The 144,179-nt window shown below is 36.4% G+C and overlaps 1 protein-coding gene across 15 annotated transcripts; it reads right to left on the bottom strand.

The window, feature by feature from the left end:
- Nucleotides 1-24,042: 24,042 nt before the first annotated feature.
- On the bottom strand, nt 24,043-104,610 carry ZPLD1 (zona pellucida like domain containing 1). 15 transcript variants are annotated; one of them, XM_072811596.1, is made up of 18 exons: nt 104,468-104,610; nt 103,507-103,653; nt 99,479-99,542; nt 98,979-99,141; nt 97,066-97,287; nt 89,590-89,675; nt 89,242-89,389; nt 68,409-68,459; nt 68,214-68,327; nt 53,840-54,060; nt 50,460-50,641; nt 48,967-49,039; nt 44,881-44,978; nt 43,448-43,528; nt 34,782-34,953; nt 33,366-33,474; nt 27,017-27,046; nt 24,043-26,606 (listed from the first exon to the last, which is right to left on the bottom strand). In XM_072811596.1, exons 8-18 carry the CDS (start codon nt 68,431-68,433, stop codon nt 26,431-26,433), a joined length of 1,281 nt encoding a protein of 426 aa, XP_072667697.1. In that variant the 5' UTR covers nt 68,434-68,459; nt 89,242-89,389; nt 89,590-89,675; nt 97,066-97,287; nt 98,979-99,141; nt 99,479-99,542; nt 103,507-103,653; nt 104,468-104,610; the 3' UTR covers nt 24,043-26,430. The 15 variants fall into 15 exon arrangements, 14 of the variants coding, with proteins under 14 accessions (XP_072667697.1, XP_072667696.1, XP_072667699.1 ...); XM_072811595.1 differs by having other exon boundaries at nt 99,475-99,542; XR_012024138.1 differs by lacking the exons at nt 99,479-99,542; nt 103,507-103,653; nt 104,468-104,610 and having other exon boundaries at nt 24,043-25,982; nt 26,375-26,606; nt 98,979-99,219.
- Between the last annotated feature and the right edge of the window lie 39,569 nt (nt 104,611-144,179).

A 144,179-nucleotide genomic window follows, 5' to 3' on the forward strand; every position in this document is an offset into this window, starting at 1 on the left:
GCAGCCCCTCCCACCAGAAGAAGGGAAAGAAGCTCCCTGGTGTCCCTGCGGCCCACATTGTCCACATAACCCACACCCAAACCATTGGAGACTCTTTTCTGTTCACTGTACCACACACCTGTTCGGAAGAACAGTCCTTAATAAAGCATTGTATCATGTGGTTTTGAACTAAATCAGCAAAGCTTAAGTTAATTTCACGACTTTGCTCCAAGAGTTACTCATAACCAAACCTTCAATGATAAAAGTTACACTCTAGTTATCTCAAAAACCGGGAGAAAAATCCTGAACTACCAATGTTTTACCATCAAAGTAAGACTGACTGCCTACTATCAGCCGACAGTCCTAAAACACAAAAGAAAAATCCCTTAAGATAACTTTGTCTCTGACATACATTTAGTGGACTCTATCCCATTAGACTCTTTAAGAAGGTTGACTAGAGGAACATGTGCTCAGTTGGTTTTTATTTGGTTGCCCTTTTGATCCAAGGGCCAGAATACTCTTAGCAAATCTTCGCCAGCACCGTAGTTGTGACTTAGTCATCTTCTGTGCTATTACAATCATCGATTTCTATACTAGTATATGTGTGTCTTTTTAACCAGTGGCAGCTTGAGCAAAACAAGAAAGATGAATTGTTCACAAAAAAAAAAAAAAAGAAAGATAAATTGTTTTAGATATGAAGGAATTCTAGGTGGGTACACTCCATGCCATTAACTGACACCACACTGGTTGGAAGGCTGCTGCTGTTTTTATGTTTCTGAACACACATGCATCCATCTTACTTCATATGTGTCTCCAAAGGAAACTTGAGTCCTATAGGTATCTCCTTCTGCATGAAAGTAGTCATTCTAGAAAGGCAATAATTACCACCTAGTTCATTTGTTTTACAGATTGGAAATCGGACTGATAATATTTCCTAAAATAAGCACATCGTGTCATAAAGAAGATAAATCACCACCTTCAAAATGGACATATCTGATTTCGAAATAGCACTTACAAGGTCTCTGGGATAGGGTAAGACCAAAAAAGTGCCATTCTAGTAGCAGAGCTTGTGACTGATAGCCACATCACAAGTTGAAAATACATTACAAATACATTCTATGCATTTATGCTTGAGCTGCTCTGCTCCTAAACCAGAGTGTTTCTGTGTCAATATACTGCAGCATGAGTCAGTGCTAAGTTGATGCGACTGTATGTTAATGTTCACAGATTTACTGAGGCATCATATTAGGAGAGTGATTAGGTTTGGTATACATAACACCATGGTGTCAGCAATGTTGATGTTGGCTCAGAAGCCATTCAAATTAGCATTGCTCATGGCATTTTTTATATACTAAGATGTTGCTCATAATGGCAATATTGAAGAAAATACTTCTTCTCTAGGTGTCACACGACACCCCCAACTGTCAGAGAAACAGATTAAGCAGTTTAAAGGCAGGGTTTGGAAAACAAAGGGACAGAGCATTAGGAATTATGCAATCATTTATAAGTGACTGCTCCAAAATTCTTGTGTTTATATTTTTATTGCAATTTTAGGCTGTGTTTACATTATGAAGACATAACTCTCGTGTATGCTGTTGGGTTTTAGAGAGGTTTCTTTCAGACATTTACATTAGGAATTCAGTTTTGAAATAAAAGTCATTCCCACATTAGGCTGATGCTGTTTATTAAAATGAAATTAATGCCCAAGCCCCCAAATTACTCTGGTGGTAATTAGCCAAAATCAAGTACTAGAATTTGTAATTTTAAAAAACCGAGCTGACAAATAATCTTTAAAAGGAGACAGTCACGTAATATAGATCAAATTTTAATAAATTTACTTAGTCTTCTGCCATATCAAGAGCTGTGTGAGACATTTCATATTTTCCCAATAATAGCAGAACAATAGCACATTAAAGAATCTCTCTTTAGAATGAGATTTCTCTGCCGAAACAGGTATTCAGTTGAAATTATTTACATAAACTCTTCATTTCCAAATGCTCCTTGCATTTTATAATATACTCTAATTTTAGTCATCACAGTGGAAAATAGCATTCCCGTTTTTCAGCTGAGTAATTGAAAAAACAAAAGGATAAGTCACTCATCTAAGGTCACTCAAATGAGAAAGGGCATACATATCTAAACAAAATTTGCGGCCAAGGGCAGCCCCTTTGGCTCAGCGGCTTAGTGCCACCTTCAGTCCAGGGCGTGATCCTGGAGTCCCGGGATCAAGTCCCACCTCAGGCTCCCTGCATGGAGCCTGCTTCTCCTCTGCTCTGTTTCTCTCTCTGTCTCTCATGAATAAATAAAATCTTTAAAAAAAAATTCATGGCCAAAACACCTACAATTTTTCAAACTCACCGTATGACTCCTCTGAGTTTTCCTTTTGTTAGCTATGTGTGAACAAAATCTCATTACAAAACACTTAAGAGTTTACAAGAAACCTTAACATACTATTACATATAATCCCCACAACCCTGAGAAGGTGGGTATTTTTAATCCTATTTTGCATATTAGGAAAATGGAAGCTTAAAAAAGATAAATTGACTTCTCCAAGGTCACATGTATAATAATTGGGATAGAAAGGCATTCAGATTTCAAAAACAGCATTCTTTCTTCTTCACCCTAATTCCTGTTGACTTTTCCTGAGTCCTTGCAGTCTCTGCCAGGAAAAGCTTACTCTGTCCTTCAAGATCTGTCTCAATACACCTGCTCCGCCAAGTTCCTAATGCCCCAATGTTCCCATAAGGAATGTGCAAATATGTTGCATATTATTTATAATATGTGGCTTATTTATTTCTCTAGAACAAAGTAGTAAAGGGAAATGCCTGCATATAACACTTGTTCAATGTTCAATGAACTTTGACTGAACAAATGGGTGAATTAATGAATGGAAACATTAACTAAGGGAAATAATTACTTTATTTTTTTTTTTCACATAATGCCTGTGTGGCTCAGTCAGTTGACCGTTCCTCTTGATTTCAGATTATTTCATGACCTTGTTGTGGGATGGAACCCATTCTCAGTGGGGAGTTTGCCTCTCTCTTTCTCTCTCTCTCTCTCTCTCTCCCTCTCCTTCTGCCCCTCCCCACCCTGCCCATGCTCTTTCTAAAATGAATAAATAAGTCTTAAAGAATTTTTTTTCACATAACAACAGTCATGGGACTGTTGACAGGATGCTGAAAATATTATCTGGCCTCCCCTCCTGGAAAAGGAGTATCTGTGGATCTACTCCAGCTTGCGTATGGGAGGGCTAATGTTCAGCTGTGGCAAAAAGCAAAGTGGGAACTAAGTCCCACCTCCAGGTAAGGGTTGTCTAGGAAGCAAGTTCTGAAAATTCAAGTCTATGGGAGCAGTCAGGGGTGAATACTGGATCTACAAAACTGTATATACTGTAGTTTTAACAGAAATTTCTCAATGAAGCTTTTTTTTTTATTGACTCAAAAGATGTTCCTCCTGTTTTAACTTATCCACACAGGGTCCCAGAGCATCTAATACATCTAAATTACCCTCAGCATTTGCAAACCCGGGAAGAAGTACAGAAAAGGCATTATTTGCTTGTGGCCTTACAAGACTCTAGATCTTTGAGAGCCAGGCCTGTGTCTTGATCATCATTACTTTCCCGGTACAAAACAAAGTGCCTGACATTTGAGAAATAATTAAGGACTTTTAAATAAAGAAACAACCAAAATCCCAGATTACTATAGAGGAGAAGGGGTCCTCTATGATGAGTCAGCTTGTTCTCCTCCCAAAATGCTTTGCAGGATGAGATCAACTTAATAACTTTCCATGGTACAGCACCTGGTCCTTAATCTTGAAGACGGTGGGGTCTTACTTTGTCATCACCCATAGGATGATCTGTCTCTCAGATGCAGACTCACATTAACTTCACAAAACTGATAAATAAAACTAGAATGACCACAGATTTATCTTGGTATAAAATCTACTTGATTCTGTTTCTCAATTCTGGCTGACACATTATCTCCCTAAAGACAAAATATATGAAAAGCCCAATCATAATCCAGTTTCCTAAATGAGAATACAATTGAAAACTTGGAAAATCCTATAAAGTTACCACCTTGACAAAAGGGCAGGGAGAATTTAATTCATTGGCTACAGGTCTTTGCCCACTCACCAGACTATGCCCGCATTTACCCATTTCCCTCCCTAACTCTCTGTTTTCTTTGTCTTGGAAGAGGCTGTTAGCGCTCTCTTTGATAAAGTCACTCTTAAAAAAAAAAAAAATATATATATATATATACACACACACATATATATGACATTAACGTATATATGTTAATATATCTGTGATAATATTTTCACTGGGTTACTGTCAAGTCAAGTAGGCATGGAAGCTACTCTGGCAGTTCTGTGCATTTCTCAGTTCTGCTGACATTAAAATTTTACTCTTAGAGCAAGGAAGCCTATCGGATTTTTCTCATTTTAAAATGAGAAGCCCCACTGTATCATGAAGTCCTAACAGCAATGGGATAAAAGAACAATTAACAGAAAAAAAAAATGTTTCCCAGTAGAATTTACTGAGGAGAGAGGCTCTCACAATGTCAAGAGAATTGTCGTTGAGCCTTGCTGGAGTCCTTGGTACTCTCCAGACCCCACAGATGAAGCCAGTTGACTTCACCTGCAGTGTAGATCTGCAGGTCTGTGATTGTAGGCAAAGGAGATTTAAGTTCTTGTCCTGCATCGCTTGGTGTTCAGCTCTCTCTGAACTCCTACTAGAGTATGACAACTGAGCATCTCAGGTTGCCTAAGAGACCATGTTCCATCATGTGCCCTAGTATTAGATACTCTGTGAGACAAGGGGCACAGACAGCCTGACATGACCCTATGGGTTGGGACCTGGCAAAAAAAAAAAAAAAATACTTTGACTTAAATTTCCTCCCTTCTTCTCTTTAATCTCCCTTTCATCTCCTCCTGTCAGCCTCTTAAAGAGCAACGTGAAGAATCCAAGGGAATAAGGGGTATCTGATACAATGCATTTTACAAGGTAAAAATGCAAACAAGCAGTGGGACTTTGGTCAAGTTCCTTTTCTAGACTCAGTTTCCTATATTTAGAATGGGAATAATATTAGCTACAGAATTACAATAATAATTAAAGGAGCTAGTTCATGGAAGAGTGCATAGGAAAGCACCTGGTATGTAGTAAGAGCTTTAAATATACCATCTGTCACTGTTGCAGGTGTCGTTTTATATTGGCCACCACCCTAATCCTCCTTCAGCCCCAAACCACTTTGAACAGTCCTGCCTGCTAAGCTCCACCTTCCTGAGGTTGGATTCCTATTCATGAATCCTGGCTTATTAGGCAATCCCTTCTTATCCAAGATCCAAGTGTCCATTGGTGAATCACTGCCTTCCTGCCTTCCAGATTCCCCATAATTAGGGTCCACCTGACCATTATCAACATCTTCAGCTTTTCTGCTAAGAACTGCTTTACTAACCTACTCACTGATGAACCCTGCTGAATATTAGTCTTCTTACCATAGGTTAAGAATAGGAGTAGTCCCTAGGTTTGGGACTTTCTAACTCCATGTCTTTGTTTTCAACTGGCTTACAATTGGTATAATCATGTTCCAAGATATGACAAGGACAAGAGTTTTATTTTTAAAGGCTTGGTGTTATTTAGAACCGTATGCATTTCTGTAGCATTTAAGAGTGACATTTAGAGAATGAAAGGATGCACCATTGGGAATTATGGGTCTATATACAAATGAATACAAATGCAAACACAAAATGCCTTGGTCATTCCCTGTTTCCTTCCTGAGTCTATGGTTTATGGGTGAAGGCTTCATTGGTCACAGAAACCATTTTGGTAGGATCATTACCAATTGCATAAAAGTTTGACAGTCAAAACATATTAGGTGATTGTTGGCCATAACTTACTGAAAATATGAGCATAAGTGGAGCAAAGCTGAGACTGGGGGATTGTTCTGAGACTCTGAATACCAACAATATATTTGAATCCAGTAATTTACTATTGCCAACTTAGTATGGCTCTATGAAGCACTTTATTGCTGGCTAGAGTGATCATTTGATGGGTGAGAGGTTTTCGTTTTATTTTACAACAGGTTTATATGTTTTTCTTTTCTTGGCAACGAGATTCTACTATTGCTTTTCTACTCTCAAAGCCCTACTCTCCTCTGCCCAGCTTGGGGCATTAGGAATTGATATGGAAAATGATTTTATCTTCACTCTAGGAACGTGCCACAGAAATGAAGCAGAAAGACTGGCTTTGTTTTCTCAAGGACCAAGAATCTAATAAAAAGGTGAGCAGCCAGAGGGATGAGAAAGGATGAACCTGAGGGAGTAAGACATCTATCACTTATGCTGGGCACTGGAAAGTGCCTAAATGAACATAATTTATACCCCAGGATTTCTCAGTTTGATTTAATTTCTTTGTGCTCTAAATGGCTTAGTGTGACATTTTCCCTATGGAAGGTAAAAGTACAAGATTGTAATTGGGAGTACATAAATAACGATGTCCGTAATAAAGGATAATCAGAAGATGCGAAATCCTTACCCAGTGCTGCTGATTCCTGGCCTTGAGGCCTTGCACACATATTTGCCAAGCTTCAAATATGGCTTGTGATATAAACCAGAAACAAAGAATGATCATGAAGTGTATTGATGCTATCCATGATTAATAGTAGATCACACCTTTGAAAAATGAGAAATGGCATTATAAATTAAAGTTTCTTTAGTGTTATATAAACAACATGGGGAATTAAATGAATTTGAATATTTAAATCTGGAGGAAAATAGTTATTTCAGCCATTTGTCAGTAACTCAAATGAATTCTGTGGTCTTTCTTTGGTCTGTTGATTGAGAATTTTAAGTGATGGAGTAATCACTTGAAACTGGTAGGATTCCCTTAGATGCATGTAGAAGGGCTGCTCACAGTGGTCTAGATGAAACACAGAATCTAGGGAAATGATGTTTTCCTAGACCACTGGACTTGTCCCTTATAATGTAGTGTAGCACCTAGACAATAATTAGCCGTGAGATTTTAGACTATTCATTTAGACTTAAACTCCAACTGTAAAATAAGAAGTTTGGTTAAGATGATATTTTATTTCCTATTAACAATTATTAAATTAGGGGATTCTGAGGTCAGATAGCTAACATCCTCTGGAGTGGCAGGACCACCAAAGGAGCTGAAGTTTATTCTCAATCTCATGCAAACAAAGCTCTAATTTTGATAACTACATGACGTATGTTTGGTGGACAATTTGGTGGACAATTTCCTTAATATCTAAGTTCCTTGAAGAACTAAAAAAGAGCTCTTCTTAGAAAGTTATATTTATTATTATCAGTTTCAAATAGAACATAGTGTCAAGTATTCATTTTATGTACTTTTCTCAAGCCATTTGCTCCTCCTTCTCCTCTTAGACATTATATTTCTTTCATGTCACTCTTCATCAATTTCCTGCAATTGTCTGCTCACAATTCAGTGCTCACAAATGAAATGAGTGTCTTCTCTACAATCAAAGATACTTAATTCCAATGCATATGTCATCATGCTTTGGGTCATTTTACTCTAACACCTTTGTTAAAATCGAAGAACCCCTAAGCAAAGGCACTCAACCCTACAGTGACTTATACAATCTCTGATGTATGTCCTAGGGTTAAATATCTATTCATTGTAGGTGCCCTGCACAGAACCATGATCATCTGTCTAGGTGAGATCATTTTCCTGAGAAACTGGAATACAAATATAGAGATACAGTAGCACAGGAGAAGACACATAGAGAATTCGCAATAAACAGGATCCATGAGACAGGAGTAACCGTGAGTAAAGCCTGAGGTAAGCCTGACCTCAGTCAAAAGCAGATACAGAAGTAGAGAAAGAATTGGAGAAAGAAATGAATTGAAGATTAAATCATTACTAGAATTGTTTTGGACCACTAGGGCAGCTTGAGTTTTTCCTGAGTTCTAGTTCTCCGGGAGGCCTGATTATGTAGCTGCTGACAAGACTTTGTTCCTGACTTCTCTGTGTGAATTCTGACCAAAAGGTGCATACTTTTTTTTTTTTTTTTTTTTTTTTAAAACCTGCAAACTTTCTCTATGCAACCTGAGTCTAACATAGGTAAGCTTGTTGTATCTGGTCCAAAATGGGCTTGTTCCTAAATATGCAAGATCCTAGCGTATCTCAGCAAGGGTAGACAGAAGGGAATGACAGTCAGCATTGGTCTGTATTTACATCTTCAGTAAAGAATTTTAATAAGAGAATAAGAGGTAAAGGAATCTAAAAGTAAAAGCTAAAAGTTTTTATGATGTAAGTATTTCATAAGTTGCATTTATCCCTGCTAATCCCATTCATCATTAGCAGAGATATCCAAGATTGAGGTGTAATGAAATTATTTTGTAAATAGAGTTGGGTTAATGTTATTATTGCTTTCATGAATCCCTGGTATCAGCGGTATGGCTTATCATTCTTTACCAGAGAATGTCAAAAGAATTGTATAAATTAGACCACAGAATGCTTACTCTGTCTGCTAGTTGCTGAAGTATTTATCAGCGTGCTAATTAGTGTCCTGTTTATGAGGCTGAAAATGCTCAGGGCCAATTTCTCACGTAGCTCCTGTTGGTGGGCATGGTTTCCAGAAAAGCATGGTTACATCTGGTGTGTACCTTGTAGCTCGGCATTGATATTTTATTCATTTTATAGCTAGCAGCAGTTTAGAGGGAAATATCTTTCTGAAACAGTGGATTCAGTACAAATAGCAATGTAGCTATGATATGGTTGCTCTGTTCTATGAAGTGGAAAACTTTAAAAGGAAAACCTGTGTGATTTGAATATCCTTGTAAACCATGTTTAATGCACCTTTAAATGAAAGGAGAGGGGTTGATCACAGAAACAAAAGCACTCAATACAGCCTTCACCCTGATCTGACTCAAAGTAAAACTCATGGGACGCCATGAGAATTAAACCATTATTGTAGGGCCATTTCAGGAACCAAGGAGCCCAGAACAACATTTTGACATATGGGGAAAAAGAGGCAATGCTGTCTCCACTCTGATTTAGTTTGCTAGTCATGCAATGAGTCAACAACGAACTTGTTTTGCCCAACATAATTGTCAATTTGAGGATGAGTATATTTTCTTTTTCCTTTAGTCTCTCTATTATTTTTCTTAAGATTTTATTTGTTATTCATGGAAGACACAGAGAGAGAGAGGCAGAGACACAAGCAGAGGGAGAACAGGCTCCCCACAGGGAGCCCCATGTGGTGCTGGATACCAGGACTTTGGGATCACGCACTGAGCCCAAGGAAGCCACTCAACCAACTGAGCCACCCAGGAGTCCTAGTCTCTCTATTCTTATGCTTTAATTGGTATTCACAACAGTTGGGATTAAGATCATGCATTCCTCACAGTAGAAGATGACTAGTTTTTATTGACCATAGGGCTGGGTAAGATGCAACTGTAGCTGCTGACCAATTTCACTCATTTATTTAGAAAGATGGATGGCTCTGGCTGGATTTGAAAATCCGTAAAGGGGCAATGCTATTTATCTAGTTAATTACCCCATCCAAGGTACGGCAAAATCTTATAACAGTATCTTGCCCACAGCCATCAATACTGTGGTCCCCAAATAACCCATCCCATTACATTTTACACACAGTTCACAGTAGTGTCCTGTGATTTGCATGAAGAATGAAAGAAGATTGGAGAAGCCTGAAGGGATCCTCACAATGTTACCTGATTAATAGATGTGGTAAACACTGATAATCCTGAACCTTGGTGGTGATGAAGACCGAGAAAGTATTTTCTAACTTGGCCTTTCAATCTTAAACATCTCACCCAGAAAAGCAATTTAGGGCTAAAGAGAACCATAAAACACTGGGGTAGAGGTGGAATGCAGAAAATGAAGAGAATGGCCATTGATAAAATGCCTTTTTTTTTTTTTTTTTTCTGTGATGAATTTTCACCTTACTCTGAATACCAAGCGGACCAGGTCAGGCTAATACAAGTTGTCATCAAATGGCAAACAAGATTCAAGGAGTTATGGATGTGCCTTTTTGTTGTTGCTGTATGACAGGGGGTATTTTTCATAGGTCTTAGTAAAACACTTCAGAACAAAGACTAGAGTCCACAGTGACACTTTTGGTAGTTTCTCCCTCTGACTTTTATCTATGACCTTCACCTAACATTTTTATCCTCGTGAATTCTGGTTAAAATAAATATCAGAAGAAGGTACAGCCTAAGAGTAGTACATTAAAAAAGAAGAAGAAGAAGAAAAGAAGAAGAAGAAGAAGAAGAAGAAGAAGAAGAAGAAGAAGAAGAAGAAGAAGAAGGAAGAAGAAGAAGAAGAAAGAAGAAGAAGAAAGAAGAAGAAGAAGAAGAAGAAGGAAGAAGGAAGAAAGAAGAAAGAAGAAAGAAGAAAGAAAGAAGAAGAGAAAAGCAAAGTCAACCTCTCTCCTCTCTGAGTTTGGGGACTTTTTTTAAATCCAGCCACTGCTCTATCTTTAGTTTTATTTTCTTCTTTTAACTATAGCTCAGTACTAACAAAGACACCTGTAAATAAAAATATTTACTGTCTCTTTTTCTGATTTAGGACCTTCCTTGTGAAAGATGTTGCACTGGGCACTATAGAATCAGAGGGAAAATGGTGATCTAGTCCTTATCTCCCAGACTGAGCCTATGTTGTAAATGACAAACTAAGAAAAGAAGAGTGAATATGGATATAGTCTAGAAAATGGAGAAGAGGTAAGAAGAAATTGATTTTTTACCAGGGGGATCCAAAAAGGTTAAACAGATAAAATAAAATTTTAAGTAGGGAATTGAAGAAGAAATTTGAACAGTGGAAAGAGAAATAGGCAATTTGGTACAAAGAGAAAACATATGAAAAAATTTGCGAACATATTTATTCAATTAAAGAATTGCTACCTAAATGAGGCAAAGTTAGAACAAATTTAGAGGAGAGCATCTTTTCCGAAGTGCTGGAGAGCAGGGTATTGGTGGGATGTGAAAGGAAATATTAATTAATAAATGTGTAAAGAGAGACAATGACCCACTTTGATGGAGTGTGGGTCCATGGAAAGAGAGGGACCATGGAAAGAGAATAATCTAAAAAGATATGCTTTAAAAGGTATCTCTGTTAAGAACGGATTGGAAGGCCGAGTGGCAAAGATACCATTTAATTAATGACTAGCGTGTTGGCAAATTTCAATAAAATGTTTAGAATAACTAATAATTCTTTTGTGTGTTAAAATTTACAAAGTTCTCTCACAGACATTTTCTCATTTGAATACAGCCTGATATAAGGTAAAAGGACAAGACTGTATATAAAGCACGGATGTGAGATATTGTGGAGGCTTAATTGAAGACTCTGACCACTGATTGAATGGACAGTGAGAAAACTGGCCAAGAACCTGAGTCTAAGGCGAGACATCCCCATCAGCAGCAGCAGCAATAACATGTGGAGGACAAACTAGGTATTAGGCCCTGTGCTAAGACTTCATATTAGATGATCTCATTTAATCTTCACAATAAGTCTATGTGCTCACCCTTTGTCACAGATGAGAAGACCAAGGCCTAAGGGATATTAAAAAAATTTGTCCAAGATCAAGTAGCTAGCAAGTGGCAAAGCCAAGACTTGCCTGAATCTGAAGAGGTCGTAATACCGGTCAGTGACAAGCCTAAAAGCAAACTCTGTTTATTACCAGCATGTTTTATGTAGGACATGCAGATCTTATAAAAAGTTTAATTTCAAAAAAAAAAAAAAAAGTTTAATTTCACTTTTTTTTTTCCCCAGGTTATTCATTATTTGATTCAAGGATAAACAGTACTTTCTTTTCAAGTAGGAGCCAGGAGCCTGTCAGATTTTTATTACAATGGCAACAGATCCCATTTAAAGAAACTTGGCAATCTTTCGCCACACTAGATTTTGATTCAAATGGTGTGCCAATAATGGGAAGCTTTTTCTGCCAAGATGCTGTAGCATCATGATAGAGTCACCTTTACTCTCAGCCACCGGTTAGATCAAAAATCCTCAAGCCCTGAGTGAAGAAAATAATTTTCCTTTCACCACCTCATCACATATGACAATATTTGCATTCCCAACATCACCATGTGCAGTCACAAAGTCATTTCCAACATGCCTGACTTTGAGCACTCTTGTATGAACTATCCTGGGTTTCTTCTGGAGCCTAACTTAAATCTTCGCGGCCAGTGGGACCACTTAGAAGTTACTGCTTCAGTGCACTAAGTGGGCCCTTGGCGGCATGAAACAATTAATGGCTTGTCCAGAAATGCTTGGTTATAGCTTAAATCAAGAATAAGAATGAGGCTTTGTCTTGCTGCATCTTCTACAATGTATTTTTATAAGAGTGTAAACGTGTACACGTCAGATGGATTCCTATGATGTCTATCAGTGCTCTGCTTAAAATCTCAGGCTGCCTAGTGAGTGTTTCTCTTTCTCTATATATTTAATTAGCCAATTATGTTCTCTAGAGAGAGGTCGCATTTGAAAAGACCTATGCAAAGAAAGGCTAAAGGTGCAAAGTCATACTATGATGAGAATTTAGTGGCTCTGGTTAAAAAGATAAAGCCGCCCGGTCACAAAATATTAAAGAAATGATGAGCATCTGCTTCCATAAAGTAAATAACGTTTCTCATCTTGTCTTTCCCTTGTATAGGTGTGTCACTTATTTTATTCATAAATTTTTCCTGTAGTAAGAGAGGAAATAAACAACGGTCTGCGTGAAAACTCTTTCCAGAGAAAGCACTGGCAGGGGGAGATAGTCTATTTAAAGAGTATTGTGTCTTTGGTTAAGCAGGAAATGAATTTGCTACAAAAGGTTGGAACCCGCTCTGATAGAATTGGAGGTAATTAAAATCTAATGGTAGAACTAACCATTTAAATTGCAATTTAAATTGGTCAAATAGGATTGAAATCAGAATACTTGACAAGCTTAAAATGAAACTATAAGAGATTCACTGTGTGCATGCGAAATATTTGCTTACTCTGGATTGAAATGCACATTGCATGGATGAAATGAAATACTTTCTAAATTTATATGACTTTTCATTAGTATAAAAAGATGGTTGTGAGGATTTGCATCTTACAACATATAATGACAAAGAACTACTGGCATAAAATTAAAGGCTTTCAATAACAAACAAAAGATGATTAGGTATTTGCTGCTTATGAGATCTTATTATTTTAGTATGTATACTTTATCATATAAAGTCTGAAGATGGGAATTGCAAATTATCAAATTACATTTATGGCTGATTTAACCTAAGGCCACATGGTTAGGCTTAACAGATATTCTCACTCCAAGTGTGGAGAACTTACACTTACAATGCATATGTTTCCACATGTAATTATACTACTTTTTGTTAATTTGTTAATATACTGAAGTAGTTTGACATATGAAGTAGAAGAAATGTAGCTTTGCATTTCTTACAGGAAATTAATAAAGCATAATAATAAGGAATCTAATGGAAATTTAGAGAGATTCTGATATGCCAAAGTAAATGTAGGCATCCTAACTTTTTACTCAGCATTCTTTCTTTCCGACATATCACTAATTCCTCCCACTTTGCATACTACCTCAAACCCTGGGTACAAGTTACTTTTATTACTGACCACCACAAATTACTTGTAATACCACCACATTACATCCATCAGACTTCTTCTTGTTCCAAATAGCCAGGGAAAGGGTTTTTCAGGCCTCATTGGCCAATAAAATCTAGACCTCTAAATAAGGCTATGAAGTGAAATACGCTGATAGAAGAATAGTGAGAGCACTAACAGCAAAAACACTTAATTGGAATGGTTTTCAAACTAAGGCTATTGTTGTTTGTCATACACTTATGCATACACCTCCCCATGTAGATACACACACGTGTGCACTTTTAAAAAACATTAGATTCCTGAGAATGTTGTATCTCAAGGCAATGAGTGCTTCATTCATAGTAAGAGACTTGACCACCATATAACATAACTGCATAACCTCAAGGGAGATCATTAGCCCAAGAGGGAAAGGGAAAAACAGGGAGGAAAAATGTTTCAATCGAAATAAGAAAACCTGAGTCTCGCTCCATTAGCTTTATTAAAATTATAGACAAGCAGATGTTCATGAAAGGCAATGTATTTATGTATTTTCCCATAGAAACAATGTTGAAATTGAGAGCTGTGTTCTTGACAAGAGACTTGGCATAAAAGTAAGCCTAGCTCAGGCCAATGATGTCATAAAAACAAGCATAAAATTCTTCCATATATTTAATAGTAAAATTATGCTCAGAGTCCAATAAAATGAGCATAAATATCCTATACACATTGATTATACAAGAGGGCACTCTGTGCTATAAAGTATACATGCTGCCCATAAATAAAATTGTGCTATACTATAAATTAAAGCTACTTAAAATTAATATGCTAGCTATAATAAAAATTAAACATTTAATTAACAATATTTTTGCTTGCCTTCTTAGAAATGCTATGATTTGAATGGCTTGGGTCTCTGAAATTGCTGCCTAGGGAAGTTTGAAATGACTTTTTCCTCTTCGAAAGATTCTCTTTCTTGACCCACATGATCCAGGCTGTAAGAGATTCTGAGACTGCTCAGCAGACTACAGCATAAGAGAAGTAAGCTGAGAATAAGCATAAATAAGAGTCCACATGAGCAGGGTCCCCTGGGGTTAGCCAACCATCTAAAATTCAAAATCAAACCTAAAGAGACTTAGACATCATTTCAGCTGGTGTAAAATTCCAAGGCGGAGAAGTGATAGAGGAGAAGAAGCTTCCAATACTGGGGCTTTGGTTAAAGAGCTCTGTAGCTCATGATTCTAGAAGGATAGGACCCAGGGAGCAGCTGATAGGAATAGAGGCAGAGGAAAGTGCTGTGCAGGTTTTCAGAAAAGTAGAGGACTTTCAGGGATCACAGTCGGGGATTAGAACTGACATCCAGTCACAAGAGGTGACAAATATCAGGAAAGAGATCTTTCTGTTGGACAGATAACCAGAGAATTCCAAGAGATCCAGTGGCAATGGGTCTGAGAAGAAGCAAGACAAACTCGTGACCCTATCACCACCCATGGTGGTGAAAAGGCCCCTAATACTGCCATGTTTGTCCTCCTTGGCTCTCATCTGGGTCTACAGTAACCTGCATTTCTTGCCCCAACCTGGAGCAAGCAGGGACCTGCACTTCACCCAACACATGGGCACTCAACTGTCATTCGATGCCCCTGACCTGATGCTCATAAATGGAGTTCTTGTTTCCACAGTCTCAGTGGTAGATAAACATTCTAACAAATTACCTTTGTATTATACAGCATATTTAAAGTAATATCTATAGCTTTAGTCTAAGTTTTTGAAGAAGAGCCAAAACCTTGCGAATTTGGTCCTTTTGTTCATTTGTTTCTTACTGGTTAAGTAATTTGCTCTTCTCTCCCGTCTCATTCTAACAAGAGCACTAAGGCTGCCAAAGAAAATACAAATAGGAAGCTGGGGGATATGTTTGGAAAGGAGGAACAATATCTGTACTCCTCTGCCCTGATGCTATGCCATCTAGGGAGGTGTTTATGGTTTGATAATATGCATATGGGTTTGAAGCTTTTCATTTCAGTTTTTAGAATCGCATTCATTACCTCACTTCATTTGCAAGATCTCAACACAGACACAGGGGGGATTCTTATTATCCCCACTTTACAGATGAGAAAACTAACTTGGAGAAGCAGTAAGTGGTAAATGCAAATCCATGTTTTAAAAATTGAGGCAGGGATCTTATATGGCTTCTTTGCTCAAGTCCTTTCACATGGTAGATCCTTAGAAATATTTGCTGATGAATTAACTGACAGCTGATTTTTCCACCAAAGTACTGTGTTTTAGGGTACAAGCAGGATAAAGAAGAAAAGTGAAGGCACAACAGGGCTGAGGAGCGAGGATAATGGTAGCAGCTAACATGGATTGCACGCCTGCTATGTGTCAGTCACTCAGTAAGGGACTTATACTCATTTATTCTTTAGAACCGCTTGTGAGGGGCACCTGGGTGGCTCAGGAGGTTAAGCATTTGCCTTCAGCTCAGGTCATGATCTCAGGGTCCTGGGGTCAAATCCTGTGTCATCAGGCTCCCTGCTCAGCAAGGAGCCTGGTTCTCCCTCTGCCCTCCTCCCCACTCATGCTCTCTTTCTCTATCAAATAAATAAATAAAATCTTTAAAAATATATCCTTTAGAACTGCTCGTGAAGGTAAGTAGCATTTTCTTCCACATTGTACACGTGAGGAAACTATAGGATACGTTTCAGGAAAGACATCCGAACCCAGGTAGGCTGACTCACAGCCCATGCTCTTCACCTCTCACCGCTGTACAGGAACAAATGAAGAAGTCAGAAGTCACAATAACAGCAAAGATCAAGTGCAACAGTAGGGAGAAACCAGGCAAAGTGGACCATCTAGTATCTTCCAAGTGCTAGACCTTTATACAGATTGTCCTCGGCCCTCAAATTAACCCCATTAAATTAATTAAAGAATGAAGTCATTTGACTGAGGTGGCCAATGTGAGCAAACCCAAATCCAAGCCTCTGAATGCTTCAAGATAATGAAATAAAAAAAATAAAAAAAAAAAGATAATGAAATCAAAATGCTGAGGACAACCAATCATGAACAGCCAGCTTTCAGCTGAGGTTTTCAGCCACAATCAATGGATATTTTCTTTTCTTTGCTTCTGCTTTTTTTTTTTTTTTTTTCATAAGTCTCTTCCACTGGTTCCTTTCAGTGAACTGTTCCAAACACTTCTAGTCTGGCACTGCCCAGTTCAAATAATTCATGAAAATAAACTCTTAAAGTTTTTTTATACGCCTCCCTTTGTTATTTAACAGCCCAAAGGTTGGTGTGAGAGTCTTCTCTTCGTGGATAAGGAAACTGAGGTTCAAAGAAGTCAAATACCTTCCCCAAGTTCACGCAGCTAACAAATGACAGAGCTATGATTCAAATCAGGTCTGATTCCAAAGCCCATATTTTTTTTCTATTATATAAGATTTCCAGAGACCTAACGCATACAGTCTAGACGATAGAATTGTTCCACGTGCAGGAGCAATCTGTCTCTAAGGAACGTGGTACAGACAGCGAAGGAATTCCATATGTGCATGTCTTTGATCAAAGAACAGTCTTTCTCTAACTGGAGAGTTCATCCCCTTTATCTAAGCACACAAATTACTGGCACCAGAGACTAAACAAGGAGGCATGAGGGAGAAAGCACACACCTGCCCTGTGAGGTCAGCCGAATCAGCCCTGGTGATCAGTAAGTGGAAAGTCTTATCAATCACATTTCCAGTTGTAGACACTACGTAGTGTGACTCCTTCTTCCTATTAGGGAATATGCAGATGGTGCCATATATCTCTGGTGTTCTCCTTTCAACTTTCTGGAATTGCCTTCGATCTTATTCTAGAAACATGGTTCTCACACTTTAGCATGCAGCAGGATCAACCGAAGAGCTTGCTAAATAGAAAATGTGGGGCTCCATCCCCAGAGTTTCTAACTGAGTAGGTCTGCCTTGGGTCCTGAGAAGCTGTGATAAGGCTGACGGTGCTAGTTGGGGACCATATGTTAAGGACGATTAGTTTCCAATTTATTTCTTTTTAATACAGACCAATGTTGGCCATAATGTGATATCAGATATCAGGAAGGAGCAATCTATTCTAAAAATAAAGTGTTCAATTCCTTGACTCTAAGACCCTCCCAGAAGCTCCAAGTACTGATTTACGGAGCTTATGCATTTCATAGTAAGTTCTACATTTTCCTGAGCACAGAAAGCACATATAGAGATGACAACTAAGATAAAAGTTAAAACCAATTAGTGCTTATTATACCTTTACAATTTATGCAAAAGTCCTCAAAACTCAATTTTTGTCCTACATGGTTTAGATTCCTTGGGTTAGCCCTGGTAATCAATATAATCTGGAAAGTTTCACCTTATCAATATTTTTGAACTTATTTTTTCTGCCAATATTCAGTCTGAAATAAGGTTTTGCTCATGTTTTGCAGATGATTTTCAAAAAAATAATTTTCATAGCTTCACTGTGAGCATTAGACTTTTATAGTTGTCAGGGCTCAGCTAGGGAAAGCTATGACTGTTTCATTTTGACAGTTCCTTTGGAACAATTATTTAATGTGAGCATTATTTAAATGTGAGAGTGGAATGAATATATCTTGGTGTGGTTTTTAAAATTTAGTCTCAACATCTTATCTTCCATCTACATTTAAGACAGCACATTATTCTTTACTTCTTGCCTTCCATTTAGAGTTAGCACAGAGTTTAGATACTGGGGGAAGTAATTTAGACTGAAGAGCAAAAGATATACACATTCATGTGCTATCCTCGGCTCTGTTATTCCCTTAATCCCATCTGAAGAGAGAAAAATGTTGATTTTTAAGCTGAAGCAAAACGTGATATCTTTTGAACGGTACAGGTGACAATTTAGGAAAAACCACACAGTCTTTAAGGCATTATTTCAAACCTGCTGGGTATGTGTAAAGTTACTCTTGCTGGCTGCCATTTGAGGCAATATCCACTGCTGAGAAAAAAAATTTAACCCAAAGAGTTAATAAATTAGTGGAGGAAAGCTGCCCCAGTCTTTTCCCTCAGACCTGAAGGAGTCGGGCCTTATATTTATAATGAATTTCCGTCCACCCATTCCCAGGAATACTTAGCAGGTAATGGAAGAAATGTGAAGTGTCAGCAAAGTAATTAACAGTGTTCTGAAGGGGAGATGGGGTGAGGCAAAGATGCAGAGAAAATAGTTATTTGTTCACTTCAAAATCCGGGTAGTGTTCAACTGAAGGGGGTAATCTGGAGAATTTCTGTATCTTTTTCATAGGCCATCTCTCTCAAGATTCGGCAGGCAGTGGCATTATACTCATTCTGGAAATTGCCTCTATGTTCAAATAGCATTTATTACAGGCAGCTTTTCTCAGATCTAAAGGGCAGGGGGAAACAGATTATTTGTAAAATAAAAACATAATGCTAGCATGGATGTCTTTCCCTCCCGCCCCCCTCAGGGTGAGAGGGAAAATGCCTGGATGTTGTTTTCAAACATTCCAGCCATCAACTCCAGTGAGCGTAGACAAACATAATTTTCATTGTTGACATAATGAAGATGATGATGCTTTTCAACCATTTCCCAGAGCATAAACCCTTCTTCAGTGCGAGCCCGGCTAACCATAACGAATGCTGGTGATGTGGGAAAAACAAATGCACAAATGAAAAACAATGAGTCGGATAGCTCATTCATTGCTGTCAATAGAAGCCAGAGTCCCCCCAAATCCGCTTAGTATCTGCCATTGTATAATCTGAAGTGCAGTGTAGATCATTTGCATATTGAGTAAAATGTTAAAATTAACAATTGAATAAAATGTTAGGCATAAGCAAAGCATTTAAATTCTCACTGTCTCTCAGAAAGTTTTGGGCTTGCTCCCTTCATGTGTATGTTTATTAAAATAGGTACAAATATTTTTCTCGGTAGCTGAAATAAAACACAGTTTTTTAAATTGATGCGATTATCTCAGGAATATATACAAAACATTTTTTTCAACTTCTAAATCATTAGAAAACGAAAAAAAAAAATGCCAGAGAGTCATATGAGATTAAAATTAAGACCAATAATTTTTCCTTACTGACCATAGTTGACATTCCTGCCAATTTCCTTCTTTTTTTTTTCTGTGTGAGCTTATATTATAGATACGGTCCAGTATTCCTTTTCCTTTTCATATTCCAGCATATTCTTATTTGGTAAAGGGTATTTTAATAACCGATTTTCAGTGTCTACATATTCTTATATCACAGAACAGTCATGCAGTACATCTAAGAATTCTGTATTTGAAAACATCTAGGTGGCATCTAATGCTTTTTTGTTCAAAATAATAGTGATAAACATCTTGTACATAAATCAACGTATCTAACATTCTAAGGTTGTGAGTAAATGAGGACATTATTTGAGTGGCACAGGCTTAAGTCAGACCTCCTGATAATTCTGGGCACGTGGACTCCCACAGTACATTTCCCAGACACCCTTGCTGGTAGTATGACCATGTGACCATGTTCTGGCCACTAGAATATGAAAGTGTCCTGTGGCAGCTCCCAGGAAACTTCCTTATACGACTGATGGTATAGCCCTTTGCCTCTACTTTTGGACCTTTCTCTCTTTGGGATCATGGTATAAGGACCGCAGATCAAGGATGGTGATGTGTAAGAGAAATTCTCATTACATATCCTTTGACAAATTGGAAAAAAAGCATTAAGGTTTTGATAAATCTTTTGATGAGAGCTAGTGAATCACCTTTGTTCCTGTTGTAGTTCAAGAGTGAGGGTGATGCCCACCCCCCCAAAAAAAAAATCGTGATTTATCTCTGTAGGATTGAAGGGAGATTCGAGTCCAGTGGGCATGGTGCATTTTCTCTGTCACTTCATTTTAGCAGCAGCAAAATATGTGTTAGCAAAACGATATCTTTTAAAAAGCAAATAATTTCCAATCCCAGGTGGTAAATAATTCCTAAAATGTACTATATTTCCTCTCTAGTAATTTTTCATTTTAGTCAATTGTTCACTACTGGGGAAAAAAAAAAGGTGACAAACTACATACAAGAGGAGAAATAGCTTAAGGGCCTTTAGAACTGAGGCAAAATTGTGTGAACTTGTCAAACTACAACTCTCCCAGGATCTTCCAGTGTTCGTTGATTAGCCAAACCAGCAGGGCTATTCAGTACCGGATTCCATCTTGGGCAATGCTAATGGAGCTCTACTCTTGATGAAAACTAACCTCAAAATTTGGGCTACATTGGGCCATTAAACCTCTATATAATGACGGCACTTCACTTTTCAACATAGAAAATGAAAGAGAAAATTGAGGTAATTATGTTGGCAATTTAAGTAAAACAGAAAATATCCAGATACTTGAGGCAAAGAGAACTGGAGACCTGCACTATGTAGATAACAATCTGAGCTCTTGATTTCACTTTTTGAAGAATAGAAAGCATTTTGCAAATGAAGTTTACTGAGCAGAGATTTCCAAATCTTATGTCAAGGACCTGGAGTAGAAGGCCCCAAACCGGTTCTCTCTCTGCTCTCTCAGCAGAAAAGTGACCTTAACCACGTCTGTTTTTCATTTCTCCTGTGTCACTCACATTTGCAGAAACTGATGCTGTGTACCAACAAGCAATCAGACAAGGTATTCTCACAAACATGGAAAGGTGACATCAGGGAAATACAAATCAAAACCACCATAAGATCCCACCTCACACCAATGAGAATGGGGAAAATTAGCAAGACGAAAAACAACAAATGTTGGAGAGGATGTGGAGAAAGAGGAACCCTCTTGCACTGTTGGTGGGAATGGGAACTGGTGCAGCCACTCTGGAAAACTGTGGAGGTTCCTCAAAGAGTTAAAAATAGACCTGTCCTACGACCCAGCAATTGCACTGCTGGGGATTTACCCCAAAGTTACAGATGCAGTGAAAAGCCGGGACACCTGCACCCGATGTTTATAGCAGCAATGGCCACGATAGCCAAACCGTGGAAGGAGCCTCGGTGTCCATCGACAGATGAGTGGATAAAGAAGCTGTGGTCTATGTATACAATGGAATATTCCTCAGCCATTAGAAAGGACGAATGCCCATCATTTGCTTCGACGTGGATGGATCTGGAGGGTACTAGGCTAAGTGAAGTAAGTCAATCGGAGAAGGACAAGCATCATATGGTCTCATTGATTTGGAGAATATAAACATTAGTGAAAGGGAATAAAGGGGAAAGGAGAGAAAATGAGTGGGAAATATCAGTGAGGGTGACAGACCATGAGAGACACCTAACTCTGGGAAACAAACAAGGGGTAGTGGAAGGGGAGGTGGGCGGGGGTGGGGGTGACTGGGTGACGGGCACTGAAGGGGGCACCTGATGGAATGAGCACTGGGTGTTATGCTATATGTTGGCAAACTGAACTCCAATAAAAAATATACAAAAAGAATAAATTAAAAAAAAGAGAGAGGTGACATTTTTATCCAGTTTCTACTTCCTTGGAGCCTCTGGAGCAGATGGGCCACCATCAGGAGAAATATGGGTAACAGCTACCAGAGATTCTCCTTTTGTCTCCCATTAATGAACTCATTCCCATTAAGAAGGTGTCTCTCCTTCCAGCATCTGGCACTCCCCCTGCTGCATTTGCCCCCAATATCTCTGCTTTGCTGTGTTATGTTCTCTACTGCTTCTGGCCGGTTGTCATGGCTGATGTCATCCCTCACTCTGCTCCAGAGCCAGCCCTGCGGGATGTGGGTGCATCAGTACTTTGATGCCAAGCTTTCCTCTGCCCTCTTTCTCCTGATGCTCAAAAGGATAATTTGGCACAGCTTTGGAGCTCATCACTGCCCATCTACTCAAGGCCCTATCCTTTCTCTATGTGACCCATATTGCTAGCTAACATAAAAGAGAACCCTCTGCTCCTAATTCCCTACCTTTGGACATTGTTTCAAAATCATTGCAATCATAGACTGCCAAATTGTGTGACATTTTTCTTTTTCCATTCCCTTACCATTATTGGATTGATTAGGACTTTTGGTTTTCAGAAGTGTGATATATTAATGGTGTGTTTGCAAGTTTACCATCTGTGATGTTCATTTTGTATCAACTTGACTAGGTCACGGGTCATTAGACATTTGGTCAAATATTACTCTGGGCGTGTCTGTGAGGTGTTTCTGGATGACAATAACATTTGAGTAAATGAGTCAACAGATTTGCCCTCCCTCGTGTGGGTGGACTCCATTTAGTCATTTGAAAATCTGGATAGAACAAAAAGGCTGAACGTCCTGTGACTGGGAGAGAAATATTTCCACCGGACTGCCTTTCAACCTGGGACACGGGTTTATTCCTGTCTTTGGAACTGAGTGGAAATAATAGTTCTTTGGGGGTTCTTAAGCCTGCTTGCTAGCTTGCAGACTGGAAACACACCATCGGCTGTCTTGGTTCTCAGGCCTTTGGACCCAGGCTAGAACTCCACCACCAGCTCTCTGGGCCTTGCTAACTGTAGATCTTGAGACTTGCCAGACTCCATAATCATGTAAACTAATTCCTTAAAATAAACCTCTTTATATATAGTACATATGTCCCATTAGTTCTTTTTCCTCTGGAGAACCCTGGTTAATACAACAGGTAGCCCCCTGGCATTTGTTTTCTTTACTACCCAACTACATTTTTCTCTAAATTACAAATTTGGATTGTTTTATATTAAATGTCTCCTCACTTGTAAATAATTGAGGAACTTCATTCTCAAAGGCAATTGATCTGTGATCGACTTGCTTTTTCCCTTATAAATATAGAATGAAAGCCAACGTGTGCTAGCCTAATAACCTCCACAGTCATAATAGAAGGCTCTCCATCCTATTAAAATTCTCTCCTGCCAAGTGCTCTGGAAATCCTTCAAATTATGTCTCATATGTGTTCACAAATAAGTATCTCCTAGGACTTCTCCTGCTCTTTTCTCACTTGTAGAAGTTTACTACATTTTCCACGCTGACAATGTCATGAAAGGACATCATTTCTGCGATGCTCCCAAAGCTAAGTGCCAGCATTTGAAGACCCAGAGAAGTACTCACTTCTATAAGATTAGATTCTCCTTGAATCAAGAAAAGTTTTTTTCCTCAACTCTATGTCACTTCCCAAAACAAGGAATGACAGCCAGAGTTTGGTGGAACTGTCATGAGAGCCCATGAAACTCTAGGCAGAAGCTGAGCTCCTTGTCTTTCCAGTTCTGACTTTCCCCTCAAAGTTTTAAACATTATAGGCTCAATTTTAATCAGTGCTCAAATTCAAGGTAAAGTACACTTCTTTACCATCAGCTTCTCCTGAACAGGTCTCCTGACGCAGAGCCATAACCAGGAAGCTCAAAATGGAGAGAACAAGCTTCATCTAACTTCAGAGATCGCTGCCCTTTCCTGTCCCATTAGGTAGCTTCTATTAAGTTCAATACTTCTTAATGCTTGTGAAAGCGGGATGAGTATGTTGAGACTAGGAAGGAGAAATGTCGTTTTTTAAAAAAACCAGATGACTATTTTAAAGATATTCATTTATAATTATTTTATTAACAATTATCTTTTACACATCATCAGACCTTACCCCTGAAGTGCAAAAAAAAAAACAAAAACAAAAACAAAACAGTTTGAGGTATTAAAACTGAAGGAACTTTTGCACATATTTTGTAAGGCTTTCACACTAAAGTAACCCAAATATTCAGTGCAACTAAGTACTACATATAACTGCAGTTGACGAGAACAAAGCTATATATAAAACAAACCTGGTCTGTCTCATTATAGCTCTGATTCTCCCATTTATGATGAAAGGGTGGCAAAGAAATAATGTGAGATGTAAGTGGCTTGCAAAATGATGTGTCCATTACTCAGTTTTCAAAAGTGGTATATAGAATATAAAAGGTCAGCACTGGAACAGCAGTCATCCCCAAAGCACAAAATCAAACTGACCAACCGGTTTTAATGATAATGTTCTATTCACAGGATTTAATCCTCAGATTAATGGAGATTCACTTAAAGTACCTGATACAGATCTACCAGACTAACACTATCCATGCACATGAAAGGTCACATAGGTAGCATGCATGGTCTTTCCTTTTTTTTTTTCTGTAGGATTTTTTTCCCCTTAAAGTAGAAAACAAAATTTTAATACAGATAAAAGTTCAGAATGGTCACTTCAAAGTGATTTTGAAGTAACACAGGGAAGAAGAGGTTGGCTTTTTAAGTGTTACTTTTTAATATCAAATAAATTATCCAAAGACTTTCCAGATCCCATTTCACTTTGACTGTATCCACACCTTGAAAAAGAGAGGTGAGGCAATCATATGGCTAATTATCATAATAGAAACACTTTCTTCTGATCTGTTCAGGCAAATTGGAGAAAAGGTGTTTTTTGATTTGGTGATTGATTTAATTATTAACTTCAGAGCATAACTACTTCATTTGAAACAAATTTAAAATTGCATAATGATTTGCATATAGTATAGTAAATTAAGTTCTGAATAATGGGTCACAAATATTGAATAGAAATTAGTCTCTACAGCAGTTGTAATAGTTAGCATAGCACTTCTGGTAGCCACACATGCTAGGTTTTGATGTTTGTCACTGAATTCTTCTATTCAGTTGTGTAGATAGACTGAACAAACAGAAGGTTGATTTTTTTTTTTTTTTATAAGAACATAGGCTGCTTAAACCTTGGCTTTGAAACTTTTTTTTTTTTTTTTTTTTTTACAAAACTGATAAAGGATCACATGCTTCTTGCAGTTTATTATTATAGGAAAATACTGTTTATTCCGTGGCAATCATGACATTTTCAAGAAGACACCTTAGAAAGTAGGGCTCCTCCAGATTCTTTGTTTAGCCAGCATCAGAAATTTGTGGGAAAAGGACATTTTTTCAGAGACTCCAACAATGTTCTGCAAAACGAACTTACCCAGTTTCCTCGTTGTCACGGGGGGAGAAAAGGAAACTAGGTTCTTAAATTCCCCCATGGGAACACTGTACTTATGTGTGGGGACAGTGTCTTCTCCCACAACTATGGTTTGTTTTCTCCTGTAATGGCTCCTGAATGAAGAATGATCTTTGCCTTTGCCTCACTGCTGGAAACACAGCTGCAAAAGCAGCTGAGTTGTTTACCTGGGAGGAGAGTCAACATGTGCTGATGTTCTCACTTGAACCAGGAGAAAACTGATCACATTCATTTCTAACCAAATGAATAATGTTCTAGGGTCACTTAGTATCCTTTAGAGATTAATGACTATTTTTACTGTTTGCTACACAAGTAGATGCTCTAGGTTAAGCTACATTTCCCAAGAGTTTGTTGTTTTGTTGTTGGTGTTTTGTTTTTTTTTTTTTTTTAATGAATGTCATCAGACATGGAAATCAGCCAAAAACACAGGTTATAGAATGAGTAATTAAATCTCAGGTGTCCACATTGGCCAGTCCAATTAAAACATATCCCCAAGCTGGAATTATCTGGAATAAAACAAAAAAGGAACTTTCATTTTAGGACCACATACACAAATCTAAATGCCATCACATTGGGTTTTAATGCTTAGGGGGGAAAATGCAACAAATGTACTTTTTTCTATGCCTACCTTTTATCTCTATAACAACCATTAATCAAAAGAAAATTAAAATAAAATGAAATATGACTGATCCTGTATGATCTAAGTCCTGAATATTGTTTGCTTCTTCTCATTATACCCACTGGTGCCAAACAAAAAGAACTGGCCACATACATAGTGACAAGAACAATATCACCACAATTCTTTTGCTATCATTAGGCTAACAAGCTACACTGTGAAACCTATCAAACCTACAAATATCAAATGCTGGCTGGCATTCAATTTGGATGAAACACTGACCAGTCACCCATGCTATGGTCAGTGAATCCTTCTTTCAAGAGGAGGGACCATTACAGTCAATCAAAGACTGGGTTTCTTATGCCATTCAACACCAAATTGGTGGGTGTCTTCCTTTGTAGAAGGGCCAGTGAGCACAGGAGAAGAGAAAAGCTCATGACTCCCAGAATGACCATTCCCGATATCAGTGCACTGGTGACAGCATTCAGCTGGAAAGGAGGTTCATTTGGAGAGCCTGCAAGCAATAAAGCACAGTAGAAAAATCCAATATCAGATTTATCTAGCCTTATCCCCATTTATACCTGAAAAACATCTGTCATTAGTATCTTGTAAAGTAACAGCATGAAGTTGATTCATTCTATAATCTATTTGACTATAATTCAATAACCAAAGGATTATGTGATTTAGATATCTTGTATCCCATAGGCAGGCAAAAAAAAATCATCTATAAAATGCTATAAAAATTGACCAACAGGTCACATATCAATTCAGAAATCCTCAGTGAACTGTTATGTAAAATATAACACATGCATAAAATCAGAACTCATTATATTTAGTTGTTTAGAATTTTGCAACTGATCGTCAAAAAATACTAAAATTTTTGAAAATCATACTTTTATTTTCAATATATGTTCATTATCTTACCAAGCTGTGAATTGTTGGTTGGAGTCTCGTCTGGGAGAGAAAAGAAAAAGAAAAGTGATATTGTATCTCTAAATATTTACTTATGCTTATTATAATTCTGTGATTACTTTTTACCTATATGTGCCCTCATCTTCACCCACAAGCTCCTTGGGGAAGACAATAATGAAAATCATCCTAAATCATTCTCTTTCTGTTCCACGTGTCTGAGATTTTATTATCTTTCTATTCCATAAGCCCAACCCTGCCACTGCCCCGGGCATACAAATATAATTGCAAAATATACTATATTATATTCTTTCCTGCCAACTTTGCTTTGTCATTATCTCTTTAGTCACGTTAGTGGGGGCAGTAATTGTTAACAGCTATTACATTTTTATAGCCCTATAACCTGCCATTTGTTATTTTGTTTTAGAGAAATATTCATTATTTAGTGCCGCTCTATTTTAAGTGTTGCCAATTTGCCCATGATAATCTGCAAAAACATCATTTTAAGTTCCAAAAAGATAAATTCACACTTAATAACTAAATGAAAGGAAAACATGGCTCCTAATCTTGAGTTGTAGGGTTTTTTGCATCTGTTAAGTAAAAGATTAAAGACATCAGTTTTTTACTTGTTCCTGGCAAACATAATAATAGATGCAATGAATGGATTCACCTGGTTTCCCAACCTGTGTTCCTCATTTGGTAGTCATATAGCCATTAACCCCGATCATGCACAATGAGTGGATTTCCTTTTAGTTCTTAAATACAAAGTATATATGTGTCTGTGAAGGTCCATTATTTGAACCATAAAATGTGTGCAGTTGACTGTTCGATTTTGGAGTCTAAATATCATTACAATTATCATGTGTGTAATGCCATACAGTTTACAAAGTGCTCCTTCATGTTATCACATTTTGTCCTCATAACAGCCTTATGATTTTGATATTATCGCTACCCCCATTTTACAGATGAAGACACTTCCATCTGTCACAGCCTCCATGATAAAGTAAACAGGTTTAAATAAAAACTCAGCTTCGGAATTCTTTTTCTAAAATAATATAAACTAGCCAAGTATGGAAAATATCTTTAGTTATAAAGATGAATATCTTAAGCTATGAAACCCCAGGATTAGTATTTGAAACAATTGATTGGGAGAACCTGATGTGATATTTATAGGCCATCTGATGCCATGTCTTTTAAGACACATGAGTCTTGGTAGAAATGATGATTCTGCTGTTTGAGCCTGAATTACAATGCCCCAAATTAATAGAGTGCTTATTTATAGTATTCTTTAGAATGGTGCAGTGCACCACTATAAGACAAAAAGAAAAAAAAAGCCACAAATTTTCATTATAGGACACCCTTAGGAAAACCCTAACCTCCAACCAACACTATTTTGTAAAGACATTTGTTTCTCATGGAAATGGATGGAATGAATGAACTGTGATCAATTCTTCCAAAAGATTTCCAAGATAAGTTGCCTCACTGGAACATGGAGAATATCTAATGCTCTAAAGTTCCTTTTTCAAAGTTATTCTTTGTTTACAAGTCACACTTATTTGGTTTTTTTTGGGGGGGGGGGTTAAAGAATAGAAACTCCTCCCTCCTATGTGTCCCAAATTAGGTGAAAGTGCTAGGACTTGGGCATTTGGGTAGCTCCGTTGGTTAAGCATCTGCTTTTGGCTCAGGTCATGATCTTAGGGTCCTGGGATATAGCCCCACATCTGACTCCCTGCTCAGCAGGGAGCCTGATTCTCCTTCTCCCTGTCTCATGCTTGTGCACTCTCTCTCTCTCTCTCTCTCTGTCTCAAATAAATAAATAAATCTTTAAAAAAGGAAGTGCTAGGACTGGATGCCCACACTATTTTCTGCATCCTGAAGTTAATTAAAGAGGTCAGAATATCCCCTTCTCTCCCACATTACCACAAATGCTTCTGTAGGAACAATATCCCAGGTATCCCTCTCCAGGCCTGGGCTGCGGGACAAATCTTTACGTGAGACAAACTGTCAAATGCGCTATACCAGCTATAGGTTCTGGGACTATAAAAAAATGAAACCATCCTACCTCTGGCAGATGGCTAAAATCAAAGCAGGTAATATTTGAATATTATTTGGAATTATATTTGATAGTGGATAAAGGTAGAGAGAATCACTTTATGTAGTAGCTGTTTCTGGTGTCCTTCAATTTCCATTATCTTGCAACTTGGTCTAGTCCCAAAGGACACTTTCCAGATCTTTTCCACCACACACTCTGTTTTTTTTCTCTTATACCTACTTGGTCTTACCATATACATATATATTAAAAGAAACCTTCTGGAATTGGAACAGATTGGAATACTAAACTTGATGGGCTGTTCAAAAAACATGCAGCTCGCTGAGGACCCATAGGAAGAAAATAATGGTAGCAATACCATAGCTGTTTGAAAGCCAGAAGCAGCAGATAAATTCTTTTTCTCTGCTTTTCTCTCATATAAGTAGTAGAAATAAATGGAAAAAGTAAACATTAGCACAAAGATATATACAGAATAAATATTTTTCCTTTTTTAGCACAAGCAAACTCTTTTTTAATTTTTAGCTATCTACCTATATGGTAAAATGGACTATATATGTCAAATTCAGAACTCCTGAACTTTTTTTTTTAGAGAGGGAGGGCTGAAGGAGAGGGAGAGAGAGGTTTTTTAAGAAGATGTATTTATTTTATTTGAGAGAGAGAAAGCAGGATGGGAGGGGCAGAGGGAGATGGAGCGAATCATCAAGGCCCATCTCCCCTATGGGCCAAAATAGGGCTTGATCCTAGGACCCTAAGATCATGACCTGAGCCAAAGTCAAGTGTCGGAAGCTCAGCCAACTGAGCCACCCAGGCGCCAGAGAGAGAGAGAGAGAGAGACAGACAGACAGACAGACGGACAGAGAGTGTTAAGCAGGTGCCACACCCAGCACAGAGCTGACCGGGGGCTCAATCTCACAACCCTGAGATCATGACCAGAGCTAAAATCAAGAGTCGGAAGCACAACAGACTGAGCCACCCAGCCACCCTGAGAAGTTCCAAACTTTATCCCTTCCACTGTGTGTTACATTTGTCAAGTCTGTCTCTACTTTTGAATGTTAAGATCCTTGAAAGCAGAGACTATTCTCTAGTGTGTTTGCAGTTCCTAGCAGAGTGTCTGTCCCATGTGGAGATTCCAATGAATTTATTAACTCCCCATAAAACTCAATGACATGGGTTGACTAGCTTGGCTTGGACTTCTCCATTGGAATTTACATAATAAAACAATTAGGTACTATTGTTTCCCGGTACTTGCAGTTGTGAATTTCCAGAACTCTACCCCATGATAAGCATTCCCCTAGTGAATAGTTAGCAGCATGTGAGGGCATAAAATAAGAACACTTCAGGAGGGATGCTTGGGTGGCTCAGTTAAGCACCTGCCTTTGGCTCAGGTCATGATCCCAGGGTCCTGAGTTTAAGTCCTGCATTGGGCTCTCTGCTCAGCAGAGACTGTTCTCTCTTTGCCTGTTACTCCCCCGTGCTCTCTCCCTCTTTCTTTCTCTGACAAATAAATAAAAGCTTACAAAAGAGAATACTTCAGGAATTTCGAGGATTTTAAACTTTGAAGATATGAATATTTTGCTAAATCAACCAACAAAAGGATTTACAATGTTGGGTAAAAATAACCAGAATGTCCTTGATTTCATTAAAACAAAAGTACTGAGCTTTAACAACTTATTAAACTTGACCTAAGTCAGATGTCCAGGGGAAAGGAGTGGTTCAATGAGTAAACAGAGCAAAACTCCCAAGTACCAGAGAGCTTTGGAGAGAGCAAATCAAGCCTGAAATTGGACTTGTCTATATAAAATCGGCCATAGGATCTGAAGAGATAAATTCTAGCTGACTTAAGATAAAAATAAAGTGAAACTTAGAAAAGAAGGTAGCCCTGGTCATTAAGCCAGACATTACGTTTACATAGAATTTTCCTGTGGATGGATATAGCTTGATTTCTGAGTTCTGTATTTATGCAGAATTGAATAATATTTAAATTATGATACTGTAGTATCATAATGTAAACATTGTTATATATGGCCTTCCACACAGTAGGGTCACCATGATTGCCCCAAAATGAGCACCTTCCTATGGCTATTTATCAAAATTATAAAAAATAAGTCTGCAGAGAGAAAGAGAGGAATGAAGAGCATCTGGAAGGTTTGAACATGATTCTTTGGGGGCTTTGATGATGAGGAGACGGAGGTAACCAAGACAATACTACTGTGTTGGAAAATGAATGTTAGGGTGCCTGGGTGGCTCAGCCGATTAAGCATCTGCCTTTGGCTCAGGTCATGATCCCAGAGTCCTGATATCAAGTCCTACATCAGGCTCCCTGCTCAGTGGGGAGCCTACTTCTCCCTCTGCCCTCCCCCGTGCTCATGATCCCTCTTTCTCTCTCTCTCTTTCAAATAAATAAATAAATAAGATATTAAAGATAAAAGGAAAATGAATGTTATCCTTGAGGTGAAAATAGGTTGAAATTGGAAAGGAAGAAATTCAGGCATGACATCAGAGGCACTATGATCAGGGCATTAGCTCTTTAAGGTTTTAGCACAGATATTTTGGGCAACTGAATATGGTGTAGGTGAACCCTACAAAACTGCATGGCTGGTTAGCTATGGTAGTATTAGAAACTTCTAGTTGGTAATCTTTACTGGGATTTGAGGGTCTTAGAAATGTTGGTCTTTATAAAAAATTTATCTTACGCTAACAAATTAATCAAAATGTATAATATTTAAATTTGATTTGACCCGGGTAAGAAAGAAGCAAGGAGGCTAATGAGGAAAAGCCATCTACTCAACAAGGGCAGAGAGATGTCACTTTCAAGGTTTTTTTTTTTTTTCTTATACAAAACTGACTCTAGATATGTTCCACAGAAATAAAAATATTTTTTATTGTGCCTACCCAAAAGCATTCCTAATTATTGGTAACAAGAGTTTCCATGCAGTGTAATTCTATGAGCTATTTCTGACAGCCGGACAGAGATAAGAATTGGGCCTTTCACAAACCACAAACCAGTCATTTTCAAACCACTCAAAACATATCCCAAACCTCAGGGAATGCAGACTAAGTCTGAGATTTCGTATTTAATAAATTTCTGCATTATTTTTAAAAACACACTGGCTTGTTTTTAAATAATGCTGTCTACACAAACACAGAGGAGTGAATAATTCAAGCAATTGTCTAAACTTTTTAGGCCCAAACCACATTTTGCTTAATTATCTATTTCAGGCAAAACTTTCTTTTCACCGTGGAACAGGAGTTATGGGAGGAAAATGACGATAACTTATCCAAAACATAATAATAGCCTTATGGCTCATATAAAATTGAGAAAAAACTGTTACAATATAATCCAGACCATAATTCTGCTTTTTTTAAGACAAAATTTATAGCTATAAAGTTAGAATCTTAAGGCCAACTTCTGCAGACCCCTCATGTTAGAAATAAAGAAATATTTGCCTTGAGAAGTGACATAAAATCGTAAGTCACATAGTTTGTTTAGATAAAAGCTGGAGCTAGAACCAGTTTTTCTGAACCAGTTTGTGTTATTTACATTGCACATCTGTTTTATCCAATTGATTCTGAATGTCTCTGGGTTCACACTGATACAAAGCAATTTTCCTTTGGAGAGTTTGTGCATAAATGCGCATGCACACTTTTATTATTATTTGTGTACATGAGAATATATGTATCAACAGTGTGTCTATTAGATTCATGACTGTGATTGAGTGCGTTGGAAGGGGTGTGAATTATTCAGGATCCTGGGAAGAAACAAATTACTCACATGGGTACTTAAACTTTTTTAGAAAAGCTTAATAGGACTATTTATAAAGATATAGGGAATTCACACAAAAAAGTCAAGTTCCCTGGGCTATGGGTCAAGGGGGGAGTTTCCAGTTCTGTGGGGAAAGTTGTCTGGGAGAAGTTGTGTAGACTTCACGTCCATCCCCTGATTGAGCCACCCTACTGGCCATACCCAATGGATGGCAAAGCAGTGGACGGGTGCAGTTCACATGGGCCCATCTTCTGGGGCTGAGAGCAGCTCAGGAAAGGGGAGAGTGACACACGTCCAGCAGGTATATCTGTGTGTGTGCATGCGTAGCACGTGCATGCGTGAAAAGGGAAATATTGTAAAGACAATTTTGCCCTTTGTGTGAAAGTTGAGTAAACAGGAAACTACTGTGAAATTAAAGTTGCTTAGCAGTTTATCTTGTTTCACAGTTAATTAGTGCTGTTTAGAAACCACTTTGAGTCCTCCTTAGAAGCCAAGTAATAAGCCATTTTGGAAGAATCTATTACTACACACAAAAGGAGGAATGTTCCTACCACTCCGAGTAATGATGGGACCAGCAGAGAGGACGGCGTTTCCAGACGTGCTGGGGGGGCTCCAAGTGGTCCTCCTCCCCGCATCCCTCCTTTCTCTGTGGCCGCAAATCTGAGGTGTTAATGAAAACAAATGAGATTCCACACCGGCACAAAATTGGTTCTTTATGGCCATTTGGAAAGCAGATTCTTTTGGAAGAGATACCACATGTTTAATTTTATTCATTTACTTCTGTGCATTTATTTAATTACTTTGCATATAACTGCTACAGCGTTTCTTATCCTGGCTTGGGCCACATTTCTTATTTCTTCCCGTTATAATTGTGCTTTGCCTCATTAATTTACATAGCTCAGTGGTTCTCCTGAAAAAGAGCTGTGTTTATCAAACTTTTCTACTTTTATCTCTCTCAAGCCTTTAATAAATTTTTTCCAGAAGTGTCGGTCAGCACAGAGTCAAGGTAACGTGGACTCCATTTAACCCCATCTGACATAGCTGGTTAGGACTCAAGCCATCACTTGTTGTGAAGAAATGCATGAATTTGCACATGAATAAAAACTTATTAAAGCTATTTTAAATAAAAAATGTGGCTTCATTTATTTTCTTCCGGTTAATATGGATGTGACCTTAGGGGCCTGTTGGAAATATATATATATATATTATATATATATAATATTAAATAATAAATATATATTATATAATATTATATATATATAATAAATATATATTTTTTTACTATTAAATGGATCAACATTTTAATGATGGCTGTATGCAATTCAGATCCACACCTTTTTTAACCTGTAATCCAAGGGATTCCTGAGCCATCAGTCCCAAATCTACCTTTCTAGTGTCAGCCCTTCCCCCTCCATAGGTTTTCCACTCATCCTCTAACTCTAATCCATCACCTTACTGAAAGCTTGGCAGTTCCCTGGTTACTCTGTCTATGTGTCTGTGAATTTGGTCAACCTATGACATAGAGTGTCTCTCACACTCTTGATTTTATCGCTTCAGGGTTTCTCCACCTTCAAAATCACACCCCGGGTTTCACATCTTCCTCTTCCATCAAACCTCCCAATCTCTGGCTCTCTCACAATGGTGAATACTGCCTCTTACCACAACCCATATATTTCTGCCTTTGGCCCATAACATTTTTGTCTTATTTTCTTCCATGACTATGTCATGGTCTTCAAACACAAGCTAAATGAGTTCAGAATTTATGCACACGTGTCTGTATTCCCAGTATTATGTTTGGCACAAAGTAGGCATTCAGTAGATCTTTACTGGATGAATAAATAAACTCTACTTAAAACCATCTGATCTGACACACATGCACTTTTGGTACAGAAATTAGTTCCTAACACTTGACAACCTTTCAGCTTAGATCAATTTGACAATTTAGAATAAAGTTGCTAAAAACATACAGGCATAAGGAAGGGGCAGTCATCAGCTCTGCAGAGCTTGGTAACACAGTGCAGGAAGACGGTGGACATTTTCTGATTCTTGTGTTTCACAAATCGGAACACTTCAAAGGAAAACCGGCCCTGCTGGCTTCTGCCATTTTCAATGACGGTGGTCTGAGGATCTTTGTCACAGCTACATTTTAGGGAATGTGAAAACAGGACGTTACTGGAAATTACCAGCCCAATGGAAATGGTAAACTAATTTCTGCAGTATTAAGAGCTAACAAAATCATGCCGTGTTACAGATATTTAATAAGAGCATAAGCTAACTCAACAAACATGACGAGTGACCTAGATCGTAAAATTTAAGGAGATCAATTTCTGATTATAATAGTACCATCAAATTTTAGAGGGATTATACTCTCATAAGGTTCAAAAATCCAAACAGTATAAAATATATGTAGTGAAAAATCTCCCTCCCATCGTTGCCCTTGTCCACATCATTCTGCATCCACATTCAAATCTGCCAGAGGTGACCTCACTTGCTGTTGCATCCTCCCAGGGTATATACATACGTATAGAAGCTGAAGCAATAAATTCCTATTGTTTACTCCTTCTTAAAAAAAAAAATAAATAACACGCTATCTACATTATTTTGTACCATACCTCTTTAAAAAATTTAGCAAGGGATTTTGGGGATCTATCCCTATGAATATTTATCAAGACACCTCATTCTTTTTGCACACTGTATAGTATTCCATCACGCACATGGGCCAGCGTTTACATTATCGAGTCCCAATTTATGTACCTTTGCATTGTTTTGACTCTTTTGCTTTTTTACAAAGTAATAATGAATAGCCTTAAACATTATTTTGAATATATGCAAAATTATCTGTACATCTGTAGGATTGTTTAACAGACTTTGCTACATTGCCCTCTGTAAATCGCATTGCAGTTTGTACTCCCCCAGTAAAGTATGAAAAAAAAAAAAAAACCCTCATTTCCCCCAGAGCTACATTAACAAAGTGTATGGAAGTTTTTCTGAATTGTTTACTATCGGGTAGGAAAAATAAACTGTCACCATATAATTTTAAATTTGCATTTAAGTCTGTGGAAATGACTATGTGCATCTTTTCGTATACATTAGAGCCATCTGTATTTCTTTATCGGAAAATTGTTTTTGTCCTTTGCCCAAATTTCTATTTTGTTGTTGGCTTTTTCTTTCTGATTCCTGCAAGTTCTTTATGTGTTAGGAACACTAGTTCTTGTTATATAAGCTGCAAATTGTTTGACTTTGTTGCTTAGCTTTGGACATTTCTTAAGTGCGGGTGCGTGTGTGTCTGTGTGTGTGTGTGTGTGTGTTCATACATACACAAGAGCTTTATTTTTATGTTAAATTTTCAATATTTTATTGTATGGCTTTTAGCAAGTCATGTCTTGTTTCACTGTGCTTTACTTTATTGTGCTTGCAGAGATTGTGGTTTTTACAGATTGAAGGTTGGTGGCAACCCTGCCTTGAGCAAGTCTAGTGGTGCCATTTTTGCAGCAAGACAGCATTTGCTTACTTCCTGTCTCTGTGTCACATTTTGGTAATTCTCACAATATTTCAAACTTTTTCATTGTTATTATATTTGTTATGGTGATCTATGGTCAGTGATCTTTCATGTTACTATTGTAATTTGGGCTTCCTCCACCCCCACCAAACTCTGCCCCTAAAAGACAGTGAATTTAATTAGCAAATGTGTTCTGACTGTTGCACGGACCAGATGTTTCCCCATCTCTCTCCCTCTCCTCAGGCCTCCCTATTCCCTGAGATGCAATAATATTGAAATTAGGCTGCTTAATAGCCCTACAATGGCCTCTAATTGTTCAAGTGAAAAGAAAGGTCACACATTTCTCATTTTAAATCAAAAGTTAGAATTGATTAAGCTTAGTGAGGAAGGCATGTTGAAAGCTGAGACGGGCTGAAAGCTAGGTCTCCTGGACTAAACAGTGAGCCAGGTTGTGAAAACAAAGGAAAAGTTCTTGAAGGAAATGACAAGTGCTATCCCAGCGAACGCAGGAATGATAAGAAAGTGGAACAGACTTAGTACTGATATGAAGAAAGTTCCAGGGGTCTGGAGAGAAGATCAAACCAGCCACAACAGTCCCTTAAGCCAAAAGCTAATCCAGAACAAGGCCCTAAGTCTCTTCAACTCTAGGAAGGCTGAGGATGGTGAGGAAGCTGCAGAAGAAAAGTTTGAAACTCGCAGAGGTTGGTCATACATGGATATCTACTGTCCAGCACTATTTTTAAAATCTCTGTTTATCCTACTGATTTGTGATGTCACAGTCTATCACACTGTAAATTCTTACCATGTGTTTTGGAACTATTTCTTATCTCACTACTCTAATTTTGTCTATGTGGCTAATCTCACATGATGTCACATTCCTTTAATAATTTTAGAACTATTATTAAGTATAATATTGGGTTGGGCCATTTCCACGTTTTGGGGTATTTTGTGGATTTGTTCATCCCTTTTCCTGATTAGGTTAGCTTGGGATTATTTGTTTTTTCAAAGAACTTACTTTTTTCTTTACTTACTGCAAAATTTTGGTTTGTATTTCCAATTCAGATCCAAGTGTTTAAAACTGCCAAGTCATAGCGACTTTCTATTTCCATGTTGTTAAGTATTGTCAGCTATTAATATATAGCTCATTGACTATGTCATTCAGATCTTTTATACCCTTACTTAATTGTTGGCCACCAGAGCTGAGTTTCCTGAGAGAAGGGAATTAAAGTCTCTCATTTTTATTATATTTCTGATTATATCTTTTTATAGTTCTCCTCATTTCCATTTGACAAAACCTTTGATTTCATCCAGGGCATCCTTTATGTCTGTATTGGATTCCCTTGGCCTACCTTCTATTTCTATTTTTCCTACTCTAATCCTTTTTATCTTTTCCTTTATATTTGTTTCTTTTTATTTGCATTGCCTAGTTTTAGTTGCTCTGTCCCATACTGTGCTTTCTGCTGTGTCTATTCTCCCTGGAACACCTAATTATGTCTTCCTTCTGTCTTATAGAAATTTTTCTGTAGCACATTGTTTTTTAGTTCCATCCATTTCCCTTTACTCATTTTTATAGCCTTCTCTTTCATTGTCCTATCCTTTCTTACCTGAATTCTTATAATTCTATCACCATCACTATGTTTTTTTTTAAGTTTGTTTGTTTGTTTACTTTTTTTTTTATTTTTAGAGAAAGAGAGAGAGTGCACAAGTAGGGGAAGGGACAGAGGGAGAGATAGAAAATCTCAAGCAGACTCCCCACTGGGTGTGGGGACAGATGCAGGGCTCCATCCCACAACCCTGAGATCATGACCTGAGCCCAAATCAAGAGTTGGACACTTAATTGACTGAGCCACCCAGGCACCACCCACCATCACTATGTTTTTTTAAGAGAACTTCATTTATACATTAGAATTTTCTAATAAAATTTCATCTTTTCAAAGTGTTATATAAATGGAATCATGCAATATGTAACCTTTGGGGATTTTATTTTTTTCTACTCAGTGTAATTATCTGGAGATGCATCTATGTTATAGAAATCAATAATCCATTAATTTTTATTTAGGAGTAGTATTTCATGCTATAGATATACTGCAGTTAGTTTAATTACTTATCTATTAAAGAATATCCATTTTTTCCCAGTTTTTGGCTATTGCAAATAGCTAAAAGTTGGCTATTGCAAATAAAGTTGTCATTAATATTTATGTATACATTTTTTGTGTGAGTCCCTTATATAAGCCTCCTTATCACTGAGAAAAATGTCCAAGAATACAATTGCTAGATTGTAGGGTAATTGCATATTTAGTTTTCTTGCTTATTATTGTATTTTTAAGTACTAAATTTCTCATTTTTTTCTTCCTATGTCTTCCTTTTCCATTCAGAGACTTCCCATTTCATTGTCAAGGCTTCCTATTTTTCCATTTATTAAAAGCACGTTTGCTATTGCCTGTTAAAACTTTCAATAATGACTGCTTTAAAATCTTTTTTTTTTTTTTTTTTGGTAATTCTAAACTCTGTCACATTTATTTTTGTCCTTTTCCGAATCATCTTGAGATCTTCCTGATTGTTGTTGTGACAGGTGATTTTTACTGAACCTAGGACATCTGGACAATTATCTTATGAGACTCAGAATCTTACTTAAACCTTATATTTTAGCTGACTTCCTTTGCCAACACTTCATCATGGAAGGAGAGATGCTGTGACATTAGTGCCAAATAGGACTAGAATACCAGAATCTTTCTTGGCGTTTCTGGACCCAAGGATTGGGGATCTTGTTGATGGTAGGGTGAGAGTTTCTACTCCCCATTAGGCATCTACTAATATCTGGCTGATTAGCCGAGGTAGGAGTGGCCTCCAGCAACGCCCCGAGGACTATGGCCTTGTTTCTGTGGGGCAGTAAGAATAGTCCTGACTCTCCACTGGGACTTCTTTGACATGAAACTAAAGGGGCAAGTAAGGGTATTTCATTATTGCCTGGTGAGAATAGAAGTACAGAATCCCTACTCAGCCTTCTCTGAAATTATCCTATAGGGGAGATTGGGATGCCTTGTTAAGGCCAGACAACTGTGGAAATTTGGCTCTCCACTCAGCCTTTGCTGGCCGGGGTGGAGATGAAACCACAGTCCATTTTGTGGTGTTAGACTAAGAGTAGTACAATTATTGTGCAAGTTTTCTGCTTACTAGGCTGTTCCTTTCCTTGTCTTTTGGCTTGAGAGGACAGGCTTTATCATCATTCACTTATTCATTCATTTGGACAGGTTTATCACCTATTCATTCATTTATATCTGTGCCCACTAATATTTCTGAGTTACTGACTTCTTCAGTTCTAAGTCTAGGATATATGAAACAAAAAGAACACCCAAGGAACTCACCACAAATTGTCATTTTGACAATTTTTTCCTTGCCTCCTTGCTCTTTTTCTCCTTCTCTTCTTGTCCTTCTCTGTTTTCCCTGTTTTAATTTTTTTTCCACCTTTTGACCTTCATCCATATCTCTCACCCCCAAGTCCCATATCCGGCAACCACTAATCTGTTCTCTGTATCTATGATATCTATAAGAGGTTTTTCCCCCATGTGATATCCATTCACAATTTCTTTATCCATTCATCCATCAATAGACACTTAGGTTGTTTCCATGTTTTGGCTATTGTAAATAATGCTGCAATGAACATGGAGGTCCATATATCTTTTTGAGTTAAGGTTTTCATTTTCTTGCATAAGTACCCAGTAATGGAACTGCTGGATCAAATGGTGATTCTATTCTTTTTTTTAAGATTTTATTCATTTATTCAAGAGAGAGAGCAAGAGCAAGAATGAGTGGGAGGGAGGGGCAAAGGGAGAGGGAGAAACAGGAAGCAGGGAGCACAAAGAGGGGCTTGATTCCAGAACCCTGGGATTGTGACCTGAGCTGAAGGCAGACACTTAGGTGGCTGAGCCACCCAGGTGTCCTGCCTATTTTTAATTTTTTGAGGAAACCCCATAGTGTTTTCCATAGTGGCTATACTAATTTCCAATCCCACCAACAGTGCATAAGTATTCCCTTTACTCTACATCCTCACCAACACTTGCTATTTCTTATCTTTTTGATGTACCCATTCTAAGAAGTGTGAGGTGCTATCTCTATTATAGTATTAATTTGTATTTCCTTGGTGATTGATGGTGTTGAATATCTTTTCAGGTACCAGTTGGCCATCTCTATGTCTTCTTTGGAAAATACCTATTCATGTCTTCTGCCCGTTCTTGAATGAGGGTGTTTTTTTTTTTTTTTTTTTTTTTTTTTTTTTTTTTTTTTTTTTGCTGTTGAATTATAGGAGTTCTTTATATTTTTTTAAATGTATTTATTTATTTGAGAGGTGAGGGAGAAGGAGAAGGAGACAGAGAGAATCTCAAGCAGACTCCCCACTGAGCATGGAGTCCAACATGGGGTTCAATCTCATGATCCTGAGATCATGACCTGAGCTGAAATCAAGAATAAGACATTTAGCCAAATGAGTCATCCAGACTTCCCTTTATATATTTTAGATATTGGCCTCTCATAAGATAGGATGTTTTGGACAATTATCTTATGAGACTCAGAATCTTACATAAACCTTATATTTTAGCTGACTTCCTTTGCCAACACTTCATCATGGAAGGAGAGATGCTGTGTCATTACTGCCAAATAGGACTAGAATTCCAGACTCTTTCTTGGTTTTCCTATTCAGTAGATTGCCTTTTCATTTTGTTGATGATTTCCTTCGCTGTGCAGAAGATTTTAGTTTGATATAATCCCACTTGTTTAAATTTGCTTTTGTTGCTTTATGGTTACTTTGTAATATAAAAAATTAATGTTGCAATGTCTAATTGCAAATCTTATGTTTTTCATGCAACCTTTTCTAGTGAGTTTAATTTATCCTTAAAATCCTTTTTTCTCAGCTTTTTTTTTTTTACATTTTTTTTTGTGTAGTATATTGGAATATAGCAAGCAGTATCTTCATTGCTTACCATTCACATTTGAAAGGTTGGATTTCCCTAGACATATCATTTTCTGGGGACTCTTTGGGCAATGTGGATCAGTAAGGATTTTCCTCAAGGATTTCCTCAACTCGAGGTTCTCCCGCCTTTGTTTTACAAGGACAGACAAGTTTCTATTGAATGCACCATAATTGTGTAGTTGAGTTTTCCCTGCCTCTCTGAACCTAAGATATCAAGAGTTCTACTATCAGCTCCATGTTCCTCAGCTTCATTCACAAGCCTATTCAACCATGGCTCTTATCTTCCTAGGTGAATCCTTCACTTTTTAGAAGGTACACTTTTCCTGGCACTTTCTGAGATCTACCACTTCTGAGGCTCTGGTCATTCTCTATCCCTTCATTCTCCACATTCCCCAGGGCTGTTGGCTTGTTGGGTTTCAGCTCTGTTCCTAACAACTCCCACTCAGAGTGGTACCCTCTCCTTCTGGGTGTGCATTTCTCTTGGCTGTTTATGAAATCTGCTACTACCCTAACCCCTCAACATTGACTTTTCTTCCCTGCTTCTCCTGCCACCTCTTCCCACACTGCTTCCTGCAGACCTCCCTCTGCACCATTTGGTCTTGATCTTAATTATTTTTATCAATACAAACACATATTTTGGGATTTCTCAGTTTTCTTTTTCACCTACTTTCACTGCAACTGACATTTGAGAAACTCATTTAGTTACTCATTTCACTCTCTATAGTTCTGATAAGAACACTAAAGAGATTCAACCCTAAGCCACAGTCATACTAGAAGTCTGACAATCATATTCCAGATTATCAGTATGTGGTCATTATAGAAATTTTGGAAAATAAGAAAAACATCAAAACAAAATGATTCACAATCCTACCATGCATAAATAACCACTGTGAACCTACTGATGTATTTCCTTATGGCTTTTCTATTATATATTATACAAATGAGGTTCATTGTACATATAATTATATATGCTGATTCTCTCACCTCTTATTTGATTAATTTAAATTTTAAAGAACTATATATTACCAAGGAAAAAAATACTAAGAAGCCAGAAAGGTAGGAAATAAAATAGAAACAGTCTTATTTTTTCCTGTTTTAGAAGTAACTTTATATAATCTAATGCTTCTGTGAGATCTCAAATCACTAGTTCTCCATAACTCACCTAGCCATTTCCTCATTGCTGAACACCCAGTTTGCCCTCAAGTTTTACTATTTTAAATATCAGTGATAGATCAGAAAATCATAAATATTTTATAATATGCTTCCAAATGTGTGAATATTCAATCAAAGAATATGGAATATTTTAAGGCTTTTGATACAGACTAACTTTTTTTCCCCAAAACATTGCCCAAATTAACACTTCCAGCAATAGGATGTAAGAGTGTCAGTTTGACCTAGCCTCTGACCATCCTCTTAACCTTGATTAACCAATAAAACATATTCTTTTGGTTTCCCATCATATTGCTCCCATCATGTGTCAATAAGCAGCAGTGATCTGAGCCAACTGCATTTTATAAGCATGATTAGAAGCCATTGCTTGACTCTCAAGTCTGCTCTGCTGTCAGATAAAAATGCTGAAAGGAAACTGGGATGATTGAATGTTTTTATGATCAATGTCCCCTTTCCCCAAATGTAGATTACATTCACTCTATCATTGTCTATTGGGGAATGAAGTTGAAGTTATTGGCTCTGATAAAAAAGGAGTAGTAGGCTTATATCATACTTTCATATTAAATACTGATAAATGAAGAAAAGCATTTTGGGGTCTAAATTATCTATACCATTACTTTAATTTTACTTTCCATGACATACGATGAGACTGTCTAGCTGTGAATAAATAGTACCTCCCCCTGCCTTTCTCTGATTACCAATAATATCCAACCCGTGCTTTTTCTAAGACAGCGAAATATTCCCATATGTCCTAAACATGAATAAAACATCTTTGATGGACCTAACTTACTTGCAGTTTCATTCAACAATAGCTTTATCAGCATTTTTGTGTTGAAAACTCTTCTCAAGTCTTATGCTTCCAGCTTTGTAAGGACTAAAAGCTCAAAATGTAACTTTAAACTTAAAGCTATAGAAGTACCCTACAATTTGTTTATCTATCTTGGAGTTTTCATTTCAACTATCTACAACTAGGATTTTGCTATCAATACAAGACTTACCTAAGGAAGAGATCATATCGAATATCATCATTTGGGTTCCCTGATGGGGTTGTGTAGCAATAATCCATTAAGACATTCCATCTGCAGAAAGAGGCAAGCATAGCCGAGAGTCAGAACCTCCTTTTGGATATTAGTTACTAATCCAAGGGAAGTAAATATTGACAAATGTCTTACCCCATAGAATAGGATCATATTTTTATTAGTTATTTCAGAGGCTTCTTGATTATTAAAATGTTCTCCTAAGCTCAAGGTGTTTAAAAATCTGCAGCAAACTGCCATCCTATATCAAGTGGGGCTAAGGTTAATATCACACAAACACAAAAATTGTGTATAAGAAGAAACAAAAGCCAAAAGTGAGCTACAGAGATGCTTCTATGTTCACTATGAACAACAGCCTTTTGTTTCCAGAAATTACTATATCCAACAAATGATGGAAGATATTATACTATATACAACAAGGAGTTTGGTGCATAAATCATACACTGAAAATTATGCCAGAATCAGTGGTGGCGCGAGTGGGAGGTCTATGATAGACACTGTTTTAGATAAAAGAAAACCATGAGGCAAATACACAGCCTTCCTCCACAAGACATACTGTGCCTAGGTTTATGCATTATTTCCTTCCAACTCTGCTGTTATAAAAATTACTAGTCTATGGGAAGTAAATGCCAACATTTTTTTTAAAATCCTGCATTTGATAAGATAGTTTTAAAGATCCAAGAACAGAAATACTAAGAAGAAAAAAAGGGAGGAATTAAATTTCCAGAGTATACTGGAGAATACTCTTCAGGATACAAAGTTTATGTAATAATAGGTGAGAAACCCAAAGTAAACCACGTACACATTATAATGTTATTATAGGGTAGGATGGGATCCTCAGCTTTAGAATTCCCTTTCAATGTTGATCATTCTGGATTATCTAAAATGTGATCATATGAAACTTGATCATATGAAACTTCATTGATTTAGGGTTTTTTATGGAGATGTTTCTGAGGATCATTTTAAATAATTTTGGCCCAGATCATTATGGGGAGAGTTCTTTTGTTTTTAATAAATTTTTGTTGAATAGTAATATACACATAGTAAAGTGCACAAATCTTCAGTGGTCACAAAATGATTGCATGTGATTCATCATCTTTCAGATGAAAGAATAGAACATTGTGGTATTCCAGAAGATCAGCCCATTCCCTCTTCCAGTAATTCTCCCTCCTTCTTTATGGGAAGACTTGTTATTTTCCAATTAATGACACAAAATAACTGTTATTCCTTAATCTTTGCAATTTGTTATTTCTATTTACTAGCATTCCTAAATGATGTGGCAATGACAGTATTTTTTAAATTAAAAATGAAATGAGCAAACTTTATGATTCATGAGGCTTTACGTGGTCAAAATGTTTTAGCCAACAACAACAAAAAAAGATGTTTGAAAATACCTGCCATCCAGATTAGTGGCTTGTACAGCTGCAAATACTTTGGTTTTCAAAGGTAATCCTATACTTGGGATAATTAACTGCTGACTGTAGGTTGAATCCTAATGGTGAAAAAAATGAGCAATTAATCTGTCATTGTCTTCCAAACAATACATTTACCACTTAAAACAATAATATCATATAAAGAGGGGGCAAGTCAACATAAATAAACAGAATCAACAGCAAAAAGGATCTAGTTAATCCTCTAGTTTCTCAGAACTGTTCTTAAACGATACCCAAGTAACAAATTCATTTCTGTAAATAAATATTTTTGTTTCTATAGCTTATCATATATAATGGTTAATGTTCAGTGTATTTAAATTGCATTCAACAGTTAATAGTGGTTAGTTTTTAATTTAATAATCAATTGTGGATATAGAGTTTATTTAAATTAATACTTCATTTATTTAAATTACATTAGTGGCTAATACTCAGTTTCTTTGAGTTATGTCTATTTTAGTTTAAACCCTTTGCCATTGGAGTCGTAGGTCTTTACACTCTTGATAATCTCTCATTTGCCCCAAATCACTTATCTGACAATCTGAAATTACCAAAATGTATCTGAAAACCCCAAAAAAGACCAACGTGTCCTGCAAGTTGCCAAAATGTATGCCATGGAGTTCCTTCACCTGATTCCTTGCCAATTACTTATAGAACAGTGTCTCGGGACTTCACTTCCATCTCTTTACCCTTATTTTATAACAGTTCTAGAGAGCCTATTTATATCACTTCCCAATTTACAGTATTAAAGCAATAGTTTAGAAATTGAGAAGTGGTAACTTTAATAGTTTAAAAAAAAACAGAAAAAAACTGTAGAATGCAAAAAAACAGAAAAGAAAAGAACTTCTAAAAATGTAAGCTATTTAAGAAGCTGGAAAGAAAGCAACAGATTTTGAATTTTTTAAATTATGGCTTGCACACTTTATTTTTGAAAGAGTGGCACTTTATTTTATTCCCAAATAAAGACAGATAAATGAGGGATTATATGCTGTACTTTTTTTCTATATTTCTGTGATAAATGGTAATAGCTCCCCAACCATTTCTAATAGGTAGTATTTTTATCTTTTTCAGCTCCCTTTGCAAACTTCTCCAAATATTCCACACTTCATTAAATATACAGATCTGTAATCTTATATTTGCATCCGCAGTGTCCAGAAGAGTTTTTACTTTTTTACAAGTATTATACTGCTAAGTCATTTGCAAATGATGTGACTCAGCTGTGGTTTAGTCATGAATCATCACATTTTTCCTCCTAAAATTGCTTCAAAAAGTATTTTTTTTCCTTTGGTTTGTATAGTTGCTTTTTTATGCTTGTTAGTGCAACATTGTACCTAAAGTCAACTATATTTATTTTAGACTTTTTCTTCAACTTTTAAGAAACATTATTACTATGATACTATTTCAGACTTAATCTTTCTGTATTTGCTCAGAAGACACTAATATTTAGGTATAATTCAAATTCACAAAGTCATCTTCATTTTCCATTTCCACAGAGAAGAAAACTGATACATTTATATTACAAAAATAAGACCACAGTTCAACTTGAAATAATCCACATACATGGAGATCACATAGCCAATTAAAGTCATCATTTTTTATAAATAAAATTTTCTTAAGTATATTTACTAGCTTCCAGAACACATAGAAATAAACAATTGGATGAATCCAAATTAGGCACAACTTTTCCTTTCCAAAGAATGAGAATAGTAGCTATATAATGTAACTTTTCATCATTCTTATGGATTAAAAATAAAAAACTCTGCATATGAAATAGGAAGATATGACCACTAATGGTTATAAAACAATACTTAGTCTGAAATTCTGCAATAAAATTACATATGGACAGCTAAATGTTAGTGTTCCAAACAATTATAATAAGTATGATTTTGGATCAATAAGTGAAAGAAAGGAAATCCATTTTTTTCTAGTGTAAATTACTAGGATTTTTTTCCTTGTTACTACCACACAATTGACTATATTCCCTAGGCTGTACTTTTCACTTTGTGACTTATTTATTTTAAAACTGGAGGCTTACATAAATTACTAGTTTGGTAATATCCTGTAACATGGCACCATATTACAACCATGTTAAAAAAATAGTTGGGGGGCAGTGAGAATCTTCTATTTTGTACATTAATGATGGATGTATGTCATCGACATTTGTCAAAATCCACAAAATGTATATGAAGAGTGAAACCAAATATACTATCGATTTCAGTTAATATACCAATGCAGGTTCATCAATTGTAACAAATATACACCAAAATCAAGTTGTAAATAATAGAGGAAATCCAGGTCAGTTTTTCTGTAAACCTAAAACTGTTCTAAAAAGTCGTCTGTTCATTTAAAAATGTATTTTGTGGAGAAATTGTCAAATTTCATTACATAATTGTTCAGTAAATAACTTTTAAAATTCAATTAATTTTAATTCAATCATCAGTGACACCTTTATTGCAAACTGGGTAAAAATTAGATGTGTTTATTCTGTTTTCTGAATTATAGTCTTACAATCTATTCTCGTCAGGGCTCTTAGGATGTTGAATCTTATCAAATATAAAGCACAAGACATAAAAAAAAAAAAAACATGTTTTGACACTACCTATTTCCTTTACTGTCTGATATCAAACAATTGGTTACCTTTTTACCATAGAATTAAAATCTTAAGGCTATCACCAAATCATAGGCTTTTATTTAGCGTTAAGATTCTAGAAAGTTTTTGAAGGATTATGCCTAGTCATAAAAAAAGAATACTATTTCTAATTATAAAGGAAAGACCCTCAGAGCAAAGCTCTCCCCAAATCTGCACTTCTAAATTTTTATTTTCTGCTTTTCCAGTAAGAGAATAGTTTAATTTCACACACACACACACACAAAAGGCGTCAATCAATGCCATGTGGGCATATTTTTTTTTTCTTTTTTAGAATGAGGAAGTATCATCTTTGTTTCACTCAAATACAACAAATACTGAATCCAAACCAGTCACCTCAATTCTACCCCAGGGACCTTACACATGTAAATCAACAGATAGGAATTTTCCAATTTAAAAATATTGCTCAAAACAATAATAACTATCTGGCCATATTGGGAATGAATATTGTCACGTATTTGCTGAGTATTGTGGAACCAAGTAACTTGGCAGTTTCTCCTTGCAGAAGAAAGTTTAGAAATGACAGAAAGGCAATCTTCATTCCAACACATTTTAATTTGTTGTTTAGAACTCAGTGGTGTCAGACTACACACTTATAAACATGATTTTTTTAAATGCCTTTGGAAAATGTCCTACTACAATATTTATAGCTCATTATATTCAAAGTATAAAGCACTGACTTTTAAATCAGTTGCATGAATTATAACTCAGTGCCATGATGACATGAATAATAATGTAAAAATCAGATTCATAATTTACAAAAATGTTGGTTGATAGATTGAAAAATTGATATTTAAATCAGGCATTTAAAATGTATGAATAAAAATTTTTAATCAACATGAAAATATCATTTGGGGGATTAATGTTAGAGTTATAAATAGAAATCCATGTATTTTTCACGTTTTGCTGCCACTGTCGATATTTACATGACAAGAGTTTAGACAATACCATGTAGTCGACCCAAATTATTTCAAATGTGATAGAATTATCATCAGCCAAAGCCCATATGGAAAACATTAACACATTCGTCACCAAGGAAAGCATCATTTGGACTCTTCCTATCTTTTTATCACAAAAATATTACTTCCAAATTCTTGACCCTATGGCTACATACACATGTGTGCAAATAAATATATACATAAAAATGTAGATAGACATTTGGAGTAGCTATGTAGAATCACATTTACAAATAAAATCTAAGTCATTTATCAACTTTTAGAAAGTAATAGTTTTTAGTATATTTATCACTAAGATATAAAAAAATGCTAGTAAGATGCATAAATGCTACCAAAGTATAACAGGGTTAATGTGGCTCTTGGTAGCCTTTCATATAAAATCCACCCACATAAATGGCTCCTCAGAACGGTACAAGAGAACATGACATCCTTCACCTATCAACTCACATTATAAAGGAGCAGATTCAAAGTGCTGACAAATGTACCATTGTTCTCTCTCACAGAAATAGCCGCTGAGGACCTAAAACAGATTTAGAGAAAGGAAAGCACTGATGAGATTCTAAATTAAAAGTTTCAGTTATACATTAATGTTGGATTTAAGGCACTAAAACTCTTGAGTAAGCTTGACATACTTTTTAACTAGGCCCGGAATACGCACACTATTTAAATCACTGAACAGATAAATAATCAAAAAGCAAGAGAGACCACATAAAGACAGACTGTTCTTTATGGTCTTTTTCTTTACAAAGGCATCTTTCCATTTTGCATTACATATATGAGACTTTTTAAAGAAGAACGTCATTCCAATAGCATTGGAATCTGAAACAGACACGCTTTCATCAATCCCATTAGACGTTTCATGAGATCAGGGATTTTTGTTTTACTTTGTTCATTGGTAGAACATTGCATGGCACATAGTAGAAGTATGATAACTATTTATTGAATAAATGAATGAATTTCCATGTACACGGCATCTCAAGAATGTGTTTACTGAGGAAGAGAGGGGAGCAGACTAATCCATGACACCCTAATGACTCACTTCCCTCTACACCTGCATTGTTTTGACTCCAAGCCTTTCTTGCTTTCCCAGCCTTGCTTTTCTCCCAGGTATTTATCATCATTGTGCCATCACAACCAGCTGTGATCATTTTTTTTAACTGAAACAGAATGTGGCCTCTACATTCACTCATGACTGAGATTAAACAATAACTACGCCTTTGTGAAAGCAAATTCTAGCACCGAGGAGAGAAAGTTTTTACTCAGCTACCCCATCTTTTCAAAACTATTTGACAAATCCAGATGACTATGTTGTAATGTGAATAGAGCCCTGTCTTGGAATAGGTACTTTGGGAAAAATAAATGAATGCATGACTATAAACAAAAGGCTGTGGCCTCAGCGCATATCTGAAGCTCTTTGGCTCTGAGTGTTGCCACCGCTCTTTGGGAACCATCGGCACCTGTGCTGTGTCTGCAGCAAGAGGCATGCAGTCCTCAGATTCTGAGGCAGCAGAGTCCAACCACTGAGAGCAGATGGCAGAGACTGAAGCCAAACAGGACATAACAATGCAGTAGCTGTTCTATGCACTGGAAACGGGACAGCTCTTCTGGACTGCATAAGTACACAGAGTTCTGAGCTTCTTGGGCAATTCTGAAGGGTGTGAGGAAAATCCCAGGTAGACATCCAACCAGTTTGAGCCAGCTTTAATTTTGGGGGAAATATATATATATATTTGATCTGTTGATATGGGTCATAACAATGTTGGATAGATGATAGATGATAGATGGATAGATAGATACAAGACTTATTATGGTTTCCATTACTTTGAGTTTGGCTATTCTCAACAAACCCTGCTATCTTTATAAGTCTCTTGAAGATTAAAAAAAAAAATGACCCAAACATAAACACAGAATGTGAAAGCAAGGATAGAATGTGAACTTACGAGGCAAGCTGGGTATTATTAACCAGGTATTCCAGTGGGTAACTACAACTAAATTTGTAAAGAAGCCCAGGTAGATAGCTGATGATTGTTGGTGGGTCTGGAGTATCAATGTATCCCGAAATATTTCCTATTTGTACTGAAGTTGTATTTCCATAAGCACTGACTCCAGGAATTGTGGATACCTGTTAGAATAGTAGATCAAGTTCAGAGATTTAATAGCTACCTATAAATCTAGGCATTTCGTATGCAAAATAAAACATTAGACCACATTAGTTCTAGGGTCTGTTTCAACTGCAGCATGCCATAGCTTTGAGATTGTATACAAAATAAAGCTATTTATAAGTGATTATATGTGTCTTTTAAATGAAACTTCATATTCACCGAAGACACTTTATTCACATTTCACAAATAAGAAAGGAGAGAGATTACATGTTCAGAGTGCTACAACAAGTAATTCAAAAATGTTCATGAGTAAGGTCCAAATTCTGTGGCTTGTCTTAAAAGATTCCTGTTAATCTGATCTTGTTTTTGACTTTGGCTTCGTATCTTTGGACTCGTGCTCTTGGTTAATAATGTCCCAGCTGTAGGACCCTTCTTGTGACTTTGCACATGCTCCCTCTGCCTCTTTCTCCCCCACTTCACCATGACATGTCCTGCTTCTCCCCTGGATCTCATGTTCCCTAGGAAAACTCCTGACGTAGGTAGTGCACATTTGCATCATAGGAGTCACAGTGCATAAGCAGTCTGCTGAACCAGCAGTCCCTTTCCATGTAATCAGAGCTCTTTGTGGGTAGTGACTCCACTTAGCCTTGTTTTCTTTGGCACGGTCATCACCACACAGTGACACCAGCATCTTGGGAACCCTGAGATAAATTCTGAACAAATGAATCAAGGCCATAAATTTTCTAAGAGTCAATCTGAGGGCCTTACTCTGTGGTACATGTATGGAGACTCTTCTTTCTTTCCAGGGCAATAGTTCATAGATGGGTTTCAGAGGGATCATGAACTCCCAGAAGTTATATCAAAATATTGTCCATATGTGTATTTTCCCGAGACTGATTAGGTTTCATTGGATTCTTCAATCCCACTAAAATTTAAGAACCATCATTTTGGGAATAGTCAATAATGTTCTCGAGTTTCATAACACCGTAGAGCCTCCCATTATGTCAAAGGCAGTATGACTCTCAATAAATACTTTTAGCAGATATTATGGAAACCTGTAATACTTACTTTCAATAATAGAATAAGCTTTTTGCATAAACTTATAAGCACATGGGCAAAGCTGAGGCAATTTCTAACTAATTTTTGAGCAGAGCTAGAATCATTACAAACGAAAACATGTTTTTATTCTAATCCAATGATGTAATAGTCTACTTAACTTTTCCTATGTAGGATTGTCCTTGGAGCAGACTCCAAAGCTGGTGACGTCCATGCCAAAAATGAAAAAAATAAGCGCATCTTCCCCTTCCTCCCACACTTCCCTGACTGGCTAACTAAATATACTAACTCTGTGAAAACAAAACAAACAACACACACACACACATACGTATATAGCCATTTTTATATCCAAATTATTCAGATTTTTTTTAGATTTTTAAAAAATAAATAGCATGTGCACATGCGAATGCATGTACACACACACACACACACAAACACACACACAGATGCTTTGCCTGGCATCACTCCTGAATTGTTTTCTTGGCAGCAGGGCAAGACTTAAATCCAAAGAAGAAAGTGCCATGAAGGAGAGATCGATCCCAAGGTATGGTGGGAGGAGGGAAAACTTGGCTCTCCATTTAGGCTCCTCCTTCCACCAGGAAACACAGACATGTAATAAGCAGCCTGCGTCACTCTCCCTCAGGCCCACCTCATAACCTCTTTGCGCACAACTCAGAGAGATAAACAAATGTTTTTAATAAAAAGAGTCAACAATACTTATGCTACAGGCTTGGAAATGGTCAGGGGCACAATATTCTAAATGCCCTCTGGGAAAAGATAAAGAAGGAGATCAAAGAAATCTTTCTCCTGTCTGCCATCTCCCATCCAGTCTTAGAAATCCTTCCCTTAGAGAAATTAAGCCTTCCCTTTTAATTTCAAACAATAATTTTTGAAGAGGAAGAGCCAGTTTCTCCACATTCACTGGGCTAAGTGGTAATGCTCATGGTCTCCTTTTTGCCTGTGTTAGGATTTACCCATAAGATTATATTTAAACAAGCAAAATGAAAAACAGAACTCAATGAATTTCAGTGTAACACCCCTCAAATAACAATATTTATACTTGAGTTAATTTTAATTCCTGGGAGAATCAATTTCTTATTCAATTCCTTTTCTTCTTTTTTCCTTTTTTCTTTCTTTCTTTCTTTCTTTCTTTCTTTCTTTCTTTCTTTCTTTCTTCTTTCTTCTTTCTTTCTTTCTTTCTTTCTTTCCTTCTTCTTTTTTTTTTTGGTGCTCAATGCAAGCATAAATAAATGAATAGCATAGATTAGTGGTTCTCATTCAGGGTGGAAATGTTTGAAGCAGTATTTTGATTTTCACAATGACTAGAGAGGTTTCCTTTTTTGAACAATATATTGGGATTTCATGAGTAAGTTTGGGTATGAAAAACATTTGGAAATTCAAAGGACAGTCCCACATGGCGAAGAATATCACACTGGAAATGCTAACAGCCCTCTTCTTTTTTTTTTTTTTTTAATTTTTTTTTAATTTTTATTTATTTGTGATAGTCACAGAGAGAGAGAGAGAATGAGGCAGAGACACAGGCAGAGGGAGAAGCAGGCTCCATGCACCGGGAGCCCGACGTGGGATTCGATCCCGGGTCTCCAGGATCGCGCCCTGGGCCAAAGGCAGGCGCCAAACCGCTGCGCCACCCAGGGATCCCTAACAGCCCTCTTCCACAAAACATTGCTGTGGGTCATTCATCCCATGGTAAAACTTGGAACCTGGAAGATTCTGAGTTTCCCATTCTATATTCCATCTTTCTTTCTGAATGAGGTCACTAAGAAGCAACGGGCCAAGGGATCATTGCCAAACTCACCAGAACAAACAAATTTTGTATGATAAGATAGTTCCATAAAAAGCATGAGAAGCATAGCTAATGATAAGCTGTAGGGGCCTACTCATCAATGTCACTCACACAACTAATGCTGTTTAGAAGAGCACAGCTGAACTCATGCCCCTCAACTGCTCAGCTACAGTAAGCAGAACCATTACTGGGAAATAAAATTGTATGTCTGAAGCCTCCAACAGGCAAAGGAAGTGACCTGTTCAGTTTTATTGGAGTTTTTTCTTGAAAGATAGACTGGGTTTCTGATTACTTCATGAAATGGGGAGACTTTTTGTCGTGACCCCAAACCCAGCACATAATTTCACACTTGTCTTACCACTAAGTTGTTTCCACAGCCCTCCAAGGTGCTGAGATTGATGATGAAAATGACCACTGCGGGGAAGGTGTTGTTATTGATGAACCCCCTGCAGTGGGAGTCTCCATGCCTTCCATTCAGTGCCAGATCGGTTTCAGAATAACCCGAGAACAGCACGGTGCAAAAATTAATCTTCATTGTAATGGCCTGCACCCCACAGTAAACACTGATGTCTCTTTCAGCTGAAACAAAAAAATATATATATATAAAAAAAAAACAGTCACAAAAGCACAGCACAGGGTACAAGAATAACTATAACATCTTCTAATGTATTTACTCATCCTTCTAGTCTGTTTAACTGATTCCTATAGTTAAATGTACTATAATCCATCGCTAAAGTTGTTAAGAAAAGTAGCCAGGAAAAATAGTCCTAGATTTAGTTGTTAAGGAGTTAGAAAATATCTCTGTTTCTTTGTGTCTGGTATACTGTGGACGTGCATTAAATGTCAGTTGAGTATTACAGATGATTAGAGAATCTAGTGGGGAAAAAATCAGGTTACAGAGAAAATTCAGAGCTAGAGTAACTGAATTATTTAGATAAACTGTCCAGAGTAGTGAGACTCACTACAAATGATGCATCTTCCCAAGTGTAAGGAAGAAGCAGTTAAAAATCCACTGTAAGCCGTATTGCTGAGCACTTTGGTATTTTGTAAGCCATCTCATCCAGGATGGAGAAACAGAAGCTGTCCATCAGAATTCCATTTTATTTTGCCTATATTAAATTTACTCTACAGAGAAAGGAATGAAAACAAATGTGCTGATACTACAAAAAAAGAGGCATAGCCTGCTCTAAGAAAATTTTGCTAATGACTATGCCAAAATAAAAGGAATGAACTCGACGTGGAAATTTAAAATAACATTTTCACAGCTTCCTTAACTATTCCATGAGTTATCAGTGATGGGATCCATTCTAGGTCAATAAAGGTGAGTGTGTGTATACACACAAGCTTTTCATATCTTTATTTAGTTATTTTTCTATATGTAATGAGAAAAATATTTGTAGCAAATGGAGAGGTTGGTTGGGAGGCAATGTCCCAGGGGCAGAAGCTTTTACTTTTACTGTTTTTGGTAACTGTTATAAGCTGAATCATGTCCTGCTCCCCTCATAAAAAAAAAAAAAAAATACACTGAAATCCTAACCCCCGGTCTCTCAGAATGTGACCTTATTTGGAAATATGGTCATTGTAGATGTAATTAGTTTGGCTGAGGTCACGCTGGAATACGGTGGGTTTCTAATTCCACATGACTCGTGTCCTTATAAAGGAATGCCATGTGAAGACACAGTTGGAGCCACACATCTACAAGCCCAAGAATGCCAAAGACGGCCTGTGAAGCACCAGAAGCTCGAAAGAGGCAAGGAAGGATTCTTCTACCCAGAGTGTCAAGGGAACATGGCCCTGCTGACACCTTGATTTTGAACTTCTAGCCTCTAGAACTCGGAGGCAATAAATTTCTGCTGTTTTAAGTCACCCTTCTTGTGGCATTTTGTCGTGGCAGCATTAGGAAATTAATACAGTAACCTAACCACTTTTTAACATCCCATCTTACCGCTTAGATAAAGAATCAAAAATAAGCATCAGGTTGTCAAAACGTGGACACAAACAAAACAAAAACCGACTGAACTATTTGGAGAAATAAACTCTTTTCTTCAAAACAGGAAAAACAAGCAAACTAAAATAAATGTTTAGTAAAGGAGATGATGTTCACCTAAGTAATAAATAGTAATAAATGTCATTTTATTTGCTTAAGTACTTCAAATCTAATCTAAGGGTAACAGTGTTCAACAGCATGTTTCTTTGGAGTATTCACTCTGCATACTGATTTTTGCTGGCAAAGTGAGTCATATTTTGAGAATGTGAATACGTAAAAATGAAAATTTCGGTTTGGGTATGACCTTAAACTCATTACAAAAAGAAAGAAAGTCTTTCTCATGGTTAAAGATGGAGAGAAAGATGGAAAATCTTTTTTAAAGCCAAAAGGCAAATACTAGGATAGTTATTATAGAAAACTCAAGCAATATTCCCTTCATAGGTAGAATTCAATATTAAGTACATAGGAAATAATAAATCCTACTTAAAATTGGGTGAATATCTCTATTAGCTTTTAGCAACATTAGCTGTTTAAATTAGCAACCATAACTTTTAAAGATGTTCTTTACTAAAATAATAGAGTTTATTTTAATAAATGTTTGTCCACAAACTCCAAATTAGATCTTATATTTATTGATTGTTCTGCATTGACATGCTATTCCTTGGCTCGTGCCACTGTCATCTCTAACCCTAGAATATTAGGTTAGCTTTTCCTAACTGGTTCCTTTATTTATACTTTTAACCCTCTCTAATCAGTATAGCTATTAATACATGAATCCAATCATGTCACCTCCGCTCGGGTCTTCAACAGCTATTCATTTCACTTATGCCAAAATTCTAAATCTTGAACCAGGTCCTCAAGACTCTCCATGACCTGCCATTCCCCTTAACCACTGTATTCACATCTCTCTACCAACCCCTTACTCCCTACCTTTGTTTCACTAAATTTCTTTCAAGTTCTTTGAAGGCATCATACTGAGCGATGAAAGCCAGAATAGTTGCTACCCCCTGGGGTAAAATTGTTTAAAATAGAGGAAACAAGGAAATATATGGGGTGATAACAATGGTATTTGATCTGGGCAGTAGTTACATGACTGCATATATGAGTCAAAATTGCAAAGCTCTCTCCTTAAAATCGGTGTAAATATATAAAATTATTTTATATAAACGATTCCTCAACAAAATGCTGTGAACGTTTTAAAAAGCCTAACATATATTTGCAAAGGGCCTTTAATCCGTGCTCTTTGCTCTGTTGAGGCTGCTCTTCCTACCCCTACTCCTCCTGGTCTGGTTAACTCCTATTCATTCTTCAGGTCTCAAATTTCATTGTCCTCTCCCCAAAGACTTTCCTGATCCCAAATCTAAATCATGCCACCCCATTATGCTGTCATATTGCCTTAGAATCATGTATATATTTGTGTATTTTTCTATCTGTCTTCTCTATAACCTGGAAGTCCCAGAAGGCAGGAAGCTATAGCAGTCGTTGATATATTTAATTATTAACTAAGTAGTTATTTTACCATATGAAGTGTTGGAACAATAGACTGCACTGAAGATTTACAAAGCAGTGGTATTTGTTCTCGAGTACATCATAGTCCATAAGAGGAGATAGGTGTGGCCCAGTTTGACAGAAAGACTGGGCAGAGAGCTATGGGGTGGTACAGAAAGCACACCCCACCCAGACCAGCTGGTTAGGAACAGTCTCCTGGAGAAGATGCCATTGACGTGAGTTTTGAAGCATCAGTAGAGTTAGCAATTTAAAGGAGTGGAAATTTTATAACACAGAGGGGAGCATGAGTAAAGACACAAGTGTGAAATAAGCTCAGACTTGGCTGAGAGCTGGACAGTTCTGTTTTCACGAGAATGTAGGATACAAAGAAGAAAATGGGAGAAAATGAGGCCAAGTGGCAAACACCGTGGCAAAATCATAGGAAGCCTTTTCAGACAGGAAGGCTTTTCGGTCTCTGTAAGGTAACAAAATACCTACCTCAGCCTCGGATCAAATTCTTAGTTACCCATGAGTTTACTAAGAACTCTCTCTCTGTCCAGTGGAATCGAGACTTGGTATCACTGCATTACTTGGACCATCACAAACGTATAGAAGTGAATACGTACCATTAAATATGTTACAAAGGAGAATTATCATTCTCCTTAATTTAAGCCAACTAAAGCCTTCAGCTTCTTTACCTTTGTTTGAGAGGAATTAATGGATACTTAAAATAGCTTCATAAATGGCAAAGATTACTTTGTTCAGATGTAGAGCTCTCTCTAGTTTTCTGCCTCTAACCGAAGACTTGTAACTCCTGAAATGGAACTGAATTTGCTACAAGCTGATCCCGCTAGGAGATATGATAACAAGCTAAAGGCTTTTTGCAGTGGAAGAAAAGAAATCTGTTCAAATCCACCCATAACCCAGTTTTCTTAAGACTTTTCACTATCCCTTCTGAGAAACACAGTTTTTTTCCTGGTTGTAGATACTAAAGACATCCATTCAGCACAACTTTTCCATTTGTGAGGCTTTGAGGAGGGAGAAAAGAGACTTTTAAGTTGCCAAAGGGCAATTTCTGCCAAAAGAAGAGATTTTTTTTTTTTTTTTCAGAGCTAGTAAATAACGGTCGCTCTCAACAACTAAATTTTGTTGAGCCTTTTTAGTGTCCAATCTCTGGTCTGAATTGCTCTATCCTTTTGAACAACACCTGAGTATTAAACAACTCAATGCGGACAAGTTAAAAACAAAATCAAGAAATAAATAACTTTAGATTTTTGGCTTTTAGTTTTGTTTAAATATACTAAGCATGTTTATAATGACAGGCCAGCTTACAGAGTTTATGCGCAGTTATACTGCCAAAATAGCTATTTTTTCCCCCTGACATTTTAAAGATTTATTTATTTGAGAGTGAGAGTGGCATGGAATGGAGAAGGGCACTGGGAGCAGGGAGAGAGTCCAAAACAGACTCCACGCTGAGGACAGAGCCTAATGTGGGGCTCAATCCTTTGACCCCAAGATCACAACAGCAGCCAAAACTATGAGTCGGATGCCCAACCAACTGTACCACCCAGGTGCCCCTCCTCTGATATTTTAACCAATCTAAGCTTTTCATAAGAATTAAAAATACATAGTATTAAATCAATTTCAGGTAAAAATAAAGAAATGCTCTGCACTTCTCTCACCTACCAATCAGGCCATGAGTTTGTCTCACCTTTCCTTAAACTATGCAAATTTTAAATATCCTGCCACACTACCAGCCATCTATCTCACCACATATTTAAAAATGTGTCCAGATTTGGAGTTTATAGAGTATTGTTACCATATAAGTGGGAGTAAAGAAGAGATGAATCCAATTCTATATATATGAATAAAAACCTCATTCTACTTCTTCATTCTCAATAAAGTTCCATTCCTAGAACATCTTAACTATACTTTTCTCTTTAGACACAATTACTGACAATATATTTGTTGCATATCATTCATATATCTGCAAGTATATCTAACTTTATTCTTTTTTTCAACTATTCCACACTCAACTAGCTTAAATCCAGTGGCATCCAGATGACACTAAAGATCCTGCGCTTTTGATAGACTGAACAATCTCCATTTCATCTTGATACTGTTACATTTGAGACCTACATTTACTTTCCTTAACATCAGAATATTTATTTTAACATTTTCTAATTATTACCCGGAATAATAAGAGCACAGAGCAATACATTATTCAAATAATTTGCATACACATATTCTATGATACAAACGGCAACACCCCCAAAAAATTGGGTTCAGCCCCACAGAGCAGTGGCTCAAAATATTCTTTTACCACTGATCTGAAAATGTAAAAATCTCCACATGAATATCAGGAATTCTGGGGTCAATGCATAATATAAAAAAAGAGAAAAAATGTGATGTACACATGAGTTTAAAACACAATCACCGGGGGATCTCTGGGTGGCTCAGCGGTTTGGCTCCTGCCTTTGGCCAAGGATGCGATCCTGGAGTCCTGGGATCGAGTCCCGTGTCAGGCTCCCGGCATGGAGCCTGCTTCTCCTTCCTCCTGTGTCTCTGCCTCTCTCTTTCTGTCTCTATATCTATCATGAATAAATAAATAAATATTTTTTTAAAAATAAAAGTAAAATAAATAAAACAAAATCAGTGCCATCAGTTTTATACAACCCAGAGGCTACTGTTCCTATTTATTTTCAAGATCTAGACTATATGCTGCTTCATGTCAACAAAGTATTTTTTAAAACTACATATATATATATATATGTTACATGTCAGTCTTTTTGCTAGACTCCAAAGATAAAGGCTTTAGTAACATTCCTTTACTTCAAGATGCTCATGTTCAATTAGAGGAAGCAGAAAAACTAGACAATTATAATACAGCCTGATAAAAACATGAAAGAGGTGTATATACCATGTTGTATACAACCATGCCTCTGTAAGGGAGAGGTGTTTGGAAGGGATTGTGGAGAAGAAATAAAATCATTCCAGGGCATTAGGCTGCTGTCAGAGGAGCTTGTGGCTCTTGATCTTAGGGTCATGAGTTTGAGCCCCATGTTGTGTAAAGGATTACATACATATATACGTGGAAACGAAATCATTCTAATGGACAAAATTGATAAGAAATTGATTAGATGATAGCAGGAAGAGAGAGAGTCAAATTGATAACTCAAATTTCCAGCTTTGGTGGGTGACTTGATCATTCCCTGAGATAAGGAATAAAGGCATGAATAAAGAGGATGAGCTCAGTTTTTGAGAGGCTGAGATATATATGGGACATTTCAAGCAGAAGTGTAGAAAAGATGGTCATAAATACGAATCTAATATTTGGGGGATACAAAAGAGCAAAAAGTATAAATGTGAGAATCACCAAATACTCAATGTATCACAAATAAATGGTAATAATGGATGAAATACCCATGATAGTATTCAGATAAGAAGAGAAATAAGCTGAGAATAGAAAAATAATATCTAAGTTGTCCATTAATGAGATTTTCCCTCATTTCCCAATGGAAGGTAATAATTTGTGCTCTGTTGTATCTCTTTGACTGTGAGGCTACCACACTGCTTACATTGTATCTGGGAATGGATATTTGTTCTCCCAGTAGATTATGAAGTCATTGGAAGCTCTGGATATTCCCAGGTGCCTAGTGAATACACAGCAAATGTCTATTAAAGCATATTTAATTCAATTCCTTCACAAACAGCATACATGGTTTCTAATTTATACCAATAAGTTCCAAGATTCACAAAGAAAATATATGTGCAATTAATATGGTTTCATCTTGACTATTCATCCGGAACTCATATTTCCTATCTGTACTCTGCCAAGTGCCCGAGATGATTCCTGTTTTTAGAGTTTTAGACAGACATCAATATCTTTAATGTCACATATTTTCTGACTTCCAATTGACAAAATTCAACCCATTAAATAATATCAAATGAATAGATTTTTTCTTTTTTTTTTTAGTTGCTTAACCTTTCAAAATACATTAGTCTTGGTAACTAATTATTTGCCTCATTACTAATAATGATTTTTAAAAATTATTTTCCCTTTACAGTTATAGACTTTTTTGAAACCTATTGTCATTAATAGCAAGCAAGTGCATGACAGCCACCTGGGGTTGACACAAAGCTAGCAAGACATCATGAGTACCATGCTCGATACAGCACTTCTTATGCTTCATGGTGCATATGCATTACCAGATAATCTTATTAAGGTGCAGATTCTGATTCAGTAGATCTTGGTAGGAGGTGGGCTGATTTGTGTGTTTCTCACAAGCCCCCAGGTGACGCCAATGTTGCAAGTCTCTTAGCTGAACTGCTTAGTCACACCTATCTACTTCTGGCAGAAGCTAACCCTTAGGGTAGACTCTATCTGGTAGGATTAAGTACTCCCACCAAATAGCTATTTGTATGATTTACATGTTAACAAGAATGAGAAGTTGGGATGAAAGAGATGAAAGAAAAGGAAAAAGAGAGGAGGAGGAGGAGAAAGAATCATGAAGGAGATGAATGTATGCCTAACTCCTTTCCTTCTCTGAGGAACTAACTGGTTTCGAATCTCATAAAAGAGGGCTCATAAAAAGCTTTGTGAGCTTGAGTCCAAATAAATCTATTTTAGTACTAAGGTGACCATGGGTGAAACAAAGTTGGGAATAGGTTTGGTCTTTTCCTACCTCCATCTCTCCCCCATTGCATAAACCAAGCAGTTTAATAACTGGAGTAGCACCTCAAATGGCAAGTACACTTTGGACACTCTCCCAAAACCAAAGGAGACGTGGGGTGGGGTGGGTATCTGTTGTGAGTAGAGGGAGGCTCTGTGCAGGTCAGATGCAGATATAGGTAATCCTGTGACTATGACTGCACCTCGATTCATGGGCTGGATTACAAGTTCTTCAAAGTAGCATTGGGTTGAAACTGAGAGTATGAACCAAAACCTATTAAATATAATAGGAAGAGGCTTTTTTAAAAGATTTTATTTATTCTTGAGAGACACCGAGAGAGGCAGAGACACAGGCAGAGGGAGAAGCAGGCTCCCCGCAGGGAGCCCGATGTGGGACTGGATCCCAGGTCCCCAGGATCACAACCTAAGCTAAAGGCAGGCCCTCAACCACTGAGTCAGCCCTGCATCCCAGGAGGAGCTTTCTCTATATGCTGAAGAGTACACTGCTTTGTAGTGATATAGTAATCTCACCTGGAAAGAATTTACTTCCTGACCCCCAATAAACATTCCAAAACTAATTTATACCATTTTTAGCAGATTATGAGTAATTTATACATCATTTCCATTTCTATCTCTGTAAAATGAGAGTAGAAATACTTGGCATATATCATATATATGCCATATAATAATTTAAATATATATATAAAATGCTATATAAACTTAAAATTGCTTAGAGAACAGATGCTATGTTCACTGTTTTAACTCATTTTTTTAAGTTACTTTTCCTCTCAACAAGATTTTATACCATGTTGAGATTTGGGTGCTAAAAGAGCAAGAAATCCTAAAGGGGTATTGATATTTCATCCACACAAAGAACCAGCAGCTGATGGAGAATTTAAGGTGGATTAGGAATTTAAGTTTCCTTTCTACGTGGAACAAGTTTCCTTGCCACCTTGGTTTTCCACATCTGTTTCTCGTTAGCAAATACAAGCTGTTGTTTCTAGGGCTGCAGGAAATTCATATGTGGTCTGAGGCAAATTTTGCAGACTTCTCCTCCCACTAGCTGTTCTACAGTCTTTGGAACCAGAAGAGATTGGTCATCTTTTTCAGGCAGGAAAAGGCCTATGGGTTTCACTTATACAAGCAGAGGAAGTGAAAAATTCGTGCAATAAAGAACTTCTTTACTGAAATAAAGAAGGGTATGGACTCGTGGTACCTGCTGACTAATTGCTCTTCCTGCCATTGCATTTTATCACCAAGATTAACCAGAAGTGATCAGCAATAGCTGCCTCATCTGGTCTAGTAATGGCGATCACAAGCTCAAAGCAGAAGGCAGGCATCCTCTGGACAATTTGGACACCAAAACACTACTGCTATGTAGGAAGGCAGGAGAGTTGGCCCTTCTTATCACAGAAAGGCCAAAACATATTTCCTTGAATAATTATTCCATTATCCACTCTTACTTTGAGCACAGCATAATGCAATGGTTAAGCAAAGCCTAACACAAGATTAGAGAGTTCATTTGGCTTGACCCACCCATAAATTCAATTAAATTGGTGATTCTTAATTTTATTTCCTGTGGAACACTGTTGTTTACTGAAATATTAATAAGTATTACTGGAAAAAATACCTCCTTAGTCAAGCAAGTATCCAAAAGGCTAAACATGTTTTTCTACTATGTGATTTTTCAGATGTTTTAATGTGGCTATTCCCATTTTGATTATTTTAAACTTAGTATTCTAAATTCACTTTAAGGCATCATGGCTTGATGGAAAGAGCCTGAGTTTTATATCTCTGTCAATGTCTAGCTTTGCAACATTAAACAGACGCTAATCCTCAATTTCCCCGTTGTAAAATGATGTTATAAGATTTTACACTTTTGTCGTAAGAAATACAAGAAAGAATTAGTAATGTGGGTATCACTCAATACATGGAACCCATTGTTTTCTTCCCTTATAAGTGTTATTTTAAATAGGATGCAAATGACAGGTTGTGTAACACTGACTTATATTCAGTTTCCCATGAGTGCTTAGTTCACTATAAGACAGTGTCAAGTCACGGAGTTTCTGGTGCCATAAACCTAATCTTTCCTTGATTGTGCCTTTATCATTAAAGACTTCTCAGAGGCTAAACCTTATATGCTACCATCTTCCCAAAAAGGGAGGTAGTTCCAAAGGTATTTGTCAGTCACAAAGGCCAAAGGCATTTATCCAGATATTTAATTTAGGCCAAATAATTCTGTGATACTCTAAACGTCAACTATGGTTTGAATTTCATTCTGGGAAGAGCACCACCATAATGTCAGTGGGGTATAAGTCTGTTCCTTGCTATCAGCTTAGATAGCCAAGAGTTAACTACCTTTAACATTAAATTGTGTCCCTTTAAATTTAAAACGAATTAGACCATGGCAGTTCCCTTGGCCCAAGGATAAATGCCATGGAAATTAAAGAAAATAGTTCTAATGTCATGAAACAGCAAAGGTCAGATAGGGTGAGATGATTACTTTCATCATTATTAACATTACTTTGCATTTAGATAGAGCCTCTCCTTTGCCAGACTCATTCTCATTCTATCCCATTGCTTAGTATCTGAGCAGCTTGTGGAGCTCCTGATGACATCAAAGGTGATCCTGATGTGGAAGAGAAGCCACAAGTCAAGAGGGGAGTGAGCAATTAACCTTCATGCTTTATTTGCTCACTCTGGTCTTCTGCAAATGACCTACAAAAATGGGCTTACTTGAAAATAATACCCATTAAAGCCTCTCTTGGGACTTCGGAGTTATATCTAGATCTTAGTTTTTTTTTTTAAACAGATTTTACATTGCAACAACATGTGTGTGCGTGCATGTGCATGTACATTTGGAAAGTCTGGATATTTGTTATCTAATCCAGACAGTACAAAAAGTGCTAACATGTATAAGGACAAATACAAATTAAAAATAGAAGGTCTAATTCTCCATGTTTAAAATAAGGGAGGAAATTTCTCCTTCCTTTTTCTTAAATCATTTACATCAGAGAACTTGTAATTCTAAGTACTTTCTCATCTCCTTAAGACATGTATAAATCCTTTAAAAACTAGATAGGCCTTCTGTCAGCTTTATAACCCAGCAATTTTTTTTTTCGAGGATCTGGGAACCATCTCTTGGAACCATCTCTTGGAAAGGTAAACCTCCAGGAAAGTAGCACCCCTCTGTCACGGGTTCCTTGGGAGGGTAGGAGCCTAACTTCTGAGGGAGCGTGGCTCCAAATTACAAAAGTATTTCCTTTTGTAAACATACAAGTTTATTTTTCCTCTAGATAAAGTCAATATGCTAACACAGATGGTCATCCCAATTACCAGGTATATTTAGAATGAACTATATGTGACAAATGGTGCTGTCAAGTCCTCTTATTTGAGGACTAGTTATTGTTTATCTTGAAAACATATGTAATGGGTTGCATCTGCTTAGCTATGTAAGAGTAAGATTTCTGTCTTTATAATCTCTTGATGGATTGATTATGATAAGCCTCACATTCTGCTTTAATGCTCACTCAATGATAAGTGCTTTCATCTCTACTCTCCTGGTGGAGAGCATTTCCAAATTGGGAGATGGGTTTGTTTTTAATTTTATTCCCCTAACGCATGACTATGCTTTTAATTAGAATAATGGACTAAAGAAAATAATAGTATATACCATGTCAGTTGTTCCTAACCATAAATGTGAATTAGCCTTATCTGCAGGGCTTAAAATACCGACTCCCAGCACCACTATTACAGATTTGGACACTACATATTTGGGGTAAAACAGTAGAGTTAACAGTTTTGGGGAGTTTTAACAACTCTCCCAGATGATTTTGATGCAGGTGGTCGGTGGGCACCATTACAAATAAATGTTTTAACATAATTTTTAAATTTCCCATATGAAAAATACTTCTCTATCCTATCCTAGTCACTTCCTGGTTCATTTACATATTTGATTTACCTTTACAAATAAGTAAGTACAACATCAGATAGATCCTCTCTGCTGAGCAATCTTTCTACATTTGGCCTCCTTTTCCACACATAACAGGGGAAGGCTTGACTACCCTCCCCAGGACCTGACCAGACCCCTGGGCCCTCATTCTCCTGAGGGCCTCTGCCTCCCTTGTCACAATGAGCGTCCCTCAACTTCTCTGCCTATGTCTTATTTCTCCTTCTCTCTGAAATCAAAGAAAGAGCTATCAGTTTTTAGAGGTTAGCACCTCCACCTCTGCCTTTGCTCTCCATCTTTTCTTTCCTCATCACATCAAGTTTTTCTTTATTGGTATTCCCAATCTCTGAATACTTTCCCTTTATTCACGTATACTAAATTGTCTCTAATTCTCTAATCCGTAAATTCTCTCTTCTCATTTAAACTGCTGGCACAGGTTGCTCCTCTTTCCTTCACTACCAACCATATCTAAAGTAGTAGTCTGTTTTCCCACCTTCTATTTTCCTGTCCCCTTCCCTCATTACTTACTCAGCGTTCAGGGATTTAGCCCCTACACAACTATTTTCTGTTTCAACCTCTCTCCCCAGACCAAGATCCATACTGGATAGAGACTGCCATTATAAATTCTAGAAGCTCCTCAAATTCACTTTTTCCAAACCCAAAGTTTCTTTCTAAAACATGCAAGTGCACTATACTTTTGGTGTCAGTTGGCAGTATCGCTATCCAGTTATCCGAGTTCAAAAAATCATCTAAGACATGGTCATCATCTACTCTTTCACCTCCCCAGCTGAACAAATTCTCCAGCTCTGTTGTGTCCACCACAAAAAATATCTCTTAAGAACGGTCTCCTTTTGCTGCTCCCACTGACACTGCTTTCATCACATTTCTCTCTGCCTCTGGTTTCTTCTAACTCGAATCTATCTTTCACTTTCCCCAATGTTGGCTTTCTAAAATAAAACATGACCAGGTCAGATCCTTAAAAGAATATGTTTAATAGGACACAATGGCTCTTTGTTGCCTACAAAATAAAGACAAAATACTTCACACAAATAACTCACAAAATCTTCCTGGCAAAACAACTGAACCTGAATTTACTCAAGCCTCTTACCCTAATTAGTTTACAGAGTATACAGGAAAAGAGGAACATGTTAAAGGACACATCAGAGCTGCATCAGCCAGATTCAAAGGTAGAATTCCACAAAACAAATGACCATATTACTTAAAAATATGAGGAGTATTTTAGAAAAGCAAGGGACAGAGATAAACTGTTATAAATTAAAATAGACTGACACATGTCAGTCTAACAAATGCATCATGTGGATGTTTTAGAGGCAACTTGGCTGAGTATTAGATGATGTATTAAAGAATTACCATTAAGTTTATTAGATATATACATGAAGTGTAAATATTTTAAGTACTTTTCCATCAGATACACATTCTGAAGCATGAATAATGAATTTACTTTAAATTATTCCAGAGAGGGGGGTGATGATAAGAAGAGAGAGATGAAGCAAAATGTATGTGCTGAAAACTGATGAAGCTGGATGATCAGTACAAATGCTTGTTTTACTAGTCTCTACTTTTTAGATATATTTGAATTTTCCATAACAAAAAAAAATTCTTAACCCTCCTTTGTGGTATCAAAATCATTAACAACCCTGCCTTAGAACACCTGGCTCGACTTACCTTTAGACATTTCCCCATCCTGACCTCCAGGTCATACTTAACCTGCCAAGCACTTGTGTGCTAGGTTGGGCTCCTGAATACTTGGATCTTTATTCTGGAGCAATCCAGATTACCTCTCTTCAGGTGAATTAGAAATCCCACATCAACACCATAATTACCTACGGAATACTCTGTACAAGTGTGTTGTTGCTCTGGTATGCTCTGAACAAAGGAGTACCGGCAGGTTTGAAAATGTAAAACATGACAAAGTATATCAATTTGCATGACAAACTTGGAAAAGTGGTTTCAGATTGTCTAATCTTTATTTTGTAAATGTTTAACTGTGATTCTATAACTTTAGCTGATATAAAATGATGAATACTTAAATGAAACATTGAATTACTTCTCATTGAGTGCATATTTTAGGAACCTGTAGGACATGCCCATCAATGTGGTGAAAAACTCCTGTCACAATATTGATGGTTGCCATGCCATACATTCTCAAGTTGACCTGTGTACTTTTGTAATGACCGACATGCCATTGAAATAATATTTTTGAGTATACACAATATTTCACAATTATTTTCTCAAGTATTATTCCTAAGTAAATCTATTAGCATATAGGGCAGTTTTGAAAGTCCGAATTAACTTATGAGGAAGAAAAGGGCATCAATTAGGCAAATTTTGATGAAATTAGCCTCTACCAATTCTATCACCCAATAGCCAATATTTTTCACATTTGTGAGCAGCCATTATAATAATATTAACTATGATGAACACTTTGTATGCTAATGTGGATATAAATTACAACTCCAGAAAAATGTCTTTTGTCATTTGCCATTTGTTAATATCCACTTAATGTAGATGGATATCCCCTCCCTCCATTTTCCATATGTATTCAAGTGCCTTACTATTCAAACACAATCACTCTTTCCAGATACAATTAGAGAAAAGACTAGGTTCAGACTTACCAGGAAATCTACTGTGGAGGTTGGCATCACAGTTGTAGCCATTAAACTGAGCAGACCCCAGAAGCACTCCAATTGTTAGAAGCAACAGCAACCATATTCGTTCCATTGCAAAACCTAGAAAAGAGTTCTTATCATGTGTACATCACCAGCCTTCACTCTTTCTTGCTGGAAAGACTGAGGCTGATCTGAACTCACTGTTGGGTGGGCTGGCAGGCTGCATCCATGCAGGCAAAGCTCATTTAAAGCCTAAGGATTATGAGAAATAATTATCAGCAACAAGACAGAAGTTTCAGTTATGATATTTGAAAATTATTTCCATTCTTTGGCATCAGTTTGGTAAGGGTGACAAATCCAGACTTTTGTAGTGGAAGAACTAAATGAAAGTCATAAAATTTGCAAAGAAAGTGTATTATAAATAAGAAGAACTCAAACCAAATATTTACCATATTAGAACAGCATAGCTAGACAAACTGACCAATGTAGAGACAACTCTATACTTTAAAATACCAATATCTGTATATTAAGAGGGATTTAACACTTGATACTTGATTCTCAAAGAATTTTCCATAGTCTACATGGCTTAATAATGTCAGGAAAAATTTTCCCTTATCAAATAAATTCCAGACTAGTGCTACTTCTCAAAATCAGTAGTTTGTATATATTTTGTTGTTGTTGTTTTCAGGAAACACAGGGATAAAGCAAAAGGAAGAATAGAAAAATACTATGTGTGGACTTACATCATGATTCCACCAATGACTCTTCATTGGTGGGTAAAATAGGACTGATACAGATAAATGAACACCGTGCATTCTTAGGCGAAAGTAACGGAAAACGATTTTTTATGTTGTCATCATGTGTTGAACAAATAAATATGAACTGACTTTGATAATTAAACACCAGTCAGTCTGGTGCTTAATATTTTTTTCTCCTGGATGCCCCATTTTTGGCCAGATCTTCCAGAGCACCCAACTGAGGCTCAGGGCAGTTTGTGCACTGAAAAAAATCTTTTGGGTTGGTGGTTTTGGTCTGTGTGCAAAAAGCAAAAAGAAAATAAAACTGTAAATGGTTTGCTCAAATAATTTAGTGCATTTTAAAAGCTTGGGGTTTGGGGGGTGATATTTTAGCTGCCCTTAAAGATCTGCCCTTAGATGATTAATCAAGTCTTTAGCAAAAGGAAGGAAATACATCTTGCTTTTTTGAACCATCATTTTAGTATAACAAGTTTATGGTGAACAAAGTCACTTTGGTAAGGATGTGGGAAAGGAAGGCATGAGTTTACTCTTAAAAATAGATTGAAAAATATTAATTCAACAGGAGCTTCCTTCCTTCAGCATTATAGCATACTACTCAGGCACCAACCTCATGACTTTTAGGAGAACAGCCATATGTCTGGTTACTTCTAATTCCCTAAGACATTGGGTCAACTAAAAGTTCACACAAATGGCTGACCCAGACCCTGGGCTCTCTTGGCCCCATCTATAAATACCATCATTGTCTAGCTCCTCAAGACATTTCAAAGAAGTATTAAGTGTTAAGAAAGCCTTGCTCTTTTGGAGTCTTGGAAATATTGGTAGGAAAGAGAGCAACTTGTTTCTGAGCAGTACATCCTATCCCGCACAAACTTAGATATGCCCTGCCATGCCCTTCTCAGGATGGGTCCCCATGATTCCCACAAGGCATTGGAGACTCACATTGTTGTCTTCTAATCTAGAAAAATCTTCCATCTCTTGGGATTCAGGGAGTCAGGAATTTTCATCAATGAATGATTTTTATTCTGAAACACTTTCTAGCTTTTATATTCTTTCACAGAAGAAAAATAACACTTACCGAGTGGACACTATTTACAAAGAAGGCACTGTGAGCCAGATCATTTGCTATTATTTCTCATTCATATGTCTTAAAATAATTGGATGAGACTGGAATTATTACTCCATGTGCAGAGAGGGACAAATAAGTCTCAGGAAGTTTAAGTAGCATAGAAAATAAGTGGAGAAACCAGAATTCAACTCCAGGTCTTTCTGGTAATGTTTACTGCACACACTACCTATCATCTATTATTAAATAAATTATTTTGGTTGCTATTTACCATCAGTTGCTTTTCTTTAAATTTATTAATTATTAGATTTTTTGAGAGAGAGAGAAAGCATGAGCAGGGAGAGGGGCAAAAGGAGAGGGAGAAAGAATCTTAAGCAAGCTTCACCCCAACATGGAGCCCAACACAGGGTTTATTTTATCACCCTGAGATCATGACCTGAGCTGAAGAGTCCAGCCCTTAACCAACCGAGCTACCCAGGTACCCTATGAATTAATAGATCTTTAATAGATCTTTTCATCTGAAATGGATAAACAAATTCTTATATAGTTGATGCAATCTGATTAAAAGATGTATTTTATAATATGGGCATTATGAGGGAGAAAATTATTTTTTAAAAATAGAGAAAAGGCCCTAATTGGGAAAACTGTGAGAATTATTACTATAGACTAAATGGGACACATCCATGTTTAGCAAAAATGGATGACAAATTCATGCTATTTGAAACAGCCTACCAATAGAGGTGGCAAAGTCTTAGCTTTACAACTTTTTAAAATTTTATTATCTATTTTTTAAATTTTAAGCTTTACGACTTTTAGATCAGATTTGAGGTTCTCCAAAAGAGGTAGCCTCTCTCCCCTACAGTTTAAATAAGACTCACAGTACTGTTGTGAAGATTAAAACTCCTAATAAATATTTTTGATGAAATAATTTTTGATCATATTGGCATATATGGACTCAACCCTTCCCTAATAATTCTCTAGATTTGTTATTTGAAAATCAAGATGATGGTCACAATACTATAAACTATAGGTGCATAAAAACCATAGCATAGTCTGGACATACAGAAGACACTGAAATATCAGTTTCAGGGTCACCACATATTGATGTGAAAGTTGTACTTTAACAGGTAGATCCAATAAAGACAGTGACAGGGCTTGTGCTTTGGCTAAGCCACATGCTCCAGAGCTAGATTGCTCAACATAAAGATGTTCCATGAGCTACTGGAAGCTCTGATTAGTTGAATGACATTATTCTATTTATAATGGCATTTGTACTGATCTGTGTGTTAATATTAAGGTACATTAAGCCGGAGATTTTTAAAGGACATCTACATCTCCTGTTTAGGTATCCACATTTTGATCCCTAAAAGACTTATCAAGAGAGACTTATCATTGAGAGACTATAGTCCAACTGCACATTAAAACAAAATGATGTACTATTAACTTGTAACCTTCCCACCCTCAATCCCATCTCATCATTTCCTCTGCACACAGTAACCCTGGACATCACCAACTCACAGAAGCAAGCTTAGTAATGCTGTCTTGCCACAGTTCCTAAAGTTCTTTCCTGAAATGGTATTACCTGATATTTGGGACTATTTTGAGATACATTCAAATAGTAACTTTGAGTACTCAAATAGTATCTTTGCATTCATTAAAGCATAAGGTCCTGTTTGCTCAGGCTCCCTGGCTCCTAGACAAGTATAATTCTATGGTATGGCAAGTATAATTCTGTACCCCAGTCCTCTGCCTAAAAAAGCTTAGTTGAGCTTCACATCACAAAGTAGAACCTGATTCCTATCATCCACTCTGATGTGACATATGGTGCTTGCTGTCCCATCATGGCTCCAACAAACTGCTTGAGCAAAGGCATTTCCCATCTTCTCCACCATAACTAAATGCAGCAACCAATGCCCCAACATTGGTGATGACAACGGTGTGCAGGACTGCCTAACACAGCCAATAATCCAAAACATTAATACTAAGTTCTTAGATAACACAAACCTTGAAGATAAGTGTGCACAAGGTTTTTGTACCTGCTTCTTAGCTTAGTATCTTCATAAATTTAAATTGTGGGGATAAAAGAGGGAGAGGAGAATTACACGAACAACACTGAATTTTAAGAAATTTAGAGGTGTTAATTTTAAAAAAGAGACACTCGTATCTTTTAAGCTGGTATTAATAGGCTCTGTGTTGTATACATAACAATACAAAGGAAATCATGGGCTGAGTGATTTGCTGTCAAATATATCCATATTTCTCTATTAATTTTTCTTTTTAGAATGGTATCTTCTTCCAAAATAGAAATTCTGATTTATTTGCTTAAGATTGACCATGAGTCAGAAAAATGTAATTTCATTTTCAGTTCTCATTCAATTTTCTAATGTTTATAACAGTGTTTATAAGCTCTGTCATAAACACTGTTCTCTAATTTTGCATATTCAATTATCATTTTTTGACCTTCTTTTCATTGAGATCTGCCATGTGCCAGGAACTGTGCTGTATTTAATATTGAACTACTAACACAAATTTTTTTTTTTTTAACCCATGTTACAAATGTAGAAACTGGAGCCTAAGGTTTTTCATTGACTTGCTCAGGGTCACAGATCTAGTAAATGACAGAGTAGAATTCAAAACCAAGCTTTACCCTTGGAATTATTACACTGTTCTGTCTGATTTTACTGGTTTGTCAAATAAATAAAATTAATGCTCTGATAATTTTCAGAAAGTAAATTATATTAATAACATGCATAACATAATGGCTTGAACTAAACAGTTCTGATGATTGAGGCAAAAAATACCTTTAATATCTACATAATTGCCATGACTATTTCACCTAGGCAATGAATGCCTTTAGGATATTATTTTTTTCACGGATTGACTTAATGATAATACAGTGAGTTTTAAGGACTGATTATATGCCACAATGTTTTTTCAAGCACTTTATATATATTATCTAATCCTGAGATAGGTAATTTTTTTGTCTTATTCTGGGGATAAAAAACTATGGCACAGAAATGTTAAGTAACTTGCCCAAGGTTAAACAGATAACAATCACATGGTATTTCCTTCTAGAAAGCAATCCTATGCTACTCCGAAGGAAAAATGGCAATTACTTAGTAAATTTGATCAAGATAGATCTATTTCTGCATTCATTTATTAAATATTACTCAATGTTTACATATGCCTGGTACTATCCAGAGAGGAAGACTGCAGAAAATTTCTTGTCTGCCTAGAACTTACATTCTACTAAGGGAAGTCAGAAGAAAACAATGTGCATAAGTAAAATACAGAGTGTATTTGTGATAAGGACTATGGAGAAAAATAGAGCAAAAAGAATGATAGGAAGTCCTGGGGTAGAAGGATGGGAGTATTGAAATTTTAAATGGGGTTGTCAGGGATATATCAACAACATGTATAAATGAAAAAACTACTTTAGTTATGAACTGCCAGGTCTAACTCTTTTTAACTTGTACTTCACTTTTTTGTACACTGTTTAGGCATTTCCCAAGTAAAACAGACTTTTAGTGCATAAATTATTCTCTGGGAAAAACATGGACATTTAGAACAAGCACATTAACCTTTTCAAATGAATAAAAGTGGCCCTTAGTGCCTGAGAAAAGTAATTTATTAAATAGCACCCCTGTGACCTGAGAAAAAGTGAACGTATTCAAAGTGCTTTTATCTACTCTCAAGAAGTAACTTTTACAGAAACAAATGGGTTCAACCATTTGTCAGTTTTGTATTTCCTTAATTTTATTGCATTCATGTAGACCATCTGTATGATACTGTTCTAGTTGAGAAGAAAAATGGAAAATTCAAAAACCATCTTTTCAAATGTTTGTCATGCTAAGACTTAGGCATTTTTTCGCTGAAGTAAGGCTGATGGTTTCATCCTACAGACTTAAAAAATACGAAATGGGTCTTTGGCATGAGTGATTGCCCGAATTCTCTCATTGTCAGCCCTCCTCCAAATTTATTGGCCAGCTGCTTTGCACAGGCTTCCTGGCTTCTACAGGGGGCATAACCTCATTCCTGGTGCTTCTGTATCACCTGCCCCTCAGAAAAGATCAGAAACAGTTCATTATACTTTAAATGACTGGAAATAGTCTAAAGAGTTCCCAGGAAAGTGAAGGAGAAGAAATATGTGTGTTTTAGCAGAGATCAGTGTTTAAGTTAAAGGAATAAAGCCCTTTGAAGCAACCAACAAGACCCAGGTAAGAGCTGCCGCAAAAAGGCACTGAATTTGCGCAGGTAGGCAACTGTCCTGCTCAGTGAAGTCTAAAAAGTGTTACACAGTCTTGCTTCTAGCAAAAGGACATATTAGTTCACCTTCCACAGCCATCAGTTTTAAAGTGCTGGAAACCATGACTGTCTAACAAGAAACAGATTTTCTGATGGGATGTCTAGACTGAAACTCTGTACTCTTTATTTCCATGTTCCACTTGGACATTAAAGGCAACATAGATAATAAAAGGTAAAAAAATAAAACTTCCATCAGAAATATCCATTATGATGTACATATACATTCTTTAACAAAGAGTGTCCTTGTCTTGCTAAACAAAGAATAAAATGTACCATGTAGTTTCAGAATAATGCCTCCAAGAAGGAAATATGTTTAGCCATCAAGAAGATACCCAGAAATTTTATGACTAAAGATGCTGATACATACCATGAGAAAATATGAATGCTCAAGGCTGTTCCTAAGAGAAAAACCCACTCCAATTTTCTCTGACACAGAGTATTCATTCATTTCCCTTTGCCCGCCTTTCTCATTTGTCTTTCTGTTGAGGGTTTTCTTGAGTAATCCATAGAATTTAAATGATCTACAGTGTTTAGCTTAAACATTTATTCTAACATCTTAGTTTTGGGGGTGCTGACAGATTGAACTAAGTCACTCTAAAAGCCTTTTTTAAATAATGCACCAGTTTCATTTTCAAGATATGTGTACATTTTATTCTCCTGAAGCAGCTTTGAAGACATGTTAGTATATAAACTTCCTCTCACTTTTCATGAAGTACAGTGATAACAAATTAATAGTAAAATGATAATTTATTTATTTTAAATGCCCATTTCCCTGTAATTAACTAAACAATTGGCAATGAGTATGATTATTTCCAAATGAAAATGTTTCTTTCTTAATGGAGATAATATACAAAATATTTATGAAAGGACACAACATAAGAACCAGCCAATCAGAAGAAACACCATACTGACATATTTTGGCTGAATATCAACACACGTCTAAAAAATCAAAAGTATTTGCATGGGTACCAGTAATGATAATGGCAAGATAACTACATATACTGGTCAACTCTTGCCAAGAATAAGAGAATAAGAATAAGAGCACCCCCACTATTTCAAATTCCTCTTAATTCATTTTTTTATTTATTCATTCCAAACATTTTTATTTTTTTTAAGATTTTATTTATTTATTCATGAGAGACACAGAGAGAGAGGCAGAAACATAGGCAGAGGGAGAAGCAGGCTCCAAGCAGGGAGCCTAATGTGAGACTGGATCCCAGGACCCCTGGATCATGCCTTGAGCTGAGGGGTCAAGATGCTCAACCAGTGAGTCACTCAGGTGTCCCTCATTTCACAAATTTTTATTGAGTAGTTTCTATGTTTCAGACTCAGGATATTGGGAATCCAGTGGTGACCAAAACAAGCATGGCCCTTACCCTCAGAGTTTATAGACTGGACTAGAAAAGGAAATAGTAATGTAATAATTGCATACACAAAAAATATATTTGGTAAGTGCTATGAAAGAAAAGGATGCCTCAAGAAAGCAAAACCATAGAACCTATTTTTTTTTTAATTTTTATTTATTTACGATAGTGACAGAGAGAGAGAGAGGCAGAGACACAGGCAGAGGGAGAAGCAGGCTCCATGCACCGGGAGCCCGACGTGGGATTCGATCCCGGGTCTCCAGGATCGCGCCCTGGGCCAAAGGCAGGCGCCAAACCGCTGCGCCACCCAGGGATCCCAGAACCTAATTTAGATAGGGGGTGCCAAGTAAAGACTTCCTGCAATGTGCCATAGTTGGTAAGAACTGAAGGAATGATTTGACTTAAGTGAAGTCTGTAAAGAGCAGCACTCCAGGTAGAGCTCATTGAGTAACCACAGGTTCTAAAACGTTAAAACAGTTAATATTTTGGGAATCTGAGGGTTTTTAAAAAGATTTAATTTATTTACTTAAGAGAGAGAGTGAGAGTGAACAAGAGAGCACAAACTGGGGGATCAAGGCAGGGGGTGAGGGAGAAGCAGACTCCCCACTGAGCAGGAAGCCTAACGTAGGGCTAAATCTCAGGACCCTGAGATCATGACTTAAGCTGATGGGATATGCTTAAGTGACTGAACCACCCAGGCGCCCCTATTTGGTGGAATTTGAAAGAAGTTCCATGATTCTGAGCAAGGAGGAAAGGGCCAGGAGGTAAGTATAAAGGTAAGGCCAGGAGACAGACCATGGTAAACCATCTTACCTAGATGGAATGGGAAGCCATTGAAGGCCTTTGAGTTGAGGGCAAGGAATGTAATGCCAGGAGTAAAGTAAATAAATTTAAGATATTAATTTGAACAGGAAATAATAGGACTCAATGTTGAATTCTAGGTGCAGCGTGAGTGAGAGAAATCGAGAACTCTCAAGTGTGTGTCTTGGTCAACCAAGTAAATGGTGGCTTTGTATATTGAGATGATAAAAATTTGGAAGAAGTATTTACTGTCATGGCAGCAGGGTGGAGAAGGGACCAAGATATCAGTGGATTAGTCCAAATGCAATGCAACCAAATCTTACGTATCATGAAAGATGGAGCACTAGTAAAAGGCAGTATTTCAATCTTGTTTTAAGTTGCAAAAGCAAGCCTCTATTGGTTATCACAGGTCTTATCTAAATATCATATGTACAGACAGAAGAATTTTGACTATGAATAGTTAACCCCAAAGTAACTAAGTCTTAAACCAGCAGTGACTAAATTTTAAACCAGTTATCTCTAAATGGCAAGATTCAATGTTTCATGCCATAGGCAATAATGGTCTCTTCTGTAATTTAAGTTCACTTGAAAAGAAGTGACAAAAAATTCATTTGGATGTATCTAAGATGCAAACTAATTCTGCATACAAAACCCTGTGTAGAGAAACACGTTATCCTTAAGCTCTTCATGGCTAGTTTTGCTTCTCAAAACTGAATGGATTACTATGTTTGGAAATGAGATCTGTGTAATCAGCCTCATAATCTCAGAAACTGAGGACACCACCAAATCTAACACAGCCTTGAGATTCTAATTAAATCTTGATTCCAATCAGATATTATTTTTCTCATATTTTTGGTTTATTTTTTTAGCAGTCTATCCATTTATTGTTGTGGTGATGGTGATTACTGTATCGTTTGATATTAAATTTTAGACATTTTGATTCTTAATATTTCAACACATATATGAAAAAGACCTTTTTCACATAACCACAATACCATTACTAAGCTGAATAAAATTACAGTTAATTCATAAGAGCATCTGATATGAATTCTATATTTGGAATTCCCCAATTCACTGGAAATATATTTTACAGCTGTTTTTCTCCAATCCAAGATCCAGAAAAAAGAGACTAAAGAGATAATATAACTAAATGCAAAGGTTTATGTATTGTATTTGGGTTGTTATATCCCTTTAGACTCTTGTAATACAGAGACCTCAACTGCTCTGATATCATTTCATGTCCATAAGAATTCTATTGTCATACCAGACCAAAATAATATGAGAAAGTACAAGATTCTGTAAAAATCAGAAATATTAAAAAAAAAATCAGAAATATTTAAAGCTGGAAAAATTTATTCATATATCTTAAAGAGTCAATAAAGACCAAATGTAATCAAATGTTAAAACTATCATTGGAGTTGCAGAGAAAAAAAATTGGATAATGGGTAACATGAATCTAGAGAATGTTAGAAATGTGGGTTATATGGGCTGGATGACTTATGTGGGCTATAACAACAATGGGACCAAACTCTTCCCTAATTTATCATGTCCTTGTAAAGAAAATAAATAAAGGTATGTTGCATGATGGTTGCAAGTAAGAATCTATCCATTGTCCCAGTCAAAACCTCTGACTAATAAGCAATTGCTGTTAGCTTATAAGATAATGCTTTCTGAGTGGGTTAGTATCTCCTAAATCCAGGAATATGTAGGCATAGAAATATTTAAGATAATCAAAAATTACAGATCATTTCTTTGTGTTAAAGGAACTGATGCGTGTTGGTATTCTTTGTAATTAATATGTTAGGGAATTTGACCTATTTAACTAATATTAGTTCTTTTATTCTGACTTAAGATGTGTAACTGAGTAAATAATTTAGACTTTTTATGCAAAATTGACATGCTTCCAAGATTATATATATTATTGAGATACTTAAAATATAAAATTGAACGCATTTAAAAATCTATTTTTTATCTTTGAGCATTAGTTGAATACTTAGGATTTTTTATAACAGATAACTCCTATGAACATACTAAACTTCCTCTGATAAAAATTCAATATATCTTATTTCCTTTTCAGTATGTCAATTAACTACTTTTGCATATAAAATCAAATATTATATTACTCAAAGACATTAAAGATTATAAGGTCTGCTAGAACTTACAGATAAAACCTCATAATTTGAGCTTAAAATCTTTAAGAATAACTAGGTTTGACCATTTGTAACTCAAATTGAATGTTAATCTTTAAACACCTCAGAATATATTTTTCAATTATTCAATATACAGCAACAGAAAAAAAAAGCTCACACTAAGCACAAAATAAGCAGTTGTTTTGCTTCAGAAGCCATGTTAGACATAGAATTCAAATCTTTAAACACTAAGTTTATATACCACATATTGAGATGCTTACAACCAGATAATTACAGGGGAACAGAGATCTGAAGGAAATCAGTTTGATGTAGTCTGTCTCACATTTACACAGTCATAAATCAATTCATTGACTGGAATAACAGAAGATTAAAAATATTATTTAAATTAATTGCATTTTTCTCTCTTTTTTCCCCAAGATTATATAGTGGGATTTGTTGATGATAAATTCCAGTTTGATGTGACTTCACTAAATGCTCAGAATATGCATTTCTGAATATATGTTTCAGTCCTCAAAAAGTTTTTAATCAGAGGGGAAACATTTTAGCTTCAAATAATTACACCAACAATATGAAAACTTCTAGAAGTTAATTTAGAATAATTTTTTTATGACCTTGGGATAATGAAAAATTTCTTAGAAAAAAAATTGCTTTACCATCAGAAATTATAGGCTAGGCCTACCCACAACTTCCTTCTAGAGACCCACTGAGATATTTTTGTTTCCACGTTGCCTATTAATTCATATAATGCAACATTATGTAGCATATGCTAGCATACTTCTGATTAAATACAACCATAGCTTTGGGCTCTGGTTCTCGTTCTATCACTAATTTTCTGTGTGGTCCTGGAGAAGTCACATAATGTGTCTTACTCTCAGTTAGCTCATGTGCACAGGGAAGTATTTGACGGGAAGAGGACTAAGAGGACTTCCAGTATCAAAAGCCAAAGAAACCATGTTTTAAGAACTGGAGGAGAAAATTGTGATAAATTCATCAGGTCCTTCTTTCTAAAATCACCTCCCTTATCAGAATTTAGGCTTTACAAAATTAGGAGGTGTTAGATATCTGCTGCCTTCCTGCTGTCTCCACATCAACTGATGGGGTATCAGAACACCCTCGTATCTATCTCTTGTCATTTTATAAGAAATAAAAATCAGCAGGAGCCTCGCAGATTAATCTCAATGTTGTTAAGGGAAAGCATTAACCCTTCTACTTTTGGACCTCTCTGTCCTTCTTCTGGTAAAGTAAAATTATATTAAAAAAATAAATAAGTTGTAATCGGTTTTATACTTTTATTTGTTCCTCCTAGCATCTACATTTTTGTTTCTCAAAGGTCTCAAAGGCTTTCAGGAAGCAATAATCACAAAATAAAATAGGCTGCTGATAATTTATAATAGCACTTTGTTCTTTCTGCCTCAAATACATTTTCAACCCTGTTCTCATTAATGTTCATTTTTTTATTATTATTTGCTGAGCTATTTGGGAGAATGTAATATTAACCTTCATGACATCACTCTGAGGAGTACATTGAAACAACAGAGCTGCCTTTGTTTTCTAAGATGTGGGAATTGATGCCAAGTGGCTAAATGATTTTCCCAGGTAATGCATGCTTATTATAGATAACACAAAAGAACATAACTAAAAGCAGCTCCTGAAGTAACAATTTCTAATATTTTTAAGTTAGATGTTTGATAACAAAATCACATACGCAAAATATGATACTTTGACCATGATAAAGTAAGATCAACAAAAGTTTTAGCCAATCAGATCAAGTAGAATGTATACATAAAAGCTTTAGTTAAGAATCAGTGTTGAAATCAGGGATAATCTAAAATTTAAATCCTCATACGTGAACATTGCAGTTAGTTCCATATTAATTGTTCCTATTTTATAAATTAAAAAGACCACTCATAGATCACTGGAGGTGGTCACTATATTAAATCCTTACTCTGAAAATCAGTAATTAAAAGGAAAGAATTAAACATTAGTCCTGATTTCCAAGTAGCAGCTGTATTTCTGTTTTAAAATGATTTCTCACCAAAAAAGTGTGTGTTTGTGTGTGTGTGTATAAGAACTATGGCAAAACATTAAAGCTTATGCTATTCTTTTTATCTCTTTTATATTATAAATTTATCATAACAAAAACTCAAAATCAAGTGACCTGCACCTAATTTATTCTAACTGAAGTAATTTAGATAACCCACTTTGCCTCTCATGGACTCTCCTGTCATCTATAAAGTAAGGACTTGTACAATATAACTGACTAAATAATTATAATTAGGTTACAGAGGTTTTGAAAAATATTTCACCCTTTTTCTAGTAGCATTACAGAAAAGCAGAATTTATTTATAGGATCAAACTCAATGATGTCAAGACATTGAAGAATGAAGAGTTCTGAAGGGGAGGATAGTTATCACTTCTTAAGAAGAGAGCTTATGAGCTTTTGTGTCTTCAATGAGATGAACACAATTCTAACAAAATCACAGCCCTTGCAATAGCCAGTGCTAGGAATATAAGATATAACTCTAGTTATAGCATTTTAGCTTCTGTCTCATAAACCAAAATGGTTCTGGGATCCAAAGCACCAGGCAAGCTGTAGAGATGCCTGCGGGCCACATAGGTAAGGTCCTTATTGTGGATCCTAGTCAACAAGTGAGTGGGAAACAGGTGAACAGAAAGAAGAAGGCAAGCAGAAGGATTACAGATAATGTTGTATCATAGCTAGTAAATCAAGGTCTTTGGTAAAATTAAACATAATTCCTTATGACATGGAGATCCCACTTCTTCAGGAGAGTTTATCTCACACTACTGTGGTAAATATTCCATCAAGACCAGTTTGAAAACTGAGGCTCATCATAACAAAAATGTCTCTGACCCAAAGATTGACACAAAAGATGTCACCCAGTAATACATAATTAATTGCCAAATAAATTTCAATGAGTGTTTCAGTCCATTCATTGGGTGACTCAAAAAAAGGATAAAATATAAATGAGAAGAAGAAATTAGGTCTCATAAAATAGTCTCATTTTTGTGATATTCGAAAATTTAAATAAAATAATCCTCTTCACTAAACACAAATCTTCACTGAACAACAACAACAACAACAACAACAACAAATATGCTTTGTTTTCAAACTATCTAAACCTCCTGAGAGTTTCAGCGATACTCTTAGGAGGATGCTACAGTCCACAGACCCTGTAGAAAATCATGAGTTTAGATTAGAAGAATCTTTTTAAAATAAATATTGTGCTAGGATATTAGTTTAGTGGGTTCAGGAACAGCATTTTTCATGAGATAGAGTAGGATGGGATAGTATAGGATGGAATAGAATGGAATAGGGTAAAATGGAATATTTTTGTAAAATGTATATATACTATGTACATGTGTTTGGATTAGTATATATTAGATTACAATGTAAAATATCTGACTGTGAGTCATACTGGAAAGTCTGAAATCCAGTGATTCAGAACAAGATAGCAACATGGTGCCCATGGGCTGAATATCTCTACCCACAAATATGTTTTGATTGGATTCACAGAAGAAGCAAGTGAAAGGAAAAGAGCATTCCCAGACTGAGCTACCCACAGAAAAATGCTGAGAAAAAATGTTTCCCATGATGTAAGTAAGAACTCAAAGTAGGATTATAGAGTGTGATTGATTATTCGTTTGTTTATATTTTAGGAGGATGTTTATTTTTTAAAGTATGTATTAAGGAAGTAGAGGCAATAAATACTTACTTAAGGAAGTTTGTGAATTGAAGGAGAAAATTAGGAAGGAAATTAAGAGAAAATTTTTCCACAAAGGGAATGCTTTGATGACAGAGAAAAGAAATGAAAAAGAAAATAATCAAGAAGCTGGAGAGAAGACAATTTGTAATGATAGTGTTTTCTTCTTTGCTCACTGGTATGATGTTATAAATAATCCATAGGGTGAGAACTGAACCTTGTTTTCTTTTTTGTTTCCTGACAGATAAAAAAAAAATGTCATCCCCTTGCACAGAGCAGGTAATTAATGACTATTTTGTTGAGTTAACAAAGGATTAGGACTGGCATTTTTAGTTACTTTTTACATAGATGAGCTCTGTCAGTTGCAATCACGGGAACACACTAAATCTCCCATAGCACTTTAGCAAGAAACCCCATTTTTTAAGGCAGTTGTCTAGGATGAGGTGTGTGATCTATAGCTCAAGAACAGAGAATAGGTTACATGAAGATCAAACTCCTTGCCTCACTTTCACTACATCATGCTCATTAGCCACGTTAACCAACCAATCAGAGTCAGGTGGCACAAAATAAGACTGTTGGAAAATGTAAATATCACTGTTCCAAACTCCATGTTCAAGTCTCTAGTTATCTCTCTAGCTAGTGAGACTCATCTGTTCTGTGAATTTTACATAAGAAATCATAGATTAGTTCCTCCTTGTTAGAAAACCAGTTTTTAATAGCATATACTCAAAAATTTTTGAGCAATATGAAGATATATTTACTGGAGAAAAACCAAAAAGAAATCATTGAAAGACCAAATAAGAAATATGAAGATATATTTACTAGAGAGAAACCAAAAAGAAATCACTGAAAGACCAAATAAAAAATGTGAGGTTAATATTTTGTATTCATAGCACAGTTCCCTGAGTTAACATAAGGAGTTTTAAGAAATACAGATACCCAAATCTCTCCCCTCAGTGATTCTTTTTTAAAAAATTTTTATTTATTTATTTATTTATTTATTTATTTATTTATGTATGTATGTATGTATGTATGTATTTATTTATTTATTTATGAGAGAGTGAGGGAGAGAGAGAGAGAGCAGGAACAGGGGGAAGGGCAGAAGGAAAGGGAGAGAATCCTCAAGCAGACTCCCCACTGAACCTGGAACCCAATACAGAGCCCAGGGCAGAGGCCCACATGATGCTCTATCCCAGGACTCTGAGATCACAACCTGAGCTCAAACCAAGAGTCAGCCACTAAGCCTCCCAAGCACTAAAATCACCTCCCTTCCCATTTTCAATGATCTTACTGGACATCCAGGGCTGAGAACCACTGAGAGATAAAAGAACAAGGTTTTACTATAGCTGAGATTTCACTTCTGTCTCTTTTTTTTTTTTTTTTTTGTAAGCAGAATTTTTTTTAAGGTTTTTAAAATTTATTTATTCATGAGAGACACAGAGAGAGAAAGAGGCAGAGACACAGGCAGAGAGAGAAGCAGGCCCCATGCAGGGAGCCCGACGTGGGATTCGATCCCGGTTCTCCAGGATCAGGCTCTGGGCTGAAGGCAGGCGCTAAACCGCTGGGCCCGGGGTGCCCAGCAGATTTTTTTTTTTTTTTAATTCATCGCAGTTCCATAACAGAAATCTGAAAACAGAACCTCTAAGAAAGGACAGTGCTAACTAATGCCACAACATGGCAGCTTAGGCCTGCGAGAGTCAGCCAATCAGAAACATAATGCATTTATGGAACTACAGAAATGAAATTAAGGTTGAGTTTTTATTGCTTTGATACAGTTCTGACCAATAAAGTGAAAGGTATAGAATCAGAAGCAAAACATTGACAGGTAAAGAAGTAGTGATCCTTTTTCCCCACTGGGGGACATTTTCTTCCTGTGGCTCTTCTGTCATCAAATGATGTAGGATTTTGTGTTTCTTTTAATAACCATGACATTTGACATCACAGTTGATGAGTCCTACAAATAGGCCGCCTGATCATGTCATGTCCTTCATCATCTTCAACATCTTTCAGAAGAAAACCCAACTCTATGATGTAGCAAAATAGAACAAAAGAAAGAAAAATCGGGGGATCCCTGGGTGGCTCAGTGGTTTAACACCTGCCTTTAGCCAGTGCCTGATCCTGGAGTCCTGGGATCGAGCCCCACATCAGGCTGCCTGCATGGAGCCTGCTTCTGCCTTTCTGTGTGTGTCTATCACAAATAAAAAAATAAATAAATAAATAAATAAAGACAGCACAAAATAAGAAAATACTTCATTAACATTTAAAAAAAAAGAAAGAAAGAAAGAAAGAGAGAGAGAGAGAGAGAGAGAAAGAAAGAAAGAAAGAAAGAAAGAAAGAAAGAAAGAAAGAAAGAAAGAAAGATCCCTGAGATAAGATTCCTACTTACCTAGATTCCTACCAACCTCAGATCTCTCTACTTCCATACCCATTCTACGCACCCTGCACTTATGTTCCCAAAGATGAAAAGGGATTTCACACATTCATTCCTTTGCTCATGTTGCTGCCTCAGTATGGAAAGTTCCTCTTCCCAACTCCACACCCTCTTATCAGGAACATCTCTCCATTCAATCCTTCCGGAGTCAGCTCAAACATAGCTCTTCTTTCAGATATTCCTTTATCAAGACAACACTTCCTGCCCATGGAGTTGACCATTTCCTATTCTATTTCCACCAGAGTCTCTGCACTGTTCTATAATAGCAGTTCTTCAAATGTGCTACGTTGAGATCAAGGTTTATCAGCATCAGCACTATTGACACTTTAGACTAGATAACTATTATAGGATGTCTTAACATCATTGCAGCAGATGTAACAGTATCCTTGGCTTCTCACTACCTGCCAGGAGTACTCTGACTCAAGTCATGACACCCAAGAATATCTCCAGACACTGCCAAATGTCTGGTGGAAGAGGGGGTTCAAAATCGCCCCAGTTGATTCATATGTATATCTTTGTTTTTGAATAAACTTGTAAACTTCATAAAAGCAAGAGTATTATGTTCACCTTTGCATTTAGGACATAGCAAAATGCCAGGTCCACTACAGATTCTCAAGAAATTTTTGTTAAATGAAGAGTTATTTTGTTTTAATAGGGACAATATCATACTACCAAAATATAGAAAATCTAGTATATTAATTTCTAGTCCTGACCAAGATAATGCTTTACTTTTTAAAGATGATATCATTAATGAAATTAAATTTTCTATTTCAACAAAACATTAATTAAAATCCTTAAATTAACCACTAGAAGTAACTTATGTTGATTTTTATATGATTTTAAAACAAAAGAAAATGAGATTGGTATCTAAGATTACATCTATATGTATATAAAACTCTTGGATTAAAAATTGCTTGAATTAGTTAATTGATTCAGTTTTCTTTTAAAAAATGTTTGTATTTTTTATGTTCTCTAAATAGCTTTAAGTAATTGTTTCACTTTTTAAAAAAAAGTTCACTTAGCACATTTTATGCCTTATAAGTAATTTTTTTCAATTTTTATAAATTAAAAAGCATCAAAATACAATCCCTTGCTAAGTCTCCTTCTCATTCCATTAATATTGATGGCACACATTTCTATGATAGAAATGACAAAGCACAGAATTTTTAGAAACCAGAAATATATTACTTTAATTTGAAGTACTTATTCAAAATAAGTTTCTAAATAGAATCGCTATGCCAGAATTTAAATATATGAGCACAAATGCACATTAAACACAAATACACATAAGTTTTTAAAGTGTATATATTCCATGGTAATCATTTTAAGTCTCTAAAAGATTAGTATTTTATATTATTCAATTATTTTAACTTCTTATATCCAAATTATGATAAATTACATTTGAAATAGAAAGCTAAGCAAAAGTTCTTTCTAATTTCAAGTTAAATCTTATCTAAAAAATTGTTTAATTTGAAAGTAAAATTCATATAATTTACAGAAGGTTTATATTCAGTGGTTAAAGGATGGTATGTCTAACTGAGAGACAGTTTAGTTATATGAGCTCTGGTTATTTATTAGTTAAGCATATTTGAGCAAATATACTTTAAATTCTAACATATGACACTAACTGGTCTTCATTTTTTCTTACTCTTCCTAATGATGCAGTTTCACATTAAATGCCTATAGCCTTAGTGAAAATTTTAAGTTAACTTCATTTTACAGAGAATCTGAACTTTATAAACAAATAAAGCCATTGACATTTTCATTTAACCTCAAGTATCTTTAACAAACTAAAAAAATACCTTTTGTATTTAGCATCTGGATCTTTTACATATATAGCAATAGAAATAACAAAACTGCCGTATTAATCTAACTTTATCTCTGTTCTTTTTAAGACATAGCAGCTTTTTATTTTCCCTCAAATTTGGCATTATAATATTTCCTAATGTTCTTGTTATGTTTTAAAAATCCATAAATATCCAGGCATGTAATTCTGGATTTTTTTAATATTTCTTCATGTATTAGTATATCTTATTGTGAGTTCTAGAAAATTACTACTTTAAACTAGGGGTCAGTGAACTATATATGGCCTGCCGGCTTAATCCTATCCATCAGCTATTTTTGTATGGACCATGAGCGAAAGCAGTTTTCACATTTTTTAATGGTTGAAAAAAGTAAATTAAAAAAAAAAGAATAACATTTCATGAAGAGGGAAAATTAATGAAATTCGTGTTTCAGTGTCTATAAGTGAAGTTATTAGAACACAGTTACACTCATTTGTGTGCATATTTCTATGGCTGCTTTTGAACTACAATGACAGCTTTAAGATGTCATGACAAAGACTCACAAAGATTAAAAATATTTACTTTGTGGGTCTTTGCAGAAAAGTTCGCCAATCCTGCTTTAAACAATTAGTATGTAACCCTACATAAAATAATATGCAAATCTGGGGGACAGGACACAATGTGTTTATAGGAGATTTCTTTCAGCCAATCTGAAACATTGGTCATTAGTAATAAAATACTTATGATATTCATCCAATATTTGAAAAAGTATTATTGAACTGGTCAAATCAATCATTTATGTTTTTGAGGTATACTTTACTTTAGCACATCATTGAAGTCTTGAGAGTTTGGAATTCCTATAATTCCCCACTCAAAATCAACGCAGATGTCTAGTAACAATCAGCAATGACTCTGGATCTATGAAACTCAGCCTAATATTTACTTCATCATGTCTTGGTAAAGCTGTTATGCCCGGTTTCTAGTTACAACATTTTGTAATGAAGACAAAACACAGCAAACCAGATCAAGCTGAATTTATAGTCTTGACCCAGTTTACATTTCAGCTTAAACACAGAAGGAGGAAAAAGCACAAATTTGGTAAATTAACCAAAAAATTGAATTCCTTGCAAGCAAACACTACTAATAGGTATTTAAATGATACAAAAGATTATCATCCTCTACTAATGATCTTAATGCTATTCAAGCTATTGAAAAAGCTACAAAAACATAAATCTTCAGTAATTCACTGTTTGATGTCATGACTAAATGGATTATAATCTGAGCATCCGCTTATGGTTCAAAAGTTACCTTCAAAATAAGATTTCCTAGCAGAAAAATCTGAATTTTTTTTATCCTCTGGATCATTATCATAGGGCTTTTTAAAAGGAGGGGGAAAGCTTTAAATGTCTTGAAAGGAATGTAGAATTTGTTGCAATATCTAGCATCATCTTGTTATTATATTATGTGAGGCTATTAAAAAATAACAATTACTATATTTTATTTTGAGGACATTGCTGAAAATCTCTAAAATGAAAGTACATACAGTATACTTATAGATTTTTATATTTAGCCAAGTATTATAGTAGTCTGTAAGGAAAAATAAAAAAACCACTTAGGTACATTTAAAACTGTATGACTAGGAGCAATATTTAAATAATAGCTCTGATATGTGTCTCATAAGATAAAGCTAGTGACTAGAAAATGAAATAATAAATATTCTATTATATATTAACATAAATATTTGATTTTTAACTAAATTCAACTCCTTTGCTGTTGCTAACAAAGTTGTTTAAGCTGACAACTTAAACAGAATGGTTTTTCCTTGACCTCTAAAATGAATCATAAGAAGCCAGTTCCCAGTAGCAAAACAAATAATATCATATTCCTGAGAACTAAAAATTTATTTCAAATACATGAGCCTAAGAAGTGAGGTGTCTTCCTTAACATGAAAAACAACTGGTCTTACCAAAGGCAGTCTTGGAATGGAAAGAGACTTAGAGATCATCCAAGATATGGATAGAAATCACCATGTTTCTTTCCAGGTTACATGAGTTCCATGTGGATTATAACAATACGAGACTCATCATTAAATTTATTTTCATTTAAGAGAAAATCAAACCACAATTATTTTCAATTATCATATTATCTTGGTAATTAGATATGATGCCACTCATATTTACCCAGATTTTTTGGTAAGCTGGATCCCTGATAAGATATCTCATTAATGGAACAGCCATGGGCTGTAGCCGACTGGGAGTGGACTGTGAATGGAGCTCTAGCCTCAAATACAACGGTGTAGCAAAGCTTGTACAACTTTTGACCTCAGACCCTAACTTCAAAGTTGAAGAAGCTGCCAAAAGAGTAAGTCCTTTCTCCAAATCCAACCCAAATGTTTGGAATGAGACTGCAGTTCTTAAAATAAAATTTTCTTTATACTTTTCCTCACTCAAATATGGGAAGATGCTTTTCATTTTGCTTTTGCAATATTCAAGATACTCCTCAGCCCAATCCTTACTTATCACTGGAACCACACCACCAAAAGAATTATAAGGAGATTGCCTTATGACACAAAAAAAATATTAAAGTGAATTTTCCATGGTTACTAAAAAGGTAGCATTTGAGGTCACTTCAGGTGGCTTCAGTGCTGGGCACTTACCCAAGGCCCTGGTTCTGTGGAGTCAGCTGTCCTCCATGTGCCTGGTTCTGCTGCATGTGACTGAGTGTTCAAATGCCTGGCCTTACCAAACTTTTTCAGAAAAGATTCAACCCTTCAAATGAGAGAAGAGTCGCTCATTATGAAAAGCCTTTAAAAAGAGAGAGAAAGAGAGAAGAAAAAAAAAACAAACTGGATTTTTGACAAGCAAATTCTTCCACAGTCTCAGAAGGTTTTGCAAGACTAATCATCACCAACATGAAACTTGAGCTCGTCCTTTATAGACCTTTGTTTCCTTCCAACTATATCTCTTTCAATTTTCATTTCATTCCCTTATTTTTTTTCTCCTACCTGCTTTTGATCTTCTATTTTATACTGCACAGAGGTCTTGAGTGGTATGTGTGAAGTGAGCCACCGTCAGCCTGATGAGGGAAAGCCTGCTGGTCCAGGAGAAAAAAGATCATAAAGTAAGAAACAAGGCCTGAGATTGGATTGGGAGTCAATCTGCACGGTTATCAGTGTTCTGTTATGCTTTGTGAAGATGCCTGGCCCTTTCAGTGCTACATTTCATGTAGTGATGAAAATGGGATATGGAATATCATCGTGAAAAATGGTTTGGTTGGGATCATAATGACTAAGAGGCTGTCAATGCAAAAAACCCAACAGGACCGAATTGTAAAGGAGTTAGACACTGAACCTGCTTCATAATCTCTGCTTCTGTTTAGGGGCCTCCAAACAACACGCCCATCAGCCTTTGGAGGCTTTGGACTCAGCTGGATGTCATCTAAACCTTCCACCCCAGGAACTATTATGATTTCTCACTGGGAAGGGAAGTGAGAAGCTGGGATTCAGGCACCATGGAAAACTTTTCAGGATATTCTGACCAAAATAAAGCTTTATTTTATGCGCTACTGTGCTTAGGGATGACCAAGCAGCAGACTGAAGCCCATTGTGTGGGTTTATATTACTCTGCCAGCTGTTTAATAATGGCTGTCCTGAAAAAGCACATTGCTTTATCAGTAATACCCTGGCATATATCTTTATAAAATTTTATTTTATTCAATTGGCTCAAGATACTTTAACAACATTTACGTTCTCAATTTCTTCCGTACTGAAGCAAGTTGCCCATGGCTACTGTGAACTGAGATTCAAATCTAAGAGTTCAGCCTTTTAGAATCTCTAGTCCATTCCCTGAACCAAATTTTCTCTCTAAGTGGTAAGTGAACTTAAAGCTAATATAACTACTAAAAAAATAATAGCTGGAGGCTACTCACATTGCCTTCTATGTCCTGTTTAGTGTTGAGAGAGAGTTGGTGCTTCCTAGACCAGACAAGTCAAGGTTCACATTTTTTCAGAGAAGTGTCAGCTCCATAAACTTTAAACACCATTCTACTCATGAGCAAATAGGACATACATGAATATGCCAATTTTTTAAATACCATTAATATAAATTCCTTTTTTTTTTTTTTGGTTAGGAACTCTTATTAAAAACACAAAAATGATTCTAAGAAATCTCTCTTAGGTCTTCCTAATTATGTTGACAGGAACTTCAGCTTTTCTTCATTCTCCAGAGGCTGTTTTATTCTATAATGAAGCTTTTGAGCTAGGTGTTTTCAAGCGATCTTTCAGGTTTCACTTTGAATATATGTCTGCCATGTTCTTTACCATTTTGAAAGTTAAAATAAAAATGCAGTGGGTTTAAGCATCAATTAATAAATCCTGCCATTTCCAGAAAAAAATCAGTGGCCTCCACCCTATGAGAAAATGAGCATTTCATAAATATTGAAACCACTACCCACATTCTCTATAAGTTGGTTAGCTAAAAAGACAGTAATTCCATTAGAGGCTTTCAACAAGGAAAAAATAAAATAGTTGAGATAAAGTAACTGAAATTATTTGTTACTATTTTGCCATTAAAAGGTAGTGAACAGTAACGTCATACATTCCACTAACTTCTAAGAGAAAATTTTAACAGTTTTCAGAAAACTCTGAGCCCTTTATTAGGGGATTTCTTGTCTTACAAGCTGTGCGACTTAGCTGAATATTTGATTAGTTGTACCTGCAGCATATGCTTGTATCTGGGAATAATTTTAGCTATATAAAATATTCATCAGTATTTGATAGCACCAGAATTGGAAATCTGTGCAGTTATCCCACCCACAAAAAGGATTTACTTAATGTTTCATAGTAAGGCCACCAAATGAATGCCCTTGAGTTCCTAAAGGGGGCTGAATTTAGACCTCAAAGACTCCCTGATCAGTAACCGTTTCTTCAAACTGCCTGGGCTCCTGACTTCCTTTAAAAAATCATATAACGGGACACCTGGATGGCTCAGTGGTTGAGCATCTGCCTTTGGCTCAGGTCATGATCCTGGGGAATCCCTGGGATCGAGTCCCACATCGGGTTCCCCGCAGGGAGCCTGCTTCTCCCTCTGCCTATGTCTCTGCCTCTCTCTGTGTGTCTCTCATGAATAAATAGATAAAATCTAAAAAATGAAGTAATAAAAATAAAAATCATATAACTAAACCCTCAGTAACTGAATTGCTCCAGCTAGAAAATGAAAGTAAAAAGCCCTCTTTGTCACATGGAGCTATAATAAAACATAGTTTTAGTAAGTCAATACATTAGGATCTGGCTTATAGGACAGGTGCATCTTTTCTATCATTCAATATAAATATCTATCCATGATGAAACATAACGATGAGATTTTGTCTTTTTGTTATTAAGGTCAAACCTAGAAAGGTAAAATGGACATTCAGCAGCAGCCTGTGTAAGGGGTAAGAGACAAAGGTTGACTTCCACTGTCTTCTCACAGTTCTCTCTCAGGGATGGAACTGCCCCCAGGGCTTAGTCCTTGCCCTCTTTACCTCAGTATGTACGTTTGCTTTCCAGATGATTCAGTCTCATCCAGTTGTAAAGCACCCACTTTCTTGCGTCCTACATAATTTACTTACTTCTAGGTCTTCTCCCTCCTGACACATACCTGAATGTAATCCCTCCTGTGGGTTCTCCTGTTCCCTAATGCTTGCCTAGCCCCCAGGGGAATGCCTAGTATGTAGGTGGCATCAATAATATATTCTGAATGAATGAAGGAATTAAAGAAAGACAGTACAGCATTACAGAAAACATCTATGATTCTTTCTTGTAACTTGTAAGTGGTGAAATCTATTTCTTTCAAGATTAAAGGAAAAGGTCTTCTTCACCCTATAGAAATACCTCTTACTGTAGTTTTCTATTAAAGCAGTTTTAGCCTCACACTAAAGAACTATATTATAAAATAAGCATAAGAGCTTTGTACCTCTTAACTCTATGCTTGATGAAGTTTGTACCATGTGAATGTTTAGCCTCACTTGCAAAATTCCTGTTTGTTTTAAAATGGACCCAAACTCAGTGCTATAAAGGAACTCATAACAAACATATATATATATATATATATATATATATATATATATATATCAATTTTTTACTTTGATATAATCAATTAATCCAGCAACCAGAAAATAGTTTTCTGGTATCATGGATTCTCCCCAGGCAATTTACTTTTCATTTCCTGCTATCACGTGGGCATCACATAGATGCACCCCAATGGGCTTCTTACTGCAGAGCTGAGTTGTAGGAGAGCCATAGGTTTTTCAGGTACTTATAAAATCAGTTGTAGCCCATGTACTCTATACGCAAATAAATTGGCTCTATGTCCTAACGAGATTTCAGTCCACACAGTATTGTAGACAAATTATAAAAGCAGACTTAGCCACACTTGAAAGAGGGCCCAAGCAAGCTTTCTACATAAGTGCAATCGATTTCCCAGCTCAACAAGTAATTTAACCAAATATTTCTAATCTCAGGAGTTTAAAACCTGAATAAATTAGTCTTACTACTTGATCAGCATAAGTTGTTAGTTGATAAGCTAGCAAGCAGCAATACAGCCAGACTAAGATTTTATTGTATCGCAGGCATTCTTGCACCACAAAAGGGGAAAATGTTATTAAAGGAATGTTGAATTTATTACTTTAAGATGCTCAGTAGAAATTCTGATAGATCGTTGCTCTTATATCACATGATTCTTAAAACCTCTGCTTTTTCAGGTATTTCTAGAGACTTCCCTTACATAAAAGATTTACTGATATATCCTAGGTGCTTTCAGTGAAGAATTCATGGTAATTACAGTATTTATAGTAGTATAATTTCTTGCTAGTTATTTATTTACAGATGATCAATTCCAGGAACTAGCTTTCCTAGGTATCTGATATTGAATACCTTTAAGAAAGCTTATAAATCATCCCCACATTTATATGGCATTTCCTTGTTTCTTGGATTACTTAAGCACTCTTATTTCTGGAAACACCTAATCAAAAGCATTAAATTTAAAATAATTGTAAATTGGAGTGCTGAGGGCTATAAAAGTGCAATTACTGTATCAGTTCACCAATACAGCCCTATTTGCCAATAAAAGCACTGAAATTGTGGTTTGTATTTCCAGCAAATCTTGGTTGAAAGCCACAAACTGGATAATGGTAGGAAAAATTGTTCTAATCGTATCTCTATTGTCATAATTAGGCAGACCCATTGCTTTTAAAACCAAAATTTCTAAGAAATTTCTAAGCCAGAAACATAGGATACTATAGTAGTTTCAATACATATTCCAGAATGGTAAGGGTTTGTCCTGAACTTTTTGGTTAAATTGGGTACCACCTCTTTCATAGAACAGGAAACAAACGAGGACTACAAAGGCTGAAAGATAATTTAAATAAGGGATGTGAGCTTCCAGGTGAATGGGCCTAGAGCACGCTGAGTTAATAGCAGGAAGGAACCAATTGGGAGCACAAAGCTTGCCTAAAGACAACAACAGTTAACACTTTTTTCAGGAATTGTTCCCATTCAGAAGTACATTGCACAGCAAGGTGGGAAATTCGAATTTTTCAAGACCAGATCAAGGATTTTATTTGCAATTACTCAACTTTTATGTGCTACCTCATGTTTTTAAATCATTTTCACATATTTGGACTGGATTATAACTTTGAGCTACCAATTTGCTATCGTGCCTAGAAGTCTGAAAAGTCAATGGTATTTCTTATTAGAAAAAAATGGAAAAAAAATGAGAGAGTTTCCTGCTTAGATCTTTTTCTTTTTAGATAGTACTGGCCATTTAGCTGGTAGTGACATTTTCTTGAGTCAGAGAGTGAATTTTGTGCACCCATTTACACATTCATTATACTAACTAACCAAGAGGCCCAACATCACAGTTTCATTGATATATTTTTATCATATAATAAAGTACCACATCTTGAAGGGAGAAAATAGTAAGTCCAAATGTACCACCTTGATATTAGTTTTACTACAGTCACATCAAAGCAGACAGGTTATAACATCACCTTTACCTTTTGACACATTCAGGAAGGTGTTAAGTACCATTACCCTAATGAAACAGAGAATAGAGATGAAGAACAAAATACTATCTAGCTTTTCAAACCTATGGTTTTGACCTATAGAAACATACGTCATGGATGAAAATGCAATGCACATGTAAAAATATTCTCTTTGAAATTTCTTCGTGAATGGCACAATATTAGTCAACTTGCTTCTCCATCATTATCATTTTTAAAAAATGCATCTAATTCCTCTCCAAGTGGTCAACATTAAATATGGTCATAAGAGTACGTATAGAAAGAGAGATGACAGAGAGAGAGAGATCAGGTGGTAGAGGTGATAAAGTAGAAGGAGAGGGAAAGAGTTGTACACTCTTGGTTCTCTTTCTTTGTAGAACTCTGACTCATAACAGCAAGTTAATGTTATACCTTTTCTGCTAAATTCCATCTCCCCTACCTAGCAACTTTACAGACTTTTTCCTTTTCAGTTTTTATTTGTCTGAACCCAAAATGAAAAAAAAAAAACCTTTTATTTATTCACAACAAACTTGATCTTCTTAGAATCAACTCATAATTATTAATGGCTAAATGATTCTTTTGGAGATCTGATTCTGATGTCCCACATACTCACTGTCTGCCCAGCTTTATCTCAAACATGGAAGATAGAATCATATTTGTTTCATTAAAGTTACTTTGTGAAGTCAGATCAATGTATAAAGTAGTTGGAAATGGTCTACACCTGCCATAGTCAATGTCCATTTTGGAATGTTGTTACTGTTTTTTTCAAATATAAAAGCTAACTTAATAATGCTTCTGAATCGTACTAGACAAATTACAATGCTTAAATTGAACGACATGGTTTATTCTTACCTTATTAATGTCTCAGAAGAGACCAAACTCTGAATAAATAATCCCGAATCAGTATTGAATTGAGCCGATGAACTCCAATGGGATTTAGACTATCTGCTAATTCTCCTGGGTAAAGGATTTCTTTTACATATGCTGGGATTTGGAGAAGTAGAATCTGATTTGCCTCTAGCTCCTATCTTTTCATCCCATAGTTAAATATTTGTGTACAATAAACTTTTGCAACCACTTTGTGTTATTTAAATGCCAATATATCTCTTCCCCCACAATGAACATAGATGGGTATATTAAGGACACACACACAAAAAGTATTTTGAGAACAGATGCAATTCTTTCTCAGGATCTGGTGTCTATTAAAAATTACTTTTTGAAACATTTGATAATCTTTATATAAATTATTAGGTCAATTTTTTCCATTTTGCCTAAGAAATATTTTGGAATGTGAATATTATTACATTTTTATATGACAGAAATATACTGGTATTCTTATCTGATCCCCCTTCCCATTCCCCATACCCTCTCCTCTTTCTGAACACAGGCATGTGTAGTAAGCCTTTCACAAACAAGGCATCCATTCAGGACTTGGGTACTTGTGCCAATTTCCATTCAACAGGATTCCTATGCACTTGTAGGTGCCAAACAGCAACTCCTGTGTTTCTCCAAAAGAATTCTTAATAGAGAGGGGATTAAACTCTAAGTGGCTTCCTGATTTCACCATTTCTGTAGTCCAGTGTTAGGTTGCTGAAAGGTTACTTCATTTGTACCATCAGGAGTCTAACAGGCCTTAGAAACTGAGTGAGTGATGTAATGATTTGTGTGTGTGTGTGTGTGTGTGTGCGCGCGTGCACGTACACAGGAAACACTGGAGTAACTAGCAATCTGTTTCATTAAAAGCACATAGACATTTTTGAGCGTCTCGTCATTTTTTGAAAGCAACTCTTCTGTGATGCTCTAAATTTCAAATGAAAATGCAAAATGTGAGATAAAAATTATTGTAATTGGAATAATAGTCCATATAGTAAAAGAGAGACAAAATTAAATGAGCGCATGTATTTGCCCAATACCGATACTCAACTCCACTCTAAGCAAATATTTACTCATTATCCTAATATAAAAAGTAAAACGTCCTTAGGGTGGCAATGCACCTATAAATGTCCAGTCTATAAATGCCAAAAACCATATTGCAGCAACAGTTCCACATGTTCATGTTCAACTAGATCGATATATAATCAAGAGGAAAAAGGAAACAGAGCTCACACTGAGTGGAGGACTCTCCAAATTATCAAACTTGAAATTAAACAGGAGAGAAAACATTAAAACTATTGCTTTTATAAATATAATCAGTCATCTGGAAAATGAGTTCTATACAGATATAATAAGTTCCTGAGAATAATTTGTACCAAGTCCAACCAGTGCTTTCAGTTTTGTGCAAACCATCTTAGTGATGGTTTCTGGTTCTAAGTATCGTCCAGCATCTTCTGTGCTCTCCATGTGCTCACCATGGGCCTGCTGAAAATATGTAGTTGAACCACACGATCATGCAAGGTTATTTATGAAAAATTTATTTGACTTGGCCCCACACTTGAACTCTTACCTTAAAAATCAAGAAGGTGCATTGCTGGAATAAACAGCTTCACTAGAGTCCGTTTATAATTGCTACTTTCACAAGACATCAAAGGTCCATAGGAAAGAGTTGTTTACTAATATCTGTCCTAAGCAATTTTCCTTCTTTCCAAAGGAGTGTGCCCTCTTCAAGTTTTAAGAAATACACGCCAGAGAGATTAAGAAGGATTAGGAAACAAATAGTCCGTGTAATCTGAAATTAAGGAATGAAGTTAATATATTTGATAGTTTAGCATTGCTTTAAGTTGATTTTATTTTATATAATATTTTTATTACAATGGTAATACTCTGGCCAGTGACACATGTAGGTCTGTTTTTGTCAACAGCCACATACTCTGCTTAACGAGGACTGACCCCAAGGTCCATTATACTAGATATTTGGTTTAGAAAATCTTCTAAAGATCAAACAAACTTTTTCCTGAAACTCACTATATTATTACATTTGTTTATTTTCAGCCATGGCTACAGCGGGTGGTTTCCACCTACTTCGAAACTGATTTAAGGGATATTATAAGTAAGAGGAATAGATATAATAAAGCTATTATGAAAACTTCAAAGGACAAGAATCAAACAGGAAGGAGGAATATAGTTTAAGAATCTACAAAGGAGCACTGACTAAAACCTGAACAGTATTTTCTATAGCAACTTTGTAGAAAATGAAGAACACATTCTTTTTTCTACTGTTTTTATCACTGCTCTTAAAGAATTAAGAAGGAAAGGTTAAGTGATAGGAATTTTTTCTTTCCTGTAAGTCTCTCAGTGGCCTTCTGAGAATTTCCATTTTCTTCCAAGTCTTAGCTCTCATTTTCTACAGAAATCATCCTCGTGCCAGTTGTTTTTAATTGCCATCCTGATATCTATTCATTCCATCTCCCCTTCTAATAGAACACAAATTAATTTAGTGGGTAATGTTTCCGTTTAAAAATACTTAGCTTTCCACAGTCCCACGAATCAGAGGATGGGCTTGAGGTGTAGTTCTGGGCAAAAAATATATTGTAGCAACTACAGTTAAATATTGGGCTTTTCAGAGTGTTATGTCTTCCTAAAAACATGGGCAAACCTCCTCGACATATCTTTTGCTCTTTACCTTTACCCTTTCTTCCTTCTTAGAATTGAAAAGTGATGTCTAGAAGGGTAATCTCTCTCCCTCTCGCCCTCGCTCTCCTTTTTTTTTTTTTTCCAAATACAAGGAGAATGTGCATTAAGGATGACAATTCTAAAAAGCAGGGAAAGTCTGCACCTCACTGTCCTCCTGTCAACAGCCCTGGAGTACTATCTGCCTCCAGACTCTAGTCACATGAAATGGAAAATAAACAAAATAAGACACTTTAACTGAATTTCCATGACATACAGTTGAATACAACCCTAAATCTTAGTCTTCCTTTGAGTTTCTCAGCCTCACTCTGGTTTAGCTGCCCCCCCCCCTCTTTCCACAGCATCTCCTACAATCCCAAACACAACCTTTTCTCTCCCTCATTGCCTAAATTTCAGGAAGAGAGAGACCATGTCAAACTTCCAAGTGCAGGTCCCCAGAACCTAGCTCATGTCTACATAGCACATAGGAAGCATCTATTAAATGGGGGAATAATAAAGAAATTAGTGAAAAAGGACAACACCCACTTCTCTCTACATCTACTACAACTAACTGTTACATTTATTACTACAGCTAGGGTTTTTTTTTAAAAACCTAGACTGTTGAAGTCGCTTCCTCCTTGCTTAAAAACCCTTCCATAGTTTCCCATTACCCTTAGAGTAAAATTCAAATCCCTCCCACCTTCTGGGAAACCTGGCACTGCTCTGATTGTGTGTCTTTCCTTTTCCTCATTACATTCTAGCCACACTGGCTTTCCTTCCGTTTTTAAAACATTTCAAGATCATTCTAACCTTAAGATCTTGTACCAGATGTTCCCTTTCCACAAATTTTCACATGTTGGCTCCTTCTTGCCTTTCAGATGGCAGCTGAGATCACATCCTCAGAGAGGTCACAGCTGACAAGTCAATGTAGAGGAACTCATCAAGCTCTCTGTCCCATAACCCTCTTGTGCAGCTGTGGAGAAAATATTCTTGTTTCTGCAAAGTTAGGGCCTTCTGGGAACACTTTAGTGAAATTTGGAATCTAGGCTAAAACACAATCCTTACAAGGTAATTTAGGACTGACTAATAACAAGAACCCCAGAGAGTTTTATCTCTTCAGAGGTATGTGTTTACATTTCAAGGGGAGATGAGACCCAGGGCCATGGACACATTCCAAAAGGAGGACGCAGGATCCTTCCTATTATTTTTCCAAGGAAACGCTCTCAAAAAAAGAGGAAAGTCAGCTGCCTTTCTGTCCTGTATAAATGTCCAGATTCATTTAGGGGAGGAGGTTGGGGGTACTCACCTACCATACAGACTCTGTATATGTTGAGTGACAGCTGGCTCTCACTGCATTGCCCCCGAAGGAAGACACTACAGCACAAGGAAACGGGGCATTATTATTTGCTATAAATAAATAATGATAAATCTGTCTGCTCCAGAAACCTCACGCTAGCATTCAGGATAGCATTGATAAATACATTATCATAAATCTAACATCTCCTAGATTTGTTATAGTTTTCGTCATTATCTGATATTGGGTATCCACATCACTCTATGGCGGTCCACAGGTTCAGTCTTTGCTGTCTTTACAACTAGAGCCTGAAAGAGCTCCTAGTAGGAGATCGATAAACACTAGTTGCATGAATAAATGAATCAATCACTAAAATGACAATTTTTTGAAGAACTGGATTGTGGAGCTTTCTAGTGAAAAAAAAAACAGAAGGGAGATTATAAATTTTAGAAAAATGATTGCTTATTTCAGGTGGCCTCTTAAAGAATAGCATATGTAACATATATTTGAAAACTTAGGTTTTTATAAATGCCTGGAATGGACACATTTTGTTTTTTTAATGGACTGATTTCTTAATGACTTAGCTACTAGCTGTGTAGTTGACGAGATGCTTATTTTGGTATAAACATTGAATAATTTATCTGTATTCCTGCCCAGCTGCAGAGCAATTGAATCGAGCAGGACCAAGACTTCTCTCAGAAAGCAGTTTCAGTTCTTGCCAGAGGTCTGAACAAGAACACAATTAAATTCTCAGAGTTCTGCAAATACATTAACTGGAAAACTTTAAGACTGTACTTTAATAATTCTCAATCTCCATCATGTGAATACTAACAATAATTTGAGGAAGACTACACCTTAATGGCATTTCAAGATGAGTTACTCTCAAAATACACTCTACAGAACCTGCAGATTAGACCTGTTAAGCATCATATCCACATGGATATTGAAAAATGTCTTCCAAAAATGATCATTTTCATTTTGGTAGACTTGATAATGAGCTCTTACTTCTGATAATATTTGCACTATTTGTTCAAGCTGATCATTTAATTGTCGAAATAAACATACTGACATTCTAAATATTGTGTAAATATAGTTCTTAAAGATCCACTCAGTGGAATTGGACGCTGTAACACCCAATGCCTTCCGAAGGGTAAAGTCTGGGTAAATAAGAGTTGAGAATTTAATATTGTATAGTTGTGCCTTCAGCATAATCCATAGAACAGGGTGTCCTGATTGGCAGGTAAGAGACTTTAGCCATCTCAGCAGGTATATTCGTATAGTAAAAAAGGATGCATAATACTCTATTAATAGTATTTCTAAAGATCATCTATATACTTTCTGTATGGGTTTTCTTAAAATCATCTTATTTCCCAAATAGGCATCTCTCTTGAGAAGAAAATGTGTTGATACCCCATTATCAGTATTTCCAATTATTTATTAATTCATGAGGCTCTTATAGTTTGGTAGACATGAGCAGCTCTCCAGAAGCTAAGACTTAAAGAGAAAGAAAGAAATCAAGTTCCTGAACCTACAAAAATGAGAATAAGATCGGAAACAACAGGGACACCAGAAGTATCACTACATTATATATTATACATACATTATATACTTTTGTTATTATACAATATACAAAGTCATATTAAAAGGGTGATGTTCTTGCTAATATCTGATCCATGTAAATAAAGTGTTTACAAAGGCCTAAGGTGAAGGCTAACTATACAATTTGCAGAGCTCAGTGCAAAATGATAATATGAGCCCCTTTTCCAAAGCAGGGGAAAAGCTTTTTCTGTTCTATTGTCTCTCAAACTATCATAGTGACTTTTATTTTCATTTAATGTTGTGCTCCCTTGGGAATGAGGATACCTGCTGGGCAAGTACAGACCCTCACAAGTGTCCTCTCTGCACCCATGCTGAAACTCATGCTGGGAACAGAAGGCAGCAGAAGTCACTGGGTGCAGTCAAGGGAGTGGATGACTTGGCACCCCACCAGGGGAAATAAGGAGATGACAGGAGGCAGGATCGTATGTGAGAAGATGACTTCAGTGCATGCTCCATCATCCCATCAGGATGATTTTTGATTATAGAAGATAAATTTAAAGATAAAATTATTAATAATTCAAGATGCCCACATTGTATCAAATCCTAAACATGGGACCTTATATGATTGCCTTGTTCACATATCCATGAACCTGACCCTTCCTAAGCCAATAAAGAGTCTCCCTGTTCTCAGTCTGGCTCTGACTTAATTTGCTTCAGTTATTTATCTTTTTTTCTTTTTTTTTTTTTTTTTTTTAGTTTTTATTTTAATTCTAGTGAGTTAACATACAGTGTAATATTAGTTTCAGGTGTACATTTCCATATAGCACCATGTGCTCATCACAAGTGCCCTCCTTGATCCCCATCACCTATGTAACTCATCCTCCCACCCCACCTCCCCTCTGGTTACCATGTTTGTTCTCAACTAGAGACAGTCTTACATTTCTTGTACCCAGTTCTAGTATTTTCAAGGTCAGAGAATATCATTGATGAGTATTATATAATCAATAAGGATTAAAATAGTTTTTTTAAAGATGTTGAGAGAAGAATTTTAAAGACGGAAAGAATCTTAAGTTATGTAGCCCAACTCTTTCATCTGACAAACAGAAAACCAAGGCCTCAAGGGGCTAAATACTCAATGTCACCACCAGCTGGTCAGCAGCAGGGCAAGGAATGGAGCCCACCCTTTCTCACTCCCAACCCAGACCTCCTTTAGAAGGGTTGAGTGAGACAAAGAAAGAGAAATTTTATTTCACCAGCAGTTTAGATTTTTAAGAAATATGTTCAGGGGTCTAGTTGAAGCTGACTCTAACGAGGCATGTTAGTAAAAGCTTGGAACATTTATTCAGCACCACAATGCCCACGTGGAGTGGATCATATTATTTGGCCTCCAATGAATTAGGAGGTGACATATTGATAAAAATTTCAGATTTTATTTAACATATTTTACCTTTATTGATTTTAATCTATAAATCCCTGGAAGATGTACCCCTGGTCGTCTGAAATTTTAGGTTGTTGCTCCTTTCACCACACAACCCTATGTCTTCTATTAGCTATCTTTCTTTGTTTTCTGCAATTGAGAGTCAACATTGCTATCTGATTTAATTTAAGATTTTAAGTAACTAAAATTTCTGCCTCCATGAGGCAGGGATTTGGAACAATGAAAACTGAGGAACCATCTTTCTCCTAGATAAGCATGAACAGAACAACATAAGCTAAAAATGAACTTCAGAGAGATGAATGAAGGAAAGGAAGATACTCCATCCTCTCCCTGCATACCAGAAAATGGAATGCTGAATAAGTCTCAATGAGCTATTTGTTTAGAGAAATGTACAGATTATAAAATGTACTCGGTACGATTCTTATTTGGGGATCATCATAAGGCCAAATGCTTTTCTCGTGAGTTCACTCAAGTTTACAATGTTTATAATACAGTAAAATCTATAGTAATAAGTAGCAATCTATGATCATTATCATTGTCAGGTAAAGAAATGCTACAGTGACTGGTACTAGTTTGAAAGATAGTGATATCTTCCTAAAAATATTTTGTTACTCCAAGGACTAGAAAAAGTATATACTACTAAGCCAAGTGGCTCTTGGAAGAAGGGCCCTGAGGATATTATAGCTTTTGATATAGTGTTTTCTGTTATATAAAATGTGACCTCACGTCACAGAAGACCACTTGGTTGACAGAGTTCTTCCCATTGGCATGCTGCTATACTGGGTGCTATCTCTGGGCAGAAAAGAAGCAGACAGCAACTTTCTTCCATCAAAGCACTGAGTTGAACTGGAAATACAGACAATATAGAGGAGATAGATGAACGGTTAATATATTCTGTTCTGTCTTGGTTCTGGTCTCTACTTAGAGCTGTGTCACTGCTTAGATCTAGATCAGTCGAGTTTTGTTTATACCAGCAGGGAAATTCTCCATCATATGTTTTATCAAATCCTAACAGAAACACCTGGAGCGCAAAAGCAAAACCAGATTTACTACCAATTCACACTGACCTGAAACGTTGTTATCAATTCTAACTTCAGTTAACGCGTAGTCCCTGGTGTTGTTCTCTGGGACAGTTCCCATGCCCTCTAGAATTTAGAATCTCTATGAATGCCTCGGTGAGGGTAGAGTACCCAGGCAGCCTGTGCATCAAAAGGCTAAAAATGAAAAAGGCACAGTAAAATAAATCAGTTGGACTACTTAGTGGTAAATGCCTCATTTTCTTGTTGTGTTTACCCTTCTGACCCAACAGAACAGCAATGTATATCCTCTCCCTGCATTCTTAATAAGGTTATTTGCACTGCATACCTAATGAGTTTGTGCCCGATGCAATAAATTCTCAGTTCTGAAATGCGTGCAAGAGTGTAGACATCATTATTGGAAGAATTAACCTTGTAAATGAGGAGCACCCTTATTGAAGCTCTGGATTTTGATTATTCAAGAGTGACATGGGAATACAGGCAGTTTTCTGCAGAATTATGATCAGCCTTGCAAATAGCCACACACTGTGAATAAGTAACAATATCTTGGCAAGAAGTGAAAAAATCTGTCTTCATTTAAAAAACATCTCTGTGTTCGTTTGTGATTTTCAGTGCCAAGTGGGGAGAGAAATATTGTGTGTATCTCTGATACATAGAATTAAAGGCTTATTTAGCAGTAGTGATCTGTATTTTGAACTGGTTGGACTGCGCAAAACTACAAAGAGGAAATGTAGGCAGAAGAGAACCTTTTGGAGCCACACCCTCTGCTGCTTACAGTGCCCAGAACACCCCAGATATTTTCCTATGTCCCAGCCTCCACTCAATCACACTATGCAACTTCAACAGTCGCAGCTAAGATATACCTGGATACACTAAAATTTTATCAATATCTTGACTTATTACGAGGTAACAGAATTCAAAGGGTATAATGAAGGTACTAAGTTAGAGCTCAAAAATGAATAATTAGTGATAAAGAAAAAACAAATATTACCTCACTTAAGTAAAAGCCTGAGACAGAGACTTCGACTTTAATTCCTTCCAGTTTTCTAACCAAGCAAAGACACTGAGGTTTAACATGGGACTTGGAGATTCTTCTTCCTTCTCCTCTGATTCATGATAGCTATCTCCTCTTCCTTGTACCTTGAAGGAGCACAAGGGGAGGATATTTCAGAGTCTATAATTGAGAATAATGTTAAAGACCTATTAGCTTGGAAGCAAAAGCTCATCCAACTAAAGTCCTTTAGCCCATGGATAACAATCAACTACCAGGCCTGAGCATTAGGGAGTAGATAGAGGAAGAGTTTCCCTCTCTTCCATATGAGTACCTACAGACTTTATAGCATCCACAATAATAAGTATAAATCCCACTGTTGCTGATGGTATAGGTGGAGTAACAAGGGTGTACTTATTTTTGAAAACTGTACAGCTAAGGTTTGTGCATTTCAATGTCTTTAACTTGTACCTCACACACACAACACAACCCACTCGTAAATTATAATAATTATTATTGAATAAGGTTGGGGAGTGAGTGGAAGCAAAGATAAAACAAGAAGACTCAATACTGATAATTTTTTAAGGTGGAAGATGGGCTCATAGCTCATTATACTATTCTATTTATTTTGTATATGTTTTAAAGTTTCTCATAATAAAAGATAAAAATGCTAATTGTTTCTGTCTTATCACCAATCCACAGCCATTTTTATCATTGTGAGAACCATGATCAAAATCCACTGACATATTTGACATTTAACAATGCAGATGGAAGACATCAAATCACCTTCCAACAACCCAAACTGAAGGAATGAGCTTGACATTTTTTCACTTCTGGGTCTCTGCTTACATAAAGATGAGGAATTAAAGAAGCTTTCCCATAATCATTAAGCATTATTATACTGCCTGAAGGAGTCAGGGATACCAATTAAACAACTCTACCCGGTTAGGGGTCTGCAGTGTTGTATGTACCTCCTTACAACACCTTCAGCGGACTGAGCGGACTGAGCATCCTGAGATTTATCAAAGTCCCTTCACTACTGACTTAGCCTTTATTCACTCTACTGTTTCCAAAATTTCTAGATTGAGAATATTCAGTCTTTGTACCATCACACAGCATCCCATTTAAAGTACCAATATATAGATAATGAAGTCTTTCTAAAAATGTTTACTTGATGCTCAAGCATTGGTTATCATCGCCACCAAAGAAAAAACTGCTTTAATGGAGGCATGTTTTCATATTGCACAAGAAAGGATTAGGATTCAATAAATGTATATTGAATGAATGAATGAATGAATGAATGGTAGAGGAGAGATATTGAAATGAGTGAAAAAATTTTATAATGGGCTTCAAAGACAGAACTAAAGAAAAACGCCAAATACTTAACAGAAAAGAGCATTTGTAAAGATTTTAAAATTAAGGTCACTGGAAAGCATTTTTGGAGTTATTGCAGGCCAAGAAATGCCACAATATATTGAGGCTTTAAAAAATTATATATAATACTTTTTACATCTTAAAAGCACAATTGGTTTAAGACTTGCTAAGAGAAGCAGTCAAATCTGTAGGAAAAAATTGCCTTTGTCTACAACACATTTATTACAAGGCGAACTTTAGTGTGTTAAGTTTGACTTTGGTTGAAATTGGTTTCAAAAGATCTAAACTTCAAAAGCTAAAATGAGACAAAAAGATTTATGGAGCCTAAATTACCTGAATAATTACTTCTTCTTATTTCTACCTTCACTTTTTATCTCCCCTTTACTAAAGCTTGTGTGTCAAATATTGAATAGCAACAGGATGAGAACTAAAATAATCCCAACTGCTCATAAACAAGAGGCTCCATCAAATCCGTACTAAGCATGTACACAATGTTTTTTTTTTTTTTCACAACAAAGAGCAGTAGTAGGTCAGTAGGTATTAGCATCAAAGGCCAAACTTAATAAGTAAAAATTTAGGCAAAAGCAGATGGTTTTGGTCCTCTCATGACTCATGGCACCTAGCTGCCCAAGCCTTTATTTCAAAGTGCAGTAGACACAGTCAGTGCTCTCTTCCTAGAAACAGGGCAAAAGTACCTGTAGTCTTTTAAGTTATCTTGTGAAGATACCCTGTCAATCAAATGGACTGAGTGCCCATAATATGCAAAGCATTCAGAAAAAAATCAGAACAAAAGCTTCCTCACATAGCTGAGACACTTAGCTTTGCCCCAGCAAAATTGCAAAATTGTGCAGTCCTGTCAAATGTTACTATGCCGGGACGTGAAAACATCAATAATAACTGCATCTAGAAATTTGATTTCAGCAGTCTTTTGAGATCTATATATATAGATCATATATATATGGATCACTGCATAGCTCATTACAGAGGAAGCGTACCATAGCTGACGTGGCATGTAGACTGACCATATAACCCCAATTTTCTCTCACTGGCAACTTTCTGACGCTTTTTTTCTCCCCTCCAGGGCTATAGTTTGTTTTCTTCTTGAGGCCAGCTTAACAATGAGTTGTAATGGAAATTTTGCCCTAAAAATGTTTAGTCATGGGTTCAGTTGGTTAGAAAACAGCTAATGAAGCCAAGGTCATAGGCTCTTACTGGTAGGAAAATCATGTGGAAAGAAAATATTCCACATCTGAGATCAGCTCCTGCTCGGGATCAGTAGTCTCCCACTGGAATATCACAGGCCAAAGGGGGACTGGTTGGAGAGTGGGGAGGGTCCACACCCTGCCAGCCGTAGAGGATAGCCAATCTCATGATCCTTCTTGTGTTTGTATTAGGAGGTATGAGTTGCTAAATTAGGTTTAGAAATAAGAAGAGGGGTGTTGCAATATCTCTGCCCTTTGAGTTCTACACACCCCAAGTGAGGGAAGAAAGACAAAAAAAAAGAGATAAGTAATAAAGTATAGCATTTTTGAGCACCAAGTAAATAGTGCAGCCAGTAAGTGTGGATGGAGCGAAGAAAAGAGAAAGATTGCATTTTGGCACATAGTCAGGGGAAATTTCTAGAGGAGGTGACCTTGGTGCCAGCCTTTCTGAGCATGGAGAAAAAGCAAGAGATGGGTATTCAGTAAAGGAGACCTCTTGATTCATCCTCATAGAGAATCTTGGTACCCTCCTTCTGGGAAAAAAAAATACAGCTCAGGCTTTTCAGTGTGCATAGCAGGAGGTCAATTCTTATACTTATTCCAGTACTTCAAGCCTGTGGCTCATCCTTTAGTTAGCAACAGGGAATGCAGGAGGCTGTATTCAGGAAAACATTTCATATCTAAAGACCTGCTGAGAAAAGTGCACATCAGGGAAAAGCATTCAAGACATCCACTCCTGAAGGCTTTTTAAGATGTATCCTTGGATCAAGTTAGAGCTTTATAAAGCTGCATGTCATGACTACCTTCACTGACTTATGCTTTAAAATTAAACTCTCTGAGTAGAACAGGGGTTACCAAGGGACTGAAGGGTGAGAAAAATGGGGAGATGTTGGTCAAAGGGTACAGACTTTCAGTTATACGAGGAATAAGTTCTGGGGAGCTAATATACAGCATGGTGAGTATAGTTAATAATTCTGTATTGTATCCTTGAAATTTGCTATGAGAATAGATCTTAAGTGTTTTTAACATACCAAAAAAAAAAAAAAAAAGTAACTATCTGAGGTATCTGAGGTTATGGATGTGTTATTTAATTAGATTGAGGTGATTATTCCACAATGTATACAAACATCAAAACATCATATTGTACACCTTAAATATATAAGATTTTTATTTGATAATTTTACCTCAATAAAGCTGAAAAAAAATAAAATTAAATGCTCTGGCTTGGCAAAAATCTATCAAAAAATAATCCCATATCTTTTGATCTAGTAATTCCAATTCAGACAATTATTTCTATAAATAATCTCCTTTCAGTGTGTTGATATGCATATGTGATCATTCTTATTACAGGGAGGTTTTGTTTTGTTTTTTCTGAAATTGTGAAAGACTGGGAAGCAATATCATGCATATTGGCAGGCACGAGTTAACTAAATTAAAGTGAACCCATGTGATAAATACTCTGAAGCCCTTCTAAAAGCTCAGTATGAGAATGGCTACATATACTGACCTGGATCTAGCAAACTAGGAGCTGATACCTAAATGAGGAGATGCTACTCACACAGAGATCCAGTGTTAGAACGTGCCAGGTTGGGGTGACAACTGAAGCAAAACACCTTGGGCCAGATACACTATTCTAAGAAAGCCACTAATGAGGTGGATGAGGAAGGGGAGAAGGGTTGAGATCTGAGCATGAAGCAGGTCACTTACAGCCTGAAGGTCATGCCTTAAATTGAGTGGGAACAAATAGACTATTTTAAGCAGATGCCCAGGTTCGTATTGTAAAATGGTCACTCTACCCTCTGTATGGAAGATGAATTCTGTAGGGGTAACAGCAGAAGGGGGTGCAGGATAGGTGGCCATTGCAACGGTCCATGCAAGAGACTTTGAGAGGTGACAGTACAAGCAGTAAACGGTTTGGAGAAACATTCCAGAGATAAGATGCCTGTTTCCTCTTCCTTTTCATATTCATGTTTTTGTTTATTTTTAATGTAGTGGCGCTGTGGTCAACTTCAAACTCATCGTCCCACCTTACATCTTTTTTGAAGGCATGTGGGGCATAAATCTAAAGTTCTAAATAAAAGAGCATGTGCCTGTATGCTCATGCACATAAAGGTACGTGCTAAGTAGCAACAGCTTGACTATGCATGTGGAAGGAGCAAAAGCCAAGTATGCAAAAGACCTGCTCTCATACTCATACTTTTAAAGATTTTATGTTCTTTATATTTAAGATGGTATGAGCATAAATAGCTATGCTCACGGTGGTATAAGAGTTAATATTAAGAGTGCCCGGTACAATGTCTAGCACTTTGAAGAAGGTCAGCAATTGCTTGGGATTAAAATGGGGAAGACATGGGATATTAAAACGGAAGATGTACCATGAGGAAGATGTAGGGAAATCTGAACGTGGGGCCGGAATACAAAGCCGCATTTTAGGAAGGTGGTATCCAGTTAGTTTCAGGAGCTGGTACATATAGGGGAAAGGCCAGTTGGGAGATTATTGCATTCTTCACAACATCTATTTTAGAAAAGGAAAGAAGAGATCTCATTATCACCATTGACAGACAAAGACGAGAATGACTCACCTCAGGTCAAACAACAAATCGGGGGCAGAAATGAGACCAGGCTGGAAAATCACGCTTCCTAGTCTAAGTACACTCATTCTCTGGCCCCCCCGCTGCCTACATTATTCAAATACAGTACGTGAATCTGGCTATTCATGTGACCTTTTCTAAATATGAAAGCTTGCTGAAACCCACTAGATAAATAATATGCCAAAGGTCAGAGAATAGAGAAAACAGTGGTTTCGCCCAAGTTCTAAACTTGTTTTCCTTTCTTTGAGTTTGTCTCTAATTTCTAATTGTCTTCCGAAATTAAAGCTTTTAGTTAAATGGCATCAAACTATTCCTCTCTGTTCCTGCTGAATCTACGTGTATAAGTGTCTATGGAGTTTGTGTGCGTGTATTCACACGCATTTATCTCAAGGGTGAAAGTAATCCGTCACCATTAACTGTGCAGAAACTGCTTCTAAAGAGAAATTATCGTTTAGTTTGCCATATCTGTAGAATAAGTAAAGGTTTTTACAATTGCCTCAGAGGAAGTATTGTATTCAGTAAATGTGAGAATTTAAAAGCCATGGTGATTAATGAAGGGAACACCCTACCCTATGAAAACAAAGCACCAAGATACTTTAGTAAGAAATTGCTACAATTTCAACAAGATACAGTGCATATTCGGCTGAAGGAAATGTGAGTGAGGAGGATGCAGGACAGGTAATGGATAATGGCATCTTCCAGATTCATTCAACCGTTAGGAGTAGCAAATCACATGGGCTCACTGTATTTGTGCTTCCCCAGACCTAGAGATGTACCAGCTGGGACAGGATACATAACAATGACCAAATATGTCAGCTTTTAAAAATTTGGGACTTTGGGGTGCATGGGTGGGCCAGTGGTTGAGCATCTGCCTTCAGCTCAGGGTGTGACCCCGGGGTCCTGGGATCAAGTCCCACAATCAGGCTCCCCGCAGGGAGCCTGCTTCTCCCTCTGCCTGTGTCTCTGCCTGTCTCTCTGCATTTCTCATGAATGAATGAATGAATGAATGAATGAATAAATAAATAAATAAATAAATAAATAAATAAATAAGTCTTTTTAAAAAATTAAGACTTTATTCTTTCAAACACCTCATCAGAGTTCTCATACTCATTTCCATGTGACAACCAGTAGAAATATCTAGATTATTTTTGATTATAATATCTACTAAATAAAGATATTTAGTAGAAATATCTAGATTGTGTCTAACTGACACATTGATTGGAGAGTCTCTCTCCCGTCAACTCTCCTTCTCCAAACAACATTTGCTTGCAAAAAATGAACCTATATGTCTAGTCAATGAAGGTCTGCCATTAAATATTACAGTATCTAGGGGCACCTGGTGGCTCAGTCAGTTAAGCATCTGATTCTTGATTTCAGCTCAGGTCATGAGTTTGAGCCCCACAGTCAGGCCTCATGCTCAGCATCAGGAATCTGCTTCAGATTCTCTCCCTGTGCTGTCCCCTCTGCCCCTGCCCCCTGTTCTCTCTTTCTCTCTCTCTCTCTCTGTCTCTCTAAAATAAGTAAATAAATCTTTTTAAAAATATTCACAGTACCTAATGGGACCCACAGTAATGGGAAAGAGATAATGGAAAGGAAAAGAGGACTTCCCCTCACAGTTTGTCATTGATTCCCACTGACAGACTCTCTCCTTGACCAAACTGCGATGAAGCCCTTCTGAACCTTTTTGTCAAACAGGTCTTGATTTTCCGTGTCGATCCCTGCCAAATCCATTTTCAGCAAGAATCCTGCTAAGTCATCCCCATACCCTCAATATCTGATCACACTTGATACCTGACCAAGTTTCTCTTGCCCTACTTTGATATCAGTCTGGCCATGTTGCCTTCAGCAAGAATCTTACTAAATTGGTTTAGCAAGAATCTATCCCTAATGTTTCCTCTTAGAAATTTTCCATCCACTGACCCCCTCACTAGGTTCCTTGGCTATAAAATCCTCACTTGTCCTTGTTATAGATTAGAAATTGAATGCAGCTCCATTCTGAAGCATCTTTCCCCTATGGTGATAACACTGAGTCAACTGTTTTCACCGCCTTTACCTAGTGTCTAGTTCTGTTCCTCTTCAACACCATATAGGAGCTCTCGCCATCAAACAGCATTCTTACATTTCTTGCAACAACATTAATTCCTTTGATGATAGTAAAAGTCGGACTAGGCATGCACAAAGCTGATGGTCAAAAATTGTTTTCTGTCTACAATAGAATCGAAGAGTATGAGACATATGCTGTGAGAAGTGGCAGGAGTTGTTGGAGAGAAAGTAACACATGTATCATTCCTATTTCCTCCCTCTTCTTTTTCTCATTAAGTATAATTTCTTAATGTGGTTGTCGCTGCTGGGAAACACTTTACCTGCATCACTGTACTTAATCTTTAATACAAACCTATGAGATATGAACTAAGTAATATACATTTTAGAAATGAGGCCACAGAGGCTTACTTTGTAAGTGGGGGGTGGGGGGCAGGATTCCAGTCACTTGAGTCTAGAACACTTTCCTTTACCATCCTGCTTAGGGAGTTCGCCGGATGGAGAAAGAAGAGCATATATGCCCAACCACACAGAGGCTGGAATGAGAACAGTGTGTCCTTGGATCACCAAGGAGTTTAGTACAGGTTGTGGGAACAGGAGAAGGGGTGGGTAACAGGGTACAGTGTTTAAATACCCAGACTTTAGGGAGATAGCCAGGACCGCTCCCTCAGAACGCTGCTTCTGCTCGCCTGCTGATCTTGGAGGAAGTTATTTATCATCTGCCAGCCTCAGTTTCCCCATCTTGCCTGTGTTGTATTAGCTATTATTCATATTATTATCTTATTTCCTGGACCCCCAAAGGTCAAGTTTTTCTATTTTGATGTCTCTAAAAATCAAGATATGTCATATCATCAATATAAAATAATCTTTTCAGCTCTAAGGCAGAGGAGTAAGTTGCAGCCCAGTTGTTTTCATCCTGCATAGAGGAATCTATCTGCCTAAAATGTGTTTGTTCATTAACTTGTTTGAGTTCTTTGCATTGGTAGCATTGCATGCAGTTTAATTTTCACTGAAATATGGATCTCTAATTGTCACTTAAATGTCTTCAAAAAGGGGCTATAAGGCAGCTTGAATATGCAGAAGACTGTCTGTCGCATCCAGGTAATGCAATTAGAGACAGAAGACATTGCCAGTGTTTCAGAATAAATCATAAGACTTTTAAAGGTAGCGAAGCATAGCAGGGCTGATTCATGCATCGTGAAGGACTATCACTGGAGCGCCAACATCTGCCTGACAAATGCTTCTACTAGGTTTTTAAGAGAAGCTATTAAACTTCCAACAACATGTAATTCAATTAAGAAAAAAAAATGGAACTATGAATTAACAAGAAGCAAATGCAAACAAAACACCTTGAAACGGCAATGTCTATCTCTAAAGAAATTGTGAACATGAGTTATGAAAAGCAATGTGCCAAGATTGAACTATACAACTTCCAGCAGCCTAAAGAAAATCAAAAGAATGATTTGATTCTGAGTATAAGGAAAACTTGAAGTCCAAGTTCAGTTGTCATATTCAAAAAGATAAAAATATGTAATTGCATTAACATAATCTGTTATTAACTGATAAAACAAATATTTGTCTTTGTACCTACCTCCAAGTCTCATGAAATTAGTTTTAGGTCTTATAATAGATGTCATCTTTGAGACCAAGTAATATAATGCTATCATTATGAGTGTGCAGAGGTATATTAGTTTCCTTATTGCTATTGTAACAAATTACCACAAATTTAGTGGTTTAAAACAACACAAAGATAGTATCTAACAGTCCTAGAAGACCAGAAGTCCAAAATGGGTCTAATAGGGCTAAAATCAAGATGCTGGTAGGGCTTGCCTTCCTTCTGGAATCTTTGGGGAGAATCCATTCCTTGCTCTCCTGGCCTATAGAGGAGAGCCTATAGAGGCCACTTTCATTCCTTGGCCTGGGGCCACTTTCCATCTTCAAAGACAATAATCGCATAACTCAGATCTTTGCTTCCACTGTGGTGTCTTCTCTGACCATCCTGCCTCCCTCTGTCACTTGTAAGGACCCACTAGGATATTCCAGGATAATCTGCCCATCTCGAGATCCTTAATTTAATCACACTACAAATATTTTTGCTATGTAAAGTAAAATGGTTTGAGGCCAGGACATGGATGTGTTTGGGGGTCTGTGATTCCAGAGGGAAGCTAGAAGTGAATTGGGAAGGATTTTGTTTGCCATGTCAGCCATTTGGACTTTTGACCCTAAGCCGTGGAGTCTCAACAAAAGTTGTCATCTACTTCCTGAGTTCTTCCTTTCCCTATCCTATTGATGTTTTTGCTATCATCAATTCTGTCATCATCAATTTAAACTTACTTTCAGTGTCTAATCTCACAACCCAGGTATTTTTTCTATTGCTGTCCTCTGTAAGTCTTTACCCCTCCTCTTCCTTTTCATTGTTCTTTTAAGAGTTATCTTTGAAAGGGAGACTCTATCTTCTGAAAAAGACTTCATCAAATCAAAATTTATCACTACTCCCTATTCCTTTTCAAATCGTACTTCATAAAATTAAGAAATCTACAAATGTGGCACAGAGATTTGTTTAGAGAAGGCAGCTCCATGTTTAAAATGAAAGGGCAAAACCACAATACTGGGTCCAGGCTCAGAGACATGGAAACCACATCCTGAGGACTGTGGGCATCACTCTGGTTAATTTTATAAGTCCAATTTTAAAATCACTTCAGAAAGCTCTATGGAGACTGAGGGTAACTCTTAACACTGTTAACAACATCAGTAATCAATGAACAACTTTTTTTTTTTCATTTTCTTCAAAAATAAGAAGTAAATGAAAGGAAATGAAAAACAAAAATTTATGTCAATGAAACTTTTAAAGTTTCCAATTTAAACATAAAAGCCAGGAAATGCAAGTTAAGTATCTCAAGGGAACATTAGCTTGTTCATATTTCATGTGCTTCATTTTAAGGTATAACACTTAACAGTATAATTAGCAATCAAAAATATTTTATCTGTGCACTGTGGGTGTTTGATGTTATTACGAGATCCTTGTTTTTTGCATTTCCTGACTCCTGTGCTTAAATGAATAACCTTAATGTTGCATTATTGTCGTGTCTTGCATTAGTTATTGATGGCTTGTAAATGAAATAGATGCCCTAGCAGGTCTTTTCTCCCTCCAACTTCCGTAGATAATTTCTGCAGACACACATTTTATGAACCAATATTACAGAAGCTCTATAAAAACCATAATGGAAAACAACACAATTCTTGCTGAAATGTATGGGGGTTCTAAAAGGTTTTTTACTTTGTAACAATTATGTTGAATCTCTTTGAAAGGTTGTTACTTGTTTTGCTTCTTTATGCCATCACATCAATTTTACCTTGTGCTGAAAACATATTTCAAAAATTAAAGCTCCACAGCAATTTCCAACCTATCAAGGGCTTAAAGGCAGCCTTGTAAGACCAACATTATGCTCTTTTCTCTAAAAATCACCAAGATCCCTGGTAAAGGACAGTGAGTCAGTACCTAACGATATGATCATTACAAAAATCATTCCTTTGATATTCATGATTTTTCATTGAAACATTTCATTTGCAAATGGCTAAGTGATAATAGTTAAAATGCCAAAGATATTTCTACTTAAAAATTTTACCAACTCAAGACTCTAGTTTTCAAACATAATGAGTCAGTTTATCAAATATAAAAAAAAATAAATAAATTCCACAAAACAGAGGCAATGTGTATGACTCCAACTCCTCACGTCAGGTAAGAAAGATCTCTGACACATCAACTTGTCCTCAGGTAGCTTCTTGCCTCCCAGTCCCTAAATCGATGGAGAAGAGTAAGCAGGATTCAAAATTCCCAACTTCCATTATTATTTATCCTGTCTAAATCCAAACTCTATTATACTTAAGTACCCTTATTCCTCATAGTTCATGGATAAAAATTTTATTATTAGCAGTTGTTGAATCTGAAATTAGAGATAAGATGAAAATATCTGTTCAACATAAGAGCAGCAATGAAAAATGACCTTCTGGCCAGATCCTGTGATTTTACTGGCACAGCAAGCTCAAGGAAGAGACAGCTGCTTAACATGATTCTGGGCCGGTAGTTGACTCGGACAAGGTCTCTTAATGTATCAATCAGTCAATGAAGAAAAAAATGCTAAGATTTTTGGTGTTAAATGTTCACATTTCTTAGTTCAATTTTGATCTTGAAAATCTTTAATCCACTGTGTAATTATAGTACATAATATAAACGTATACAAATATCCTTCCCCTAAAATTCCTATTTCAGCCTCAGATAAGACATTATAGATGTGTGTGTTGGAAGGCAGAGGAAAAGGGGGTAGTATGTCTATTTCCAGATCTCAAGCAAATGTTTTCCAAAAATTTCCTGCTCAACAGTTTGTGAGTTTAATGTATATGTACAATGTATATGTATAATGTATATAACACCTTAAATGTATTTTCTTGAACTATAGTCTATTGTATCTTAATAGGGAAATCAACGTGCTGGCATGAGGGTATTCAATAAAATGTGCAACTGCTTTTGAAGTTTAAGTTAGTTGTGGGAAGACAGTTATGATAGAATCTTTAAGGAAAGATTTCTGGGATTTCTTCTTGTTGCCCAATTTTTCCTCCAGCACAAAACCAGGAGCCCTAATTTACACTACTACCTGAGAAAAAATGGGCTATCTTAGAGTAAAGAACACCAAACCTTTCCCATGAAGGGTCAGATAATAAATATCTCAGTCTTTGCAGGCCACATATAGTCTCTGTCACATATTCGTTGTGTTTTTGTTTGCTTGGAGTTTTTCTTTTCCATAATACTTTAAAAATAGAAACCATTCTTAGCTATGGGCCATAATTTAGCCTACAGACTATAGTTTGCCAACTCCTGTCATGGGGGAAAGGAACACACTACTGAATTTAAATCAGCACAAGGTTAAGCATGATTCCCTAATACTGTAAGTAGGGCACAAAGGCCCAAGAGCACCCAGGCCCCAAAGATCCCAAACAGACCAGGTGGGGCACTCAATGCTGATAAATTCAGATGAAGAGAGATGAGTGGTGGTGAAAACAGAAAGGAATTTAATTCAGGGAGGTCAACGCTGGGAAGATAGTAAGTGTTCCAAAAACTGTCTCCAAACTGCTGGAAATACCAGGTTTTTGTGTTTTTTTTGTTTGTTTGTTTGTTTTGTTTTGTTTTGTTTTAAATACTAGGTTTATATAAGGAAAATGTGGGACAGAGGTCAGTGGGTCCATGCAGCTGGGCAGTAAAGGTCAGGTTGATCACTGTCATGAGGTCAGTAATGTGGGGTCTTACTGGTTGTTACTGCTTGGATGTAGTTTCAGTCCCCATCATGGATGCTATGCCCATTGGGTCTTTTGCCTGAGTTTAAGAGATAAACTGGGAGAAAAAAGAACTTACTCAGTTAGAAAGTAAGGGCTGGGGCCAAATGGAGGCAGTTAAGGGGATAGCTGGGTCCTCTCTCAATACAGTGATCCCTCACTGCCTAAGAAAGCACTCCAAACTTCAAAAGGAAAATAGCATGACTTACTTTGTTCACACATTTGCAGTGTGTCCTGGACTCAGTGGGGACAGCCATTGCTGCTGGGACTGAAGCAGCAGCTTCTGCAAGGGCCCACTCACATCTGGACAGAAGGTTCAGACTATCAGTTCCTTTCCAGAGGGCTTCTCTGTGGAGTTGCTGAGGCTTACTCTAGCATGAGGACTGTGTTCTAAGAGGGTATGTTCCAAAAGAGAGCTAAGGAGAAGCTGTTTTGCTTTGTACAACCGGCTGCACTACATCTTCTCTGCTGTAGACACAAGTCCACCCAGAGTCAATGGAGCAAACACACACTTCCACCTGTCCAAAGGAGGCGCACCAAGAAAGGAGTGCCAGATGGAAGGCAGTGTTGTGGCCATTGGGGAATGTGTAATCTCACAGGACCCAAGCAGATTTTGAAAGGTATGCTTGTGAGGGGACCTGGGTGGTTCACTCAGGTAAGTGTCTGCCTTTGGCTCAGGTCATGATCTCAAGGGCTTGGGATCAACCCCAAGTAGGGCTCCCTGCTCAGTGGGGGCGTCTGCTGCTCCCTCTCCCTGCCCCCACTGGTGCTCTCTCCCTCTCACTCTCTCTCTTTCTCAAACAAATAAATAAAATCTTCAAAAAAAAAAAAAAAAAGAGAGAGAGAGAGAGAAGGTACACATCCCTTGGTACCTGCGGATTAACTTTCTTCTCCTTACTTCTCAGGTAGGGCAATTTGGGGCTGAGTTAAGTCAATAGAATATACCTTTACAGTCTAGTCCTCCAGAAGCCTTTGAAGTACTCCATAAAACTTTCTGCAAGTCTAATGTATTTAGTTGCAGGATTTAAGTTCAGAAAATAGACTCCATAAGCTTCTTTCACCAAAGAACCAGCAGAAGGTCAGCCTTCCACTTGTGTAACAGGAGTTAAGGAAGTCAAGATACATCAGTAAACCAAAAGAGAAGTATATGTTAGATGGATTCTTCCCCTCCTGGATAGTTTCTCAAAGAGACTAAAAATTGATTTAGTCTGTAACTTTAAAGGACATGGGGTCTCTTTCTCACATTTTTATTTGGGAATCTAAGATATTACTGGGGTTACAGGTATATTATGTGAGGTGTTTTTCAATTTCAGCAGCTTAAATGTACCTCTAAATTGCTTCACTTTGCAACATTCTAATACTTTCTTACATGTTGGGATATTGATCTGGACACATGTCTATGAGTGACCAGTTAAGCAGTGTGTGGCAAGGAAAAGACAGGTTGTGGTGTGCACCACTGCCCATTTCAGCAATAATTTAGGAGACAACAACTTTTTTAATTGTTTAGAGATCTATATCTGCTGTGCAGCAAACCATGCATTTCATGTTTGTTGAGCTTTGATTTGATGTTTTCCTTCTCAAGGGGGGAAGCTGACAGGCTTAATGGACACAACTGTATCATGTTAAATTATTAGGGTAATGCAAACACCTTAAAAACTTGTTTGCTCTAAATATCTGAGCAAGCCAGTCTTCACTGACTTAAGAATTTTAATATTTAATTACTATTGTATTTTCTAAATAGGAGGAACTCGAGTAAAAAATCAGATTGGGGAAAGAAGTTGGGGGCCTGCTTTGAAGCTACTTAATATAGAAATCCCATTGTTTTTATTTTGCATGTTTATTGCTAAGTCTTAAAATTATCTTTCTGAGAAAAACACATGACTTTAATATAGATTGCATGCTTATTTGGGAAGGAGTAGGGAAGTCTTTGGAGACCCAACTGCCCCTTCCATCAGGTTATGACTTGGTATTGTAGGGGAGAAAAAGTAACTTTCCTACTACCCTTTGAAGTTCTCACTGGGTCCCTTATAACAAAAAACAGATTAACAAGAGAGAAACAACCAGAAATTTATTAGCATGTATACCTTATGTATCAATAGGAGATCTCTAGGGAAAAAATGGGTAACTCTTTGAAGGAGCTTAGAATTCAGGCTTATGCACCATCCTAATAGGGAAAGGGGCCAGGGGATAAAGACCTCTGGAGGAACAAATAATTTTTAAGAAAAATAAATGAGCCCTTAGAAGAATAGTTCTGAGTTTGTGACAAAATTTGTCTGGGTGAGTTTGTGACAAAGTTTGTCTGGGTGACATGACTTCCAGTCTCCTATCCTGTGATGAGTCAATGATGATATATGACTGGATGATATAAAGATATATCATTATATAACTGAATGATATAACTCCATGGGGGGATTAGTAACAACTGAGTTTCCTTTAGTGGATCTGTCTTTAGAAAGATAAATGGGGTTGAGAGACAGCCTCTTTCTGCATGCGCTGCTTTCCAAAACTCTGCAGCTAAAAATAATTAACATACCAAAGCAAAACTATTTTGGAGGTGGTGTGTCCTGAACTGCTAGAATCATATTGTGGGTTGACATACTCTGCCATCCTTCAGAATTAACTCTGGAAACCGATAAACTCGCCAATATAACAAGGAGGGTGTGACAAATTAAATGACCCTTTGGCCTTTTTTTACAAACATCCCTTTAGAGGCCTTCAAGTCTAAAACACATTTACATTTTTTCAATATCCAGTATGCTATCTACCCCATCTCATCACATAATGCAAATAATCCTCAATAATTCTTCCTTCAATCAGCATCAGAAAACCATGACACTCAAGATCTCATCTCAGAATATAATCATTAAATTTTGTTGCATTACCTAAAGGCCTGGCAAGAGAAATGATATTAAAAGTGACCATCTGAGAATATGTCATCCATCTGATTCATAGGTTATACATTAAACTCAATCCTATCTTTGGATCAAGATATAGAACCAGAAAGCTATAGAAATGAACCACATTAACCTATACCCGTGCACAATCATTTTCCCTGAGTTATGCCTCAATATTCAGCCCTAAATTTATACCTAGGGTCCAAATGAGAAAAAAAAAGTGAAGCATGCTGCCATGGTACTATAAAATCAAGGTAGAATTATTGCCTTTTAGATTATTCAGGGCTTCTCATGTTGAAATTTTTAGAATAAGAAATACAATATTTCCTTTTTGATATGGCTTGAGGTCACTTGGGCATGGCAAGGACATGGTTCAACCCAGAACCATGTTCATTTAAGGTAGCTTGGAGAAGTCTGATGGAAGGTAATATGATCTAAATCCCCTCACCAAAAATAAGAATTTCTTTTAGAATTTAGTACATAGGAGAACTTCTGAATCAAGATGACAGGCCAACCATATGTGTTGATCATTTTTACCCCTGAAACATTTACTTAATTAGTTATAAGGGAATAAAATATAATAACTGAAACTGAATAGTGGCAATCCCAGGGGATACCAGCTGCATTGTTATTTCTGAAGGACCAGGCTTCTTCATTTACTTAACTACCTGCCTGAGCCATATGGGCACTTCTGGGTATGGACTGTCCACAATAAGGAAGGAATCACAAAGGGGAGGTAGTGCAACAAAATGATGGTGCAGGGAAAAGAAGCAACTGCTCAGAAAAGTAAGCTTGGGAAGAGATATGGCTAAGGTGGAGGTTGGGGTTTCTAAATGCCAAGACGAAGATAAGACATGGGGGTAAAAATAGGAATGTTACTTAAGAGTCAGGCTCTCGACTCTTTCTATTATCATCTGGCACCAAGATATCTGTGGCTTGGACCAAAAAATTAAGTCTCTTCTCTAAAGAATTTCCCAAGCACCAGAAAATAAGGTCTCAAATTCTGACTTTTTTTTTTTTAACAGTTGTAACAGTTGCATACCTGCCCAGTTGCTCTACAGTAAACTTACTAAAAGCTCCAACTGAACTCTGATGTGCTTTTTATGGTTTTAGTTTAAAATATAAATTGACAGCAAAGTATAAAAAGATCTTTGAGGCAAGTGTGCCACATGAAACTAATGTTAAACAGAAAAATACTATTCCAAAGAAATTAGACATAATTTAGAGGATAGAAGAGAACATTAAAATAATGGAAAAAAATGTCCTCTGAAATAAATCAATATACATTAAATAAGGATGATAGGTGAAAGACATGCTGTAGCAGGAGAAAATCCAGCAATATCTCTTGAAATTCGAAAAGATAACATCTTCTTAAAAGTTAACATTACCAGAAAACTAAAAAAAAGAAGATGGAAAATGAGAGAATATATAAAAGATATAGAGCGTGTATCAGTGTGTCCTTCAAAAGGCCCAATCTCTAACCAACTAGAGTTCAGATGATCAGACCAGAGTAGACAGAGATAAGAAAATCATCAAGGGAAAATAAGTGAGAATTTCTCAGAATCAAAGGAAAGATCTCAGGATTCAAACAGTAGACTAAGGACTCAACATAATGAATGGAAAAACACCAATATTCTAGACACTTCATTGTGAAATTTTGGAGTGCCAAAGATAGGAAATTCAAAGAGCTTCCCAGGGGGATTAAAATTTACCTCTAAATGAAGGAAAATAACAAGTGGACTTATCATCAGTATTAGATGCTAGAAAGTGGTACAGCAATGCTTTCAAATTTGAGAAAATGACTCCTAACCGAGAAGGAAGTCCCAGATTATAGCTGTGAGTCAAGAGCCAGTCTAGATTGTTAGAGCAAGAACACCAGCTAGTGGCTAAAGATCATGGTCTCTGAGAAAGGAGGTCAAGAAAGAATATGTAATATAAATACTATTTCTTAAACAATGACAGGATACAAAAGAAAACAGTGAAGAAATAGGAACAGGGCATTTCAATGTACAAAAGCTTAATGGATTTTTCAATTTACTATTTTCATATGGTCAGAATAATGTGAAAATGCATAGTAGCTATCAAATTTTAAAACTAATCTACAGGCAAAATACAGAAAATATGTATATTATAAAATGGAATATGTTTCCATCAACCTTGATTATGTAAAAGTAAAAATGACAGAAGTTGTAAGATGAGGGAAAGCAGGAGAGAAGGGCATGGGTGCTAATATCCTCGTCTTATAAAGTGTGGAGATACGGCTTACAGTTAATGTACAAGAAAAATGATGCAAATATATAAATTAAAATTAGAAAAGTAGCCAGTAGAGGACTGAAAAATAATAATGTAATGTAATGAAAGGATGGAGAAAATTATGGGGTGGAGTGGATGGCTAAATCCTTGCTCTCATGGCAGAAAATAAATAGAAGATGTCAAAAAATCATTCATCAAGAAATAACAGCATAATCATATTAGTTAGAAATGCTAAGATGACAACTGGGACAAGTAGCTGAAAGAATTAAAAATGGATACTTCTGGAGAAGGAGACTGGGATATAGTAGGTAGGTTATGTTTTCATTATAAACAATTCTTTTTTCTATTTAATTCTATTTTATTTAAACCAATTTAATTAACATATAGTGTATTATTAGTTTCAGAGGTAGAGTTGAGTGGTTCATCAGTTGTGTATAACACCCAGTGCTCATTACATCACGTGCCCTCCTTAATGTTACCCCATCCCCCCATTCCCCAGCAACCCTCAGTTTGTTATATAACTTTATTTTTAAATAGTTGTATTTCTTTGACAACTAAAAATAATACGACTAATTCAATACTTGTAAGTGCCAAGATGTAATAATAAAGGTCCTAACAACATACTAAGCTCTTAAATGCAATGGTTTCAATTTATCTGTTTTGTGCCTACTTACCTCTGAAGTCCAGCTTCTGGATTTGAGGCTTACACACTATTTTTTAGACAAAATTTTATCCAGCACATTTGTAAAATATCTAGGAAGACACAACCTCTTAGGTTCTGAAATTGCTGTTCAAAAATAAGTTTCCAACAGTAAATATATCCTCTCTCAGGAATTTTACAAACGATTTCAGAGAATACAAAAATAAATTTCCCTACAATGAAATAATGAGAAATACTTAGAAGGGTATTCATAGAATTATAGAATGGAGAGTAACCCTTTGAGTAGTTCCTAAGGGAGAAGTTTTTAAACCTAGCTACAAAAGGAAATAGCCTATATCTAAAAATATATACCCTATGAACTTCCTGGGGTCCCATGTGCAGGTTTTAAAAAATGACATCTAAATAATTTGCAGTGTCACCAAGATTGAGAACCACTGTCCTAAAAAGAAGGGCTATCTCTCAGTGTTTCCATAAGGAATTGCTTCCCAGCATGTCTGGGATAATTTACATGTTTCTTTGAAATCAGGAAAAAAATCCATTGAGAAATGGGGAAAACTGGAAAAATTATGATAATTGTAAGAATCAAAATGTAACAATCTGTGTAGAAACACAACTAGTTTGGGATCCCTGGGTGGCGCAGCGGTTTGGCGCCTGCTTTTGGCCCAGGGCGCGATCCTGGAGACCCGGGATCGAATCCCACATCAGGCTCCCGGTGCATGGAGCCTGCTTCTCCCTCTGCCTGTGTCTCTGCGCCTCTCTCTCTCTCTCTCTGTGACTATCATAAATAAATAAAAATTAAAAAAAAAAAAAGAAAAAAGAAACACAACTAGTTCTAAAGAATCTACTAATCAAGTGGAAAGCAGGAGCAGGAAACAGTGACAGAAGACTCCAAAGTTGAAGTTGACTTTTTGAGACCCACACAGCAACAGGAGAGAAGTTCCTGACCTACTCCACGGTACTGTTCATGGCCATCACCATGGTATAAGTGTGCTTCCATAGCCCTGGGAGCTACTAACAGTGAGTCATGCTTGCAGATTAAGTAAATACTAATCAATTTATGTGCATAGTATAATTTAAACAAATCTTATGAATAATCTAAGAGATAGAGAAGCAAAATAAATCCTTATGTTGCCAATTTTGGCAGATGATGCTATGTAGTGAGTGATGCTCAATTTGCTCGGATTCAGAATGTTACCTTATTTGAATACAAGCCAATATTCTTCACTGGTGCTTACCCATCTTTGAATATGTACTATGGCTACAGTGCTTTATAAATGCTACTAAATTCAGGGTCCCTGGGTGGCTTAGGTGGTTAAGCATCTGCCTTTAGTTCAGGTCATGGTCTCCAGGTGCTGGGATCCAGTCCCACATCAGGTCTCACATTGAGCTCCTGACTCAGCAGGGAGTCTGCTTCTCCCTCTCCTTTTGCCCACCCCCTGCCACCAGCCCTTACTCATGCAGTCTCAAATGAATAAATAAAATTTTCTTTAAAAATGCTACTAAATTTATTTTATTTGCATTTGTAATAATTTGATTACATAACCATAAAGACTGTGAAGAATGTTGGAAATACTTTAAGGATCACTTCGTGATTTGTAGAATTTCCAAGAATTCAAATTTCTCATTGGCAAATCCAAAAGATTAGCATCTGTCAGGAATTTAGAAACATCACACCTTTCCTTTATACTAAAAGTCATTATAGTACCAACTGCAGGTGAGTGAGTGCTTCAAAATATCAAGTCTTCAAGTGAGACTTCTTTCAAGTGAGAAGGACTTATTGACAGATGAGGACAATGGGTTTTGGGAAGAGGGGTGGGTGTGTGTGTGTGTGTGTGTGTGTGTGTGTTGTGGATGGTGGGGGTTGCCTTGACACAGCCTTGGCATTGAAACAGCTCCACAAACTGGCAGGAAAACTGTCACCTTCATTAGATGCAGTCCCTAATGAAGAAACTGAGTCAGGAAAACACCAGTCTGTCCTCCTGAATTCACAGAACTGAAAGAAAACACGTGGCAGCCCTTACCTCCTGGTGCTTCATTTAGTCAGCTTTTCTTTTCCCATCATTTCTACAATAAAATAATCCCTTTATCTGCTAAGAAAGAGGTGACCATACCTGTTGCAAAGAAATATCCACTCCTTCGATGATGCTCCCTCCTCTCTATCGAGTTTGTAATTAACTTTTAATTAAAATTTTAATGAAATCTGAGATAGAGAATAAGAGTAGAGGTCATTAATATTTCATATTAAAAACATTAGTACAGAAAAAAGTTGGTGAGTCTTATTTTCTTTTCTCAAATATTGGCAATCCTATAACCTACTGTTTATCTTGTCACCTTGTCCATCAAGAATCTGAAGGCTGAGTACTACAATTAGTCACAGTAAACAATGTTAGGCATTTGTTCAGTGTAATTGATTTACTCCTCTTTTATTATTCATATTTTGATAGTTGTGCTTCAAGTGTTTATCACAGTTCTGTGCTTCGTGCTAAGGCACCTCAGTGGAGTATTAAGGAGTAGATGAGAACACACACTTGTTGAAAACAAAATACTCCATACTTTACTTAATACTTACAATAACCCTATGAGGTTTATATTATTATTCCCATTTTATGGATGAGAAAACAGATTCAGAGGGGCTTAATGACTTGAAAAACAAATAAAAGCTAATTATCTGTAAATCCAGAGCTGGAATTTAAACCTCGGTGTTTCTTACTGCAAAGTCCATATTCTTTCCACGGAAACACAATACCATTTTCCTGTGGTTACTATCAGAGAATTGATGAAGGATATTTTACCCATTTGTGATTATGGTATTACTACAGTAGACAAACGTTCTCTCTCTCATCTCTCTGTCTCTCTCTCGCCCCCTCCCCACCCCCACGCACATCCTCCCACACTGTCATATGCACACACCAAAACATACATGAGCAAAAACAAACTACAGGAAAAACAAAACATTACACAACTGGTTCTTTGCCCCTGCTTGACATGTGCTGTAATGACAGTTTTGTTCACTCTCAAATCAACCTAGGAAAGGATAAATGCACATTAGGCCCAGGGGACCATGCAAAGCAAGAGAGAGGAGGAGGGTCCCCCAATTTATGCCCTCTGAATCAGAGGAGGAGGACAAGGGTATGAGGTAATAACAGAGGTTTCCCCAATATTGTGGTGTATGTAAAGACTGAAATCTTTTTGAATTTTCTCTCACAATGCTTATGGATCTACCCCCCCCCCCCAAAAAAAAGCAAAAATCGGAAAATTTACCTTCCTCTTGCTATCCTGCCAAAACTGAACATGATTATTAAACTTTGTGAGAGAACAATTAAAATGGGCGAAATGTGCAAAATAAAACTGTTAGAAAATAAGCCCAAAATGTAAGTTAATAAGGGACTATGAAATATAAATTTTACTACAAATGAAACTTCAGGTTCTGACTATTATGGACTCTTTCTAGGGACAGAAGAGGAAAACACATTCACATAGGTACAATTATCCTTCACATTACAAGGAAGATACCGTAAGGTAGATACTAGAGCAACTTGCTAACTATGATAATGATACCATCAAAGCAAATGCTATTAAACAAAATGAAATGTTATAAACTACTGTAGAGAAGCACATTTTAAATAATCCATAAAAGTTTTTAAAACAATCAAACTATTCTTATAGGATTTACAGCTCCATTTGTTCCTTCCCCCCTGCCCCAGCTGGTAAATTCATCTAACTACCTCTTTATTTATTAAAGTGTTTTAGTCTAGGGAGCTGCTCCACTGTCACATTTCATTAAAGGTGGTCTTGAGCCGAGCACAACAAAAGGAGGTCATCATTGTGCTGTGGAGCTCCCCTACAATTAGACACTCACTAAAATGAAATGACTCTGTCACTGATTAAATAGATTTTTATAATTAAATAGGCTCTACTTAAACTAGTAAAACTGATGGACAAAGATATGTTCTTCTGCCTTATTCAGCATTAGTAAGTCCCTATTTGCATTCCAGATTTGTCATGTAGCTGTTTTTAAACATTTTTTTTAATCTGTGTGATTTTTTTTCTATATCCAGAGCAATTGCACATTTTTAAAGTACTCTGTAAGGAAGGCTCTATCATTTTTTATTGGCTCCTCTGAAAAGCGGGTCAAGACTATCCTTTCATTTGCAGGTGGAGAAGAGGGCATACGAAGTTTAAATGAATTGATCAAGGTCCAATCATAAGAATAATTTATGAATGGATGCTCTTAAATTCCTGGATGCTATCAAAGAGTTTAAAAGAAAGCAAGGTGTAAAACAAAGCTATTTGATTATTCCTTTAATGAATATGGTTAGCATGATGTCTCAGAACCAAGAGCTGAAGATGGTCAAATATATGAAAATATGAAAAATTATAGGGTTAATAATCAAATCAACTTTCAACAAATACAAAGACCAAAACTAAACTAAAATGCAGTCCCTACCACATGTCCATGGTTTGATTTAGAAGCCGCATACTCACATGGCTCCCATATATGTATTTACTCATTTGCTAGTTTTGTAAGTCAGCGCACAGAACACATATAACTTACATTGGTCTACCGAGAATATCAGCTAAAACACATAGAACCAGGGATTATTTTTTTAATTATTTTTGTTGCCAGGAATAATTAATAAAAATGTATACAGTAAAGGACCTCACAGGAGCATCACTCATCCACCTATATATGGACTCCCTATTTCAATACAGTCTTCATTAAACATCTCTGAGAAGTTTTATTGATGATATCCTGTAAGTCACTCTCTTAAACCAAACCAGTCCCAATTCTTCTGTAAGCAATTAAAGGCAACAGAGTTGTGTCAATTATTGATGAGGAGTTTTGAATTACTCTAATCCAGATGCTGTTCACTAATTCTTTAATGCAGTTAAAATATGCATAGAAATTGGAAAGACAAGAAAAAAAATAAAGGTCACATAAGAAAAAGCAATTATCAGTTTTTTTAGATTGTCCATTCACCTATTTTGTAGTAGGCACAGACTAGGTGCCAGAGATACCATGGAGAGAAACAACAGGTTGGTCTTCCTTTGGTGGGGCTTACCATTGAAAGTCAAAGAAATATTCCTTAATTCCATTTAATTGTTTTTGAAATCAGGAATAGACAACAATATGTTACAAAGGCAAAATTTCACTTGTGAGTCATCAGATGCTGAGGCTCTGAATCCAGTCAGCATGACCTCTGGCAAGTCACTTCACTTCTATATGCCCAGGGTACTCGCAGTAAAATGAGAGAAATAATTACACCTATCCTAAAGGGTTATTATAAGATTAAATGAGTTAATCAAGTTAATCAATTATGAGTTAATCAATGTAAAACACAAAGTAGAACAATGTATGGTATATAGTAGTACTTAATAAACGTTAACAATTTGGTATTATCAGAGTTAGTATGATTTTTATTATAATTTTTCTGACTTGTATCCTTAAGTGGTTAGAGCAAAATTCATTAAGAAATAGTAACAACTTCAATGTTATAAAGCCCTGGTAAGTAAACAGCAAGCTCATTAACAGAAACCCTAAATCGGGGCTCTTTACCATGTACGGAGTAAGTTTTACCCACTATAGGACCAGGCAAGTCTGCTCTTGAAAACTGGTGGCACTTAACAGTCAAGAGTTATTTGCCTAGGGGACAGAGAAGTACTTTTGGGGGTAAAAAGTGACTGGTCATTGGAAAAGTGAGAGCAGGGCCCACAAATCTGGTGCAAGGCTAACTGGGCTAGGAAGAGAATAGTGAGGTGATGCTGCAAACTGCAATTATCTTCTCAAATTGCTTCTCGGTTTTATCCTCGGACTCTTACTCCAGTCTTATAATGGGGTATTCTAAAAGGAGGAATAAAAAGTGAATCTTCCCCCAAATTGAATGTCCATGAGCAAGGTTGAGGTGTGAACACCATCAGCATCAGCAAATCTCTCTAAGACATCATGGGCACCACAGACAATACACAAGTCCTGATGCTGTGTATTGGGACACAGGGAAGCTCCTCCGTCATAAACCAGAGCTGAACAGGGCACCCACAGCAAGTACCAGAGTGTGACCAAGAGCATTGGTTCCCAGAGGCCGTATGAAACATCATCTTTAAGAAACCCAACACATTTGAGTGAAGAATCTGAGCATTTCTAGATTTTCTACAAAGCAGGCATTAGCTTATCCACACACATACTGCTTTTTATCTGTTATTTGATGCTATTGTTACCCCTCAATTCATGTGGTTTAGGGTATTCTAACTCTACTGCTATTTAAAAAGCACTTTAGAATTTTTTTAATGGGCAAACATTTTTTAAAGTATTATTAAAGTGTTTCAATCTCTACCTTTAGTTTGGAAATAGCAATATTTTTCTCGCTTATTTTCAATAAAGAATAAACCTTACATCCTTTCCTGGGAAGTAAAAAGTGTTTTATAGAAGATAAGGTTTACCGTCACATAGTGATTCCCCATCCTGCATCATTTTTGGCACACTGATAATACTACTTTTAATTTGGGTTGTGGTTTAGCAACCATAAGCATGAAAGATGTTGCTTTCTAATACTTGCCTCCTGGGTGATATAAATTAATCCAGGAGATAGACTCCATCCTTGAGCAAGAGATGGCTAATTCTAGGCTAGGAAAGTTTGAAAGTTAAAATTAGATACTCTCAGTTCAGTGCCTTGCTTCTGGTCTTCTGCTAAACTGAATGACTTTTAAGTAAGTGAATTTTTAAGAAACTCGCTGAAACACGGTTCTCAGGGAGCACTGTCCTTCAAAACAGCTCATATATTTGAGAACTAACTACTTATTCTAATGAAGGTTTTCACTTAAGCCTTGATTAGAATTAATTTTGGAAATTTTTTTCAGAACTATTTTATAAACTATACATAACACCAGACCCATCAGTATAGGTTATATGGTTCCATTCCGATCCTCAAGCTAATAATTCTGTTTAGTTCAGAATCGCTTTTGACCTCTCCTAAAGCACAGAACCCACCAAAGTAAGAATAACCTTCTCTGAAGTTTTTCAGGAGGAAATTCCCTCAAGGACATACCTAATGAAAGTTGCAACAAGGTCTTGAGCAGTAATAAAATAGTTATAAATGTTATAATCTCCTGATTAATTTTAAGAGACCAGGTTCTCATTTGTACAATCTTAAAAATATGCATTACGGAATACATGTAATTTACAATTTTCTGTCAGAAACATGAGTTTCAGCGAGGCTACAACAAGAAATTGTATTTTGGAGTTGGTCATTTTGAAAATTATGGCCAAACAATTCTACAAATAGCCAATTACCTTATACTAGCCCTTTATAAAATCTTTTTCCTATAATTAAGTTTTAGAGTTGGATATTTTCTGATAAAAGAAAGAGTCAAACCAGTAGTAGCCTTCTATCAGCTCTATTGTTCTCTCCACAGCCCTCTTGGTTTCAGGTTTGGTATGTTGGATTTTGTTAGTGGGTTCTCAAGACATGGTGCTCTTTGCATAAGTAAAACTTATTTCCTGGGTAGCTTGAGTTAATTTTAAAGTTTTTTATTTTTCTAAAAATCTTGACACAGATAAGCTCACATAGACTAAAAATCCAGCTATGAAAGTTATATCTTATCAATATATTAGATGAACTTCCCAACCAATCTTAATGGGAATGTGATTGCCTCAACTGGGATACAAGGTACATACTGATTTGTATCAGTCAGTAAATTCAGAAAGTCACATTTCTGATGAAAGCCACATTTTCTTTAAAAAGGGGCTATTCACAAAGAACTTGAAAAAACATTATTCTGAAGAAGATACACAAATGGCCAACAGATACATGAAAAAGTTGCTCAATATCACTAATCATCAAAGAAAGAAATGCAAATCAAACCACAATGAGATATCACCTCACATCTGTTAAAATGACAGTTACCAAAAAGACAAGAGATAACAAGTGCTGACAAGGCTGTAAAGAAAGGGGAACCCCTCTGTAGCCACTATGGGAAAGAGTATGTATAGATAAAAAAAAAAAAAAAAGTATCATATGATCCAGCAATCCCACTTCTAGGTATATATGCAAAAGAAATTAAATTATTTTTCAAAAGATTTATTTATTTATTCATGAGAGACACAGAGCGAGGCAGAGACAGACGGAGGGAGAAGCAGGCTCCACGCAGGAGGACCGATGTAAGACTTGATCCCACAACTCTGAGATCATGCCCTGGGCCGAAGACAGATGATCAACTGCTGAGCCACGCAGGCGTCCCTAAATTATTATTTCAAAAAGATATGTGCACCCTCATGTTCATTGCAGCATTAGTCATAATATTCATGATATGAAATCAATCTAAATGTACATCAGTGGATGAATTATATATATAAATATTCATATATTATATATGATTCATATATATGATATATATAATTCATATAGATGTGAGATATATATAATCCATATGTATTTCATATACAATCATATATATAATATTATTCAACAATAAAAAAGAAGAAACTCTTGCTATTTGAAAAAGAATGGGTGAACTTAGTATTATATAAAGATAAAAACAACTACTGGATGATCTCACTTGTATGTGAAACCTAAAATACACACACACTTATAAAATCAAATTCATAGAAACAGAAGTTATATTTGGTGGTTGAGGGTTGAGGGGGTTGAGGGTGGGGAAAAAAGGTAGTCAAAGGGTACAAACTTCCAGTTATAAGATGAATAAGTTCTGGGGATATGACGTACAGCATGGTGACTATAGTTAACAGTACTGTATGATATACTCGAAAGTTGCTAATAGATCTTAAAACAGATCTTAAATAGAACTGGAAAGTTCTTACCATACAAACAAAAAAAAAAATGGTAACTATGTGGGGCGATGGATATGTTAACTAACCTTATTGTGGTAAACATCTCCCAATATATATGTAAGCAAGTCACCAGATTGCACACCTTATGTTGATGCAATGTTATATGTCAATTATATCTCATGAAAGCTGGAGGAGGAAAGAAAATAAGAAAGGGGAACATTCATATACAACAGGGGAGAAATAATGACTTGATCATCTGGCACAGTCCTTGTATCATACTGTCTGTGATAAAGTTTTATCACAAATACCAAACTTAACCACCATCTGCCCAGGAAAGTCTGTGGATCCTGGCTGCACACACGAAAGCAGAGGATGGCCACATCAGGGCTAATCTACTATTGACATATGGAAGATGTATGAATGCAGCCCCCTGATGATCAAGAAGGAAGCAGGAGCTGGAAGGCTACCAAAAGCAAGCAGCTCTCCTTCTCTCTGCAGGCATATATGCAAAATAAATCACTCCTGAGATGGTGATTAATGTTTTATATTTCTCTACTTCTTCCAATAAAATTAAATTAACGTACATCTAGTTACTTATGAGACCGAGTTCTTACTGCCTTCTTCAAGGCTAGTTCACTATTTATGAATGTGGTTAGTTGTTGTGCTTTTTACATCTCTTTAATGGCCTTGATAATGGTGAAGACATTAGAAGTTATTGTGTTTCCTCCATTTACTGGTCTTTATCTTAGACTCCCCTGGGGTTGGGGGTGTGGTGATCCGACAAATGGATCCACTCCTGTGCTTCCCACTCTGTTCTCTCTCAATGACTGGTAAGGATATAGTCCCTACGGCTTCTAACTGAGCAGTTCCATGTGAACTGCTCTTCTCAGCTGACGTGTTGGTCTGGAGTTGAACTTGTATGTGATCTAGTGTAGAGTGTCATTGGCCTCGCACCTTTATGTGGCTTCAAACACTCTCATTTCACCCACTTGATATTGGCATGGAATCACAAGTCACTTTCGCTGATTGGACTTTGTTTGCATATTTCCACACTGAAATGGTGATGTGTGTGTCCTCAATGTTAGTAAGTGGTCATGAGCCTTATTCCTTGGTTCTCTGTCTGGGGTGTTGGAGGTAATGATGCAAATACTGTGGAAAATGATGTTAAAATACAAGTCTGGCAAAGTCCCAGGTCCTTTCCTCCTCATCTCTGTGTTCTGGTCATGATGTTTAATCTCTCTAAATCTTGGTTTCATCAACTGTAAAATGATTATCTGCCTCAAAGTATGGCTCTGGGATGAACTGAGTTTATACAGATAAAACAGCTAATACAGGCTAAACACTTGACAAATGGCAGTCATCATTAAATATTTTTAATTTCACAACTCCTAATATATCAATATTGACAAATTCTATATAATTAATTTAATTACTCCTAATATATTGATAAGTTTGTAAACTCTTTAACTTTAGTTCATTATGCCAAGTATATGATAGATGAATTCATATTTCCTCAACAGTCACCTAATTTAGACAAAAATTAACTAAGATCACATTTTCCTGAATGTGCTTTTAGAAGATAACCAGTAGTAGGTATAATGTAGCAGAGAGTAGAAATAGTTCATAATAGAACATAATTTCCAGATATATCTAGGGTTTATCAACACATGAGTCCCCAAAATGCTCAGTTTTATAAAATCCAACCAAGACTTAGAACCCATTATGGAGGCAGTATATGCATAGCTACTGTAAGCAGAGGATCAAGCTTCTAATCCCATATTAATTCTAATATGAGTTTGCTTCTATATCATCTTAAGATATATTTTTATATTTTCAGGTACCAGATTTCAATAATATCAGGTTTCACAAATTTTCCTATTTTTATCCTTCTGTAATATTGAGATTTGCATGTGATATTGTAAATAAATAATGCAAATAAATATAATTATTATATATGTATATATAACATATATGATAATTTGGGCTAATTGAAACATATTGCAGACTTTGTCAATCTAATACATGTACTGGAAGTAATTTTCATAAATTTCTTGAAATTGTAAAAAATAATATTTTTTGTACAAAAGAATGAAGCACTCAGTAGGTTGATATCCAATCCCTTCTTCCAGCGTATTCTCAGGGCTTCTGGAATAGGAGATTGCTGTATTCCTCCAGAAAGTTTTCTTTTTTGGGGATATCTTTCCACCAACTTATGTGGCAACACAGCTAAAAATGTAAGACTACAAGCCTGAAATTTAAAGAATGACAATTTAGTAATACGATAGTCTGAGATGATGTTCAGGAAGATGGACAATTCTCCTTTTTATTTATCTGTTTTGTTTTGTTTATTTTGAGTACAGTTGACACACGATGTAATATTAGCTCCAGGTGTACACCATAGTGATTTGGTGAGTCTCCATGTTATGCTGTGCTCATCACCAGTATAGCTACTTTCTGTCACCACACCCTACTACAGTGCCATTGACTGTATTCCCAGTGCTATACCTTTTATTCTCATGACCTATTCATTCTATACCTGGGAACCTGTATCTCTCATTCCCCCTCACCAATTTTGCTCATCTCCTAACTCCTTCTCATTTGATAAACATCAGTTTATTCTCTGTATTTATAGGACTGATTCTGGTTTTTTATTTGTTTTGTTTTTTAGATTCCACATATAAGTGAAATCACATAGTATGTCTTTTTATATCTGACTTATTTCATTTACATAATACTCTCAGGACACCTGGGTAGCTCAGCGGTTGGGCAGCTGCCTTCAGCTCAGGTCGTGATCCCGGGATCCGGGATCAAGTGCCGCATCTAGTCCCACATTGGGCTCCTGCGAAGAGCCTGCTTCTCCCTCTGCCTATGTCTCTGCCTCTCTCTGTGTGTGTCTCTCATGAATAAATAAATAAAATCTTTTAAAAAGAACCCATAATACTCTTTAGGTCTGTCCATGTTGCCACAAATGCCAAAATATTTTTTATGGCTGAATAATACTCCATCATATATATGCACACATACACACACACGCACACACACACACCCCACATCTTTATCCATTCATCTACAACTGCCAAGATACAGAAACAAACCAAGTGTCTAGTTCTACTGTTTTGAAAGAAGGCTAAGGATCCTTCTGAATCAAATTTCATTCCAGGAAGAGTACAGGACCTTGTCTACCAAGTAACTGCACATCTCTGACTTTAATGAAGAATGGTAGCCATTGATTCTCAGACAGTAGGCATTATCAGAGATGGGTGACTTGGCAAAAGCATTGATGTATGGACTAAGAAGAAGACAAAACAGCATCAGTAAAGAAGAGCAAAGTGAGCTTTCTCGATGATTTTATTCTCTGATAAATTTCAAAAAAAAAGATTGTCTCTATATCAGTAGTAATTCAAATTGCTATGAAATATGATCAGTGTTTCAACATATGAAGTAAGATGTGTGTTCTCATATCTAAGGCCTAATTGACAAGGTACAGTTGTTTACTCACAATAAAACAGTCAAGTGAAAAATGGTGGTAATGGAACTTGACACAAAACCCACAGAACTAAGCAGGCATGGGAACAAGCTTTGACAATGGCAGAGTCTGGGAAGGCAAGAGACAGTGGCCGAGGGATCATGCAATCTCAAGCACAGTTGGGTAATTAATAAGCCTTCAATTTCTAAGGAGTATGAAATCTGCCAAGAGGTAGGTGAAAAACAGCAATGAGAGAATCCAGGTGGTAGTGATACTCTAAAACCCGCATTGACAATAGGCATCAGGATCGGTTGCTGGATGTTAAAAGCTGGCCTCCATCCCTAGGAAGGAAGTGAGGCTCCCAGGCTTAATAGGATACTTGGGGAAGATGCAAGATTTTAGTGTAAAACATAAAATGGCAATCATACAGAAGCCCAGTATTATAAATGGAAACACCAAATGTGATCCTGGATTCAGGAAATCAGGTGTAACAGACCTATTCTCTGTCAGAGCGAACTGTGATGTAAGAGCAATGTGAAAGTTCCAGTAATCAGAAAAAGGACAAATGTTCCAGATGAGTCTCCTAGAAAGGATGGTTCGATGACTGTATCCCCAGTCAAAAGATAAGGAGGGTGAGTCATAGCAAAGTCCCAGCCAAACTCGAATAGATAGAATGGAGCTTCTTAAATTCTTTCCTAATTACATGTTTATCAAGGAACCAGGATATGGCCTCTCTGGGAAGGTAGGCATGATATCTAGGGTTTGAGCAACCTGAGGAAATGGGGTAAATAATAGATCTGAACCCCATAAATGGCAAGTTCCAGTGAGTTCACCAGTGGAGAAGTTAGGCAAGCAGAGACCAAAGGATTGAGATGTAAGTAAACATGAAGGGTGTGACAACTACATAGAGAAAGTGTGTGCAGATACAGTGAGGAATATACTACATAAACTGAGAATATTGGAACTGTGTGTTCAAGCAAGTTGGGAGGAAAAAACCCAAAGGCAGCCCTTGAAAATAAACAGAGCTTTGGGGCTTCAGTGATTCTCAATAAAAGGCATCCATATAGTATGGATAAGGCATGAATACATTCTCAAAAGTTTGCTGTAGAGCTATGGCACGTTAAGTATTGTCCCTTCCCTTTTAGGAGCATTTACTAAGTCTCCAAAGCCTGCTTCTTGGTAAACTCTGGCTATCACCTTCCTAACTTAAAGTGAACTTAGAGCTTTACTATAGTCTCAGGGTGTCCTTGGTATGACTGTGTGTGTGTGTGTGTGTGTGTGTGTGTGTGTGTGTGTGAGAGAGAGAGAGAGAGAGAGAGAAACTGGAGAGAAAAGCAGAGAAAGGCTGGGTAAATTGAAGACTCCCATTGTATGTAGCATTTAATCTTCTATAATTTTTGACAATACATTAATCCTATTTATAGAAGTTATTTTGTGTATTGACAGTTTTATGTCAATATTAATGATCAGAGCAACAAAACCATGCTTGAGGGTGGAGCCTGAAAGACTGCGATGAAATCAAAGTGGGCACCACCACAGAAGCTATTTCGGAAGGAAGAGAACTGCATTGTATTTCAATGGAGTGCTTATCTTATTTGCCTCTTCTAATTAAAGCACTGAGAAAGAAGAACAGTTTTTTTCCAAATTGCTGAGCCTTCATAACCAATAATGCCATGTTAATCATCATTTGAGAAGATGGAAAAACATTTAAAATTCAGCGCTTTTTTTCCAAGTTAAATTTGTCTTTGTCCGATGGTGTCTTTATTTTTGTCTATACTGATATTTATCTTTGCTATATTATATCCTTCCATTAAAAATATTATGGGTTTTATCATTATTACTAATGTGCTATTGACCAACAAGAGATTATTCAAGTTCACCTGCTAACAGAGGCTATTTTTTCTTTCGAATATATGGTGTGTCACCCAAAAAATGTTTAAGATAATAGATTTGTGAAAATGTATCCAAAGGAGACCAAGTAAAGTTTAGAAAAAGCAAAGCTTATTTATTTTAAGGTGAAATGTGAAGAGAGAGAAGGAAAACAATTATTGCAGTGATGATCTATAGGAAAGTGCTATATTCTTTTACTTTAAAGCAAATAAATATGCATTTAGTCATAGTGTAATCTGGAATGAGAAAAGGATATTAGGAAAGAAACTGCAGTGTGTGTGTGTGTGTGTGTGTGTGTGTGTGAGAGAGAAACTGGAGAGAAAAGCAGAGAAAGGCTGGGTAAATTGAAGACTCCCATTGTATGTAGCATTTTATCTTCTATAATTTTTGACAATACATTAATCCTATTTATAGAAATTATTTTCTATATACATTACATTCCTTCTAAAGAAATTAGATACTATACATTCCTTCTAAAGAAATTAGAGAAATTTAGAAATGCATACTAAAATATATTCAGTCTACATAACAGAAACTAGATCAGAATCCTATATTTCCTGTAACTGTAGGTAAAGTATCTAATAACACATTCAGAGAAGAGAATCAAAATGAAAATATACCAGGAAAGATATATAAGAACTTAATTCGCACTAAAGTGTAAAGACAATAATTGAATAAAGGAGCTTAAAGGAGTATGAAAGCAGAAGCCCTGCTGCAAGCTAGAGAGAGAAAAAAATCTTTGCCAAGACAAATTCACTTATTTTATCATTTTTCCCTGGGTGGCCAAGATGACCTGAAATTCACGGACCTCGAGGAGCAATTTGAAATAAGGGTGGACACAATTGACAATGATTGGATTTCTTTTTTTTTTTTAAGATTTTATTTATTTATTCATGAGAGACACACAGAGAGAGAGAGAGAGAGAGAGAGAAAGAGAGGCAGAGACACAGGCAGAGGGAGAAGCAGGCTCCATGCAGGTAACCCAATGTGGGATTCGATCCTGGGACTCCAGAATCACTACCGGGGCCGAAGGCAGACACTTAACCGCTGAGCCACCCAGGGATCTCCCAATTATTGGATTTCTTAAAGGCAAATGAGTAATGTTATTTCTGCCCACATACCTATTATTTATTGTCACTTAAAGATGACAAGTAAAAAATCTGTTTCTGACATAAAAATATTTTTTGTTTATTTTTTAGTAAACACCTCTCACTATAAAATTCCCAATAGGAAGTCTAGCAGAAGTAATTACTGGGCTCAAACTTAACAGCCTTACTGAACTTGAATACATAGCAATCATATTTTTATAAGTGATTTTAATGTCAAGAGAAGTTTATGATGGCTTCTCAAAGCAATGTACATTAGAATTGCCCCATGGGCACAAGGGTAAATTAGGTTGAACAAGGAAATCAGTGGAAAAATAGAACACAAGTGAATATGGGAAATGTGACTTGTAAAAGCATTAATCTTATTTTCCATGATGCATGGCAACCATTTTACTTGTTGAAATAATTGGCCAAGGAATTTGTAAGATGATAGATTTTATTTAAAACTAATAAATAGTTTGAATTATATGGAATTTTGTAATAGCTCCCTTTTTGGTAGCATACACAAGTGACAAAATTATAGGCCTTTATTTCTTTAGATAACCTTGATGAATTCTTTCCCTTCAGCCTCTGCTGCAAAAGGCTTACATAGAATCAGCTAGCAATAGGTCATGGATTCTACTCAATCATTTTGCCAATGGGTGTCGACTGAGATGATGTCCAGGTTGCTTTTTCCTTTAGAGAAAGTCTCTGAGGATTAGTAAGATCTCATCACCATGAGAAGCATGTGAGAGATTTAGATTATTCTGATTTTTGGCCACAAGCTTAGTAGTATAGCTTAGCTATGTAGGTACTCAACCCCAACATACAATCTCTTAGGAGGCACTAAGGATTCTGGTTCTCTGCTAGCTGTGGGTTGTAGAGATCTTGAGGCTATTCAGAGACCCTCGTTATTCAAGCTAATTGATACTGTTTTTCTAATGGAAGATATGTCTTTTGATTAAAAAAGGAGAAATTAGGTTAGGCCTCCAAAGAGGAATGAAATAAAGAGCAGTCCTCCAATGATATCTAAGTCCCCCAGCCAGATGAAAAGTCTCACTGTCCCTGAGGAGCTTGCAGTCAATATGGTTAGTAAGTGGATGAACTTATCAGTGTCAACTCAGGTCAAGTTTTTGTGTTTGAAAAAAATAATAGCTATGTTTATGAAACTAGACAATCTCCTTTCCATCTTTAATCCCCAGCTTCCTTATACAGAAAATGCAAGGAACGATAGAGCTCTTGTAAAGCTTATAAAGATTCCAATCAATGGTGGTTACTTAGAACTAACACAAATATAACACAGATAGTGGCAAAAGGAAAAAAAAAGATTTAGGTAAAATTTTACTGGGTAATATAAAGTACAAACCTAAAGACTTAATAATATCAATAAAACATAGAGCTAGTAGTTAAGGAGAATTGAAAAAATCTGAAATGCATGTTTCCATGTTAGAATGAAATTTTCTTCACTTCTGATCTCGAGCCCAGGCTCACAAGGATACATTAGGGTGGAAGCTACATGGTGATGGAAAACTAAGGGGCATAAACTCATGTAACAGAGCCAAGGACAAAATCAGAATGATGTATCACTCATCTTGCAGTTTCTCCAACTGCAAGAATAGAGGTCAATTAATCACTCGACAAATATTTAATGACTACCCACTGTGTGCTCAGCAGTGCAAATTAGTAGATCAGTACCTTCTCTAATTTTAACTCATATTCTATTGGGAGACAAATAAGATTCTGTTGAATTTGAATGAATTTATATAGTTATACCCACAGGAAGAATAAAATCATAAGTTCTCTTCTTCAGCCCACATCTGATATGATTTAACATATGTGTTGTCTCTTTCATTTGGAATCCCAGTGTTACACAGTGTGTCTTAATAACATATGGTTAATAGAAAGAGTGCATCTATGTTTCAGTAATCTATTCAATAGAGAAAAGCCCATTTATGGCTCAAAGATAAATCTAACACTGGACTGCAGTGTGTTGGTTTTTAGCTTTGCTTTGACAACTACTTTTCATTGTAAAAAGGAAAGAAAAACTCAAAAAAAAACCTCTTTTGCTGAATTATAAATGAGAATAATTCATTCTCAATTATTTCCTTATTGAATATCATGGCTTATGGAAAGAACAAAAAAGTATCCACCTGGCTTACATTAGCTATTATAAAATTAAGTAGATCCATTTCAAGGTAGATTTTCCCACGATACTGGTTGAGGGACAATGCAAATCTTACTGCTAAGTGGTCACCAAGATTGTAAGATTGAAAAAGAAGAAAAATTATCTACAGCATGAAGTAATATCTTTTAAAAAGCAAAAGTTGAAACTAGTTTCTAAGAAAGTTATGAAAACAAAGAAAAAAAATGGTGTTTTGTTAAACAAAAGCAAAAATTATCCTTTGGTTATTTTAATGAACATTGTTAGCGGACAGAAATTAAGACAGGTTAGAAAGAGAAAAGATGTCTCCTTTGCAGATGTAAAGCACACCTCAGTTAACTAAAAGCCAAATGAAAGGAGAAAATAATTTCAAAGAAAATGTTTAAATGTAATACTTCATCCTTCCTTGAGCTTCTTATTTACCTACATTTAAACCAGCTGCCTCCAACTGGAATAAAGCCGCATACTGAGTTTACAGAAAATTCAAACCCAAAACATATTTTCCATTAGAAATATTTGGCATAAAGCAAAGTAGAATTTTTTGACCACTATAAAATATAGAACTCATATTAAACCTCAGCCCAGGCTAAATCTAGAGAAATACAAGAAAGTAGACAAATAAACCAGACATCCAACTTCACTAACTCTCTCACCATCTACAAGTCCTTATGCATACCTCACCTTCACTGCAAGGCCAATGGTGACCACTCAATTTAGTGCTATAATTTGCCCCCTCCCTGGCAACTCAATCACCTTATCTGATGTTCTCTATTTTACTTTCTTCCACAGTATTTGGGAATTAAGACCATCTGTATTCCCAGAGCTTACCCATCAGAACTAAGACCTGAAGCCCCAATATGAACATGACACAGGACATTTTTGCCCCGGAAGATAAGGCTCTCATCCAATAAATAGTTTCACTCTTTGCTTTAGGAAGTGCAAACTAACTAAATCAGACAGTACTCATCTGAGCAATTATCTCTCCTATCAGACAATAGACTGTTCACACTTACCAGAAAAGAGTTTACTTTTCAAGGATCCTTCCACTGATCTTGTTGTGTAACAAACTGTGTCCAATCCCAGTGGATTTTCCACCTTGAAAGACACATCCTAAACGGCTTGATTCTAGGCTCCAGACATGATAAACACCCTTTATAGCTATGCCACTTGTGAGACACTATCAAAATTGTGTCAAGCTAGTGCTCTCCCTTACTATAGTAGATCAAGTAAACTTTATTTTCCTTAATCAACAGATTTTTCTGGTAGCGAGTCAAGAGTCAACACATTTATCACATTCAGAATACTGTGCTTTACTTACTTTTCATGTTCATTGCTTATTTTAGGTCTCCTCCAACTAGCAAGTGAGTTCCATGAAGGCAGGGATCTTTGTTTTGTTCGCTGACATCTTTCAAATATCTAGAACAGTGTCTACAACTGTTAGAAAGTACTTGATACATTTTGTTGACTAAATGCATAAAAGAATGAATAAATGAATGAATGACATACAGAAAGTTCCAGCAAACAGCAGAAGAATTCTTATTCTTCTCAAGTACACACAAAACATGCTCCAGGATAGATCACATGTTAGGTCACCAAACAAGTCTTTTTTTTTTTTTTCACCAAACAAGTCTTTAACACATTTAAGGAGATTGAAATCACACCAAATATCTTTTCCAGTCACAGTGGAATGAAACTAAAAATCAATAGCAGAAGAAAAACTGGAAAATTTACACATTTGTGGAACTTAAACAACATGATATTAAACAACTCACAGGTAAAAGAGGAAGTCAAAAGAGAAATTAGGAAACATATTGAGACAAATGGAAACAAAAACATAACTTACCAGAACTTATGTGAGGCAGTAAAAGCAATACTAAAAAGGAAGCTTATAGTGACAAATGTCTACATTAAATAAGAAGAAAGATCTCAAATAAACAGCTTAACTACCTCAAGGAACCATAACAAAGCACAAACTAAGCCCAAGGTTATCAGAAGGAAAAGAATAACAAAGATTTGAGCAGAAATAAATGGAATAGAGAATCAAAAAACACAGAAAAATTTGACAAAATGAAGAGTTGGTCTTTTGAAAATAAATACAAAATTGACAAGCTGGACTAAGAAAAAAGGAGAAGATTAAAATAAAATCAGAAATGAAAGGAGACATTACAACTTATGGCACAAAAATAAAAAGGATCATAAAAGACTACTATGAAAAACTGTACTCCAATTAACAGTATAATGTAGAAGAAATGGATAAATTCCTAGATATTCAATCTACCAATACTGAATCATGAAGAAACTGAAAGTCTGAACAGATCTATAACTAATATGGAGACTCAATCAGTAATTTAAAAACTCCCAGCCAAGAAAAGCCCAGGTCCGGATGGTTTCACTAATGAATTCTAGCAAACATTTAATGAAGAATTGGTACCCATCTTTCTCAAACTCTTACAAAAAATTGAAGAGAAGGAAACACTTTCAAATTCATTTTATGAAGCCAACATTACCCTGTTACCAAAGCCCAGACAAAGACAGGACGTCCCAAGAAAACTACAAGCCAATATCACTGATGTACATAGATGCAAAAACCCTCAATAAAATACTGACAAAGTGAATTCAATAGCATGTTAAAAAGATCGCACACCATGACCAGGTGAAATTTATCACTGCAAAGGACAGTTCAACATGCAAAAATCAATTAATATGATATCCCACATTAATAGAATGAAGAAAAAAATTCACATGATCCTGTCTCAATAGATATAGAAAGTGTTTGGCAAAATTCAATACCCCTTCATCATAAAACTTCTCAACAAACTAAGGAAAGAAGAAAATTACCCTTGACATAACAATGGTCCTATATGGAAATCTCATGGCTAATATCACACTCAATAATGAAAGCTTTTACTCCCGGAACAGGGACTGGTCAAGGATATCCACACTTGCCACTTCTATTAAATACAGTACTTGTAGTCTCGGCCAGAACAATTGGTCAAGAAAAAGAAATAAAAGCCATCAAACCTGGAAAGGAAGAAGTAAAATCATCTGTTTGCGGATGACATGGTCTTATATGCAGCAAAGTCTAAAAATTTCATTAAAAATCTTTTAGAATAAATGGATTTAATAAAGTTAGAGGATACCAAACAATATTGAAATAAACAAGAACTACCTGAAAAGGAAATTAAGGAAACATTTACAATAGCACCAAAAAGTGGAAATACTTAGTAATAAATTTAACTAAAGAGATGAAAAAAAACTACAAAATATTGATGAAAAAAAATCAAAGAAGATACAGATAAATGGAAACATAAATATGTTCATGGATTAGAAGAGTTAATATTGTTAAAATATCTACACCGTCCAAAGCAGCCAAGAGATGAAATTCCTATCAAATTCCAAATGTTATTTTTTTTACAGAAATGGAAAAAAATTCTAAAATTCATAAGAATTCACAAAGGATCTTGATTAAAAATCTTGAGAAAGAACAAAACTGGAGTCCTCACACTTTGTGATTTCAAAATATATTACAAAGCTACAGTAATTAAAACAGCATAGTACTGGCAAAAAGATAGACATATAAACCAATGGAACCAAATAGAGAGCCCAAAAATAAATCCATGCATATACAGTTAAATGATCTTCAATAACGGTGCCAAAAATACACAATGGAGAAAGGATAGTCTCATCAACAAAGAGTGTTGGGAAAACTGGATGTTCACATGTGAAAAAATAAAGTTGGAGACACCTGGGTGATTCAGCAGTTGAACATCTGCCTTTGGCTCAGGGTGTGATCCTAAGTCTGGGGATCAAGTTCTGCATTGGGCTCCTTGTAGAGAGCCTGCTTCTCCCTCTGCCCATATCTCTGCCTCTCTATTTCTCATGAATAAATAAATAAAATCTTTTTAAAAAAAGAATAAAATTGGACTTTTATCTTATACCATGTATAAAAATTAACTCCAAATGGATTACATTTCAGTAAGAC

Source organism: Canis lupus, chromosome 35 (genome assembly GCF_048164855.1).
Source record: "Canis lupus baileyi chromosome 35, mCanLup2.hap1, whole genome shotgun sequence".
In the NCBI taxonomy this organism is placed as follows: domain Eukaryota; kingdom Metazoa; phylum Chordata; class Mammalia; order Carnivora; family Canidae; genus Canis; species Canis lupus.

Coding starts and splice junctions, on each gene's coding strand:
- ZPLD1 (XM_072811596.1), bottom strand. CDS start 68,433: ATGCAGCCTGCCAGCCCACCCAACA. Junction 43,529..44,880: donor GCCACTAATCTGGATGGCAG/GTATTTTCAAAC, acceptor CTCTTTCTGCAG/ATGGAATGTCTTAATGGATT. Junction 27,047..33,365: donor TCCCATCATTACTCGGAGTG/GTAGGAACATTC, acceptor TTTCTCTCCCAG/ACGAGACTCCAACCAACAAT.